General features: G+C 38.5%; 2 protein-coding genes and 2 pseudogenes across 4 annotated transcripts; 3 read left to right on the top strand and 1 right to left on the bottom strand.

Moving 5' to 3' along the window:
- The first annotated feature begins 11,300 nt into the window (after positions 1-11,300).
- On the top strand, positions 11,301-12,023 carry LOC111545102 (annotated as a pseudogene).
- Positions 12,024-18,690: 6,667 nt separating this feature from the next.
- SOSTDC1 (sclerostin domain containing 1) lies at positions 18,691-56,419 on the bottom strand. 2 transcript variants are annotated; one of them, XM_023216007.2, is made up of 4 exons: positions 56,290-56,419; positions 22,628-23,021; positions 21,466-21,537; positions 18,691-20,119 (listed from the first exon to the last, which is right to left on the bottom strand). In XM_023216007.2, exons 2-4 carry the CDS (start codon positions 22,830-22,832, stop codon positions 19,704-19,706), a joined length of 693 nt encoding a protein of 230 aa, XP_023071775.1. In that variant the 5' UTR covers positions 22,833-23,021; positions 56,290-56,419; the 3' UTR covers positions 18,691-19,703. The 2 variants fall into 2 exon arrangements, with proteins under 2 accessions (XP_023071775.1, XP_023071776.1); XM_023216008.2 differs by lacking the exons at positions 21,466-21,537; positions 56,290-56,419 and having other exon boundaries at positions 22,628-23,013.
- Positions 56,420-90,683: 34,264 nt separating this feature from the next.
- Positions 90,684-142,624, top strand: LRRC72 (leucine rich repeat containing 72). The gene is made up of 9 exons (XM_023215907.2): positions 90,684-90,902; positions 96,274-96,347; positions 101,409-101,478; positions 121,716-121,797; positions 123,235-123,345; positions 132,956-133,045; positions 134,033-134,185; positions 141,139-141,166; positions 142,383-142,624. Exons 1-9 carry the CDS (start codon positions 90,813-90,815, stop codon positions 142,546-142,548), a joined length of 864 nt encoding a protein of 287 aa, XP_023071675.1. The 5' UTR covers positions 90,684-90,812; the 3' UTR covers positions 142,549-142,624.
- LOC111545026 lies at positions 124,360-126,361 on the top strand (annotated as a pseudogene). The gene has a single exon (XR_002732319.3). The product of XR_002732319.3 is annotated as a 60 kDa heat shock protein, mitochondrial pseudogene (transcript).
- Positions 142,625-144,179: the final 1,555 nt, after the last annotated feature.

Below are 144,179 nucleotides of genomic sequence, written 5' to 3'. Positions count from 1 at the left end.
ATGCCAAATTAGCATATGAAAAAATATTTCACATCATATATCATTTGGGAACTGCAAATGAAAACACTGAGATACCACTACACATTATTAGAATGGCCAAAATCCAGAACACTGACAACACCAAATGCTGACAAGGATGTAGAACCACAGAGACTCTCATTCATTGCTGGTGGGATTGCAAAAATGGTACAACCCCTTTGGAAAATAATTTGGCAGTTTCTTACAAAAGTAAACATACTTTTACCATAAAATCCATTAATCTCACTCCTTAGTATTTACCCAAATGAACTGAAAACTTTGTTAACAGAAAGAGCTGCGCATAGATATTTATAGTAGCTTTAATCATAATTACCAAAACTTGGAAGCAACCAAGGGGTCCTCAGTAGGCAAGTGAATAAATAAGCTGGCACAATAAACGTACTTCAGTACTTAGTGCTGAAAAGAAATGAAGTACGAAGCTATGAAAATATGTACAGGAGACAAATGCATATTACTCAGTGAAAGAAGCCAATTAAACAAATGCTACATACTTTATGTTTCCAGTTATATGCTGAAAAGGCAAAAACATGAATACAGTAAAAAGATCACTAGTTGCTAGGAGTTAGGTGGGACAGAAGGCTGAATAGGCAGTGAACAGAGGATTTTTAGGCAAGTGAAACTATTCCATATGATACTAAAATTTTGGACACATGTCATTATATATTTGCTAAAAGGGATAGAATGTATAATACCAAGAGTGAACCCTAGCGTAGTGTGTCAATATAGGTTCAGTAGTTTCATTTATTGTAACAAACGTACCACTTTAGTGCAGGATGTTGATCCTGGGGGAGTTTTTTTTTGTTTTTTGGGTGTTTTGTTTTGTTTTGTTTTGTTTTGTTTTGTTTTGTATATGTGTAGGGGAAAGAGAGTATAAGGGAACTATGTGTACTTTCCCTGTGATTTTGCTGTGAATCTAAAATTTCTCTTTAAAAAAAATAAAGTTCATTAATTTTTTTTAAATGCAAACAAACAAAAAGCTAGGGCTAAGCAGGTTGTCTACATTCCTTAATGATAGAGCAATGCCATATTGGACCTCCAAATGAATGGCTTGTTTGGTGCCTGCTCGTGGTATCTAGCCAGCCTTACACTAAGCCAGTGGGCCTCACCTTGAAGTGTCATTGGAATCACTTGAAGGTGTTGTTAAAGCACATTGTTTTCAGAATTACTTTCTGATTCAGTGTGTCTGGAGAGGAACCACAGAATTTGAGTTTTAAACAAGTTCTTACTTGAGACTGAGGCTTCTGGTTTGGAAAGCACAGTTTGAGGACCACTGCCCTAAGTAATAGGGTATGCATTCTTTTCAATCCAGGTCCCTTGTCTATGGGCAATGTCCTTCCTCAGAAAAGATTTTAAGAACTCAGATTTCATATAAGCACATTGCAGGCTATCTCTATATCGTTTTCTGTGGTTTTAACCAAGTTTTTCTTCTTGCGGATTATGCCTCCCCCTTCAGTATTAGGTTTAGGATTCTTAGTCTTGATAAATAAAACCAAAGTCAAAATATAATGCAGTTGAAATAGAGTATGTTTCTCTTCCATTTCATTCTATTTCTATTTTCAATTGAAATAGAAAAATTTAGAATATATTTCTATTTCAATTGATATATTTTACATTTGGATTTATTTATTTCAGTTGATGCTACACAGAATCAATTTAACCACAGCCAATATTACAGTCCCTGTCACATAACAGCTATGTCATATCACCTATTGTAATAAATAATATGCATGATTCTTCTCCACAAATAACACAGTTTAACCAAAATGAAGAAATGGAGGTGGAACAATGACTTTTATTAAGTATTTGTGGCTCAGACATGGGGTTAGGAATAGAATTTGAGAACAGTTTCTGCTTCTCTGATCTTATTGCTCACACATTTTATGTGCCATGTTCTGTCTCTCTAGAATTAAGCTAGATTTTGTGTAAGAGTAAACTATTTACTCACCATAGGTCATTGCTAAGGGTCATTAAATCACAGGTCCCATTTGGAGTGGAAAAAGACAATTTATTCAAGAAAAAACAAATTAAATTATTATATCAAAGCTAAAGTAAAGAGCTTGTCTAAGCTCTCTCAAGGTTCATCAAGTTAAAAGAATATGTCAATATTGATGCCTTTTTTGGCTGTGGCTTGCAAAATAATTTACGAGCATTATTGAAAGAAGCTTAGGAACAAGAAAAAAGGAGTAAAACAATCGTAATATAATTGTCTGACTCAACTAGCCCTAAAACCCTATTTTGACGTATGAGAACCATATCAAAGAGAAGATGAATCAATGAGACGTTCACAAAAACCTACTTTGTTTTATCCACATTGTTGAGATTTTTCTGTTTTATTAAACAATGATTCTTTGTGTAAAGGACAGTGTGTATGCACTGTAACTAGTCGTCTGTCTGAGTTTCAAAACCCGGCCTGGGATGCTGATTTCACCTCTCTAAATGACTGAATTACAGAATCAAGAAGTACAGTAGAGGATTGGGAATGCCACACTGAGTTGAGTTAATAATCCTGAAAAAAAGTTGGGAAAGCATGTTAAGAAAATAAGGGAAAATATCATCCACATGGAAAAGACTTTTCAGATATCCCCGACACATGCTGTATTCCCTCTTCTAGCAAACCTTACCAAAACCTAACCCTTCTATTGATTAATTCACAACTGCCTATTTAGCAGTCACCTGTTACACAGGGATCCCAGCCAACCAGGAGTCGGGAGTTAACTGCGTGGCCCAGCATCAACAGGAAGGTGGAGCTGCAGCCAGGCCTCCTTGCCATGGCTTGTGGAAGATTTCCCATGGTGGGAAGAATAAGACATGACACTTCTGGTCATCTTGCTGTCTGAGGGTCTCAAAAGCAACAGCCCCAACTTCCTCACCTACTTGAGGATTCTGTGCTTTGGAAAAACAAGAATAAAATTCTTCCTTGTTAAGAGGGTATCAACCTATTATTAAGGAGCTGCAGAGATGATGCAAAACATGGTCTACCCCTCCAAGAAATTCCAATCTAATTAAAGAAAAAATTGTTGCACCTAAAGCCTAGTGCAATTAAGAGCTCAATTATGTGGCTGAGGTTATATAGGCAATAGATGATATGGGCATCCAGTAATAATAATAATATTTCCATTTCCATTCCAATAGAGTTTGATTATTATTCTAAGGTTTATACTAATCAAAGCTGGTTTAATCTTTATATAACAATGGGTTTTCCTATGGAAAACAAACACAAAACAGGAAAGAAAAATCTAGATACGATTTCAAAATTATGAATTATACTTTATTTCTCGTATAGAAAAGAAAAAAGAAACAAAGTTTTTTCATCTATAGACGCAAAGCTTCTAATGTTCCCAGTGTGCCTTCTTCCTTTTCTAATATAAAAAAGACACTAGTGAAGATTAATATTCATATTAAATGCAGCCATTAATTGAGGATATAAAGTTTCTAAAGACTATTAAGCAAATTTGCCAAGCATATAAAGAGTATACTGGTATAAAAATGGTTTATCACCTTTATACCAGGAAACTGTGCTGAAAGAATCTTTAGCAACAAAGCCTCTATTTATACTTCTTCCAAATATCCTCTTGTGACACTAAAAATAAAATATATTTCCAAATATAGCAGGAAACAGTTCCCTGGAATTTTGCCATCGCCTTTTGGAATGATATTAAATATTTTGTTTTCATTCATATTGTCTTTTGGATTTTACTCCATAAAACCATCTTGGCCTGTAGGAGAAAAAAAATATGTCAAAGAAACTAGTAAATAAGGGAAGGATTAATCAGGTTGTGATTATAGGAAACTATAATTTGTACTGTTCAAGTGCTGATGGCAGAGATCACTTAAGGGGAGTAGTAACAATGAATTGAGAAATGTGCCAGAAATGCTTAGAATTATAGTTCAGATAGACACTATAAAATCTTATGCATTTTCCAAAATTTTATGTGGTTTATTATTTTCAAATGATATAGCCAAGTTTACTTGTTCATATTCTTCTTCCTTTATATTTGCTGCTATAACAAAATGCCATAAACTGGGTGACTTATAAATGATAAACATTTATTTCTCACAGTTCTGGAGGCTGGGAAGTCTAAGATAAAATCTGCACTAGCAGATTTGATGTCTGGTGAAGGCCTGTTCCCCACGGATGAAACCTCTAGTTGTCCTCACATGACTGAAGGGAATAGCTAGCTCTCTGGAGTCTGTTTTATAAGGTCAGTAATCCCATTCATGAGGTTAGAGCCCTCCTAACCTAATCACCTCCCATAGGCCCTATTTCCTACTACTATCACATCAGGGATTCAATTTTAATGTATGAATTTTGGGGGGACACAGACATTTAGACCACATCAGTATCATTATTATTTTTTAAGCTTTAATAAATTATTGAAGTGTAGGGAGAAAATTTGTGTTCAATTTTGTCTCATTCAATATCTGTTTTTAAATGTGTATTTCATAATGTACATAAATTAATATGGTTACTTAATTATAAATAAATGAATAAAAGATACATGGGGAGAGGTGCTCAAAATTCCTTCTTTCTTGGGAAGAACTTGTTTAAAATAATTAGACACTGACCTTAGGGAGTAACAACCCATCAGTTAACATGAATAATAAAAGGAAAAAAAACAGAATAAAGCAATAATATGAACATTTAGGATTGGATTAATATATTTTGTTGGCATTATAAAAAAACAGGAATGAAGCTGCATTTGTTTCTTTTGTAGAAGAAACAGACAAGAGGGTGAGCCCTGAAGTGATACACTGGTAGAGTAAGCAAGTACAGTAAAAGAATAAATGTATAAAAATGTTTCTTATATCAATTTTTGTGCTACACAAATACATGAAATAAATGGGAAATGACAACATAGCCAAGAAAAGCAAGCTTAAGGTGATTCAAAAAAAGAATAAATAAAGGCATGGTTACAGTAAAAGAAAAACTCCCTCTTTGAAAACTAACACAAGGCCAAAGCTTTTTATCTTTATTTAAAATTAAAAAGATCAGTCCAGAATGTCCTCCAAAAGATACTTCAGGATTTCACCTCAAATCTTCCTCTCTTTTGAACTCTTCCTTCTTTCCTCTGCTTCTCACTATCCTGCTCTGAGCCTACTTTCTACAGCCAGGACTTGGAGAAGATAAACTCCCTATTCAAGTGGACATTTTCCCTCGCTCAAATAGCTAATCTCAACTTAAGACACATAATAATTATAGCAGTAAAAGCTAATGATATGGGCTCTTACAAATGTTAACTCTTCTAAGGTAGACATAATTATCCCTTTTATGGATGAGGAAATTCAGGCATATATTGCTCAAAGTAATCAACTATTAAGTGGCGAGGTCAGGTTTCAAATCCAGGTATCTGACTTCAGTACCTATACGCTTCACAACTATGCACTACTATCTAGTAATATGCCAAATAAAATACAAGTAATGTTTCCATGAATTTCTCATTTAAACTTTTTGTGTGTGTCCCCATTCCTAACATTCCAGCATTCTAGAGCCTTTATTTGGATCAAGTAATATTACCTTAAATGGATTAAGCTTAACATATGGCCTTTCAAGTTAAGGGAGTGGAATAAGAGGAAAAGGGAACTATTCCAGTTACAGAGTTGTTATTTCTATGCAATCAGATGTAGGTGAAGAAGAAATTGCAAAGTTGGCAGTGCTTTTTATCCTTTGTACATCTAAAGACTGCTCGGCAGTGTAACCACGAAGCAAAGCCTGGCACAGCTGTTCATTCTGTCTCATCATCTTTTATCTATGCAGGACTTTCCCCTTAGAGTGAGTCTTTGAAATGCTGAAAGCCGCGTGCTTCGTTTCCCATCATTCTACACCTATGCAAGTTTCGAGATTGGCTTTGATGTGTATCTAAAGTGGCTTGGCACACTGCTGTCATCATTTCCTGGATCTGTCCCACTCTGAAACTGTGATATGATCATCAGTGTCCCACAGGAGGAGACCAGCTGCATGTGGAACCCTAGTGATGTCCTTCTACAACTTTGTGTGGTACATGGGTCATGCTGATGACTGCTGGGGGCTACAAAGTGAATAGGTTACAGTTACATGTTTTGAAATCATGTAGAAGTCAAGCAGCTACCCTACCTCTAAGTCATGAACCTTCCACCCTAAAGTTTTAGTTCTGGCTTTTTACTCTCACCATGGACTACAATGGTAGCCAAACTTCAAAGCTGCAAAATTCAAATGCTTTCTTTTTCTTTTCTAAGGATGAGGAAAAAGCGTAGCATAGTATTTATTTGTGTTCTAGATAATGCCTTTTGCTGATCATTAACATCGTTGATGAGTCATTGTTCTCAGTTAATTTTTCATGGATTTATAAAGTATATTGTTTCTATTCCATTAATGTCTTGTTCCAAAGCTTAAGTGACCATTTTGAAATAAACCCTCAAATAGAAATTGTGCACTTAAGCATTCACCAATTACTGCATATTCTAATGACATGGTTGTTATTAAAAGATCTAACAACATTAATAACAAAAACAAGCAGCCACAAGGTGTGGTGGCTCATACCTGTAGTCTCAGCTACTGGAGAGGCTAAAGCAGGAAGATCACTTGAGCCTAGGAGTTTGAGACCAGCTTGGATAACATAGCAAGACACCTATCCCTAAAACAGAAATAAAAACACCCTCTCCAAACAGCCAAACCCTATCCCGACTCCAGAATGTAAACATGTGAAAAATCCTCAGAGTATATAGGGATCTATGCTTAACATTCTCCTGTTTTTCATAGGCTACCTGACGATACTATGCAAAAAAAAAAAAAAAAAAGTCCTCAGTTTTCATGTCTTTTTTGGCTTTAATGTAGGTTTATTTGTTTCTTGAAGTACATGATAACTGACCTCAGAGTAAGACATTCAAAGCTCTCAGAATTTCTCCCAAATTTCTCTCTTTCAGATCCTCATCTCAAGTATAAAGTAATGAATTGGGAAGACTGATGCTGAAAGGGTCCTTGGAGGGCATTTTAATATCTACCTTTTCAAATGAAAAACAAAATAAACCAAGAGATTCTATAATAATTCAATGCCAACTAAATGCATTACACTCTTTCTGATGTTGCAAAGAAAGGTAAGCCCAAGGCTGATCTGTAGGGGTTACATTCACCAGTTCCCAGCCAAGGGGGAGCTCTAGCAGGAGGTCAACTGGAAGAAGGAAGGAAAGTGACAAAGTTATTACTCCCCTGGCCCCCTCGCTTTGTACGTTCCTCTGACTGACTAAGACTGACCACAGCCCACTGCTTCTCTCCCTGTGTGCTCTTACCTTCCAGGTATCACCTCAACTCCTCCCTCATTTTTGTAGGGCTTGGGGTGGTGACAGCTTTGCTGTTGCTGGCCCTGGACTTCTGTGCTCTGCCCTGCGCTTTCCCCATCCAGACTTTTATGATTAGTTTCCTTGTAAATAAGCCCTCCCTAACTTATTCTGAGTGTGCCTTCTGTTTCATTTTGGAATACTAACTAAAATAGAGATGTCAACTCAGATTTCAGGAAGCTTACATTTTAGCTGAATCTTCCAAGGCCCTTCAGGAGAGCAGACTTGAGATTATCATGCTGCTCTCCTAACTTCTGAGAGATGATTTAAGTAGCCCCATGCAGCCCATAGGACAGCTTCGACTAACCCAGCAAATCAGAAGGTATGTACAGTTTGGCAGGTATAGGATATTTTTTAAATTTGCGACTAACATTTAAAAATTGGTAAAATTTATATAAAAGATTTGGATGTATGAGGGTATTTGGCTGTGTCTGGGAGTAGATTTGGAGCTGTTTATACAGCTTTTCTACAGTCTCCACCATTTTGCCTTGCCTTACTCCCAGCCTATTGGTCTGAGTAGGTACTGAGTTTGCAAACCTTGTCTTAATGTTTTTTCTCTTCTAGAGATGTTTGTATGTGAGAGGAATCAAAAATTTCAAATAATAAAAATAATATTTTAATGGTAGAAATTAGGTATCTGTAGTTATGGAAGAGCTGCAAAGGGGTGTTTTGTTTTGTTTCTTAGCCAGGAAAAGGGAGCAGCAGGTCTTTGGATAGCCTTGAAATTACAGGATTTGAAGGCTCCTAGTCTGGGCAGCAGTCCTCACGGACTGTGGCTTTTCAGCACTCATTCCAAGGCTATTCTACCGTGTTGATTGTGCATCCTTAAAAGTCTTTTTTTCCTGTTATCAGCATTTCCCAGCTCTTCACTTCAGCTTAACATACAGCTGCTTGGTATCATGGTCATCTTCCCATTGAACATGCCTGTCATTACAACTGATAATGAAAGAGAGAGTAAAACACAACAGAAAAAGTCTTAACCTGGAATGTCTGGTAACCATCTGTTTTGGTTTAATAATATTACTGAATCATAAATGTCCTAACTCTAAAAGAACACAATGATCAAAAAAGAGCCTTGTTCCAGCTCCAACATCTGCTGGGGGCATTTTCTTGGATTTTTCCCCCATTATATGGATTGAGGAATGGGGATATAATATATATTTACACAAATGCAATTCAAGTCTTTAAAAAAATTATGGCCCTCAAGCATATGTTAATAGCTGAGAACCAGCGTAACTTATAAAATAACAGCATGGCTTACATGATAGCATTGCAATCATCCAATGTAATCCATAAAATTTTCCATGTTATTGGAGATTGCTTTCCTGGTACCTTACCATATGCAGCCAGGCAGATCATTCTATCATCACAGGCCCCCTTGCAGAGCGAATTGATTACAATACCATTATTCGGAAAGTGTATAATTAATTTAAAATATCCTTTTAAATAATGGATATAAGCAATATTTAGTGGCCCAGATGGACCAGTCTTTACATATTTTGATAGTTTAATTTTTCTACAACTATTGCCTTTAAACTATGCTATCTTTAGCAATGAAATGGCTTCACCTCATACATGGAAACTAACATGAAACAGGAATTTTTATCTTTAATATGAATATTTAGAAGAAGATGGACTGCAAAAAGCAACTTATGAGTACATGAATAGTTAATAATCAAAGGGAAAGATCTCTATAAAATTTCTAACAATTTGAAACAAGAAGATAGGTCCTTTTCAAGAAGTTAGTGCAAGATTTTGTCTACTTACAAATAAAGGTGCAGCTCTATTTGACAAGCTTTACAATCGTAAAGGAAGATGTCTATCTACCAAGTACAATGTTCACTATCTGGATAACGGGTACCCTAGAAGCCCAATCCCCAGCAGTATGCAATATACACATACACATAACAAACATGTACATGTACCCCATGAGTCTAAAATTAAATTAAATTAAATTAAATTAATTTTAAAAATAAAGTTTTTTTCCACTATGCTCATTATTATTTCCTGTGGTTTATCTCAAATATTTGTGGGGATATTAGCAATACCTTCTGAAATATACTCTTCTTGTTTTAAGTCCAGATAGTACAATTTAGGTGATGGATCATAGCAATGACACATATAAATTTTGCTCAATAATGGGATTATATGTATTTGTCTTTACATTTTGCAACAGAACATTTGTTCCCTAATCGGATTGCCTTTTGTACACCAATGTGTTCTTAGAACCTAAAAGACACAGACTAGATTTTTATTTTTTTTATTTTTTTATTTTTTATTTTTTATTTATTTTTTTTTTGAGACAGAGTCTTGCTCTGTCACCCAGGCTGGAGTGCTGTGGCCGGATCTCAGCTCACTGCAAGCTCTGCCTCCCGGGTTCATGCCATTCTCCTGCCTCAGCCTCCCAGGTAGCTGGGACTACAGGCGCCGCCACCTTGCCCGGCTAGTTTTTTGTAGTTTTTAGTAGAGACGGGTTTTCACCGTGTTAGCCAGGATGGTCTCGATCTCCTGACCTCGTGATCCGCCCGTCTCGGCCTCCCAAAGTGCTGGGATTACAGGCTTGAGCCACCGCGCCCGGCCATAGATTTTTAACAATTACTAAATAAAGAAGTAGATTAATGAATGAATTTCAAATATTATAAAATATATGGACTAGAAGTATCACTATCTCACCTATAATATGTAATATAATTTTTAAAATAAAAACTTTCAACAAAATATAACATCATTATTTTAAAATAAAACCCAATTCTCATTATATGTTCCAGCCACCTTTTGTTATTTTCTGTAGAAGGGAAGAGGTAATAGAGTAGTAATAGAGTTTTTTAACAGAGAAAAATCCTAATCTGTTTTGTACAGAGTTTCCTCACCTTCTCCCAAATCCTTAACATTTTCCTGGTGTTGGATCAAGTTTGGACTAAGAGTAGGAAATGCCTGATAACAAGCTACAGTCTTAGCCCTCCTGAAGCTGAGTCTCCACTTTCATTCTATACTGCCTGTCTTATTGGCTATGATAGCCCATGTCAACTTCCATAACAAGTTTGACTAAAATGTTATTGTAAAAGTTCACATGGGGACAGAATCATAAATCACATCTGCCTTTGTGTATGGGGACAAAGGCATAAATCACATCTGCCTTTGTGTATGGGGACAAAGGCATAAATCACATCTGCCTTTGTATATGTCACTGCGACTGTAAATATGGTCATATTGTTTAAGACAACAGAATGTGAGTATTTCAGAGGGAAGATACTTTAGACATTATCTAGTTCAACTCTCTTAATTTACAAATGAAGTAAGTGAAGCTTTACGAAGCTGAATAAACAAGTGTAAATTCACCCGACAAATTAGTAGCCACAGAGTCTAATCCAGATCCCAGATCTGTTTCCAAGTTCACATGTCTTGAAAGTCTCTTGTATAAAGTTACTACATTACAAAATTGCAGATGATTCCAACTGAAAACTTTGTTTATTATTTATTAAATGTCGAACTCAGTCAAAGAATAAATGTAAACTGTTATTAGTATAAAAAGTAGACAAAGGCCAGGCTCAGTGGCTCACGCCTGTAATCCCAACACTTTGGGAGGCCTAGGAGGGCAGATCACCTGAGGTCAGGAGTTCGAGACCAGCTTGACCAACATGGAGAAACCCTGTTTCTACTAAAAATACAAAATTAGCCAGGCATGGTGGCGCATGCCTGTAATCTCAGCTACTCTGGAGGCTGAGGCAGGAGAATCACTTGAACCTGAGAGGTGGAGGTTGCGGTGAGCTAAGATTGCGCCATTGCACTCCAGCCTGGGCAACAAGAGCGAAACTCCATCTCAAAAAAAAAAAAAGTAGGCAAATTAATCAACCTTAGGAAAGATAGTGTCAATGAACAGGCAAAGTAGCAATCCTTCACTAGATTATTAAATGCATTTTGCAATTTTTTTGTCTTAGGTTTACAATAAATAAATTTGAAGCAAAAAAGTTTTATAAAGCCCTTTGAGCTTTAGAAAGTAAACCAAGAAAAGCAAAGAAATTATGTTATAACTTATAAAATGTATTTGAGAAACTAGCGAACAATACAGTCAGGATGGCTAAAGGTGACCCGAAGAAACCAAAGGGCAAGATATCTGCTTATGCCTTCTTTGTACAGACGTGCAGAGAAGAACATAAGAAGAAAAACCCAGAGGTCCCTGTCAATTTTGCAGAATTTTCCAAGAAGTGCTCTGAGAGGTGGAAGACGATGTCTGGGAAAGAGAAATCTAAATTTGGTGAAATGGCAAAGGCAGATAAAATGTGCTATGATCGGGAAATGAAGGATTATGGACCAGCTAAGGGAGGCAAGAAGAAGAAGGATCCTAATGCTCCCAAAAGGCCACCGTCTGGATTCTTCCTGTTCTGTTCAGAATTCCGTCCCAAGATCAAATCTACAAACCCCGGCATCTCTATTGGAGACGTGGCAAAAACCTGGGTGAGATGTGGAATAATTTAAATGACAGTGAAAAGCAGCCTTACATCACCAAGGCAGCAAAGCTGAAGGAGAAGTATGAGAAGGATGTTGCTGACTATAAGTCAAAAGGAAAGTTTGATGGTGCAAAGGATCCTGCTAAAGTTGCCCGGAAAAAGGTGGAAGAGAAAGATGAAGAAGAGGAGGAGGAAGAAGAGGAGGAGGAGGAGGGGGATGAATAAAGAAACTTTTTATCTGTCTCCTTGTGAATACTTAGATTAGGGGAGCGCCGTAATTGACTCATCTCTTATTTGAGAAGTGTCTGTTGCCTTCATTAGGTTTAATTACAAAATTTGATCACGATCATATTGTAGTCTCTCAAAGTGCTCTAGAAATTGTCATTGGTTTACATGAAATGGCCAAAGGTGTCTGGAGCACCCTGAAACTGTATCAAAGTTGTACATATTTCCAAACATTTTTAAAATGGAAAGGCACTCTTCGTGTTCTCCTCACTCTGTGCACTTTGCTGTTGGTGTGACAAGGCATTTAAAGATGTTTCTGGCTTTTTTTTTTTTTTTTTAATTTGTAAGGTGGTGTTAACTATGGTTATTGGCTAGAAATCCTGAGTTTTCAACTGTATATATCTATAGTTTGTAAAAAGAACAAAACAACTGAGACAAACTCTTGATGCTCCTTGCTCGGCGTTGAGGCTGTGGGGAAGATGCCTTTGGAGAGGCTGTAGCTCAGGGTGTGCACTGTGAGGCTGGACCTGTTGACTCTGCAGGGTGCATCCATTTAGCTTCAGGTTGTCTTGTTTCTGTATATAGTGACATGGCATTCTGCTGCCATCTTAGCTGTGGACAGATAGGTCAGCTGGCATGAGAATTTTTTTTTAAGTGTGGTAGTTTTTAAACTGTTTGTTTTTAAACAAACTGTAGAACTCTTCGTTGTCAGCAAAGAGCCACTGCATTAATGAAAGTTCAAGAACCTCCTGTACTTAAACATGATTTGCAACATTCTGTTATTTTTTTTTTTGTATGTTTAGAATGCTGAAATGTTTTTGAAGTTAAATAAACAGTATTACATTTTTTTTTTAAATGTATTTGAAAAGTGAGGGAGGAAGTAAAGCAAACAATTATACAGGAAGTTCAGGTCAGTAAAAGTGGTAAACTAACATAAAATATAGCGTTGATTAAAGGTTGCAAAGGATTGTTTAAAAGTGCTGGTTAGTGGATGGCTGGGTTCAGTGTTTTAGCCTGTCATTGAATGCCAAATTTGGGTTAACATCTCAATGAATAAAAGGAATTGAATGATCATTTTGTGACAAATTTGCCAATGTTGTAAGATAAAAAAAAATTTTAATTTCTATGAATTTAAAGACAAATCTTTAAAAAGAAATTTATTTCTTCTGAAAATCATGATGCCTATATTTTTATAGTAACTTATGTTTAAACCATATCAAGCTCTTTTTTTGTCCGTTTGTTTTTTGTTTTGGGGGCGGTTTTTGACATTTATTTTAGGTTTGGAAGTACATGTGAAGATTTGTTACATAGATAAACATATGTCATAGGGGTTTGTTGTACAGATTATTTCATCACCCAGGTATTAAGCGAAGTACCCAATAGTTATCTTTTCTACTCCTCTCCCTTCTCCCACCCTCCCTACTCAAGCAGACCCCAGTGTCTGTTGTTTCTTTCTTTGTGTTCATAAGTTCTTATCATTTAACTCCCACATATAGGTGAGAACATGCAGTATTTGGGTTTCTGTTTCTGCATTAGTTTGCTAATAATATCCTACAGCTCCATCCATGTTCCTGCAAAAGATATGATTTTGTTCTTTTTTATGGCTGCATAGTGTTCCATGGTATATATGTACCACATTTTCTTTATCCAGTCTGTCATTGATGGGCATTTAGATTGATTCCATGTTTTTGCTATTGTGAATAGTGCTGCAGTGAATGTTTGCATGCATGTATCTTTATGGTAGAAAGATTTATATTCCTCTGGGTATATACCCAGTAATGGCATTGCTGGGTCTAGTGGTAGTTCAGCTTTTAGCTCTATGTGGAATCATCATAGTGCTTTCCACAATGGTTGAACTAATTTACACTCCCACCAACAGTGTATGAGTGTTCCCTTTTCTCCACAACCTCAAAAATAGCAATCTGTTATTTTTTAACTTTTTAATAATAGCCATTCTGATTGGTGTGAGATGTTATCTCATTGTGGTTTTCATTTGCATTTCTCTAACGATCAGTGATATTGAGCTGTTTTTCATATGCTTGTTGGCTGCATGGATATCTTCCTATGAGAAATGTCTATTCATTTATTTCAATGGGGCTGTTTACTTTTCTTTTGTAAATTTGTTTATGTTCCTTATAGATGCTGGATATTAGACCTTTGTCAGATGAGTAGTTTGCAAATATTTTCTCCCATTCTATAGTTTGTCTGGTTACTCTGTTGAAAGTTTCTTTTGCTGTGCAGATACTTTTAAGTTTAATTAGGTCTCACTTGTCAATTTTTGCTTTTTTGTGATTGCTTTTAGTGTGTTTGTCATGAAATATTTGCCCACTGCTGTGTCCAGGATGGTATTGTCTAGGTTGTCTTCCAGGGTTTTTATGGTTTTGGGTTTTACATTTAAGGCTTTAATCCATCTTAAGTTGATTTTTGTGTATGGTACGAGGAAAGGGCCCATTCTTCATTCTTCTGCATATGGCTAAACAGTTATCCCAGCACCACTTACTGAATAGGGAGTCTTTTCCCCATTGCTTGTTTTTGTCAACTTTATCAAAGATAAGATGGTCGTGGATGTGTGACCTTATTTCTGGGCTCTCTATTCTGTTCTATTGGTCTATGTGCCTGTTTTTGTACCAGTACCACGCTGTTTTGGTTACTGTAGCCTTGCAGTATAGTTTGAAGTCAGGTAACATGCATATCAAACTCTTGATCAGTTTTAATGATGATAAACTTTGGTTTAATATGTCTGTGCCACTGATAATGCCATTCAATTTAGACATCTGTCTCAGATGTAAGTACCTAATCCCATTCCTAAAGATGAAATCAGTAACACAAAGTGAGCCTTGGTTTGCAGTTACTTAAGTTAGAGGTAAATATTTTAAGTTTCTTCACAGGAAATCTCCCAAACTGTTTTGCTAGTTAACAAAAAATAAATCCTTCAGCAAGTGACCCAAATGCAGATGATAAACTCAGTTTAGTTTGCTCTGGAAATAATTATGCATTCAGTTTGGTATTAATTCATTTTAATCAATTCTTGAAACTGGAAACCAAAACATTTTCCCTTTGAGATTTCAAAATTCCTCAGTAGTTGTTACCGTATAGCTCTTCAAGACAATTTGCGAAATATGCAGGAAAATGCACCAAATGTGAAATTAGCTATTACATTAAGAATGATGCACCAGTGGAACTGAAAATGACACTGACAAACACAGTGTCTTTTGGGATATCTATTTCAGTGAGTCTCTTTGCGGATGCAACAGAGATTTCTGGTGACCAAATGTCTACCTAGTTCACAAATCTAGACTCATTTCCATTCAACATAGAGCTATATTTTAGTAGGTTCCAATGAAACCAAGATGAGAGTCATCTCTATCTGCCTTTGAGGGAAGGAAACATTCTAACAAGAGAATGCTGCTTTCTCACACTGAGCATCCTAAGTCATCTCCCCACTGAACTACTTTTTGGTATCTTGAAGGATTCCTTCCAAACCTTGCCATGCATTTCATTTTTTGTTAGTATGATATGCTCATATAAAACATATAAATGCTGAATCTAGGGCATGGAGTGAATTTTCATTTTAAGATTAAAAAGTACTTTTCAGAGTTAAATTAAATCTAAATCATGTTTTAATTCCAAATATAATGAATTATATTTTGATATCTAAAATTTCATGGTGACTGCAAATTGAGAAATTTGCAACATACTAAATTTAAGCTTTGAAAAGTTTTAATTTTATTCAGAAATTTGGAAGTTTTCTGATTTGGCTGCTGTTAAGTATTATTCTCTCTACTCATGACTTCTTAATATAACTATTCCACTGAGCATCTATTAAAAATATCATGCTTAGTAAACAGATTATGTTACATAGTAAAAACCACATTTTAGCAATATAGTAGATATTCAATAGTGATTTATAGGATGGATGATACTGCAAGATCTCCTGGAAAAACCTTACTCATTTGATAATAGAGCAGAAATGAATTAAGGCTCAGTGTCTTTTATTTAACACACACATTCTAATTTTGGTTGCTTTTCAAAAAATATATAGTAAAATAAACATGGCCAGCAGCGTGTTGCCAGTTATTGGTTGATTTTAACTAACACAAATTAATAAATATAAATGATCTGTAGTTAAAATATTAACTTTTTTGCATATATATGTATATATTTTTTTGAGATGAGTCTCGCTCTGTTGCCCAGGCTGGAGTGCAGTGGTGATCTTGGCTCCCTGCAACTTCCACCTCCCAGGTTCAAGTGACTCTCATGCCTCAGCCTCCTGAGTAGCTGGGATTACAGGCATGTGCCACTATGCCCAACTAATTTTTGTATTTTTGTAGAGACAGGGTTTCACCATGTTGGTCTGGCTGGTCTCGAAATCCTGGCCTCAAGTGATCCACCTGCCTCAGCCTTCCAAAGTGCTGGGATTACAGGTGTGCACCACAGTGCTCAGCCTGCAAATAGATATTTTTAAAGGTTATATGTCCATGTTTGGCTTAGGTCTAGCATACTATATATTAGCCATTTGTGTATATGCTATTAATTTTTCTTTCATTCTTGTTATTGATATATATGTCAATGTACACTTATCTATAAATATAAATATATTTATATCTATTGTCTATGTGTCTGTGAAACCATTTGAAGAAGTCTTTGATGTATAGTGGCCAAAGTAAATTTAATAAATTAATACTTCATTAAATTTAATATGCTTATTAAATTTAATTAAGAACACCTCTAAATTTCTATCATTTCATGGATAGATTTTATGAATGTAAACTAGAAGTAAGAATATGCTAAAATTCTCATAATATACCATTTTGAGATGATGGTTACTAAGGTGATAGTAAAATTATGCAGTTTATCAGATTGGAACACATGAGTTAACTGAAAGTAAAACACAAAATATAATTAGCAGTTGAGACACATATGATTTTTAGTATTTTAAAATAATAACTAGAAAGTTATTCTTTCTTTTGGCTTTTAATTTTTACTTCACTGAGACACTGATTTTATTCTAGGCCTTTCTTATCGACTGCTGACCTTTTCCTGTCATTTGATGTTAAAGATGATACAATGAATGCATCATCAATGTAACATGGCCTGAAACAGATCAGTAAATTGAATGTGATCATTAGAAATAAATCCAATTTTAAACTTAGCAGAGACTACAGAAGTCTTATTTATTACATTTCTTTTTTCTTAGTATATTTATGGTCCATTTGCTAATACACTATTAGGAATCAAATCACTGAAGATTTTAGCATTTTATTATCACCAAAACCTTTGTTTTAGTAAAACACAACAACATAGTCTTCTTGATTGTGAAAAGCTGTTGTCAGATCAAGTCATTTTTATGCCTCAGATCTTAAGGCACACTAATTCTTGAGACCATCTCTAAGGTCTTCCGTAAAAGGTGCTGTCTTTTTGAGAAGGAAGAAATGGCCAAAGTGTCTGTATCTGAAGTTTTCTGTGTTCTTAAATATCCCACATTGAGGATGAACAGGTAAATTAGACATATGAAACAAGACATATTTAGTATATTCAACCTATATTTATTATGAGTTTTTCATGTAATATGATATAATATGAAATAATTTAAGATGCTTATTAAGACTGAAAGAGAAATCAGTAGTAGGCTATGATTTGTTTCTTTATTTGGTGGTATAACAGTTAGCATTATTATAAAATCTAGTGGTTTTTTTTTTAGATGCTTCTACTTCTCACAGGGAAGCAACAATATTAATGTTCTTGTTTAGCTTAGTATGCTATATGTAATTTACATGTGATTTTCAGACTTGTAGTTACAAAAAAAACAATCTACTACAAAAAAAGTGCTACGGAGGCTTTCATGCTCAGCATCCCAAAAGGCAAAACCCAGGAAATATTACCAATACATCATGAGCCTCTTTGGTTTTCTTCATTTGGAGTGATGAAGTCAATCATTTGATTGAATTGACACAACAGTCCTTCAACTGTATAATCTGCTTCAAGAAACTATGTTGCTTAATATAACAACATGCCAAAATTGAAAACACTGAGAAATTAGCTTTTGCTTCCTTTTTTTATTTCATGTTTTTGGTTTGTGGGCCATACCAAAAAGACCATCAAAGATAAGATGGTCGTGGATGTGTGACCTTATTTCTGGGCTCTCTATTCTGTTCTATTGGTCTATGTGCCTGTTTTTGTACCAGTACCACGCTGTTTTGGTTACTATTGAATACAATAGTATTCAATGTTCTCCAACATAAGATATTGATTTCTTCACAATTCCTTCCTTTCTCAAATTTAGCTGTACATTGAGATCATCTGGAAAACTTTAAAACCTACTGATATTTGAGCACTACCCCAAGAAATTCTGATGTAATGTGGATGAAAATCTGGGCACTGGGTCTCATAATATCTCCCCCAGGTGATGATAATGAGCAGCAGACTTGGCATCCACTGGTGTATGTAAATTTGATATTCTCATGACTACTCATTGCTAGATTGACACCCAACTTTTGCAACTTCCCATTTACTGAAGAGATGGACTCCATGTCTCCCTCTCTCTCGTCTCTTAGCATAGATACTTCTGTCAAAGCTTGAATGTGACTTAGAAAACAAAAAAGCAATTACCATTACACATTTATTCTACAGTTTTTGCATCCTTTATACATGTTAGAGGCAACGACAATAACTTTTAGCAGTGTTTATTTTTGTTAAAAGAAACCAATTGAATTGAAGGTCAAAACACCTTCTGATTGCACAGATTAAACAAGAAAGTATTACGTATTTCAACTTTACAAAGCATCTTATTGATTTAAAAAGATCCATACTTTTAATAAAGTTCACCATGAACATATATGTAATAAGGAGACTAAAATAATCATTTTACATATCTACAACATGTATTTTCATATTTCAAGATCAACCACAAATCATATAGGAAAATATTTAGGTCCATGAAAAAGTTCCAAAACATTAAAAAATTAACATTTTGAAAAAAATCATATGTGAAAGCTCATTAAATAATAACATTGACAAATAAATAGTTAATCAGCTTTACTTATTAGCCACTGCCATGCATTTCTGGCATTCCATTCCAAGCGAGGGTCAGCATGCAGGGTATAATTTCATACTATGCAACTGTAAAGAGCTACAGGGCTTATTTTTGTAGTGAAATGTCACAAGGTCTTTCATTCTCTTTCAAAGGAAGATCATTCATGGCTGCTAAACTGTTCCCATGAAGAGTACCAAAAAAGCACCTTTCTGAAATGTTACTGCGAAGATTCATGACAACAATTTTTTTTTAACCTTTCTGTTTTGAAGGGGTTTTGTGTAGGATATGGGATGGGCCAGTAGATGGAGGGTATCTGAGAAGCCCTTTTCTGTTTTAAAATATAATGATTCACTGATGTTTATAGTATCAACAGTCTTTTAAGAACAATGAGGAATTAAAACTACAGGATACGTGGAATTTAAATGCAAATTGCATTCATGGATATACCTATATCTTGAAAAACTTGAAAAGGAAAAACTATTCCCAAAGAAGGTCCTGATACTTAAAAGACAGCTTGCTGGGTTTGATCAAAGCAGAAAGCATATACTTTCAAGTGAGAAAATAGCAATGGCAGGCTTGAGTTTTCCAAGCAATCAAATCTGTAAAGCAGATGGTTACTAGTAAGTCTAGTTATGGGAGTCTGAGTTCTAACTCATGCTGTGCTTGCTGGATTTGCTGGCTCTTTTCCGCTCTCTGTGATGCTGGACGGGCTTGGCAGGTGACATGCTCTCAAAGTTGTGACTGGACTCGTTGTGCTGCCGGGTGTACCTCTTGCACTTGCAGGCAGTGACTACTGTGATTTTGTAGGTGCGTGTGCTGCCATCTTGGCACTGCAGCTGGATTCTCTGGGTACGGGTTTTGTCATTGACACACCGCCACTCCTGGGAGCTCCTCCTGCTCCAGTACTTTGTTCCATAGCCTCCTCCAATCCAGTTAGGGAGCACTGGCAGGGGCAAGCACTCACCAGCACACACCAGCTCCTTCAGAGGGCTGATGCTGGTGCACTGGCCATCAGAGATGTATTTGGTGGAACGCAGTTCCCGGCAACCCACTTGAACCCGAGCTGCAGGAAACAAAAAAGAATGTGCATCAGAGACAAAAATGCAAATGAAGACCTTTGAAAAAGTGATCTGCAATGACAAAAATAATAGCCAAATGAGAGAAAATTGCCAAATAGAAAGTGAGCACCTACTTTATTTTCACAATGAAAACAATCCGCCTGGATAGGATAGAGACACTTCCATGAAAATCATCAGTTTATATGGCTATAACTTTTTTGGGAAAAAAAAATGTAGGCCCGATTTTTTTATATATATAACATTAGCTGATTGCTTATTAGAGTGTTTGAAAATCCAATTTTCTTAGTCTCACTCTCCAATAAGGGGTTAGCAGCTCTTCCATTTACGTGTAAATATTCGTTATTTAATGAGTTAAAAGAGTATACTTTAATATTCTTTCTCAAGGGTCATATTGGTTAATGTTTGCAAGTGCTTTCAATTAGGCTTTTAAAAAATCTGTTGAAAAGAATGTGGTAGGGCCATTTAAATATTGTGTATAATGCATATGCTCTCAGTAATATTTTATTTCAATTTTAGACTTTCGCTGCAGAGACTCATACATGCATATGTGTATAACATCTGACATTTTGCATATCAAACTTAATAACTATGTTTTAAACATAAATTCCCAAACTATCTTTTAAAAAATACAAACAGTAAGATGTCTGAAATGCAAAATGCCACTACAACTCAAGATTCGAAGAATATAAAAGCCCCTAAATCAGGAACGTATGGTTGCCATAACAACTTGGCTACATTTCCATGAATTTTATGGCAGAAAAATGCCTAACGTGTCTGATTTACAACTGCAAAAGGAACCACGGTGTTCATTTCCTGAATATTGGTCATGGCAAACTTTTTGTTTCAGTTATTTTTGATAGGTATGTTCTCTAATTGGCTGTTTCTTGTTACATGCCTTATGAAATTAAAGCAATAATTAATCTTTAAATATTTTAAGTTTTCCTTACCCTTGCTTTGTTATCTAAACTTGAGGAGAATTGCCTATAACAAGCTTGAAAAGAAATCAAGGCTTGCCAACCAGGAAAAAAAAAATAAAGATGTTTAAAAGTACAGGCTGCTGACATTTTACAAATAGAAATGATAAGGGACACTGAAGTGGTTCTACAGAGTACTGAAAGCTAAGTCAAAGTAGAACTGAATCAGGAGTTTCACTTCATCTCTGTATCCTAGTACTTCTGAGGTAAGAGATATAGCTTAAGAGGAACGTGACATTTGTGTAAAAACTTACTTATATATACATGCATGCATAGAATTGTGGGATTAAAATGTAAAGCATAAATTGTTTGGTTGGACAGTGTGCTCAGCGTGCCTGATTCTGTCTCCAGCTCACCTTCCTGCAGCTGCCTCAGGAATGCACCTGGAAATAGCCAGAAATAATTTCGACTTGTCAAGCTTTCTGTTCCTGTGTATATACAGATTTGGCATTTTTGCAGTGACAGCTCATTGACAATGAATACCCACCACATTGCTCAGTAATCTAATAATAATCAGATATGTCCTGTGTACTTAAAAGCAACCATCTTCATGAAAGTTAAAACATCTTAGCTTTCTTAGACATTAACAGTCATATTTGCTTTGACTTTTCAAAGGTCAAAACTACTTTTCATAGTTGAATGGAGTGAAGAAGGAGAGACAAAAGATTTGTGTAAGATTTCCTGTTCACTGTTTCTCTTTCTCTCTCTCTCTCTTAAAAACCTGATTATTAGCATGTGGCCTCTTCTAAAGGAAAAGATGGAAACAAAAGTTAGGGGAAATTTGAATCCCCCTAACCAGTGGTCAATTAGTGTGTCAACTAAGCTGTTGTTGTAAATCTCTTAAGTTACAAAAATGTCCCCAGTCTGTCACAGAAATATACAATTATCTAAATTTTGAATGGGACAACAAGGAATTATTTTAGAAAAATATGATTCTCCAACATTTTTAGTTTATCCCTCTTTTATATTGAGCTTCATCAAAACTTTTGACTATCTCACTAGATATATTTTAGAAATCCAATGTAAACAAATTTTTTTTCCTGGAAGCTTCCCTTTTTCCCTTGTGATTCCCTATATGTATTTGTGGATGGTAGCTAATAATACATATTAGCTACCTTTATACACTTTACTAAAATTGCATACGCTCTGAAATAAATTGACAAAAGAACCAGAACTTGAGCTATCTAAAACAATACTTTTTAAAACTCTCATTTTGCATGATTTTAACAGAACCATAGTTTAATTCCTGAAAATGTTTTGTTTGTGGATGTTTGATAAAACTTCAGTCTGTGCTTGCATTACTAAACTACTGTTTTAGTTAGGTTAACTTTAAAATCACTACACAGGGAAGAATGCCAGCCTATGCATGTGGCAGATTACTCCCAAATTGTTTCACAAAATATATATGGTTCAGGTTAGTTACCAATAAAACAATTCTATAGCAATGTGAGCTAATGCTACCAGAAAAGAAAAAAAAAAAAAAAAAAAAAAAAACCTGTACAAGTAAAACACACTTACTGTTCCGATCCAGTCCAGTGTTACTGAAATGCCTGCCTCCATTTCTGGCTTGATTCATCGTGCTGTTGCTGCTGGGGTGTGCTGGAACAGGTTTAACCACATGTGAATAAAGGATTTCTGTGGCATCATTTTTAAAAGCCAAACAGCTTTTCATTAGGATGCATGCAAGGGGAAGGAGATAGAAATGAATGGCAGGAGGAAGCATGGTGAGTAGAGGATTTGCTTGGCTGAAGAGCTGGTTAATTCCTTTGCCTCTGCTTCTGCACTGTATCTGTGAAATTCCTCCTCAAGCTTCCCTTTATATATCCACAGAGGTTTGGCGTTCATTCAGGTGTAAAGTTGTGTAGAGCTTCAGAGTGAAAACACAGAGAAGGGGTGGGATCCCTACATGACCCTGCAAAAGAATTTTACCAATGGAAAGGAAGACTGCAGAAAAGGAGGAGCTTGGTATACAAATTGCCTGAAATTTCAGAGTTGGACTTCATCACTAGTCTGTGAGCCGACGCAGGCAGGCACATTCTATATCAACGACAGACTCTCCTCTGCCATTTCCTTTCCTGAGTCTAGTTAACATTCGGGTTTAATTTAAACGAAAATACATCGCTGTTCATTTGAAGAGACTGGCTTTCCCACAGTTGTTCTATACTTCCCTCAGATTTTAGAGTATTTGCGTCAGGAAGGGAGTTCTTCCCAGGTAACAGGAATTCATGTGAGTTTAAATATTGTAGGACTTGCATGAAGCACCTAGTTAGCGAAACATTGCTTTCTCTCAAGAAGCAAACCAATATTTTTTTTTCCTTAAAGCAAACCAATTTTTTTTTTTCCACAGAACTAAAACCTGCCCCCTGGACATGCTTAAATAATTCAGCTTTGATCTGCATGAACTACTGTGCTGCTAGGTAAATTATTGCCAGGGGTTCTGTGTGGAGAATAATGAGTGTAGTTCTGTCTACATTAAAGTAAGTAATACTCATTTAAATACTACATTAAAGTAAATACTACCTTAAAGTAAGTAATACACATCTTAAAAATATGTCACAAGCATTAATATCCATAGCGTTGTTTTACATAAAACAAAGCCATTTGTGACAGACTGTTTAGTGAATCCAAAATAATTTTTTCTAGATTTTTTCAGAACACAGATTGTACTCATATTTACTAAATATTTTGCTCATTACTTCCTTTGACTCTGCTGCCCAAGTAAGAAACCTATTTTTCTGAATTACTTTACCTGCACCCAGAACACGTGTTCCATTAATTAATTATAGGCCACTGATAATCCCTTTAAAACAGTCATAAAATTCTATTTCATGATGGGACATCTCAATTGGAATAACTATTCTGAATCACCTTTTCAATTATAAATCCATTTTTGTCCTTTGTGTGGCTATCTAAGTCACCTAATTTTGTATCTCTTTTCTGTATAAGCTTTCGTCCATTGTAACTACTATTCACTTATCTGTCTGTCTATCTATCTGTCTGCCTACCTGAATTTCTCCATAGCAGCACTACTGACATTTTGCAAGAAGCAGTTCTTTATTATTGGGGAACTGTCCTGTGTGTTTATCATCTTCCCTGGCTTTTACCAACTAGACCCCAGTAGCACCCCCTAGTTGGTAACAAAAAATCTCCAAACATTGCCAGATGACCCCTATGGGGTAAAATCACCCCCTATTTGACCACTAATTATCTATTCATCTATCTCACTACAAAAGAAAGTAAAAATAAGAATAAAGGAAAAGTATTATAATACCAATAAATTGTTGTTCTTTTTTAGGACAGAAATGGTACTGTAGTTTTGTTTTAAAACAATTACTGCTTCTCTATCAGAGGTATATACTGGAATATCCTTAGATGAAATGATTTTATATACTCTTTTACATTATATGGAATAAGCTAGAATAAGCTTCAAAAATAATATGAGGAGGTTAGAGTGTGAGTGGCAAAAGATTAATTATAAGTTGATGGTTGTTAGAGCAGGATGGTAAAGTATTATATTCTGTTTATTCTTGTGTATGTTCCAAATTGTACATAATAAAAAGTTTAAAAACCAGAGTCAGACAATCAATTTAATGGACATATACTCCCTACTAACAATATATCTCTATCCTACGATTGGATAAATAGTCATTTATTCTAACATCCTTCCTGGAAAATCATATGTCAGTTTATTTTGTGCAAATGGAGATTACAGGCATCCTTCTAAAACACTAACTATGAAGAATTTCTGTCCTACTTACCAAGGGACTTGATGTTAATTACACAAAGCATGTTAATTTTAATCATTGACCTACAGACCCAATGCCTAAAGGAAATTAAAAGGTCAAAATAATCTAATCTGTTCCTCACTGCTTTTTCTTTTTTGTGTGTCAGGAGCAGGGGATATTTTAATTGGAATTTAATTATCAGGTTGGGCTAATGAGGTTGACCAAACTCATGCACAGTTATTAAATCTGCTGCACCTAGTATTTTGTAGGCTCAACCTTAGGATATCACCTCAGGCAGAAGCAAAATTAGAAGAGAAGGCAATGTCGTTGTGCATGTGGACAGGACAAACTCAGAGTTCTTGGGCCCAATTTACCTGACAGACCTCTGGAGAACTACTTTGAGGCTGGGTGCAGTGGCTTCGGCCTGTAATTGCTCACTCTAAGAAGCCAAGACAGGAGGATCGCTTGAGCACAGGAATTCGAGACCAGCCCAGACAACATAGTAAGACCTTGTCTCTGCAAAAATATAACAAAAACTAGCTGAGCATGGTGATTCATGCCTGTAGTCCCAGCTACTCAGGAGGCTGAGGCAAGAGAACCGCTTGAGCCTGGGGTGTTGAGGCTGCAGTGAGCTGTGATAGCACTGCAACACTCTAGCCTGGGCAAGAGTGAGACCCTGTCTCAAAATAAATCAATAAATAAAAAGAAATAAAACTACTTTGCTAAAACAGAAATAATCATAAATTTAATACTTAACAGTTATTCTGATCAGTTTAAAAGAGCTCCATTAAAAATAACCACAAACTATTGCTTCTCGGCCTTTTGGCTAAGATCAAGTGAAGGATAACCACAAACTATAATAACCCGAGAAGAATGGATATAGATATTTAATATTGAAATTGATTCTTTCTCATCTTCAGGCATTAGTATGTACCTGTTATTCCCTTTGCTTATAACACTCTTCCCTCACCCTCTTCCTTGACTAATCACCTACTTTTCCTTCCAGTCTCAGTTTAGACAGCACTAGCACTGAGAAAACTCGCCTTGTCCTCTCTTCCCTCTATCTGCTCGTCTCAATCCAGCATACATGTGTCAGAGCAGCTAGTTGCCTGATGACTTGGCAAGACTTATGAAAGAAGAACCATTTCTATCTTACGGGTATTGTGGAATAAGTGGTTAAATTAACTATTTAAGAAATATAGAAAAAATATTCTTTCATTAAAAAGAGATTGGCTAATATTTGTGGTAGGCAGTCGCTAAGATGGCTCCTAATAATCCGCTTCTCATGATATTCACGTCCTTGTAGCAATCCCCTTTTCTTCAGTGTGGGAGGAACTTAGTGATTGATTAACTTCTAATTAGTATAACATACTAACATGATGACATGTGACTTCTATGATTAGGTTTTCAAAAAACTGTGACTTCTGTCTTTCTGGCTGCTCTCGCTCTCTTGCTTGCTTTGGTGGAAGCCAGCTACCATAATGGGTACTTCCCCATAGGGAGGTCCATGTAACAAGGAACTGATGCCTGTGACCAACAAGGAACTGAATGAGGCCCTCAGCCAAACGGATGAGAATTCCATCAACAATGACATGGGTGAGCTTAGAAGCAAATCCTCCCACAGGCAGATGAGGCTGCAGCCCTGGTCTACAACCTGAATGCAAACTTTAGGAGACACATCAAACCAGAGGCACCCACAAGAACTATGAGATAATAAATGTTTGTTGTTTTAACTAAGTTTTGGGATAATTTGTTACATAACAGATAATCAGTACAATGTTATCTGTAATTATGTCATTTTGTGAATAATGCTAGGGCCTTGAGAGCATCAGATGTGGAATCATTAGACATGGTGACTTTGCATCTTGCACTCTTTGGGAGAGTGTTAAGACTTATTTTGTGTTCTCAGCTGTACATCATTGCAAGAAAAATAAAATAAAAATAGGAAATTTTGTTAAAGATTTATTTTATAGTCCTCAGCTGAGCCATCACTGTGGTGGCATTATTAACAATCAAATAATGGTATTAGAATTACTACTAGCAGTTTGATTTGTAAAAGCCGGAAACTAATTTTGATTTTCTAAATAGTATCATTTATCATATGACTTGGAAATTGAATTTGAAATCTGAATTTGGATCTGAAATTGAATCTTAGTTCTACCATTTACGATATGTATGAACTTGGATATACAGTTGACCCTTGAACAACACAGGTTTGAACAGTGAGGATCCACTTATACCTGGATTTTCTTCCACCTCTGCCACCCCGAGACGGCAAGACCAACCCTTCCTCTTATTCCTCCTTCTCAGCCTACTCACTGTGAAGACAGTGGAGATGAAGACATATCTTATGATGATCCATTTCCACTTAATGAAGAATAAATGTATTTTCTCATTCTTACAATTTTCTTAATAACATTTTCTTTTCTCTAGCTTACTTTAAGACTAGAGTATATTATATATATATAACTTACAAAATATGTGTTAATCAAATGTTTATGTTATTGGTAAGGCTTCCAGTTGACAGTACGCTATTAGTAGTTAAGTTTCAGGGGAGTGAGAAGTTATATGTGAATTCTCAACTGTCCAGGGGTCAGCTCCCTAACTTCTGTGTTGTTCAAGTCAGTTATACTTTCTGAAACTCTTTTAGTCAGTTTCTTCATCTACAAAACATGACCACGCTTACCTACCTCACAGAGGAACAAAAATATATGAAAATGTCTAACACAAAAGAAGAAATGTGGAAAAAATAGCCATTTAATATGAATCTAGGAGCACAGTTTTATATTATAGCCTTCAAATTATAAACATGAGTTTGGAAAGACTAGAGAAGTCTGAACAAAAATATGATTACCCTATTTAAGGTAAAGAGCAAAAAGCTGAGAGAAGGGAGATTTGTTTACGCCAAAAGAGTAAGAGATAATAGATAAATGTCATTAGTCTTAAAAAAATTAGTCTAATCAATTGTTTCTAATTTTTAACAGGGGATACATCAGAATACAACAGCACCCTTTATCTCCAGGGCATGTGTTCCAACACCTCCAGTGAAAGCCTGAAACCAGTTCTGAGCCTGACTGGCATCATTTGGAACACATTTCTGTTCATCTCTCCTATCCAGAAATTTAATGCCTTTTCCATCTTAACTAAGCGTTTATCATGTACTGTGGCTCTCACTTGTGCGGTTTGAAGGGCCACAGCAAAACTAGCAGGAATTTTTTTTCTTCTTTCATGGATTGAAGGTTCTTTCTTACCATAGATCTTAGCAAACTCAGCATACAATTTTTTTTTTCTTTCTCTATTAAGTCAAAAACTTTCACCTTTTCATTTACAGGAAACACTTTATGACTTCTCTTTGGCAAACCCAAATTGCCAGCATCACTACTCCTGTGCTTTGGGGCCACTATGAAGTAAAATAAGAGTTCATTGAGCACACAGCACTTTGATGCACAACAGGTGATCTGATAACCTAGATGGTCACTAAGTGACTTAATAGCACTACTCAGAACAGTGTAGAATTTCAAACATATCAATTGGTTATTTCTGGAATTTTCCCTTTAGTGAAACCAAAGAAAGCAAAATCACCGATAAAGGGCATTTCCATATGGATAAACAAAAAGCATTTACTGAATACAAGAATAAACTATTACTGCTCCTCTCTGGCTTAAAACTATTCTGAGAGTTCCCCTTAAGAAGATAGCACCTGTTAAATGGAAAAGTGATTAGCTATTATAAGTTTAGAAAAAATGCAAAAACTACCATAGAATCTTTATTTATAAAAATCCTTAAAACGAGAATGGACTAATCACTTTCATTCATTTCATATTAGTGTAATTGTGCCCAGTCTTTTTAAAGATGGTGTCATCCAGGCAAAGCCGAATGAGACATGAAGCCTACCCTCTATTCCTGTTCCAGAAAGTTCCTGGTTAGAATTTTACTAAAGGCACTCCCCTTAACCTACTCTTCCTGTACAATTTTCTTTCTTTCTCCCTCATCACCTTCATTAGTTGTCTCTTTATTTGTATTTTGTTTGAATGCTTGCTGGTGTTATTTGTTGAATATAATGTTTCATTTATTATAAACCGCCTCACCATGAACAATACTACTTTAGAGAACCCAGCTTACAATGCCCTGTGTAACCTGATATAAAACCCAAGTGAAAAATCTCAAATCCAATAGATGGAGATCTAGATAGGGTTCCTCCAATCTCCACACTATTGACCTCTGGGCTGGAAAGTTCTGTTGTGGGGGATGTTTAGCAGCATCCCTGGGCTGTACTCACTAGATGCCAACAGCACCTCCCCCACCCAGAAACTGCACAAGCAAGTGCTAGGGAGTAGGTGAGGACAGGAGGGAGAGGGCTTCCATCCGATTGCACAAACTAGCGCCAGTAGGAAGTTGTCCTTTTTACTTCAATTTATTACATTACACAGTAGGAATCAATGCCCTCACTGTGTGCATTCAGTCCAACAGTCCCTGAACTAAATCTGACAAAGGCTGGCAGCATATTAAATATCCTGCCCCCAGTGGTGAATGCAGATTGGAATTAGTTTCGTTCCACCAGCCTAATAGTTGGTCTAAAACAATATTTCTCCTGAGAGCCTGTTAGATATTCTAATTCTGGGCCTGACCACAGACTTGAGTCAGAATCCCTTGGGCTGGAGCCCAGGAAACTGTATTTTAACAAGCTTTCCAAGTGGTTCTTAAGCATGCTAAAGTTTGAAGTAAACTGTTATAGGATATACACATGCCCTCATAACTGTGGCCTAGACTCATGATCTCCATGAGGATTGCCTAGTCTATTTAACTAGGCCTGTGCTCCAAATATTTCCAGTTTGCAGAATCAAATGGAAGCCCTGCCCTGAAGCTCCGCCCTCAAGGCCCAAACCCTAACTGTTTGCTTCTGCTATATTTATTTCTCCCTAGGGACTGGATACGCTCAGTGTCCCTCAGTGCTGATTAATTCTTTGTTTCACAGAAACGGACAAGAGAACCATAAAAATTACTACCTACAGTAGTACTATCACTCATTAGAAATTCTGGAAGCCACTTCTGATTTGTTCAGAGATCAGCGTTGACCCAGATTTAGGTAAAATACCTGGATCATTGTGATTTTGATTATTGTCCACCAGACTTAATGACATCCCACAGTCAGATTGGGCTCCTAGCCTTGGCCACATGCAGTGTTGCTTCACTCTTCCCTGAGGGGTCCCTTATTCAAGTACCAGCAGGCTTCATGGCAAGGCCTAAGTCAGTTATGATCTTACATCACTGGTAAGACTTGGGCTTAGAGACTTTACAGTGTGAAGTTCCCTGGTGCGTCAGGATGTTGGAGAACCCAAGAATTTAGTAGGATTTGGCCCAAAAATACCACAGTCTTTCCTAGAAAAAAAAAAGTCCTTGCAGAAATTTCCGATTTCAATTTTCATTTTTTTAAGTAAAATGATTTGCTTCCAAGTTATATACAGGTGGAATCTGAGGTGTAGGGCAGGGGTCACCAACCCTTGGGCTACAGACCAGTATTGATCCATGGCCTGTTAGGAACTGCACCGCTCAGCAGGAGGTGAGCAGCCAGGGAGTGAGCATGACCACCCGAGCACCTCCTCGTGTCACATCAGCGGCGCATTAGATTCTCATAGGAGCGCGAACCCTATATAGTGTGAACTGCATGTGCGGGGGATCTAGGTTGCATGTTCCTTATAAGACCCTAACGAATGCTTGATGATCTGAGGTAGAAGAGTTTCATCTTGAAACCATCCCCATCCCCGGCCCCATCCATGGAAAAATCATCTTCCAAAATAGGGCCATGGTGCCAAAAAGGTTGGGGACTGCTGGCGTAGGGGGTTTCACAACAACAGCATAGCTGGAGTGAAGGGGTCAGCAATGGGAAGGAAGGGAATTTGACTCCATTGATTGGCAAGTTAGGTTGGAACAGATTATTGACTACAATTTGCTTTGCATTTGAGAAGTTTGGACATTCTTTGTTAGACAATGGAGAGCTACTGAAGGATGTATATGTGTATATGTGTGTGTTTATTTTTCTTCTCCCAAAGGGAAAACAGAGTGTAGCCTCCACCCAGGTCAAGTGATAGAAAATTTCCAATATCAGCTGAGCACAGTGGCTCACACCTGTAATCCCAGCACTTTGGGAGGCTGAGGCAGGCAGATCACCTGAGGTTAGGAGTTCGAGACCACCTGAGGTTAGGAGTTCGAGACCAGCCTGGCCAAAGTGATGAAATCTTCTCTCTACTAAAATACAAAATTAGCCGGGCTTGGTGGTGCATGCCTGTAATCACAGCTACTCAAGAGGCTAAGGCAGGAGAATTGCTTGAATCCAGGAGGCGGAGGTTGCAGTTAGCCAAGATCACATCACTGCACTCCAGCCTGGGGAGAGAGAACAAGACTCCATCTCGAAAAAAAAAAAAAAGAAAAGAAAATTTCCAATATCCAGAAGTTCCTCTCCTGTCCCATTCTAGTAACTACTTCCTTTCTTCTCCCTAAAATAAACCACTCCCCTGATTTCTGACACCAGTTATTACTTTTGACTGTTTTATAAATTGATGAAAAAAGCTGACTTTTTTTCACTGTTGTGTAGTATTGCATTGCATGAACACCCCACAATTTATTCATCCAGTCTACTAGATTGGATTGATGCCAATTGAGGCTATTATGAATAATGCTCCTATAAATGTTCCTGTATCTTTATTTTATGCATATGGTCATACATTTTTGTTTGATGTATATCTAATTGTGAAATGGATGCAATATAGGGTGTGTGTGTGTTCAACTTTAGGAGATAATGCCAAAGAGTTTTCCAAAGTTATTTTAATAATTGAAATTTCCTCTAGCCTTGACAGATTTGAAACAGGGACAATATCAACACTATGTTTTGGGACACTGAATCCAGCTGCAAAGTATAAGATGGTTTAGGTGTGGTTATATTAGAACACAGGGAGGGGAAACATTATTGTGAGAGCCCAGCTGAAAAAGAATATAATCTTGAACTTGGAGAGAGGAAAGGCTAGGACAGAGATTAGAGATACTGTGGAGTTTAGGTTGGTAGGTAATTGGAGAGGGAGTCATAAGTGAAAATGATGTTTTAAACCTGAGTGAATGGGAGACTAGTGTCAGGAGAAAGGTATCTGGGACAATAATGAGTGTGGGCTGAGTTAAGATGAGGTTAGTTTGCTGATGGGAATCTAAGGGAAGGTGTCTAAGAGACAACTAGAAACTGTATTAGTCTGTTTTCATGCTGCTGATAAAGATATACCCAAGACTGGGCAATTTACAAAAGAAAGAGGTTTAATTGGATTTACATGTGGCTGGGGAAGCCTCACAATAACGGTGGAAAGCAAGGAAGAGCAAGCCACCTCTTACTTGGATGGTAGCAGGCAAAGAGAGAGAGCTTGTGCAGGGGAATTCCTCTTTTTAAAAATATCAGATCTCGTGAGACTTACTCACTATCACAAGAACAACACAGGAAAGACTTGCCCCATAATTCAATTACCTCCCACTGGGTCCCTCCTACAACATGTGGCAATTCAAGATGAGAAGTGGGTGGGGCACAGTCAAACCATATCAAAACACAGCTCAAGAATTTGTCCAGGGTGGGGAGAGCATTAGGGAAAAGACCTAACGGATGCTGGGTTTAATACATAGGTGATGGGTTGGTAGGTGCAGCAGACCATGGCACACGTTTACCTATGTAACAAACCTGCACATCTTGCACAGGTACCCCAGAACGTAAAGAAAAGAATCTGTCAAGCTACTGAAGCAATTTCATGAGGATGTTTTTCTACAACATTATTATGATAGACCTTGGTTTAGAAACCTATTATACTGGTTTAAGACTTTCCTTTATATATCTACAGTCACCTAATCATGCTCCTAGATTTTAAAATTTCACTCCCTATGTTCAGTAATTCTCAAGTAGGATGAACTATTGTGTAGATGTATTCGTACAGGCTTATAAAATGTATACCCTCTGTTTTACATGAAACCATAAATAATACACATTTCTCAGATCTCCTTTTATATTGCTCATTTACCTACTGGCTTAGTTCAAGTTTTCAACATTTGCCTGAACTGCCGTCCTAATTTCTTAGCTCATCTCTTGCTTTCCAGTCTCATCACCCTAAAATGAACTCTCTGCAATGAGATCCGGAATGATCTTTGAAAAATGCATATGTGAACATCTCATTCAAAAATTGTTTGTTGCCTTTACTTGCATAATAAACAAACACCTTCATGAGCCAGCTACTCTGATTTCTTGCCACTCCCTTATTTATATTTTGTGCTTCAGTAGTAGTTTCTCATACTCATGACTCTATTTAATGCTTTCATGCCTGTGCATATATTGTTCCTCCTGCCTAGAACACCATTCCTTCCTGTAAATGTTGTTGCCATAATTCAAAATTCTGCTCCTTGAAGTGTTTTTAAATGTATAGACTTAATTAATCAAGCAATGAGAAAGAGAGACAAGGGCAACTGGAGCAAAAGGAAGCTTTTCTGAACATGTGGAGTATGGATCTATGAGCATTAGGTACCGTAATTTAAAATAATGTGAGGACATTTCTTTTAGTCTCAATACAATTGTGTGATTCACTTTTCCAACCCTAACACATACTGCAAAATATATTTATGATTAGTAAAATAATTTAAAATATAATAAAATAAAACATTAAGATAATGGGGAAAATGCAGATTTTTAACAGAATATTTAATTTATGCGGGTTGAAAGAGAATACTGCTTTAAATTTTCAAATTTTCTGAACAAATATTCTTCTTCATGCTCCCACAGCAATAACAAGAAAATTTAAAAGATTACTTAACAATACTTAAAACTTATTTAAAAATGTATTGAACACATGCAAAAATGATTATGGTATGAAAAAGACTTGTACAGATATCTACCTTTTTTAAAACTGAGGTCATACGATTTTGGAAAATAACATGTACATGTTGTAAAAAAGGTAAAATAGTTTACTTAGTAGAAGGATAAAATCCACCTCTTCTCATCCTTCTTCCAATGCCATTCTTCAGAGATAATCACATTTAAGAGTTTCTTGTGATGTTTTCCAACATTTTCTGCATTTATAAGCAGGTTTAGGTACACATACATTTATACCTAAACATACTTATAAATGTGCACATACTTATACATGCTTATAAATGTATGCATGCTTATAAATGTACACATAAATATATATTTTACATTTTTATAGAAACTGAATCATGCTATACATATAACTTCTCAAACTACATTTTGCACTTAATAATCTATATTGGATATTTTCCCATATCAGAATATACAGATTTATCCCATTCTTCTTAACCCCTTCATTGAACGGATCGTATGGATGTACCATAGCCTACTTATCCAGTTCTCTGTTGATGAATATTTAGAGTGTTTTCAGATTTTCTTCTTTATAAATGTGGTGGGATATTTTCAAAACCTAATAGTTTTGAACTATTAGGTTTTTATCCCCCTGTTTTCTCCATTCCTTTATCCAAGTAGGTGGGGAGAGATAAAGAGCAGGAGTGGAAGAGTAGAGTGAGCATGGGCACTTCATGAAAGACCAGAAGCCAAGTCTACTTACTGGCAGTGTCCAGACAGAAGACTAGGCTTCAGAAAGGCATGGTAAGCACATTCCTTGATGACTCCAAGGACCCAGAAGGATATGTAATTCCAGAGCCTCTGGACCTGAAGGGATTGTGCAGACTGGGCATGGGCACCTTGACTGTAACTAATGGGGAACGATTGCTCATGATCACTGTCTGTAGGGACCTCCCCAGTGCCTTGGTCCTACTGAATGAAACTTTGTAAAGTTCTTGGAGAGTGACTAGGAAAGGAGAAAGGGGAAAATAAGGGTCAGGGTTCTAAATGAAATTGATTTTAAAATATAAATAATGCAATTCAAGTGTTTGGTTTTTTGTTGATTTATTTTGCACATCTAAGCTTCTTGACTGGAATTCATACCATCTTCATAAACATTTGCAATTTTCAAGGTACCAAGATATTTAATATATCTTTCTACTTAAAGTCAAACTTTAATTTTGGAGACATTTTATCCATAAGAGCCTAAATCTTTTACATTCATTAAAGAGAAAACGTGGGCCAGGTGCAGTGGCTCACATCTGTAATCCCAGCACTTTGGGAGGCCAAGGGGGGGTGGATCACTTGAGGTCAGGAGTTTGAGACTAGTCTGGCCAACATAGTGAAACCCCATCTCTACTAAAAAATACAAAAATTAGCAAGGTATGGTGGCATGTGCCTATGAACCCAGCTGCTCAGTAGGCTAAGACACAAGAATCACTTGAACCTAGGAGGCTGAGACTGCAGTGAGCCAAGATCACACCACTGCACTCCCGCCTGGGCGACAGAGTGAGACTCCATCAAAAAAAGAAAGGAAAACAGAAAGAGAGAAAGAGAAAACGCCCATTTGAAATGGTGTTCTTTTATCTTGACACAGTTACCTGTGGAATTTTTGGGTATCCATTCTTTTATTTAAAAAAGAATTTCAACAGAAATAAACCATACCTTTACTAGACGCTCAAGGTGTTAGATTTGTTTTTTGTTTTTTGTTTTTTTTTGTTTTTTTTTTTTTTTTTTTTTGAGAGAGTCTCGTTCTCTTACCCAGACTAGAGTGCAGTGGCATAGTCTTGGTTCACTGCAACCTGTGCCTCCTGGGTTCAAGCGATTCTCATGCCTCAGCCTCCTAGTAGCTGGGATTCCAGGCTTGCACTACCACACCCAGCTAATTTTTGTATTTTTAGTAGAGATGGGATTTCCCATGTTGGCCAGGCTGGTTTCGAACTCCTGATGTCAAGTGATCCTCCCACCTTGGCCTCCCAAAGTGCGGGGGAATTACAGGCGTGAGCCACCGCACCAGGCTTGTTAGATTTATTATATCACTTTGATCACTTTGTTTTCACACTGACATCAAGCAATGTCTGAAACACATATGAAGAGACAAGATTTAATAATTTATTATGAAGAGAAAAAAATGCTTTATGAAGAAGTAATGCCTCCATTAAGACTCTTACTTTTTTGTTTGTCCTTGCTTTTACTTTTAATTGATACTTTTACAATCTTTATTGAAGGATTTAACCTTGTTTAAAGTTGGCAGAAGATTAACTCAATTACAAATCTCATGGAAACAATTTAACCATTATTCTCTAATTTAGAGGCATTGATTAAAATTGTTTTCAACAAGGAAGGACAAAGAGGATCCTTAAGATGTCTTACAACTTAGAACTTTATGATGTCAACTCACACTTATATTGTCTTTCAACCTTAATTCTCCAGCATATTTATATAGCACTTGGGGGCTGTCGGTCCGCCAGTGCTGGGGAAGTCAGGCTTCTCTGACAAACAGCCAAAGAACTTGAAACAGACTGTAGAAAGTCCACTCCTGCCAGGACAATGCAAGCTGTTTAGTGACCATCTAACTATTCTGCTAGGTTTTTTTTTTTTGCCATACTTGGTAGTCCCAGTAATCTGGCTAGCTTCAGAAGTTAAGCAAAACAAAATACAACTGCGCACAGCCACACCCGAGGGTGACTCTGTCTCCAAATACTATACAAGTCCATGACTGAAGCACTTGAAAGGCTTGTATCCCTGCAGATGAAATCTTTGTAAGATTGAGTCTTTAAAGACAACCCTTAAGCACATAAATATTGTCATTTACAGCACCGTTTCAGTGCTATTTTGCCTTTCCAATTATAAAGGTGGCTAATGCACATGATAATTACAGTTCCTTAAAATTTATTCACTCTTGAGCAGATCAGCTCAGTAATGTTGGCACAGTTTCAGGGTTCCTGCTTGCCAAACACCCTTTGATCCAGTGAAATCATCGTATGATTCAAAACAAGGCCTACAGCCTTTCAAGAATTTACATCTTAAATCCTCATCTTCGTTGCTAACCCCCCCAATGTTCGATCTAAAAACAGAGTTTTCCTTATCATTGACAAAGAAATAAGGTTTTTCCCTGTGGGATTCATAATATGCTTTCTTTTTTTTTCTCTTCATTTACTCATCATTTGAACTAACTTACACTGAGTGCTTCTTATGTACTAGAGACTGTGACCTGCCCTGCAGTTATGGAACTAAACTACCTCCCCTAAACTCCATAAGGCAGAGACAGTCAGTTAAGCAGACAATTGCTTTGTAGTGCTTTAAGTAAGAGCAGGGTCAAAGGTAAACAGAGGTAGGACCCAAAGCCTTTTGGTGAGGGCCAAAAAGATTCCAAGTAGAGGTGAATTCTGAGCACAGCATTGAGGATAATAGCAGCAGGCAGATGACAAAAGCAAGTAAGTTGGGTGTTCGAGAGACAGAAGAAATAGTAGGTGCACCCAGATCTGGCAGTGAGAGAAAACGTGACCAGTTTTAGAGAAAATTAAAAATGCTTTGCTTGTCTTGAAAGACCTCCATGGAGTAGCTAGAAAAGAGGAGGGATGGATAAGCACACCAAGATTTTAAGTCACCATGTTTTGCCCTCCAAAGAAGTTTGAATTTTATTCTAAAGTCAATGTGGTCCCTTAGAAGAATTTTGAGCAAAGATGTGACTTGACCAGTTTGGGGTCTTAAATAGATAACTCTGAGGAACTGTAGAAGAAAGTTAAAGACAAAATATTTAGCATAGAATGACCACGTTTCAATTCACATTATGGAGCACTGAGAAGCTATCTGGCACTGAAAACAGTGCTGGACAAAAAGCTCAGAGGTTGTTCCATCACTTCTGTCGATCAGTACTATCATAAAGAAAGAAAAACTAAGGAGAAGGATAAAGGGAAGGAAAGAAAGAAAAATAGGGGGAATGGAGAGCCAGAGGGAGAAGAGAAAAAGGGAAAAAACTGTGGAGGTGATTAGAAGTAAAGCTTATGTACATCATAGGTCTCCAATCGGAGATGAAAGAGCGCCAGGGAGGACATAAGATATTCACACGACATTCTATTTCTCCAAAAAAGAAATAAATCATTCTTTTATTCACCTTAATATCCCAACAATGTTGCAAGTTATTCATTCTCATCTAGCCTGTTCTCAAAATAATACAATGATATTTGAGAAATTTCTTCATACCTTCCATGATTATGACTGAATACCATATCAAATTGATTTGATCAAAAACCCCCCGATGGCTCTCTTTCTGTCACACATGTCTTAAATCTACCAACAACTATTATCAGCTCTCCCCTCAAATTATATCCAGGGTCCAAACATTTCTCACCATCTTCATTACTACCTTGGTCCAAGACACCATCATCTTTTACCTGAACAATTTCAAAACTTCCTGACTCTTACCTGCTTCCACCCTGTAGACATCACTCCTTTGTTCATCATCCTCCAGTGGCTTTCCATCATCTTATCATAATCTACACACTGTGAGTGATCTTATCCCTTGCTACCTATTTGTCCCCATCTCCTCCTCCTGTCCCCTCTTCTCACTCTTATCCAGCTACGTTGGGCTTCCTTTTGTCTCAGATGTACAGTTATCCCAAGGGCTGGGCACAGTGACTCATGCCTAATTCCAGCACTTTGGGAGGCCAAGGTGGGCAGATCACTTGAAGTCAGGAGTTCGAGACCAGCCTGACCAACATGGTGAAACCCCGTCTCTACTAAAAATACAACAATTAGTCAGGTGTCATTGCAGGCACCTGTAATCCCAGCTGCTCAGGAGGCTGAGGCATGAGAATCACTTGAACCCAGGAGGCAGAGGTTGCAGTGAGCCTAGATTGCACCATTGCACTCCAGCCTGGGCAACAGAGCAAGACCATCTCAAAAAACAAACAAACAAACAAACAAAAAAATAGTTATTCCAGGGCTTCTGCGCTAGCAGCATCACTCTGCTCAAAACATCCCTCCCTTGGATAACTGTTGTCCAAATGTCACTATATCTGAATGGTTTTCATGAAGCCATCTTAAATTAAAATAGCACACCTCACCATTCACATTTTTCTTTGTTCCCTTTGTTTTTGTCTCTTCTCACCCCACACCCTCTACCAGATGTAAACTCCTGAAGGAGGGACTTTAGTTTGTTTAGTGTTGGTTCCCACATGACGAAGAATTTATCTGGGACAAAGTTGGTGCTCAATATTTTTTGACTAAATTGATAAGCAAATGGATGAATGGAATTGTCCCCTGAACAGCACTTCTTTTTTGCTTGATGTTCCTAAGTAACCATTTCCCTTCACTTTGCAAACAGAAATTCAAACATTGCCTGAATCCTAGAGGGTAAACATCTTTAGTATGGAAATGAAAACGGCAGTTATTCCACAGTGGTTTTAGGCTTAAGGTTAGTACACTGAACCAGAACTTAAAATGTTTTTAGGATTTCCAAATCATCTGGAAGGAGCCAAAGTTCTATTCCCATGAAAAATGGTAACTTTTCAAAGGAAATAACATTTTTGAGATGGGACAATTCAGAAATGCTTAAAGACAAAGTAAATTTAAAGATCATCCTTATATGCTAAGAGATAACAACTGCTATGTAGGTGCATCATTGATAATCTTGGCAATATTTACTCTTTCTATCCATTATTTTTATTCATGTATTTTTTTTATGAGACAGAGTCTTGCTCTGTTGCCCAGGTTGGAGTGCAATGGTGTGATCTCAGCTCACTGCAATCTCCACCTCCTGGGTTCAAGTGAGTCCCCTGCCTCAGCCTCCCAAATAGTTGGGATTACAGGCACCCGCCATGATGCCCAGCTAATTTTTGTGTTTTTGTAGAGACGGGGTTTCACCATGTTTGTCAGGCTGGTCTCGAACTCGTGATCTCAGGTGATCTGCCTGCCTCGACCTTCCGAAGTGCTAGGATTACAGTCGTGAGCCACCATACCTAGCCTATTCCATTTATTTTTGCCCTTGAATCAAATTTCATAGTTTTCTTTATATCTATACATCTTAAGTTTAATCATAGCTATTTTATGTTGTAGCCTGCTGCTGAAATCAGATGTTCTTACATTACATATTCCAAATGTTTTTTGAACTGCTTTTGAATTCAATAATTGATTTTGTTCTGACCACAGTAATAATACTTTTTAATACTTTTTCAGTTTTCTCAATGTTTTGTGGTAATCCCATCATGTGTCAATAATAATAACTTTGTTCCTTCCTTTTCAATATTTATATTTTTGTTTCTCTCATATATTGTTATTTATCCCTTTGGTTAAAGTTTTCCACCAATGTTATAACATAGCAGTAATGATGGGTTATCTTACATTGTTCCTGACTTAACTTGGAATGATTCTAGTATTTCATTTAAACTTTGATGTCATAGTTGTGTTTCAAATAGACACTTTTTAATTATCTCTCTTCCTTTGATAATTTAAATTACACCTAAGCAAAGATCTTTATGTATAAATATTTGTATTTCTTATTTTCTTTAAAATGGATGCAATGATGCTTGATACATGGTGCCAAACTGTTTTCAGTGCTTGCTGTACACATATACCTGCAGTGTGTAAGTCCCACTCTTATCAGCATTTAGCATTGCCAATGTGAAAACATCCCAGAATTTTAGTTGATAAAAATTTGGGGGCTTGGTGAGGTGGCTCAGGCCTGTAATCTCAGCACTTTTGGAGGATGAGGAGGGAGGATTGCTTGAGCCTAGGACTTCAAAACCAGCCTGGGCAACATAGTGACACCATATTTCTACAAAAACATACCGAAATTAGCTGGACGTAGTGGGGCATGCCTGTAGTCACAGCTAAACAGAAGGCTGACATGGGAGGATCAATCGAGCCTGGGAGGTTGAGGCTGCAGTGAGCCATGATCACTCCACTGCACTCCTGCCTGGGTAACACAGTGAGACATTGTCTCAATAAATAAATAAATAACTTTAATAGATAAGAAATGCCATATGTTTAAATTTTCATTTATTTTCTCATTATTGTATTTGGTTAGTTTTTCACTTACTGATTAGCTATTTGCATTCCCTCTGCCAATTCACTATTTTTTTAATTTCACAGTTTGATTTTTCTGTGAGTTCTAAACACTTAATAGAGAATTACTTCTTGATTATTGTATGTGCTCATTTTAGCACATTTGTGAATAATGCCAAACTGTTCTTCAGAAATATCAAAATAGACAGTCTTCAGCCACATGTGAAAGTGCTTATTTCTTTCAACCACCCCAACACTGAGAATAATATTTTTTAACTGACTTGCCAATTGAATAGGTGAAGAGTACATATGTTAAATATTTAATTTTCATCTCGGAGATTGTTAATGAATGGGATCATTTTTCATGTTTATCATGAGTTTTTTTCTTTCTTTATTTGCCTCTTCATCTTTAAATAGTATTTACTTTATTCTTTCTGTGGATGTTTAGTGTTGGTTTTATCATAAATAGAAAATAATTTTTCAGTTGGATTTGCTGCTTAATTATGCTTATAAAATTTTTTGTTGGTTTGTTATATTGAGCATGTTCGTGCCCACCCCTAATCCTCCAGTCCAGTGTCATCTCTTAGTCCAGCCACTGCTGTAATGTTCAGCTTCCTTCTGGCTTTGCCTGGTTTCAGTTGGGTGCAGTCTGAGTGCATCTGCTTAAGCCCCCTGTCCCAAGCCTCCTGCTTTCTGCTCTGGGGTTTCTCTCACCCCACAGTAGGATATCTCCCAAAACTCACTTGTACTCATTGGTGTAACCTGAAAATATGGAGGAGTCAATATCCTTTGGTCACTGCCATCATTGACTATTAAGGCCTGGGAACAATGGAGCTTCTTCTTTATCTCTTCAAGTGGACCTTCTGAGTCTTCTCAGAACATCCTTAGGGCTAGAGTAATCTGATGCACAGATGGGTGGCCAACTGAACAATGCATCCTTTTGTCAACTTTTTCTGCTAGCCTATCTCCCCCCTTCCGTGACTCATTCCTGCTGTCTGGGATCATATTTCTAAATAAACTACTCACACATAAACCTTTGTCTTAGACTTTGCTTTGAGGCTTAGTTGTGTACGCTTTTTACATATAAGGTTTGTCTATGTCTCTGTGTGGGCATGGGTATGTATGATCACATATCTAAATCATGCATTTTATGGTTTCTGACTATAGTTTCATGGGTATAAGGCTTTCTCTGTCACCAGAGTCAGATAAATATGTATGTCCATTTTAATTCTTTTGGTATAGAGTACAAGGTCATGATCTGTTTTGTTATATTTCCCAAATGATTAAGCAAACTTTAAAATAAAGCCTACTGAACATCTAGCCTTTTCTCACTGATTTTTGTCAGTTAACATTTCAGTTTCAGGAGAATTACAGATTTACAAGAGACTAATCTCCTTTTTCCTACTCTTCTTCACACGTATTATGATTATGATTTAATTAGCCAAATATATATAAATGTAAAGATCCACAGTAGAGGAGTAGATGCTTTTTCTTGGTTTACTAACTGGACTTAACAGAGACTGGTGACACTCCATATAGAGGCCTGTCACAGCAGAGTAAATAGCCAAACACTGGCATTGCCATAAATCTTAAATCGTTGGGGTTATATCCTAATTCCAGTGTAACCAGCATCAACAATGTAATTGCTTCCAATTATGGGTATTTTTAGGGGACAGAAAATGATCTAGTTTTTTTTTTTTTTAATTTAGAAAAAAATTAAGCCAACCTACTTACCAGCAAGGTGACAGCCACATGAGGATGGGGTATAGAAAACAGTACACTAGTGTGCATGGTTGGTGTCACTGCCTTAATCTTCCCAACATCTCAATAAATGAATAAATAAACCTGTTGCCCCACAATCCTGCACTAAATATTTACGTGTACAGATGGCTGTTTCCGGCCTTCACATCTGTGTCACTGAACTTTCAACCCACTCCTGTGATGGTACTACCAGAGATTACTGAGGCTTTTAAAACATGTTTTAACACTGAACAGAACACATTAGAGAAATGCGAATCAAAACCACAATGCGATGACACCTCACACCAGTTAGAATGGCGATCATTAAAAAGTCAGGAAACAAGAGATGCTGGAGAGGATGTGGAGATATAGGAACGCTTTTACATGTTGGTGAGAGTATAAATTAGTTCAATCATTTGGAAGACAGTGTGGTGATTCCTCAAAGATCTGGAACCAGAAATACCTTTTGAGCCAGCAATCCCATTACTGGGTATATACCCAAAGGATATTAAATCATTCTACATTAAAGACACATGCACATGCATGTTTATTGCTGCACGATTTACAACAGCAGAGATTTGGAACCAACCCAAATGCCCATCAATGATAGACTGGATAAAGAAAATGTGGCACATATACACCATGGAATACTAGGCAGCCATAGAAAAGAATGAGTTCATGTCCTTTGCAGGGACATGGATGAAGCTGGAAACCATCATTCTCAGCCAACTAACACAAGAACAGAAAACCAAACAGCACATTTTCTCACTTATAAGTGGGAGTTGAACAATGAGAACACATGGACACAGTGAGGGGAACATCATCCACCAGGGCCTGTCAGGCGGTGGGGGGCAAGGGGAAGGAGAGCATTAGGACAAATAACTAGTGCATGCAGGGCTTAAAAACTAGATGATGGGGCGGGGCACAGTGGCTCATGCCTGTAATCCCAGGACTTTGGGAGGCCGAGGAAGGCAGATCACCTGAGGTCAAGAGTTCGAGACCAGCCTGACCAATGTGGTGAAAACCTGTCTCTATGAAAAATACAAAATTAGCTGAGCGTGGGGGTGCATGCCTGTAATCCCAGCTACTGGGGAGGATGAGGCAGGATAATCGCTTGAATCCGGGAGGCAGAGGTTGCAGTGAGCCAAGATTGTGCCACTGCACTCCAGACTGAGAGACGGGCGAGACTCTGCCTCAAACAAAACAAAACAAAACAAAACCTAGATGACAGGTTGATGGGTGCAGCCAACCACCATGGCCCATGTATACCTATGTAACAAACCTGCATGTTCTGCACATGTACCCAAGAACTTAAAGTAAAATTAAAAAAAAAAAAAAAGGAAAAAAGAAAAACAAACAAAAAAGCACTGGACAGAACAAATCCTTTCTCAGTATTTTCCTTTTTCAAAAATGTGTTGTCTCTTTTTGTTTACTGATCATTCTTGTTGAACTTTAAAATAACATTGTCAGGTTTACCCCAAAAGGTGGTAGACAAAGAGATGCACCCCCAGATGCCACATCAAGGAAGGGTTTGTTGCCTAGCTGCTGGGAACACATGGACAACTTCCAGCTGTTGACTCCTTCAAGGTCACGCACTTCCGATGTCACTTCCCTCAGGTAACTGGGCAACGTGGTGATAAAGAGAATCAGACATTTCAGCAGACCTGGGATAACTCTGGTGGGAAACACCCGCTCGTGAGCTCCTTGCTGGTTTGGCCAAGGCTTTGTTGAGTCTGCATCTCATCTTCACTTCTCATTCCCTCAGTCCTATGACTTTCCCCTTCTTTTCTCAGATGTCAATCTCTAATCAATGTCTTATATCCTCAATTCCATCTCGACCTCTTTCTTTGAAGAATTCAAACTGTGACAAATTTAATTAAAATAGTGCCAAACCTATCTATTTAAAATTTTACTTTCTTTTAATACTTAGTTTTTCCATTTAGAAATATAGTGTCTCTACAATGTACCAGAATCTCTGAGACACATTTAAAGCAGTGTGTAGAGGGAAATTTATAGCATTAAATGCCCACAAGAGAAAGCAGGAAAGATCTAACATTGACACCCTAGCACCACAATTAAAAGACCTAGAGAAGCAAGAGCAAACACACTCAAAAGCTAGCAGAAGGCAAGAAATAACTAAGATCAGAGCAGAATTGAAGGAGATAGAGATACAAAAAACCCTTAAAAAATCAATGAATCCAGGAGTTGGTTTTTTGAAAAGATCAACAAAACTGATAGACCGCAAGAAAGACTAATAAAGAAGAAAAGAGAGAAGAATCAAATAGACACAATAAAAAATGATATAGGGGATATCAACACCAATCCTACAGAAATACAAACTATCATCAGAGAATACTATAAACACCTCTCTGCAAATAAACTAGAAAATCTAGGAGAAATGGATAAATTCCTGGACACATACACCCTCCCAAGACTAAACCAGGAAAAAGCTGAATCTCTGAATAGACCAATAACAGGCTCTGACATTGAGGCAATAATTAATAGCCTGCCAACCAAAAAGAGTCCAGACCAGACAGATTCACGCTGAATTCTACCAGAGGTACAAAGAGGAGCTGGTACCATTCCTTCTGAAACTATTCCAATCAATAGAAAAAGATGGAAACCTCCCTAACTCATTTTATGAGGCCAATATCATCCTGATACCAAAGCCTGGCAGAGACACAACAACAACAACAAAAAAAAAAAAAAAGAGAGAGAGAGAGAGAGAGAATTTTACACCAGTCTCCCTGATGAACAACAGTGCAAAAATCCTCAGTAAAATACTGGCAAACCGAATCCAGCAGCATATCAAAAAGCTTATCCGCCGTGATCAAGTTGGCTTCATCCCTGGGATGCAAGGCTGGTTCAACATACACTAATCAATAAATGTAATCCATCACATAAACAGAACCAATGACAAAAACCACATTATTATCTCAATAGATGCAGAAAAGGCTTTTGACAAAATTCAACAGCCCTTCATGCTAAAAACTCTCAATAAACTAGGTATTGATGGAATATATCTCAAAATAATAAGAGCTATTTATGACAAACCCACAGCCCATATCATACTGAATGGGCAAAAACTGTAAACACTCCCTTTGAAAACCGGCACAAGACAAGGATGCCCTCTCTCCCCACCCCTATTCAACATAGTGTTGGCAGTTCTGGCTAGCGCAATCAGGCAAGAGAAAGAAATAAAGTGTATTCAGTTAGGAAAAGAAGAAGTCAAATTGTCCCTGTTTGCAGATGACATGATTGTATATTTAGAAAACCCCATCGTCTCAGCCCAAAATCTCCTTCAGCTGATAAGCAACTTCAGCAAAGTCTCAGGATACAATATCAATGTGCAAAAATCACGAGCATTCCTATACACCATTAACTGACAGAGAGCCAAATCATGAGTGAACTTCCATTCACAATTGCTACAAAGAGAATAAAATACCTAGGAACCCAACTTGCAGGGGATGTGAAGGAACTCTTCGAGGAGAACTATACACCACTGCTCAATGAAATAAAAGAGGACACAAACAAATGGAATAATATTCCATGCTCATGGATAGGAAGAATCAATATTGTGAAAATGGCCATACTGCCCAAAGTAATTTATAGATTCAATGCCATCCCCATCAAGCTACCAATGACTTTCTTCACAGAATTGGAAAAAACTACTTTAAAGTTTATATGGAACCAAAAAAGAGCCTGCATTGCCAAGACAATCCTAAGCAAAAAGAACAAAGCTGGAGGCATCATGCTACCTGACTTCAAACTATACTACAAGGCTACAGTAATCAAAACAGCATGGTACTGGTATCAAAACAGATATTTAGACCAATGGAACAGAACAGAGGCCTCAGAAATAACACCAGACATCTACAACCATCTGATCTTTGACAAACCTGACAAAAACAAGAAATGTGGAAAGCATTTCCTATTTAACAAATGGTGCTGGGAAAACTGGCTAATCATATGTAGAAAGCTGAAACTGGATCCCTTTCTTACACCTTACACAAAAATTAATTCAAGATGGATTAAAGACTTTAATGTTAGACCTAGAACAATAAAAACCCAGAAGAAAACCTAGGCAATACCATTCAGGACATATACATGGGCAAGGACTCATGACTAAAACATCAAAAGCAATGGAAAGAAAAACCAAAATAAACAAAGGAATCTAATTCAACTAAAGAGCTTCCGCATGGCAAAAGAAACTACCATCAGAGTGAACAGGCAACCTACAGAATGGGAGAAAAGTTTTGCAATCTATCTGTCTGACAAAGGGCTAATATCCAGAACCTACAAAGAACTCAAACAAATTTACAAGATAAAAACAAACAACCCCATCAAAAAGTGGGCAAAGGATACGAACAGAGACTTCTCAAAAGAAGACATCTACGCAGCCAACAGACACATGAAAAAATGCCATCATCACTGGCCATCAGAGAAATGCAAATCAAAACCACAATGAGATACCATCTCACACCAGTTAGAATGACAGTCATTAAAAAGTCAGGAAACAACAGATGCTGGAGAGGGTGTGGAGAAATAGGAACGCTTTTACACTGTTGGTGGGAGTGTAAATTTCTTCAACCATTGTGGAAGACAGTGTGGTGATTTCTCAAGGATCTAGAACTAGAATTACCATTTGACCCAGCAATCCCATTACTGGGTATATACCCAAAGGATTATAAGTCATGCTGCTATAAAGACACATGCATGCACACATATGTTTATTGCGGCACTATTCACAATAACAAAGACTTGGAACCAACCCAAATGTCCATGAATGATAGACTGGATAAAGAAAATGTGGCACATATACACCATGGTTACTATGCAACCATAAAAAGGATGAGTTCATGTCCTTTGCGGGGACATGGATGAAGCTGGAAACCATCATTCTCAGCAAACTATCACAAGGACAGAAAATCAAACACTGCATGTTCTCATAGGTGGTAACTGAACAGTGAGATCACTTGGACACAGAGCAGGGAACATCACACACTTCTGGGCCTGTTGGGAGGTGGGGGGCTGGGTGAGGGATAGCATTAGGAGAAATATCTAATGCAAATGATGAGTTGATGGGTGCAGCAAACCAATAAGGCACATGTATACCTATGTATCAAACCTGTACATTACGCACATGTACCCTAGAACTTAAAGTATGATTAAAAAAGGAAAAAAAAATAGAAGTACAATGTCTCTAAATTTATTCATCTTCTTACACATTTCTTAGCAAACCTTGCTTTATATAAGTTTTACAGATTTGTTTGTTTATTTGTTTTTGAAACAGTCTTGCTCTGTTACCCAGGCTGTAGTGCAGTGGCATAATCTTGGCTCTCTGAATTCTCTGCCTCCCAGGTTTAAGTAATTCTGGTGCCTCAGCCCCCGGAGTAGCTGGGATTACAGGCGCCCGCCATCATGTCTGGCTAATGTTTTTTTTTTTTTTTTTTTTGGTTAGAGATGAGGTTTCACCATGTTGACCAGGCTGGTCTAGAACTCCTAGCCTCAAGTGATCCGCCCACCTCGGTCTCCCAACGTGCTGGGATTGGCCGGGCGCGGTGGCTCACACCTGTAATCCTAGCACTTTGGGAGGCCGAGGTGGGCGGATCACAAGGTCAGCAAATCGAGACCATCCTGGCTAACACAGTGAAATCCCATCTCTACTAAAACATACAAAAAAAAATTAGCCGGGCGTGCTCCAGCGTGAGCGACAGAGCAAGACTCCGTCTCAAAAAAAAAAAAAAAAAAAAAAAGTGCTGGGATTACAGACATGAACCACCATGCTTGACTGGTTTACAGATTTTTAAAAGAGTTTTCCTGGTTTTCTTATATTGGTTATTGGTTTCTCCATTATAAATAGAACTCTTTCATCATGTCATCTATGTGATCCATAATGTTATTAATAAAACATATTTTAACAGTAACTTCAGCGAATTCACTTACAAAACACACTTATTTAACATATTGTTTACTTTTTTATCAAACTTTCTTTTTCTCTATTATAATTTTTACCTGACATAATGAAATTACAAACTTCATATATCAAAGAGATTTCATTCCAGCTTCCTACATTCTGAGAGCAATTTCAGCAATAATAGCAACAATCTGTTGAGTACCTCTAATGTACTAGGCGACAGCACATAAAAGCTCTGGTGATATTATCTATAATCCTAGCAGCCATCCTGCAAGGTTGCGTTATAAACGACACTTTTCAAAGAATGTGTGCACCTTACCCATTATCAACAGCTAGCAAGTTATTGAACCAGGAGTCAAACCTAGGGGAAAAAAATCTAAAGACACTTTTCACAGGCAACATAACGAAACTGAGCTTTCCCAAGTTCTCTTTCACTTTTGTCACATATATCACACACCCACATAGACACACACACACACACACACACACACACACAGATCTCACGCGTAATTTCTGAAAAAGAAGCTTATGGACTCGAAAGTTAAATTCCACCTTCACCTTACTCCCTTCCAAATATTTTTCCTTCTCCAGGGGGCAGGAACTATGAATAATTTGTATAGAACCTTCATTCTCTTTCAGTTCTATATTGTATCTCACAATGTATCTGTGCTATCATTTATTTAATTAGTACCCTAATGGATACTTGGATTGTATGTAGTTTTTAACAATAGTGAAACTTTGTAACTTTTCTTAACTAAAAAACCTACTTTCAGTATTTTAATTATAAAAATAATATATTGCTCACTGAGTTGGCGAAAATAAATATTGAACCAAATAAAAGAGGCTGTGAGTTTGCTTTCGCCAAATTTGTTTCTATCTCTTTAAACACACTTTGTATTTAGTAGGAGATTCTCAGAGTTTCTAGGCATGAGGAATTGCAGAGCATTCCCAATTATGTATCCTATTGGCTAAATCATTAGGAATGGAGAATATAGAGGTACAATATATGTGATCACACTGACATTTTGCTTAGTAGTCTTTTTTATAGCCCAAATTATTTAAATCCCAAAACAAAATATATTTATTGTAGAAAAATAGAAAAGGCAAATAAGTAAAATATTTTAAATCACTAAATAACTAGTGTTAAAATTCTGGCTAGAGACCTTTTAAGAAATCTTATACATTATGTATAGATACACGAATCATTTACATATCCTATGTAAGATCATGTAATTTGTATTAACTATTTTTTAACTTTCTTTACTCCATATTATGTCTTGAGATCTTTGTGTAAGTCACGATTAATTTAAGTGGAAAATGAAACCTTGTGTTCTCTTTTTCAAGGAAACTGGGATGCCACTTCTATAGGTGATAAAAGTACAAGCAGAGTGGAAAGTTTAAGCTAATGGTTCTCATTCTTTTATTTTTTCCCATCTCTGTGTAAACACTTCAGCCTAGCCTTAAGCCTCCATATCCTTACTTGTATTAAAATTGGACTCTACCATAATTGTACTTCATTTTAATGGACACCCAACTTTTATTTGCCACAAACTCCATCAAATCATATTTCTTCTTATGTATGGTCTCTAGCATATATTTGCATACTCTTTAGCAATTTGTTGATTTGTCAAATATTTCAGTATCTTGCGACTGCTTTCTAAAAGCCTGTAAGGTTTCTTTAGTAGTAGTGATGACTTGAAACTTCTATGTCAGAAGTTGTTCCAAACTTAATCACTCCTCTAATTGTCTAATTTTAGTGCAAATTAAAGAGAACCATAAATCATTTTTCTCAACTCAAAATTTCCACCTGTGGTTACACACGGCTTGCCTTGTACAGTTGTGCATGCAGTACACTGAACAAGTCTAGGGGTTATCATTTATACTGCAGAGATAGATAGACAGATACATACATATATATGCATACATACATACATCTTTCCAGTAGATAGCAAAGAAATGCCTCGTTGTAATAAAAGCAGGTTCCTATGACAATTTTCAAACAGATGATAAGGGGCACATTTTTCTAATTTGTATGCTGACAGATTGAGGAGATCAGTTGTAGTGAGCAGATCTCACACTATCTGGGAAAGGATAGTTTAGCTTTATGATCAGATGTCTGAGAAAGAAGTATATTTGCTATGTATCACACTCTTTTATTTTGACTGTACTCTGCCTCATTTTGTTGCAGTTGTTTGCAGTCTCCACCACATATGGGACTGCAGCAACCTCAATGCTAAACATATAATATTCTCCTTCAGGGGGCTTGAGTGCCAGCCTGGTGGTCCTGAAGGCCAGAACTGGACTAGGGAAAGTCTTGATACCTCAGGAAATTGGGGTGCCAAAACCAAGCAAAGTTGAAGCAAATTATTTTGTAAGAAAGGTCTTTAACTATTATAACTCATACAAACACACATACAGACACACACACACACACACACACACACACACACACATGCATGTATGTGTATATATATAAACAAAATATTCTCATCTTACATGAATTTATTTCACTGCAAAATTAACTAATCTTGACCACATTTTTGTCCCTAAAGACATTCCATCTTGGGAATTTAATGGTTTAGAATGAAGATTTAGCTATATGCAATGCAAAACCAGAATCACAATGACTTGTTTAAGATTAATTTTTATTCTCCTGACTTGAATAACACAATCTGAATCGTAGACATTACTTGTGCTAACATATCGTTGGACTTAAAATTTAGTTACGTTAAAAAACAAAAAATCTAGCCCCGCAGCCACAGCTAGCTGTAAGAATGTCTGGAAAATGTAGTCTTTGATCTGGGCCACCATGAACCCAGCTGAATATTTTATTGCTAAGGACAAAGGGAAGAATGACTGAACTCTGCCCCAGGCTACGCTCAATAACCTCATGATTCAGTTCAGAAAAGAACCCTAACAACCACTTTTCTAGTGGAAGCTTCTTGTTTTTTTCCTTAAAATAGTTGATCTAATCCTTTTATAACGCTTCTTAAAATTGAATTGAAAATGCAAGTAACTCAAAATGGGAAATCAAGTTTTGTGAAGTTTCTTTTCCTTAATCTATTAGCTATCATGACTTGGGCCAACGTATTCATTAGAATGGTCTAAGAGTCATTCATTCGAACAAATATTTATTGAGCAATAAGTTGCTTACATGGATTCTGAAAAACACATCAGAAAAAAGTAACAAAGAAGACTCTCAGTATTCATTTATCTATACATAAAATTTCATCCAAAGCATCTGAATCAATAAATATTAAGGAAGAAATAGAAGCCAATTTACCAATGTTATTTCTATCATGAAAACTATTATGTATTTTTGACTTGTGTAATTTAAATTTTCTTATAAGATTCCAAATGTAAGGCCTTTACTTTTACAAACAAAAATAAAACAAAAAAGATAGATGAATATATGAACAATCTTATAGCCAAGAAATTTTTCACGTAAGGTATTTGGATAACATATCTGATAAAGTGAAACATGTTTTTCGTGAAAAATAAACCTGTCTTTAAAGATAGAGAACAACAAGAATAATACAAAGTTAAAATAGAAGAAATAAAGAGTTTGAAAATGAACTTCAGAAATTCATAACACACTGTCTATCATAGGGAGTTTATACATTCACCCCCGGTTATTTGAGGAAAGGCCTTTCTTGATATTAGTTGGACTCATCAGTGTGCATTGAAGGTGAATATTGATGACAGATCACAAGAAAGGGTTCTCGGGAACTGAGTGACAAAGTATAGCTGTCTACAAAATTCACCTTATAGGCTTAAGCTTTTGTGAATTTTGCTGATAGGCATTTTAAAATTCTGGATCATGATAATACAACATGCTGTATCAGAGGACTTTTGTCCTGAGACTCTTCATGCCTAACAGGACAACGACAAATTAATATACACTATATATTTCTTCCACTTAGTCTCATGAAGCCTGTACATATTTATTTAAGCAGAATAAATACGTGCATTTTCTGACACTAGCATTTACTTTTTGGGAAAGAAATATTCAGACAGTAAATATATGCCTTTCTTGGTTAAAAATGAAATCTTCCAAGGCATACCCCAACCAAGACTGTGCTGAATGTGATAATTTGAACACTGAGTATATCCACCCCCATTCCTTACTGCCCATTTGCATATAACATTTACTGACCCATGAGCACAGCATTCCGGTAAACCCACAATGTACGGGAGTTCAGTGAGGCTCAAAGCAAGTACAAAGTAAACGTGTAATGTCTGTTACTGAGTAAATAGGATGGCAGTGGGGGACGCTGACACTTTCCTTTTTAAACCAGAAGTTACTTCCAACAGAGAAAACAATACCATGTCTGTCTAAGAAACACAAACAAGCATTTCATATCTTTTCTTCCTGTGTTACCAACCACTTACACTGAAAATGATGACACAGAAGGAAATGGAAAGACTGGGCAAGTCTAGCTACTTTTCTTTTTAGTTCTTCCTTTCTCACCAGTATGCCAAAGGCAGAGTGTTGGCAGAATGAGCATATATCAAGATGTGAAACGAAAGCAGTTGGGTTAGTTTTGTACAGTGTTTACACTCTCTTTGTAAGAACAAAATGCATATGCACATACAAGATGTAATCTATGAATTGTGGTAATTTCTGTAATTCTGCGTGTAATTAAATGTTTTTATATTTCTATTTAAAACTTACATATCATCTGTAAAAGTGATATAAAGATAAACGATAAAATTCATACTCAAATTTTTTAATTTAAAAATTCATTAATTTTAAATTTTTCTTTACTTAGAACAACATGAAATGGCAAGAAAAAAAAACTCGTGAAAAGTTGAGAAAGGCTGCAGAAAAAAGGAAAGAGCTTTATATTTTAGTACCTTCTATGGAAGTATTTTACTTGAACAAGTGAACTGATATTTTCATTTTGCACTGGGCCCCACAGTGTATGTAGTTCTTGTGTGAGCTCCACTGTCTCTGTCACTCCGCAGCCTCTACGATATGACTTAGGCATTGTCCTTTTTATGTCATTGCTAAGTCTGACTCTCTGTCCCTCCTACCCCCAGGATTTATGAGTCACCTGGTTCCTTTGACAAATTCCTTTTCTGCTTAATCTAGCTGGGGCGGGTTCTATTTTTTGCAGTTAAGCACACTGATCAATAATAAAAATAATAACTAAAATTTATAGATTATTACTGTATGCTAGTACATATTCCCATAATGGTGAAGTATACACTATTATCTATAATTTATAGACAAGAAAACCTAGGGTTAAAATCAAATAAATTGTCTGAGTTGACTAGCTAATGCATCCAGGGCCAGGATTCAAACCCTAGAAATCTAACTCCGATTCTGTGTGGAGTCGTGTTTATGTTAATATTTGTCCTCATAAACATTGTTGATCCCTATGGCAAGAATTTTACTATGTTCTAAATAGGCACAGTGCCACCTAAACAAATAGCCATTATTACAATCCAAGACAGTAAATGTTTAAGTATTGTTGCTGAAAACATAATTCTTAGGGAAGATACAATAAACTGTCTTTTCTGAGAACCACTTTGGTGGCGACAGAGAATGTTCAATGGCTTTTACATTTTGGGGAGTTGTTTTCCCTGGGTTTCATTTCCCCGGATTGTAGCTTTCTGAATTTTACAAGATTTTGCCAGCACATGATAACGTTGATTAGAAAAGGCAGATAAAGTGAGAAAGTTAGATAGCTTGAAATAGGAATACTCACCCTTTTTTCTGTTTATCAGAGGTGCTAAAATATCTTTCCCAACAAGTCTTTTTCATGCTGCGTGTGCTATGGTTGGCCTATGGAAGTTCACACAGATATCCTGGCAGGATAAACATTTTGCAATTACAACTGATTCTTGAGAGTTCTTCACAAATAAATGAGGAACCATAAAGGTTGAGATTGATGGAATGTGGGAGCTTGAACAATACTTACCTGTACTAAGTGTATCATTTTGCCATGAGTCCCTCACTCTGTGAAAATTAAATCATTCTGACTTAGGGATGCATGTCATTTCAGTTTTAATGTTTTCAAATGTTGATGATTAAAGGTAACAGAGACATAGTACGTTGTTAAAAGCATGCAATTTACTATTTTTTTTAAATAAAACATGTTATGTGGGCTAAACTGTGCAAGTTAAAACATTACAAACCATAAAGGTGAAGATCATAGGACAAATATTTCTCTACCAGCTATGAGTAGGATGCTGCCTTTGTGATTTATTCTAAAATAACAAAACAGTCTGAAACAATGAAGTGTTTCTCTGTGCTTCATGAATATATATTAATTCAGTTCATGACAGAACAAGTCATTGGCTGCCTCTGCAAAACAGCCAAAAGGGAATGATTGATTATTTTATGCAGAACCTCACAGGGCCTAAAGGTACTTGAAATCTGTGGTTGACAAAATGCAAAATACTGCCAAAAAATGAATGCAACCCTTGAATATTATCACGATATTTATATTGATGACCAGAAGTACTTGAGAATTAATAATCACAAGCTTCCCAAATCTACTACAGATATCGATATAAAAACTATGTTTTCATTACTTCCTTAAACAAAACTATTATTGCCTTTAAAGTATATACACACTAGAAAATGGATTTGATTAGCTTCAGTTGCTCACTTCATACTTGCTAGTGGTTTACTGTTTTCATGAGAAAATGTTTTTACCATAAGTTAATATGAGCAAGTAGCTTATTTTGTTTACAGTCAAATAAGGAAAATGGCTCTTCCCAAAAAGTAAACTGACCAAAGTTTTTATTTACTTAGAATCTGAAATAATATCTTTGTGTAATTAGGTAACCATTTATTACTAAACTCATTTTTCAAATTTCCGGCAACTTAAAATTATTTTAGGGGAATGAGATTGCTGACACTTACTTCTGTCCACAAAATACATTGTCTTATTTTGGCCCCTAAACGTAGATCTCATGATATGAAATGAGATTTATTTAAAGGGCATTCACAGGAAGCAGGAATGGTGGACTGGGGAGGTTAAGAAGGCAAGAGGCCAGCACAGGCATGCACTATTGCAGTGGCTGCTGTAGGCAGCAGCAGAGAGGCTGCCAGAACCTCTGAGAAACAGCACACCCACATTCTCTACTTGAGGAACAACTACTGTCCTCCCTCAGTGCATGCAGGGTTCCCTGGGCACAATTACTCCCTCACACTGCTGGGCTGATGAGGCCCCTATGGTTTCAGAATCTGGCTAGCAATGCCAGTAAAACACTAAACCGAATTCAATCAGATTTTATTTTATTTTATTTTTATTTTTTTGGAGACAGAGTCTCACTCTGTTGCCCAGGCTGGAGTGCAGTGATGTTATCTCGGCTCACTGCAACCTCTGCCTCCAGTTTCAAGTGATTCTCCTGCCTCAGCCTCCCGAGTAGCTGAGATTACAGGCGTGCACCACCACCTGGCTAATTTTTGTATTTTTAATAGAGATGGGGTTTTGCCATATTGGCCAGGCTGGTCTAGAATTCCTGACCTCCGGTGATCCTCCCACCTCAGCCTCCCAAAGTGCTGGGATTACAGGCCTGAGCCATCGCACCCAGCCTAAATTAGGATTTTAGATAGCACTCCTGGCACCTGCTTGAGGCAGGGTGCTGTCAGCATGAGTTCGAGCTTGTCCAGACCTTGCTGCCCCTGTTGCAGCTAAAATCAGAGGTGGCCTGAAGGGAGGTGAAGCAGGGAAACAAAAGCATCTGCTGCCCGTGGGTATTTATTTTAAATAAAGAATAAATCTACCAACTTCACCAGTCACACCACCATACATATTCATCCTTATGCATCTTCATTTTTCTAGTCAATACTTCTATTGTTAGTAACAGGTCTCCATTTAACCTCCTCATAATAATCTTTTTATTTGATTCTGTGTAGTGCCAGCCTTGCTTAAGCAAGATTATATCAAAGGTTGCTTACCTTTTGAATTCTCTCAAGTCCTCGTAGGTTTGCTTGTGCTATTTTCTTGTCACACTCTGATCACAGATGCTTCATGCACTACCAGAGTATGTTAGTCCAGGCCCTCTGAGAAGCAGGTTCCAAGAGAGGACTAGCTGTGCAAGAGATTTATTAAAGCAATGTATTAGTCCATTTTCATACTGCTATGAAGAAATACCCAAGACTGCGTAATTTATAAAGTAAAAGAAGTTTAATGGACTCACAATTCCACATGGCTGGGGAAACCTCACAATCATGGCAGAAGGTGAAATAGGAGCAAAGGCACATTTTACATGGTGGCGGCAAGAAAGTATGTGCAGGGGAACTGCACTTTATAAAAACATCAGATCTCATGAGACTTACTCACTATCACAAGAACACCATGGGATAAACCCACCCCCATGATTCAATTACCTTCCACCGGGTTCTTCCCATGACATGTGGGGATCATGGAAGCTACAATTCAAGATGAGCTTCATGTGGAGACACAGCAAAACTATATCAGGCAAGATCTCCTCCTTTGAGGAGGAGTTGGGGAGTGACAGGGGAGTGGGGACTGGTCAAACCAGGATGCAGCCTGATCACAGGTAAATGAGAGAGGAAAGGAAAAGGGAGGGTAGAAGTGTCATTTTTGTTGTTGTTGTTGTTGTATTTAAAATATTTAATTGACAAATAAAAATTATATATATTCAAAGTGTGCAACATGATGATTTGATATGTGTACCTATTATATAATGATTGCTACTGTCAAATTAATTAATATTTCTATCACCACTTATAGTTACCATTTGTGTGTGTGTGTGTGTGTAGAGAACACTTAAAATCTATTCTCTTATCAAATTTCAAGTAGACAATACAGTATTATTAGATATAGTCACTGTGCTGTACACTAGATTTCCAGAACTTATTCATCTGAGAGATGAGCAGGGCCATGGGGGAATCCACCTTCACAGGAGTCCAGCAGCCTGCAGCAACTATGCTGGGTAAGTAATCCTACCACTCCATCACTGGCCAGGAACCACGCATGGGAAGGATGGCTTCCATGCAGACAGGTATGGAGTTCGTAGCAACACAGCTGGGCTTCTCGCAGTCCCAGATCTGTGAGGCTCCCTTTCATGGCTGGCCACTAGAAAAGAACTTTCACCAGGAGAGATAGAAAAACACACCCACTAAACATGTACTCATTAATGGACTGAGAACCCTATTTAGAGATAATTTTGAAAATGCTTAAGGCACATATTCATGAAATTTAAGCAACTATGATATCTGATTTGTAAAGATATTTTGGAGCAGGGAAATTTTACAACATTTTTTCAAATCACAGCTACTTAGACATCAGCTTACTTCAACAGCTCCTTAGTTTTCTTGCAGTGAACTGATGAAACATAGTAATAGTAGCTACTTCATAGTGCTACTATAAGGATCATATGAAGATAATGCAGGTAAAGCTCTTAACATAATGCTGCCAAATAGTAAAAGTTCAATTAATATTACCTATTATTGAACTACCATTAAAAACTAATATTAATATTAAGCTATTGTTGAACTACCATTAAGTTTAATCAATATTAGCTATTGGTGAACTACCATTAAAAACTGATGTTACATGTATCCACTTAAAAAGCATCTATTTTCTATATGAATCCTGGCTCCACATTCCCCAGGAAAGATATATCTCCTTTCCCATTGCTTAAAAAAAAATTAAAGGAATGGGTCACCAAGTTTGATCTTTTTACTTGAAGTGGGAGATCTCTGTAGTTATGAATGTACAACTCTCAATCTACCGATTCTGTTTTGTCATCTGCTGCTGCCAAATAATTCACCCCTAAAACTTAGTGGCTTAAAACAACAAGCACTCATTATGTCTCAAGTTTCTGCTGGTCAAGAACCCTGAAAGGGCTCTTGTGTGAAGTTCTCACTTGGAGTCACTCATGTAGTTGCAGTGAGATGTCAACTGGTCTTGCCGTCATCTGAAGGCTTGATTGCGTCAAGAAGATCCATTTCCAGGGTGGCTCACTCATTAGGCTGGCAAGTTTATTGGAGGCCTCAGATTCTCTGCACAGAGCTGTTTGAGTCTCTTTTCAGCATGACTGCCAGCTTCCTCCAGAGCAAGTGATTTAAGAGACACAGGTGAAAGTTGCAATGACTTACATGACCTAGGGTCAGAAAAAACACATCATCACTTCCACTGTATTCTGCTAGTCACACAGGGTTAGCACACAAGGCTATGAACACTGGGAGGCAAAGATCATTGGGGCCACCTTGCATTTAATGTATATATTAATATCTCCTACAGAATATATATACATATAGTATCCAGAAGAAACTACGTTATGATAATAAGAGTGCTGACTGCACTGGACAATACAGACAAGAACCATCTTTCAACAGAGCTCAACTAAGCCTTGGTTTTTCAGCCTTGTATACACAGGCAACTGCCACCTTGTGATCTGCCTTACTCTTTTAGGAAAGGTATAAAGCAAAGGCTAGAAATAGGCAGCTTTCAAGCAGAATTCAGCCCAAAGTCAGATTCAACTTGGCCTAATCAGTGCATTTAATGAGTAATGAATATGTAATCAAATACCTTTAGAATAGTATTGGGTTCTTTACTTTGTCACCAGTCTCTGCAGTCTTAAATTCTACAAGTTGTATATTATCTGCCTAAACCCTAAAGGCACTTACAATCCCTGCCTTAAAGAAACTGAGGGCCGGGCACAGTGGCTCACACCTGTAATCCCAGCACTTTGGGAGGCTGAGGTGGGTGGATCATTTGAGGTCAGGAGTTTGAGACCAGCCTGGCCAACATGGTGAAACCCCATCTCTACTAAAAACACAAAAATTAGCCAGGCATGGTGTCAGGTGCCTGAAATCCCAGCTACTCAGGAAGCTGAGGCAGGAGAATCATTTGAACCTGGTAAGCAGAGATTGCAGTGAGCCGAGATTGTGCCACTGCACTCCAGCTGGGCAATAGAGTGAGACTCAGACTCAAAAAAAAAAAAAAAAAAAAAAAAAACTGAGATAAGAAATACAGAGAAAAGAGCTTGAGGGTGGGTAGGGTTGGCAAGCTAAGAAGGACTGAGAAAGAGCTCTTGAAGCAGCTCCCTCAGCTGTCTTCCTTCCCTTTCAGAGTATTATGAGAACAAATAAAGGTCTTGGCAGTATCACTGAGGATTTAACATAGGCAATGACAGTATTCCTGAGAACGAAGTTTGTTAAATACTAAAGCAAGGCAATGGAAACTCCTTCTCAGGAGGTCTTTAGAAATAGGAAAGATTGTAATCTTTCTGGAAGAATTTAGGTGTGGCTTCTCTTGGGGGTAAATGGGTTGGTTTATATAACTTTGCAAGGTTTCCTATATTAATTTTTGACCCCCTGCTATGACTTTTTAAAAAGTTACCCCCCTTTCTTCCTTTCCCTCCACGCCCCAAAGGCCCCTTGGGTGCAGAGTACATCATGACTTTATCATGAAGCTCATTATTTCCCTCTTCTGGGAAATGGGAGACCACCCACGCTGGCAGTGATAGGCTGCCACCTAAAATCTGCATATTTGGCTTGCTGTAAATTGTCTGTCATTTCATTTTGTCGTTTGTATAATTATTTTCAAAGTCTTATCATTAGTATTATTTTTTAAAGTCTTTATTATTTTGTATCTTTTTCAAAAAAGTATTCCCCATGCAGAAGTATTCTAACTAACTTTTAGTATATCCAATAATATATGTATATTTTTAAAGCTCAGCACTTTCAGGGAAACAAAAAAAGTTGACTGCAATTCATGCTTTATCCAAGCCTCATCATTTTCAATGTGTGTGTTCTCATGTGAAGAAATCCAATGCTTCCAACATATTCTTTCAATGTTATGTTTTCTTTTCTAAACAAACAATGTGATGATCAATTTCAATCTTATGCCCAGGCTTCTATACAAGTGTGTTTTCCATTAAAGTTCATCATAACTTCTCCCAATGTGTTTCTCAAACAAATCAAAATCCTTTTATCCCCACATAGCTAAATATTCTTGATTTAATTTGAGAAAAATGTTACATATCAGAGGTCAACAGAAATTGTAGATGCCTGAGTGCCACTGTTAAAAATTTTATTACACTAATAAAAAGATACTATATATATCACTTTTTATATACAAAATCTAGAAATTCCTTAACTCCCTTTTTCCCTATGTGGTGCTATAACTTTCCGTGTATTCATACAAGGGAGTCTCACCTTTTAAAACCACATTCTCTCTTTCTTTAGTTTTTCCAATTATGTACTGTAAAATTCCAAACTTAAAGCAAAGTTGAAAGAATTTTACAATGAGAACCCCTATGTATACCGTCTTTTACTATAACCTTACCAATATCTCTTTACCACATCCAGGCCCATTTTGGTTAGTCTGAAGCCATCACCCCTTACTCCCCATAGGCTAACACACAGGTTTACCTTGACAGTCTTCGCTATGTTGCCTTATATCCCCACCAGACAAGAAAATTTAGACAGGCTCTATATGCTATGGTTTGAATTACAATGATAGCAGATTAAAAATAATAATGACTGCAATGTATTAAAACACATCAAACATGCAGGGATTTATGAATTTATAATAAAACTTTAACAAAACTTCACTGGTCGTCTTGGAGGTTGGTTAAGTCCCAATTTACCATTCTGAAAATGAATCCATAAAGGGAAAAAATAAAGCATTTGTTCTTTTTTTCCTATACAAACTGTATTTCTGCGTAGTTAAATCACAGACAAGAGAAAGTTATTCTTAGAAAATGATAGCTAATAAATGCAGGCAGAATAAAAGAAGAGTCACAATTTTACAACCCCTAATAAAATAAAGGAACTAGACAAACGTCAAAGGCTGCTAAAACCTTTAAGTGAAAGAAAGGTTAATAGGAAAAGTTATAATGAGATAATCAGGCTGAAATCTCTTGAATGCACTGATTTTTTTTTTTTTTTTTTTTTTTTTTTTTGACAGTCTTGCTCTGTCGCCCAGGCTGCAGTGCAGTGGCAAGATCTCAGCTTACTGCAATTGTCACCTCCCCAGTTCAAGAGATTCTTGTGCCTCAACCTCCCAAGTAGCTGAGCTTACAGGCATGGGCCACCACTCCCGACTAATTTTTGTTTGTATTATTAGCAGAGATGGGGTTTCACCACGTTGGGCAGGCTGGTCTCGAACTCCTTACCTCAAGTGATCCTTCTGTCTTGGTCTCCCAAAGTGCTGGGATTACAGGTGTGAGCCACCACATCCAAGCCCACAGATCAATCTTAATATTAGGGACAGGAGGCAGGGAAATTCTGGGCAGAAGAGGTCCCCCACGGAGGGCCCCACCTGCAAGCCGGAAAACCTGAAACCGTGGCCCAAAGTGAGAACTTACATTCCTGTTTTTCTGCTCGAATGTTGCCTTTTCCAAAACCACCCATGGCCCACCCCACCCCTGACCCTGTGCTTATAAAAACCCCAGAACTTCGCAGTAGAGAGAGAAGCAGCAGCTGGATGTCAGAGACTACAGCTGGACGTTGGAGAGAAGCAGCTTGACTTTAAAGGGACTGCTTGACTGCATAACCTCGGAGAAGCATCTGGCCAGAGATAGCTGGATTTCAGGGGAAGATTGCCTTCCCTCCCTGTCCCCTTTTCAGCTCCCCTTCTCGCTGAGAACCACCTCTATTGGCAATAACATCCTCCACATTTCCCATCCTTCCTGTGACCTCATTTCTCCTGGACATTGGACAAGAACTTGGAAACCACGAGTGTGGATGCAAAAGGCTGTCACACTTACCCTTTGCCCTGGCTGGTGGAAGGCAGCCACTTCATGCAAAAAGGCAGAGGGCCCACTGAGCTGTTAACACTTAAGCAGTCCATGGAAGGCTGAACTAAAAGAGCGCTGTACCACTCCCTCTGGGGCTTCAGGGGTCAGGAGCACGAGTGTGTTCTTGCCGGTGTTCAAAAGCATTCACCCCAGCTCCGGCAGCTGTTCACCTGCGTGCTCCCTCCAGCAAGGGGTGGAAAGCAGCGGGTCTGAATGAGTGGAGTTTGCCCCTGCCAGCGCCGAAGTGGCCGGCCAGTTCCAGCGCCTGTGCACTCCGGTTCCCACCTCATTTGCTCGCACGTTCCCTCCCACGAGGACTTGAGAGCTGCAGGATTAGTAAATGAGGTACCCCCTTCACTAGTCCCTTAACGAAGGGGTCAGGGAAATATCCTGCTTCAATAGCACTAAAGGAGGACAGAAGACATTGTGGGTCTTCTGAATGATGCAGTACGCAAGGCTATCTGTAAAATATTCCTCTCTAAAACAATTGCGCTAGAAACCAAATCAAGCCTCTGAATAGGTCTAACTCCCAGTATACCAAGAATACAGACAAAAGGGACATAATAAGTAGCAATGAGGAATCAAGCAACCAAATGCAGAAGATAGGACATTACATACAGGACGAATGAGCTGATTTAATTAAAAAACTAAAGGATATTAAAATGGGATAGGGTGGTAAGTGGAAGTACATTGAAAGAGACTTAAGAAACACATTAACCAAATCCTAATTATGGACCTTGTTTGCATCTTGACTGCAACAAACCAATTGTAAAAAGATATTACTGAAGCAACTGACAAAACTTGAGCATGAAACAAATATTAAATGATATGAGGTAATTAATAAAAGTATTTAGTGTTTAGTTAACTTTATCTTTTAGAGTTATAAGCAAAATGGTATGACATTTGGGATTTGTCTTAAAATACTCTAGGAAAAAATATGGAGATAACTAAAACGAGATTAGCCATATACTATTCTCTCTGCCCTTGCATATGTTAGATTTTTTGCATTAAAATAAGAAAGAATAGAAAAAATGTTATCAGGAGTGGTGATAATAAAGAAGGCATGTGAGGAGAAAGAATACAATAAGTAAAGTTTCCTTAAGCTTTAAAATATATGTTGTACTTACTTAAAAAAGTAAGTTGGGACATAGGAATATGTTGAAAAATTATGTTGGAGTCCTACTGTGTGTGTGCATGCGTGTGTGTGTGTGTGTCAAGGGGTTCCTTCAATTGCATATTAAGGATTCAGTAATTTATTTTGTAATAAATGTGAACCTAGGAAGGAATTTTTCACTGAGCAGTAGTATAGTTAGCCCTGTTTTGAGAAAAATAAGTTATCTTAAAAGTTTTGCAGTTAACCAATACTGAGTCACTGGAGCATAACTTAACAAAAAGAAAATAGAAAGATTTGCTTGTTCGTTTATTTTTATACTATATAATAATATTATAATAATGAAAAAGTTTTCAAACTATTACTCACCTCCAGAGATTCTGAGATGTTCTGTACTTTCTCCATCCCACTCGAACCCTAACATTAAGGTGAGAATTTTCATTTAAGGGGGAATAGATAAAATGGCAGACTGAAGACAGAGAAGCAAGAAGTCCCATAGCAGCAAAGGGTGAGAAGCAGAAGGAAATAAATGTAGAAGCTACCATCAACCTCCAATATGCAAAGCCTTGCCATTTTCCCCACTGACTAGATATAGAAAATGAAGCATCAAGGTAATCAGGCCCAGACAGATTCTTGACAGAGTCTGTCATCAGCTAGAGCATACAGAATAAGGAGCTGGTCTATTAGATCTAAAGCTAGAAAATCAAGGAGAAGAAATAATGAAGTTCTCCATTGGAAATTGTAGACATCAAGTTCAGATAGCATTCAGCTACTATGTCGACCTCCTTAGACAAGCAGGAGTTTTTCCCAAATATGGAGGGCTTCAGTGACTCATTTCTTGCGAATGTTAAACAAAGCTTCACTGGGTAGGTCACTGCAAGGAGTCCCAGAGAAATCTGGCCACAACTTCAAGCTTCGCAGGCAGTCTTATGGAGACAGCAGGGAAATGAGGTCACACAGTTTAGGGAAAGCCTTCTAACAGAGACAAAGATTGGAAATTGAAGAATAGATACAAGTCGCAAGAAGAGGTGGTATTGATGAAGTGGAATCAAGGAGAGGGCCTAGCGTGAGAGCTGCCAGCTCAGCTGATCTGGTGGTGGGAGAGGCCAGGGAAGGCAGGGAACCTAGGAAATGCAGAAGGCAAGGAAAAAATGAGGGGAAAAAAGAGAAGATGGGAGCAAATAAAAGGGAGGTTAGAGGGAGAAAAGCAAAGAAAGAAAGTACAAAATTGAGTGTTGAATCTGCCTATGGAGCATCTTTGTACATCTTTAATGTATAACACATATACACCTAATACCCAATGTACCTTGAGAAGAATAATATCAAGGTATAACATCAAGGTGAACTCAAGTTGCCTTCTCCCTAAGATGTGCCTTTTTAATGAGATATTAAACCGTTTGGATTTTTTTCTCAGAAGTGAACAATATTCTTTGCTAAGTATATAGTAATGTATCATTAACTATTATTCAAAAAAAGTAAATGTAGGAGCAATTTGTTAGATGTTTGTTTTTATTACTTGCTTAGGTATTGGTTTCTATATCAAAATATGTCATACGCCATTTCCCATCTCTCTGCTGCTTGGACCATCCAGCAGTGTGAAGATGGCTCTGCCCCAATAAAGGAGCTAGGTCCTTCTAGCCTATTTGCTTCATTGTGTGTGGTCCCATTTTTCCCTCTTGTCTCTGCTCTAGTTACCAACTCCAGACACTCCATTCCAGAGTCTTCACAATCTTTGTTTCTTTCTTGTTGGACTTTACAATATGAGTGCATTTACCTGGATTTGACTTTAAATATCTGCTAGCCTAGAAGTAGCTTTAATGCTGTGCCTAGCGCAGAAGAGAAAAAGAGAAGCTGACACAAATTATAGAGACCTGGTGGTCTTCAAGGGGGTCTAAGCCCAAGTATGATGCATGTCAACAATGAGATTTGTAGCAGGTTAGTCCTGGCTGGGAACACCTGGAAAATTCTGTCTCCTAGGTTTCATTCTCCTTCCTGCCTGACTGCTGCTAGTTACTTTGGTTACCTGCCTTCATCTGACCCATAACTCGCATCTAAGAGTCATTCTCAATCTCAACTGCCTCTCCTAAGAGTCAACTATGAGATTTTAACAAATACTGTTGCCAAGGTCCTGGCCTTAGCAGTATCATTGCAGCTGGCTGTGGTGATGCCTGGGCTTTGGGATATTTTGAAGCTCCTCACTAGTTTTACTGTGCAGCAGAGATTACAAAATGCTGCCGTAGAAACATCTCTCAGACCTCTGGTTGCCTAAGTTGTACTTCAATCCAACAGTCTCCACTCATGTAAATCAGGAAAAGGGAGTGGGCTATATGGTATCTAACGTGCCATTTACTAATAAAATAATAAAGCTAAAATAATAGAGCGAGTCTATTACTATGCATTGAAACAATGTAGCATTACCTTAGCCTATTCAAATAAATTAACAAGCCATCTGGACTGAATTACCTATTTTGGATGCAAGGAAAGTGTTTATGTTGCACTTGGTTTAATGTGGAAAAGGAGCATAGGAAGACCGAAATCAGAAATATGTCGTGTTCATGACAGAAAGTCAATGCCAGATCCAATTCTAGAGTATTATGGAGTACATGAAGAGAAGATGTCAAGCAATGGATGAGATGGAACAAGAACTACAGCAGTGAAATGAGGATCAATGATCAGGAATAGAAAATAGAAAAGGCAAGAAGAGACAAGTACTAGATAGCTCCAATTAATTCTAGTGCAAAGAACATTGCACAAAGCCACATCTGCCCACTTGTGCTGTGCAAGTATAATTTAGCACCTGGCTGTTCGTAAGTCCTAAAGAAAGGTAGTTTATTTTGTTTTCTTTCAAGCACATTGTATCAGTCAGCATAGGCTGACTCCAATACCCAAGTCATGCCATTTTTCCCACTAACAATAGAAAATGAAGCAGCTGGGCCTGGTGTTTCACACGTGTAATCCTAGCACTTTGAGAGGCCGAGGCGGGAGGATCACCTGGGGTCAGGAGTTCGAGACCAGCCTGACCAACATGGTGAAACCCCATCTCTACTAAAAGTACAAAAATTAGCTGGGTGTGGTGGCAGGCACTTGTAATCTCAGCTACTCAGGGGGCTGAGGCAGGAGAAGCTTGAACCCAGGAGGCGGATGTTGCAGTGAGCTGAGATCACGCCACTGCACTCCAGCCTGGGCAACAAGAGCGAGACTCCGTCTCAAAAAAAAAAAAAAGAAAGAAAATGAAGCATATTGCAGTAACAAATAATGCCTTCCCCACAAAATTTCAGAGGAGCAAAAGCACAAAATGTCATAGTCACAGACCACGCCCATTGGGAGCAGGTAAGGTGGAAGGGACCTCTTCAGTAGTCACTCAGGGGCCCAGCCTAATGAAGCAGCCACCATCTCCAATGCAGTCCAGCTTCATGATACAACAATAAAAATGACCTGGAGGGTCCTGCACTGGCATTTAAATGCTCCAGCTCAGAATTGCCCCAACTTATTTCTATTTATAAGTCACCGGTGACAACTAGTCGCCTGGTCTCACTCAACCAGAAGGAGTCAAAGAAGTGCAACTTAACTACGTGCCAGAAAGTGGCAAGGACCAGAAATATGACAAGCAGCTCAAATGGTACCATGCTTCATTGAGAAAAAGTCAGCTTTTTGTTTTTCTTGCTTTTTATAGAAACATCTATGGATAAAGATATAGCAATGTTGTATAACTTTTTTTTACCCACTAAAATGTAATCTTCATGAGGTCAATACTTTTTTAAAATTATATATGTCTATGATTTAACCTAGGAGAGTTCAAACAAATATTTTAGGGTAAATAAACTTGTGAAAAGTAAGCACAGACAAAAAGAAAAGAGCAAGGCATAATGTTATCATTTATCAGAACGATTTCTATTAATATTAATATTAAAAAGTATTAATAGACTAGTTACTATTCATGATATTAAAAATCACCATGTAACAATGGAACAGAATAGAGAGCCCAGAAACAAATCCACACACCTACAGTGAACTCATTTTCAACAAAGGTTCCAAGAACATACACTGGGAAAGAAGCAGTCTCTTTAATGAATGGTGCTTGCAAAACTTGAGATCCATATGCAGAAGAATGAAATTAGACCCCTATCTGTTCCTATATACAAAAATCAAATCAAAATGATTGAAGAATGAAATCTGAGACCTCAAACTATGAAACTACTACAGGAAAACATTGGGGAAACTCTCCAGGACACCAGCCTGCAAAGATTTCTTGAGCAATACCCCAGAAGCATAGACAACCAAACCAAAAGTAGACAAATGGGATCACATCAAGTTAAAATGCTCCTGCACAGTACATAGTACAATCACTATGGAGAACAGTTTCCAGGTTCCTCAAAAAAACAAAAGTAGAGCTACCACATGACCCAGCAATCCCACTGCTAGATATATATCCAAAAGAAAGCAAATGAATATATTGAAGAAATATATGTACTCCCATGTTTGTTGCAGCACTGTTCAAATAGTCAAGATCTGGAAGCAACATAAGTGTCCATCAACAGATGAATAGATAAAGGAAATGTGATACTTATACATAATGGAGTACTATTCAGCCATAAAAAAGAATGAGATTCAGGCATTTGCAACAAAATGGAACGGGAGGCCATTATGTTAAGTGAAAGAAGATAAACACAGAAAGACAAATATTACATTTTCTCACTTTTTTGCAGGATCTAAAAATCAAAACAATTGAACCCATGGAGACAGAGAGTAGGAAGATGGTACTAGAGGCTGGGAAGGGTAGCTGGGGAGGAGGAGGGAGGGAGGGGCAAGGTTAATGGGTACCAAAATGGGGGAAGCATTAATGGGTACCAAAAAATAGAACAAATGCATAAAACCTAGTATTTGAAAGCACAACAGGGTGACTACAGTCAATAATAATTTAATTATACATTTAAAAAGAACAAAAAGACCAGGTGCAGTGGCTCATGCCTATAATCCCAGCACTTTGGGAGGCCAAGGCAGTAGATTACCTGAGGTCAGGAGTTCAAGACCAGCCTGGCCAAAATAGTGCAACCCTGTCTCTACTGAAAATATAAAAAATTAGCTGGGTGTGGTGGCAGATGCCTGTAATCCCAGCTACTTGGGAGGCTGAGGCAGGAGAATCACTTGAACCAGGAGGCAGAGGTTGCAGTGAGCAGAAATCGCACCATTCCACTATAGCCCAGATAGAGCAAGACTCTGTCTAAAATAAATAAAATAAAAATAATAGAATAAAATAAATAAAAATAACTAAAATAGTATAATTGGATTGTTTGTAATACAAAGGATAAATGCTTGAGGGGCTAGATACCCCATCTTCCAGGATGTGATTATTACACATTGCATGCCTATACCAAAACATCTCATGTACCCTATAAATATGTACACCTATTACGTACACATAAAAAATCAGATTTAAAAAAAACGCCAAGCAAGAAATTTTTACAGCTAAATGATTTACCAACTACATGCAAATGACGCTGTCACTGCTTCCTCAAATCACTCCAGGAGTCTTATCCTAATTCAGATTAAGTACGAATTCTTTCATTTTAACCACAAGTAACCAAGTCAGCCTTGACATGTAAAAAGAAATCTGGGGGAGGTACAAAGAAGATGGACTTGCCTTATTAGATAGATTCTCAATAAATAGAGCAACGTTTTGTGCTCCTGTACCTGGATGGGAAGTCTTAATCATTTATGTCAATAGAAATTTTCCTTAAATCTACACATTGAATGCAGTCCTGGTCAAAATTCCAGTGGGACTATTTTCCTTATGAACGTTTTTTTAAATTTTAATTTCATCAAAGTCCTAACTTCCATAGGTCACCAAATGTTACCCAAAAAGTCTTTGACATTTGCTAAATAGCCAGATTCAGTTAGATAAATGCTCAAGACCACTGAAACCTGGTGGTGATTTTGTGAAGAAATAAAACCAGATGGGGATAACCACCATGCCACCACGGGAGAGGATATGAAGCCCAGTGTTCTCTCCTACCCTGTGGTCACCCTCAGAGTGTAGTGATGAGAACTCTAAGCATGAGGTCCTTCCCCCTTCATCAGGCCCCAGGACCCTCTCAACTACCTGCTGGACCTTGTGACCAATTAGAGAGATGTGCCCTTGGAGTTCAAGCTGAGTCTTCCCCCAATCTTGAGACCAGAGTCTGAGCTGCACAAGGGGAGAATCTGGCCATTGTGTGGTTTGAATCCAGCAAGGAAGCCCAACGTTACTGACAGAATGACAAGTGACATCATGTGGTGACTGGCATAAAAAAAAGAAGCAGCCATCACCACAGGAATAGTTCTAGTTTTGTAGCCTTGCCTAAGGGGCTCTGCATTCTGGATGTTGGTCATCCCTTGTGGTCATAAAGAAAACATAGCTTCTTGAATTAAGTTGCATGTACAAGACTCAAAGGCAGAAGGCTGGCAGATTAGCCCTGGCCACTCATCCCGCCAGACCAAGAACTGAGCCTCATTCCTGCTGTCTCATTTCTACACCCCAGAAACAGCCACTTTCCAAGCTCACGATGGAATTTCCTTAAACTTCTCCTGAAGGGAATTAAACAGAAACCAGGTCAGGATGTTCCAAGTAGACCATTCATGCCTGAGGGCTGGTCAATCCCCAAAAGAATCTCCAAAAGGGACCCTTGAGTCTCTTGGACCCCTTAGAGGTTTTCCTTCTAGTGAGGACCCTCGATGGACTTGAGCTCTGTCTGGGATTTACCTGGGGTGGGCAGGTAGGCACAGGGTGACTGTTAAATTCCACAGGATGAATTATTAATTTCTTTCTCGTCTATGGTTAGTTTCTCCTGGTTTTCTCCTGTTACAGATAATCCTATAACAAGGTTTTTTGTTTCTTTTATTTTACCCAGGGTCAGCACACAGTATGGAGGATAAAAGCATGGAAGCCAGGCCAAATGAGAGGGGTAAATGCCTGCCTCTCTTACTAGTTGTGTGACCCTCCACCAGTTTCTTAACTCTTTGTCCTTCAGTTTCCTCATCTGTAAAATAAGTCTAGGGTAAAAATCTTGCAGATAATACAGCGATATAGGCCGGGGCGCGGTGGCTCAAGCCTGTAATCCCAGCACTTTGGGAGGCCGAGACGGGCGGATCATGAGGTCAGGAGATCGAGACCATCCTGGCTAACCCTGTGAAACCCCGTCTCTACAAAAAAAATACAAAAAACTAGCCAGGCGAGGTGGCGGGCGCCTGTAGTCCCAGCTACTCAGGAGGCTGAGGCAGGAGAATGGCGTAAACCCAGGAGGTGGAGCTTGCAGTGAGCTGAGATCCGGCCACTGCACTCCAGCCTGGGCCACAGAGCAAGACTCTGCCTCAAAAAAAAAAAAAAAAAAAAAAAAAAAAAAAAAAAAAAAAAAAAAAAACAGCGATATAAGAGGTCTATTGCCACTCTAAATGGCCTTCTGGTGACAAGAACAATCAATGCAATTATTATAGGGACTTCTCAGAAGGATCATGACATTAAGTCTAAAAAAGGCAACTATTCTGTTTCAACTTCATCTCTGGCAGAACAGAGCCAGATTCTTATTTTTTATGTTTTCCAAATGATAACTATCACTACAGTTATAAAAGTTAAAATGACAATTGTAACTTCAGATACTTCTGATGGAAGTTGGAAAGGGGCAATAGCTACACACATTTATTTATGAAAACCACACTTATTAGCTGTCTTAGGTACCATAGCAACAGTCTGCATGCACCATCACAGCTTTCTATTCTGACAACCCCATTATATTCTCTGTGAGTGGAAAAATCTCATAGGTTTTTGTTTTTTATTTGTTTGTTTGTTTGTTTTACTTTGTACATAGCTATTTGCCATATCAACTTGCTTCTTTAAATAGGTGCCTATAAAAAACACATCTGAGCAAGGTTTTAACTCTTAATGAAACAGACTTGCTGGGTGAGTGGTCTGTCTCAGTGGCATGAAAAAGGGAACAGATGCTAGAGCCCAAGCTGAGTGAAGACAATGTCTGCGCAGTGGATCTACCCTGGGGATTCAGGGCCTTAGCACGTTGTAGGGAGCAACCCTGTGAGTGGAAGTGAGTAGGAACCCAGGCTCAGTGTCAGAGTTCAAGCCAAGTGAGAACATTCACATGGAAGCAGGGCAGCCCAGCGGGTGGTATAGGAGCTCCGGCAGGGTGAGGAGGGAGGTCCAGGTATACAAGTGTGGACTGTCAGACTCCACCTGAATGAGGGGAGCATCAGCTTGGCAGAGGAACCTGGCATGGTGTATCAGAGCCTGAGCAGGGAGAGGAAGGGTTATAGACCAAGAAGGGAGTGTCCTAGCTGTCATACGCGTCCGTGTGAAGAGACCACCAAACAGGCTTTGTGTGAGCAACATGGCTGTTTATTTCACCTGGGTGCAGGCGGACTGAGTCCTAAAAGAGAGTCAGCGAAGGGAGATGAGTGTGGGGCCATTTTATAGGATTTGGGTAGGTAAAGCAAAATTACAGTCAAAGGGGGGTTGTTCTCTGGCGGGCAGGAGTGGGAGTCACAAGGTGCTCAGTGGGGGAGCTTTTTGAGCCAGGATGAGCCAGGCACAAGATAATGTCATCGCTTAAGGCAAGGACCGGCCATTTTCACTTCTTTTGTGGTGGAATGTCATCAGTTAAGGCAGGGCAGGGCATTTGCAATTCTTTTGTGATTCTTCAGTTACTTCAGGCCATCTGGGCATATACGTGCAAGTCACAGGGGATGTGATGGCTTGGCTTGGGCTCAGAGGCCTGACACTAGCAATGCAAGTTAAGCAGGCACAGGGAGAGACGGGTGTGGGTATTCACGCAGGGGCAGAATTGTTGTAAAAAGTTTGAGCCTAAGAAAGGTAGGGAGAGTATCCATGAGAAGGGGATACCCTCAGCCCTCCAAAGAGCTGGGACCACAAGCGCGAGACACCATGCCTCAATTAATTAAAAAATAATTAAAGTATAGTGCTGTCATCTGATTTCAAACATCCCTTTAGAGTGGGGTGAACACACCTCAACGGCACTGTAATGATCACTAAGCAGGGTCTGTGCTGGGTGTGGGAAGAGAGACAGCTAACCTTTGTGGGCTCACATTACTCCACGCTCTAGGTAGTTGGGATGAGCTGGATATTTGTGTCCCCCCAAATTGCATATGTTGAAATCCTAACTCCTAACACAATGGCATTAGGAAGTGGGGTCTCTGGAAGATAATTAGGTCATGAGGGTGGAGTCTTTATGAATGGGATTAGTGCTCTTACAAGAAGTGTGAAAGGAAAATATCTTGGGCCCCCAAAATTACTAAGGAAAACTCCAGGGGGCAACTGCTTAGGGCAAACCTGCCTCCCATTCTATTCAAAGTCACTCTTCTGCTCACTGAGATAGATGCTTATCCGATTTGCTTCCTTTGGAAAGGCTCATCAGAAACTCAAAAGAATGTAGGCATTTGTGTATCACCTCTCTGTGACCTGGAAGCTCCCTCTGGGCTTCGAGACTTCCTGCCTTTGCTGCAAGTTGTCCCACCTTTCCAGACCAAACCAATGTACTTCTTACATATATCGATTGATGTCTCATGTCTCACTAAATGTATGAAACCAAGCTGTGCCCTGACTACCGTGAGCACATGCCGTCAGGACTTCCCGAGGCTGCGTCACGGGCTCATCCTCAACGTTGGCAGAATAAACTTTCTAAATTGAGACTTGTCTCAACTTTTCAGGGTTCTCAGAAGAAACATGAGAGCACTCTCTCTGTTCTCCACCATGTGAGGATCCAACAAGAAGGTGGCCATCTGCAACCCACAAGAGGACTGTCACAAGAACCCAATCACGTTGGTACCCTGATCTCGGACTTCCAGCCTCCAAAACTGTGGGAAATAAAATTTTATTGCTCATAATCCACCAGGTGTATGGTATTTGGTTTTAACAGCCCAAACTCTCCTAAGAAGAGGACCGTGGAATGTAGGCCCTCTATTTTCTCTCAAGAGTGACGTGTCAGTATGTGAATCCTGGAACTGTTATGGCTGTGTCGTGATGGGGAAAAGCAACCTGAAAAGAAAGCCAACTTAGAGGAGTGTGGGATTTAAAACTATTTTTTTTTTTTTTTTTGGAGACGGAGTCTCGCTCTGTCGCCCAGGCTGGAGTGCAGTGGCACAATCTCGGCTCACTGCAAGCTCCGCCACCTCCCGGGTTCACGCCATTCTCCTGCGTCAGCCTCCCTAGAAGCTGGGACTACAGGCGCCCGCCACCACGCCCGGCTAATTTTTTTGTATTTTTTGTAGAGACGGGGTTTCACTGTATTCGCCAGGATGGTCTTGATCTCCTGACCTCGTGATCCACCCGCCTCGGCCTCCCAAAGTGCTGGGATTACAGGCGTGAGCCACAGCGCCCGGCCAGGGATTTAAAACTATTAATAGTAGAGATTTAGAGCTCTGGCCCTGATTGTATGGAACCTAAAACTGCTCTCCCTTTAAACTTCTTGCTAATGGAGGCAAGACACTCCTTTTTTTTTTGAGATGGAGCCTCACACTGTTGCCCAGGCTGGAGTGGAGTGGTGCAACCTCGGCTCACTGCAAGTTCCGCCTCCCGGGTTCACGCCAATCTCCTGCCTCAGCCTCCCAAGTAGCTGGGACTACAGGCGCCCGCCACCACGCCTGGCTAATTTTTTGTATTTTAGTAGAGACTGGGTTTCACCTTGTTAGCCAGGATGGTCTGGACCTCCTGACCTCATGGTCTGCCCGCCTCAGCCTCCCAAAGAGCCCAGCCAATGAAGTTTCTTAAATGTCCATAATTAATACAAAGCATAAACGTATTACTACCATAGCTATATAGTTTAGGTGTGATCCATATCTAAGTAACAAAATTAAGTTAATGAAAAGAGTTTTGTTCAAATAAGAATAATATATGAAAAAATGAGGCAAGATAAAAAAAATAGCTGTAGGGTAAGAAGAATTTAAGCTGGGGAAGCTAGAATTTCTTAGCAAAGAAACTGTCAAGTTTACCAATCTAATAATGTTCTTGGTAAATTTTCTTGTCAAAGGACTTCCGACAGACAATTCTTGAACTTTTAGAGAAAACATAAAAATACCAAGAGATTATGTCAGAGAACAGCATAATTTGATAGCGGAAATAATTTTCATTGTGGACCACACCAAGACAAACAATTATGGAAATGCACATGTAATTCTTTGAGCCATTAATTTGTAAATGACAAAGATCGGAAATAAGGGATTTTCTTCCCCCAAGAGACATGCTAGTTACTAAAGCTATGATACAAATTATAACAAAAGTCAACAAAAGGAAATTGAAGAGGAATGTATGTCATTACAGCAAAGACAGGATGCATGATATTTTTCACCACCTAATATTACAATAGGTAAATGGATTAGCTAACTATACAATCTGATTTAGAAAACGCAGAAAGGATTATTTAAAATAATGCCATGTAAAGGTCTTAGTTGACTTCCTTTTGTCTAATGGTATTCACACTTTACTGACAGTATGTTAAAAGTTTATGAGTAAAAGTAGGAATGCAGTAAAATATTTTTAGACCACCTACAGCTAGCATACATTAAATTACACAACGCATTCTTTTCAATAAATGGCCTTTTTATATCATTCCAGTTACTGATAGAAACTGAAAACAGGGTTATGACATTTAATTAATTCACAAAATGCAGCTGTTCTTCAAGTTTTTGGCAGCAGTCCAACAATTTTAATGAAAATTTTTAAAAAGAGAGAACGAGGAAAAAAAATTCCACCAGAAATAACTTCCATTTTTCGATTAGACCTTAATACGACAGAAAAGGTCAAAAGATGCAAGCTCCGGGCAAGTATTACAACAAAAATTAGAATCAATATGGGCAGAATATAGACCCAAGAAATGACATGTAAATTTGAAAATTCAATCATATTGCAAGCTACTTCCACAAGATAATGCTACCAGATCACTGACTTGGTCAGACTCTTGATTTAAAGTAGAAAAATCTAATGCAAACCAGCTTAAACCCAAAGGGTAGTATATTGACCTACATAACTAAACTACAGTAAACACAGATGTGGAGCTAACTGTCTTGTTTTTCTAAGACCACCAGAGCCAGCACAAAAGAACCAGCGGGTAGGCAAGTGTAGGAGCAAAACTGCTGGTTTATTTTAGTAACCTAAGGTGTGGAGAAGAAGTCTGTCGGCCTCCGGCAAAGAAGGCCGGCAGAGTTCCCCCGTGGTGGGGCTCTCGGACAGACCTCCCACAGTCCCGACATCCCGACAGGAGTGGGGCTGCAAGAAGGCCGCTGGGGCTGTGAGAAGGCTGCGTGGCTCAATGGCGGAGAGCGGCTTTTCTAGGAGTGGGAGGGCAATAGGTGGGGCATGGGCGTGTCAGGGGCGTTCCGCAGGTGCGACCAGGTAAATCTTGGTCTCTTCAGATTGACGTCACCTGGCGCATGCCCAGTTGGTCTGCACCTTCCTGGGCACCGGCTGCCTTTTCGCGCGCGCGGGAAGAGTTGGTGGTGAAGAAGAACCCGGAAGTGCACCATCTTGCCTCGGTTCATCCAAACAGTCCAACCTTTTATTGATAATAGTGATAAAGGGGCGCCGTGGTCTGTCTGGCTACTTCCTGCTGTTAAGGGGCGTCGTTAAGGTCGGGGCCCATGGTTGGTATTTGGACGCACGGATGAAAAATAAAATAAGGCACAGTATTAGTATAGGAATGAGGAATGGAAGCATTTGTTGGAATATGGGCAAAACCCAGAAGGAAGGTCCCGGCAAGGTTGGGGAGTATGAGATAGTTAAGAAAATTTAGTAAGTTTGAGGCGAGTGGGGGAAAGCCAAACTGATTTCCACTGATTGCTTTCCGTAGGGGCCCTTTTTAGCTGGGAATGAGGAATGAGTGCGCAAAGTACTTGTTGGCCAGGCAGCAATTAAGGATTGGAGTTTTTCGTGGAGTGGATGGCTTTCCACTTACTCCTACTACAGAGCTATTGGATGGAAGGCTAGGTCCAGAGAAGGACGGCAAAACAGAATAGGTAGCCTCGCTGTTGATTAAAAAAGTAATTGTCTTACCCGCTACCAGGAGAGTTACCCGCGGCTTGGCGAGGGTGATGGGGGTCCCCGAGTCTCGGCACCTTCAGTTGTCGTCGTCGTTCAGATGTAGGAGCTGGAAGGAGCTCCCAGGATCCTGGGAAAGAGGGTCACGTGGAGGCGCGGCACCTGTTCTCAGGGTGGGGCAATCAGACTTCCAGTTTCCTCCCTGCTGGCAAGCAGGGCAGGGGGGTTGCTGGTGGACGAGGGTTAGGACATTCACTGGCCTAATGTCCCGATGCCTTGCACTTATAGCAAGGCTGTGTTGGGACTCGGGGACCTTGCGGACACCTGTTGGCATAGTGTCCTGCCTTGCCGCACTTATAGCAGGCAGGATCCTTTTGTAGCTTTGGAGTCTGTGGGGTATGTGCTCTCTGGCCTGGGGTTATGACTGGGCTGTAAACCTGAAAGCCGCTGCTAGGAGCTGTAACTCAGCCGTCTCCTCTCTGGAGCTATAGACCTTAAAGGCTAATTTAACTAGGTCTTGTATTGGTGTCTGAGGACCATCCTCTACCTTTTGAAGTTTTTTACGAATGTCAGGAGCTGATTGAGAAATGAAATAAGATGCCAAAATGGTGGCCCCTGTGGGGGAGGCCGGATCTAACCGGGTATACTGGGTTAGAACCTCAGTCAGTTTAGGGTAGAAGTTAGGATAACCTGAAGGTCATGCCAAGTTAAGTCATAGGCCTGACAAAGGTGTCTAAATTCCTTTATGTATATGGTAGGATTAGCTGATAAATCACCTAAACGCTTCTCAATTTTGGAAAGATCGGCCAATGAAAAAGGGACATGTACTCTGACTACCCCCTCCGCCCCAACCACCTCTCGCAAAGGTGCTAACACTGTAGGAGGGTGTGGGCAGAGATAGGGGACTCAAGACAGCCAGTTGGGGGCCCCGAAGGAGGCATGGGACTGAGTGGATTACTAGTAGATAAGGAGGAGGAAGGGGGAGTCTGGATGGGGGGAGGAGGAGGAGTCTGGGCAGGAAGGGAGGCGGTGGGGAGAGGAGTATAGGGACCAGAGCCCAAGGCCCAAAAGCCTTGTATGTAAATTAATTTCGGACCACTTGCCTAGCCGCTGGCAGAAATTGCTGAGGTCGATCACGCCACAGTGGAAAGGAAAATTAACCGCTTCCTCCTAAGGTCTTGTTCAAGCTGTAAGGTTTTTAAATTGGCTAGGAGGCACCCTAACGGGGTGCTCTTTGGAAATTTGGACTGGGGGTTTCCCATTTGTTTCCTCTTTACCGACACACAATGGACACAATGGAAATGGAAGTGGATCTCTGCCTGGCTTCAAAGCGTCCTTTGGAACCAGCAGAGACAGACTGGAGGCTCTTGAAGCCAAAGTGGAGGGTACCTTCAGGCGGACGTCTCCGTCCTGCAAGGCTCTCCGAAGCCACGTGGTGGCTTCCAAGCCACTTGGTGGCTCAAAATGGACCTCGGACCTGCGCAGGATTTTGGCCGAGGGTGGTAAAGAGGAGACAAATGCACTTACCCCAGAGAGGCCATGAGAGTGAGGGAAGCGGGTCTCAGGTCTTGGTCCGTCCGCAGCGTAGAATGAGGAGGAGGAGGCTCCCCGGACCCTGGGGGCCCTGAGGAGGGGTCTCCTCCCGGGTTCGGCACCATCTGTCTTGTTTTTCTAAGACCACCAGAGCCAGCACAAAAGAACCAGCGGGTAGGCAAGTGTAGGAGCAAAACTGCTGGTTTATTTTAGTAACCTAAGGTGTGGAGAAGAAGTCTGTCGGCCTCCGGCAAAGAAGGCCGGCAGAGTTCCCCCGTGGTGGGGCTCTCGGACAGACCTCCCACAGTCCCGACATCCCGACAGGAGTGGGGCTGCAAGAAGGCCCCTGGGGCTGTGAGAAGGCTGCGTGGCTCAATGGCGGAGAGCGGCTTTTCTAGGAGTGGGAGGGCAATAGGTGGGGCATGGGCGTGTCAGGGGCCTTCCGCAGGTGCGACCAGGTAAATCTTGGTCTCTTCAGATTGACGTCACCTGGCGCATGCCCAGTTGGTCTGCACCTTCCTGGGCGCCGGCTGCCTTTTCGCGCGCGCGGGAAGAGTTGGTGGTGAAGAAGAACCCGGAAGTGCACCATCTTGCCTCGGTTCCTCCAAACACTAACTAGAACGAAGGACTCAACTACTATTAGAATTGATCTTCTCTTGCTCTCTGCATTAGTTTAGTTTTCTTCTACTGTCCGTCTGCTTTCTATGTTGGAAGATGCATGACTGATGGCAGCTTCTAGGCTCATGCACTAATGAACCTGGAAGACTCATGCTTAATGATAAGACAATGGAAACATTTTAGGGAAGGATTTTAACTGGTCTAGTTTGTATGGTTGACCAAGAGTTGTGACTCAAGTTTTATGGTCCACTTCAGTCCCCACCTTTAGACCAGAAGCTGTGACTGGGAGGTGGGCCATGTCGTTCCTATTCTTATTGGCTCATTAACAAATCCTCTCATTATATGGATAAGATAGAAAAATGAATACTCAATACATACAGAAGAAATTCGAATTAGCATTAATTAGAGAAACAGTAGAAACAGTCTGTATGAAATCATCAGGTTGTAAAGCAACCCATAGATTGGAAGAAAGTATTTGCAAATCACATATCTGATAAGGGTCTACCATTGAGAATAGATAAAGCACGTTTCCAACTCAACAAGTAAAGGATAACTCAACTAAAAAATGGGTAATTGTCTTTTTTTTTTTTTTTTTTTTTTTTTTTTTTTGAGACGGAGTCTCGCTCTGTCGCCCAGGCTGGAGTGCAGTGGCGCGATCTCGGCTCACTGCAAGCTCCGCCTGCAGGGTTCACGCCATTCTCCTGCCTCAGCATCCCCAGTAGCTGGGACTACAGGTGCCCGCCACCTCGCCCGGATACTTTTTTCTTTTTGTATTTTTTAGTAGAGACGGGGTTTCACCTTGTCTGCCAGGATGGTCTCGATCTCCTGACCTCGTGATCCACCCGTCTCGGCCTCCCAAAGTGCTGGGATTACAGGCATGAGCCACCGCGCCCAGCGGGTAATTGTCTTGAATAGACATTTCTTCAAGGGAGATTTGTAAATGGCCAACAAATGAAAAGATGCTCAATGCCATCAGTCCCTAGAGAAATGCAGATTGAAACTCCCATGAGTGTTGGTGAGGAACTGAGAAGTTAGAGCCTTCATACATTGCTGACGAGATTGTAAAATGTTGCCATCACTGTAGAAAAGAGTTTGGGGACTCCTCAAAAAGCTAAACATAAAATTAGCATACAACTCAACAGTTTCTTAGATATATACCCAAAAGAATGGAAAATAGGTATTTAAATGAAGACTTGTAAACAAATGTACTTAGCAGCACTATTAATAATAGGTGAAAGGTAGAAACAACCCAAATGTTCACCAACTGATGAGCAGATCAACAAAATCTGATATACTCATACAATGGAATATTATTCAGTCATAAAAAGGAATGAAGTACCGATACGTGTGGCAATGTATGTGAACCTCAAAAATATTTTGTCAAACAAAAGGGGTATAAAAGCTCATATATTGTATAATCACACTAATATAAAATGCACAGAATAGGTAAATTCATACAGACAGAAAGCAGAACCTGCTACTCAGGGATAGGCAACAGAATAAAAGAGCAGAACAGGAAGAGGAAGTTGCAATTAGGCCATTTGAGGTCCTCGCTGTTTCACATGTCAAAGCAATACATGATATTAATTTTAGGCCTTATGCCACACAGCTTCACTGCAAATAACAAACTGCTCCTTTCTCCTTAGTTCCAATTTGAAAAACCTGGGCAGGGGGCGGCGGGGGGGGATTGTTCTGCTTAGACTGGCAAAGTTTGCATGCCTACCCTTAATGCCAGGAGTACAGCAAATTATATTTGTCAGCCTAACTGGGACACAGAATTGAGAATGAAACAGTGCCCCAAAAAACAACATTCTCTTTTCAAAAGACGAGGAGGATCAAAAGGCAGCATAATTCCTAACCACTCTTCTTTTTATTTCTCTCCTTCCTTTCCTTCGCACCTGCTTCTCTATATTACACTTCCTTTCTCTTCCCTTCCCTTCTCTTCTCACCCTTTCTCTTATCTTCTTTCATTTCTTTCCTTCACTCTGTCTCTTCTCTACAGCCCTCGTTTCTTTTCCTTTTTTCTTCTTCTCTCTTTCTCTTCCTTCTCTTCATTTTTGTTCTATTCTCTGTCTCTCACTCTCTTTCCTTATCCCTCTGCCCACTTTTAATATGCATTCCAACAAAAGCCACCCAGTCATCACCTACACAAGTTGTAGGTGATCTGGTGGCCTTCAACTTCATTTCTACTTCTTCCTGAATTATTCAGATCACTAGATAAATGGTAAATAATTGGATAGAGCCTGCATTCACTGCTAATTTATCTCGCCTATCCAAATATATGGAAAATTGCCAAGTTCTTGGCAAGTGTGAAAACAGATTTTCTTTCTTTGTTATAACTACAAATGAATTCATGACACAAAAATTATTTTCTAAAACTTTAGAAGCCTTGAACTTGCTCTGCTAAAATCTCTCAATACCTTTGCATTTTTTATGAAAAAGATTTCTTTTGAACTGCTTTCCGACATGTACTGCCTCTAATTAACATGATTATTGAACTTTACTCTGCTATTTGCTTTGTGTGCGAAGGTGGTAATGAAAACATCATTAATAAGAATGTAGCAGCAGAATAAAGGCCACAAAGAGCACTCAGTTAATGTGATAAGGAAGATAGTTTGGAATTATGTATGAAGGCAATTGAAACACTTCAGGCTCTAAGGAAGTAAGAGTAACATCTTTAATAATCCATTTGATTGCCAGTCTTATCAAACAGACTAAGTACAATTAAGGTAGGTTTAAAGCTGTGGGTAGTCAGGCTATTTGCTTCCTAATGGTCATTCCTTAGAGACTGTCTTATTCACATCCCCCAGTACCTGGCAGAGTGTGTGGTTTACGGTAGGAACTCAGTCAATTTTACTGCCTGCCTAGCTAAATCAATAATAAATGAAGGGTGCCAGATTACCTAAAATAGTTTCTTCATATAGTTAGAACACTTCAAATCACTTGATGGTCCACGTCTGGCCACACATGGTGACCCAGGCTTCCTGGAACTGGTTTGGGAGTCTCTTCCTGCCACTGTAGCTTGTAGATGAGAGCAACAAAGACTCTGCTACCAAGAATCCTGAATGCCACTGCTAACAGAGATCACCTGCAAAACGATTCCAGGACAACAAGGAAAATGACTTCCAAGGTGATTCTTCTTTCTGAAATTCACCTTAAAAGTTATGGGAGTATGGAGAAGAAAAGCCCAGTATATTCAAATGCTTAAGTTAAAAGGAATCAGAAAAACTCATATGTTAATAGATAGTGAAACCCATGTGTTTACAAATAATACCCCAGTACTTTCTTATTAGGAAAAACCATATTACCTTTACTTGGTTAAATGACAAAATAACCAAGTAAATGAGTCAAATAATTCATTTATCAGAATAATCAAAATGAGTCAAAATAACTCAGAACAAATTAATAACACTCAGACAGGAAATGATAGACTGACCCCTAAGTGAGGAAAACTTCCCTGTGGACTCAGATCAGTGATGGGGTGAACATTCATGACAAAGTTAGTAGTTCTTTCCAAGACTCTTTTTTTCTTTTTGGAATCCTCAATTCTAAACAACCCAGCCAATCCAGTCTATGTTCGAAACAGTCAGTGTCTCTCACAGAAGAGTGGGTGGGCCCACTTCAAACCTACAGGAGCACAACCCGAGTCATCCTAATGTGAAACCTGGTGCTTCTGTTTCTACCTCACTCTGAATACTGACATAAACCTTTAGCAGATGGAAATCTTTCTTTTTTCTTTTTAAGAAAATTAAACTTTAGTAGTATAATCCCAAGACGATGTTCTACGTATTTATTTGGAAAAATAGGAGCTGGGGACCACTGTTTATCCCATGCCAATCTATTCTATGAGAGCAAACAGGAAGAATCATTGTTGTGACTTTGAAAAATATAACCTTTAAAAATACTTATATTGGCCGGGCGCGGTGGCTCAAGCCTGTAATCCCAGCACTTTGGGAGGCCGAGACGGGCGGATCACAAGGTCAGGAGATCGAGACCATCCTGGCTAACACGGTGAAACCCCGTCTCTACAAAAAAATACAAAAAACTAGCCGGGCGATTTGGCGGGCGCCTGTAGTCCCAGCTACTCGGGAGGCTGAGGCAGGAGAATGGCGTAAACCTAGGAGGCGGAGCTTGCAGTGAGCTGAGATCCGGCCACTGTACTCCAGCCTAGGCGGCAGAGCGAGACTCCGTCTCAAAAAAAAAAAAAAAAAAATACTTATATTGGGAAGCTTTAAATATTATATTGGTTAGAAACATTGTTAAGGGAACTTTCTTTTTCTGCCTGTTGAGGTTCAACTTCTGGTGAGAGTATATGCTGATAGAAAAATCTAGAAGTCATGGCTTTTAGGAAATTAAAGAAAAGTAGCAAAATATGATTGATATGCAAAGATTTTGAATAAGGGACCTGGAACAGGAATAAAAGGCAATGAGCTCCAGAAAATAAGCTACCCCCAACTCAAGAGAACCTACTACTAAAAGTAGATCTACCATTCAACCCAGCAAATCCCACTACTGGGTATCTATGCAAAGAAAAAGGAGTCATATCAAAAAGACATCTGCACGTGTATGTTTATTGCAGCACAGTTCATAATTGCAAAGATATGAAACCAGCCTAAGTGCCCATTGATCAATGAGTGGATAAAGAAAATGTGGTATATATACACCATGGAATACTACTCAGCCATAAAGAAAAAAGAATGAAATAATGTATTTCACAGCAACTTGGATGAAGCTGAAGGTCATTATTCTAAGTGAACTAACTCAGGAATGGAAAACCAAATAGCATATGTTCTCATTTATAAGTGGGAGCTAAGCTATGGGTACGCAAAGGCATACGGAGTGGCATCGTGAACTTTGGAGATTCAGAAGGGAGAGGGTGGGAGGGGGGTATGGGATAAGAAAAACTACATATTGAGTGCTATGCATACTACTTGGGTGACAGATGCACTGAAATCTCAGACGTCACCGCTGTACAATTCACCCATGTAACCCAAAACCACTTACACCCCAAAAACTATCAAAATTTAAAAAAAAAAAAAAGATAATCCAGAAAGAAAGAAATAAAGTCCTGTGAAGAATCATTAAAAACGGAATATCTGGAGATAGCCTGACTAGCTGTGTGACCTCAAGAAAAATTAATGTATTTCATGTAATGATTGTGCTTTACACTGCCCCCATGTTTTTTAAGTATGTAGCACATTTGCAAAGCTTTTCATAAACAGGTAAGAAAAATATGTTATTGTTTTAACTTTTATTTTAGTGCAGGTTTGTTATATAGGTAAACCTGTGTCCTGGGGGTTTGTTGTACAGATTATTTCGTCACCCAGGTACAAAACCTAGTACCCAATAGTTATTTTTTTTTTTTGTGCTACTCTCCCTCCTCCCACTCCCCATCCTGGAGTAGGCCCCTGTGTCTGTTATTCCCTTCTTTGTGTTCATGAGTTATCATTTAGCTCCCATTTATAAGTGAGAACGTGTGGTGTTTGGTTTTCTGTTCCTGTGTTAGTTTGCTAAGAATAATGGCTTCCAGCTCTATCCATGTTCTGACAAAAGACATGATCTCTTTCTTTTTTATGGCTGCATAGTATTCCATGGTATGTATGTACCACATTTTCTTTATCCAGTCTATCACTGAATGGCATTTAGGTTGATTCCATGTCTTTGCTATTGTGAATTGTGCTGCAATGAACATTCACATGCAGGTATCTTTGTGGTAGAATGGTTTCTATTTCTCTGGTATATATCCAGTCATGGGATTGCTGGGTCAAATGGTAGTTCTGTTTTTAGCTGTTTGAGGGATTCACCACACTGTCTTCCACAATGGTTGAACTAATTTACACTCCCATCAACAATGTGTAAGTGTTCCTTTTTCTCCACAACCTTTCCAGCATCTATTATTTTGAGAAAAATATTTATTGACTTGGTAATAGTATACATTCTGGCAAATGATTTTTTAAGTTAACATTCAACTTAGATTATTTAACATTAAAAATATTTGCTAAATTATCTCGTATGGCAAAAAAAAAAAAAAAACTATTTACTTTTACGTTTGAATAGGAGGCTGCATGCAGATGACATTCCAATAGTAAATCTGTCTTTCTAGATTTAAATAGTAACCCAGGAAGTGTTGAGTAAGAAATTTTGTCAAATTTTTACTACGTAGACTGGCAAGGATAAGGATTATTTTGAGAAAAGCTGAGTTTGACCAGAGAGATGTCTTTTTTGGCTCTTACGTGTATTCGTAATTTCAATTTACATAGCATATATGTATAATAACTAATAATATACAACATAGATATCTACATAGCAAATTATCTCAAAACGTAGCTGCTGAAAACAACCAGTATTTATTATCCTCCCTTCTGAATGTCAGGAATTTGGGGGTTGCTCGGCTGGGTGCCTCCAGTCAGTCCCCCATCAGGCTGCAATCCAGGGCAATACTGTGGTTATCTCCAGGTTCCCCTTCCAAGCTGCCTCACCTGACTGTTGACAAGCCTCAAGCCTTCTTTGGCTGTTGGCCAGAGACTTCAATACCTTACCATGTGGGTCTCCCTGTAGGTCAGTTTACAACATGGCAGCTAGTTTTCCTCACAATGGACGAGAGAGCAAGAGAGAAGGTGCTCAAGATAGAAACCACAGTGGTTTTATCACCTAATCTCAGAAGTGATATCCTATCCTTTGTATTCTGTCCATTAGATGTGAACAGAATCCAGCCCACATGCAAGAAAAAGGGATCAGACAGGAATGTGAAAATCAGGAGGCAGAGACTACTGAGGGCATTGTTGAGGTTGTGTGCATGTATGTATGTATGTGTATATGATCATGTATATGCATACCACTCATACATATACTCATATTTAAATACACACAAATGCATGTGTGTGCACACACACATATATATTTATGCATGCATGTATCTATATATTTCCAGAGTATTTATGCTTCAAATGCCTGACTGTTGTATCATATGTGTGATAATATGTGGCATTCCTGCTAACATTCACAAGACTTCTCTGTCAGTTTAGGCAGAGAATAATTGTCAATTATTATCACCAAGTCTAAATTAAGCAAAGTGAGGAAAGGGTCAGTAATTTCAGTGATTTCCAACATAATGGAAGTTAACTTCTATAAGTTATCTGACTTTTGCATTCTGTTCCATCTTTAATTTCAGGCTAGAGGCTTCTGTCCTTGACTCTATGATTTAGAAGGGCTGCTCTGGCCCTCCTCACTGGAGAAGAAGGAGTGCCCACTGGAGATCTTACCCCCTCATCTTTTTCATACTCTACCCTGAAATGATGGGCATGTGCTCCCCTAGGGGCACAAGGGATAAGCAAATGGTGGCTGTTTATGAGGACAGACAGAGCTTAGACATGGGGACCCATTATTCTTGGGAGAAAATGTGAAATCACACTGAAGCTGTACTGGTTTGGAATTGAAAATTATTATTATTATTATTATTATTATCATTTTAGTTCAGCTGAAGTTGTGTCTAGAAGCATCTAGCTTTTCCAGACAGTGTAGGAATGTTTACAAATCTGACCCACTTTGTGTTCCTATACAGGTAGGTATTTGGAAGATTGTGTGCAAATTTTGAAAGAGATGAGGTGTATATGGAAGAAGTGGAAGTGGCTGCTTTCCTGAAAGAGCTTAAGAAAAACTGCACGTGAGCAGTGCTTCTTCAGAACCTTGATGGCAAAGTGTCACATGGGTTTGGAGTAAGACAGTGTTTCTCGAATCAGCTCAAAACCCACCACCACTCTAATAACTCAAAAACAACAAAGTTGATACTTAGAACATCAGGTGATAGCATCCTGGGCATGGACCCTAGAGACTAGCAAAGGAAACTTGGGCTTAGAGAAATGAAGTTTATTTCAATAGTCTGAAGGGCAGCAGAAATTAGCCAGGAAGAGGAGGGCAAGAGAAGACAACTTTGTAGGATGCTGCAAGGTGACTTGAAGCTACCCATTGATGACTTCAAGAAATAAATGGCAAACACTTTATAGATCCAGCTTACAGGGCTTTATTCATTGGCACTTGGATGTTAAAAGTTAAGCAATGAATATGAAAACACCATTCACAGAAAAAAAATACAAATGACCAATAAGCTTTTGGAAAGATCGTAAACTTCCCTAAATAAATATAAACAAAACATTGAGATTAAAAATTTCTCCAGCAAAGTTCAACAAAATTGATATCCAATAGAGAAAGATACCCTATCCAGAAAGGGGCATTATCATATATGATCCAATAGTCTCATGAGGGAATTTCAGCTACTGGAATAGTAATCCAGGTATGCAGAGACATGTGTTACAACATTGTTTGTTGGAGCAAAAACCTGGACAACATATATGTTCATCAATAGAGTAATAAGTAAATGAACTGTAAGATACGTTACAATGGAACATAATGCCACAATTCAATTTTGTAATTCTATGTACACTTACTTGAAAAGATGGAGGTTGATGAGATGATAAAGAGAAAAATGAAGGATGAAGAACAAATTACAGGGTTTAATCTCATTTAAAATCCACCTATATACACAGAAGCAAAAATTAGCCTATCACAGTTTCACAGATGCTGGCAAAAGATGATACTTCTAGCTTAGAGACAAAGGATCACTTATTACTCATGGTAACAGCATAGATAGAATATTAGTATTTCCACCAGTTCTCCTACCCACAATTTCCAGAGGGCAATGTGAAATGGGCCAGGTGATATAGGCACATAGAGTGGGTTGTGTTATAGAAGAGGAAATTTGAACTTAAGGAAGCCAGACCTTTTATACTGGGCAGTAAGTTGCCTGAGATTATCTTTATAATAAGTGAGGGAGACATTATCTTTATTACACTGCTCAGTAAAAATAAATAAACAAACAAACAAACACCTACTCTTTGCTCTGAATGTAGACACTATATCTACCAAAGCTGTAGGTAGACATTGTATCTTAAAAGGCTATTTGCTATACAAATATCCTTGAAAATGTAGTCCTTACCAAAGGCGGTTAGTGCCTTTGCTTATGTGCAGTAACAGGAGAGACTCCTGGAGAATTTTCCCCCGATATTCCATTGTTATTTGCATTTTATGTAAACAAAAAAAAAAGAATGGTAGCTATCAATTACAAGTGGATGTTATTTTACCTAAACTTATAACAATGAAAATTTTGATAATGTGGTCATTGACTATCATAAAAACATGTATTTTATAAATTTTGAATATTTATTATTATTTTTTTAGAGATGGGGTCTCACTCTGTTACCCAAGCTGGAGTAAAGTGTGTGATCGTAGCTCACCACAGCTTTGAACTCCTGGCCTCAAGTGATTCTCCTGCCTTGGCTTCCCAAAGTGCTGGGAGTATAGGCGTGAGCCACTGTGCCTGGCCAGATATATCTTTTTATACATGTGATAGAAGAATATGTATATTGATTGTGGCCAATATATTGTTTATTCTATGTTCATTTCACCCAGTAGAAAATGAGTGATAATGATCATTTTACCTAATACATACTTTTCACTCACTTAGAAAAACAATATCTAGATTGATAACTGGAATTATTCAAGACAAAATTAGAAAGAAGTTTTAAAATTATGTAGCTTTAATGATAGCCATCACATGCATATTTTTTTCTCACACATTTTTCACTGAAAACTTGTTCTTAAAAACCTATTCTATATCAATACAAGAATCTTTTACTCTGTAAACAATACATACTACCTGTATAGGAGAGTGAATTAAATAACAAATGTTTTGAACTGAACTTCCAGCTTTTACTGTTTAAGAAACTGAGGCCCAGAGACATTAAGTGATTTGAAGGTGGCCAACAAGTAGTTAATTTAGCTGAGACTAAATCCCACATGCCCTGACTTGGAGCAGAGGGTTCTTTCTTCTTATCCAAATCCATATACATGATATGATGGAGCTTTCAAACTGGGGTATGCATATCCCTGCGGGCAATGGCAGCAAGCCAGGGAGGTAAAGCCACAGGATCAACACAGGGTGTCTTGCTTCAATGTAAATATTACACAAAGATTTGAGGAGAGTTAGGGGAACTGCTTTATTTTTATATTAAAACAAGATTGATTGTAAAGAAGAATGCATATTTTACATGAATTTTAAAAATTTCAGGCTGGATTCCTCAGGCTGTAATCCCGCCCCGTGGAGGTAACAGTTCTCTCTGTTCACTCTACTGGGAATAATTCTTTTGTAAAAATTTCATGTCACCAAAGTGAGAATGTCTAGGAAGGAGCTTTTATCCAAAAAGTGCCTTCATTAACCTCCGTCCTTGACCTTCCATAATTAAATTTGCTTTATTTTAGCCTTCATGATCAGTTAATTTCTTCTTGAAGAAGGAACACATTAAGATCTTATAATAAGTGAGTCTTGAGTTCCTTTCCTAAGAATAGGGATTTTTTTTAATTACCTTTTTAATATGAGGTAAAACACTGAAAAAATAAAGAATAAAAATTTTAAATGTGATTTTAGTAGAAATTAACTGGCGACTAGTTTACATCTGCAAGATGCTCCTTAAAACTATGTTGCATATGGTTATAAAGTCACATTTGTGTAATGTAGAAAACTGAACAAGTATTGTCCATTTCCTTTTTTTCTTGCAGCACATTCATGAATAATGTCTGCAATGCTATAACACATATCAACAGCAAAAATGAGCCAATGAATTATTATATATGCCTCCTCAGTGGACCATTTCTCTCATTTGAGTTTTATTTCTAGGATAGAAACTACTTAAACAATAGTTCTTAGATGATTAATCCCTCCACAATAACTTGGAGAGCTTTTACCCCCACCTCAGCCCCAAATACATATTAGAACTACTGAAACAATGTGTACTTGATTTCCCCACTGAGACATTTTTTAATGTTTCATTTCAACACCAGCATTTTTTTTAATGCAAGTAGCTTGACCCATTTCAGAAAGCTACATTTGATTCCTAGATTTCAGGTTCAAATTGGGAGCCAAGAAACCAATTCATTTAATCCAGTCAACATTAATTAAGCGCAATATGTTAGGCTCTGGCGGAACAGAGAGATGTCTTAAACAGGATCCTGCCTCCAAAGTCACCCAAGCTAGAGGGAACAAGGCTCATATAAATAAAATCACAAGGTAATCTATGCTAGAGGTTCCAATACAGTTACAGGAGACAGCAATTTCAAAAAACAAAAACAAAAAACGAGGTTGAAAAGACTGGCCAAATAGTGGCTCAATTTATCCATTTTCTGTCAGAGAAAAGATTTCTCAGCTACTGAAACAATATGCACTTGTTCTTAGCCAATAAAGTCAGTAGAGAGTTCCTTCCATTTTTCTGTGCACCTAGATTCTTCTGGAGCCTTAATACTACCACTCCCATCTTCATCCCAGGTCTGGGTCTATGGTGAGGCAATTAAGGCAGTGGCCTTGGATCTGGATGCAAGAAGCACCAAAAAAACAAAAATTCAGCATTCAAAGTAATTTTTTTTTTTTTTTTTTTTTTTTTGAGACAGAGTGTCCCTCTGTCACCCAGGCTGGAGTGCAATGGTCGGATCTTGTCTCACTGCGACCTCTGCCTCCCAGGTTCAAACTATTCTCCTGCTTCAGCCTCCCAAGTAGCTGGGATTACAGGCGCATGCCACCATGCCCGGTTAATTTTTGTATTTTTTTAAAATAGAGACAGGGTTTCTCCATACTGGCCAGGCTGGTCTGGAACTCCTGACCTCAGGCAATCCACCTGCTTCAGCCTCCCAAAACACCGGGATTACAGGCGTGAGCCACAGTGCCCGGCCTGAAAATAAATATCTTAATGCAATACTTAAAAAAAGAAAAATCAAAATGTATGCAAATAACATGCATAATGAACAAAACGTCAAACTTTTAAATAGAGACACGATTAATAGTACTGGCTTTTTTCCTTTTGCGTCAAGATCCACAGTGACTCTGCAGGGCACTTCGTCACCCCCACCCTGTACATGAGGCCAGTGGTCCACACACACGTCTAATTTTCAGAAACCTAAATTTCCTGATATTCAAATCTCGAATCAAAGTGATGATTACTGGGTGACTGCTGATGATTACTCGAATCAAAGTGATGGTTACTGATTACTGCGCTCTGACCTCCTCCTGGTCCTGGACATAGCTGACCTCCTCTCTCCGGCATCTACCGCACGCATCACCACCAGCAGGGATAACACGCGTGTGTCCGAGGCGCAAGCGTGGGTGTTGCAGAGTCACACGCGCAAACGTCACAGAAGTCAGCGTTTGGCTTCAGATATTTCCCAGTGTGGACTGGCTTTTAGTCAACGGGAATGCGGTAACTGTTGGTAACAGAACAATGAGCTGCGCGCCGAGCCAAGTCTCTCTTCGGTGCCACCCGCGGGCGAGGCCGGATTAATCACCGCTGCTGCCAGCCGCCCATGTGTCCTGATGTCCTGGGACCCGAACCCCGTTCCCCGTGCCTTGCGATGCTGGAGCCTACGGAGGGCGTCCGAAACTGCCCTACAGAGCAGTCGCCGGGTAAGCGGTACCTGCCTTCTCAAGCCATCAGCCCCTCTGGCACCCCTGTCTGAGAACTCCAGGCAGGTACTGACTTTGGAAGGGAATTTCAGTATCCTGAAGGTGGAGATAGGTCAGATTTCAAATTAATTGGTCAACATAAAGGGAGAACAAGGAGTCCAGCACAAAATTGGGATGTGAACAGCGTTGAGAGGTGGCGAAGCCCCCTCAGCAACTCTGCCTGGGCTAGAGGTCCCTAAGCTCCTGGGTGGGATTTGAGGACTTTCCGATCCACACTGATAAACTTACACTGACCTTTTACCACTCAGCATCTGCTGCGTATATAATTATGGTGGTTTGTAGATTAAGTGAAACGGAGATTAAGTAAATTTTGCAGTCTTGATTCTCCAACAGGGGTGTGTGGGTGTGGGTGTGTATCCCTAATACATTGTTCCCAACAAGTGAAAATCGACACCTTGAAGAGGAAACGTTGTTTGATGAGCCCTACAAGCAGAGTCCAGAGCAGTTAAAATAATGATTAAAAGAATATTTGGATATTTGGGTGGGGAAAAAATATCTCAGAATTGTGCCAGGTAAGACCTAGCAAGGCTTTCTGGAGTTCTCTGACTCATCTGCAAAGACAGGAGGCTGCTGTGATTAAAGGAGGCTGAGAGTTCTGTGTTGAATTGAAAACTCTTCACGCTAAGTCCTAACTTGTGCCTGCGTGTTGCATGGAGGTACAAGAATTTATCATCAGAGAGGACATTTTCTTCTATAGGTTTTAATACTGACCTTATTCTTCTAGGATTTAATAATCCTACCATTTCAAACATTTTTTCCCTTTGATTCTAGATCTTCAGGCATTGGGCGGTGGAGGAAGCAGCTGCTGTTCTCCCCGTGCTAGAATTGTTCACATCCCAATTTTGTGATGGACTCTTTTTATTTTCCTTTTAGGCTAACCAATTAATTTGAAATCCAACTTTTCGCCCTCTTCAAGCTACTGAAATTCAGGCCTCTAAATTCAGTACCTTTTCTGAGTGACATCCTCCACCAGCCAAAACAATGCTGCAAATTGAAATTCTACCTTCTTCAAATGCCCCTCTGCCTCCCACTGTCCTTTTGTTTTTCTACCTCACTTGACAAGGATCCTCCTCTGTCTCCTTTCCAACACTCTTCCCTCTCCTTTCTTTCCATGAAAGGAAAGACACTTCATCGTGATCTTCCTTGGATCCCACTCTCCTCTGGTTAACTGACTCATCAGATCAGCACAGCTGTCCCGATGAGATCTCTGATGAGTTCCACATTTACCCTTGCAGCTTTCTGGTGGGTGCCTTGACGAGTATGTTCCACCATGGCCTCAATTTCAGCATTTCTCAGCTGCATCTGTCTTCCCTCCCAGTCACCTTTCTCATCAAGTCATCACATCATCATCATCATTACCTATGACTTCCCTCGTGCTACTTCTCTGCCTCCTTTTACTTGCCAGTTCCCATTCATTCTCCCTAAACACGCCCCATGTCATATCTGTTCACTGCCCATTCACACTTGCCCCCACCCTAGGGCAGGCTCCTTAGCTGGTGGACTTTGTTTCCCAGAGGTAGCCTTGCTTCCTGTCTGCAGTTGTCACTGTACCCCAGGCCCCCATACACATCACTGCTAGAGTCATCTTCCCGAAGCCTAGCTTTGTCACATGTTTTTTCTAGTTCAAAAATCCAGTAATATCTTCCTATTGCCCCAGAAGTGAGCACAATGCTGAATCACCCAATAGTCAGTTCTGTGCCTTCAGGGTACCAACAAAGCAAGGGCACCAACAGAGAAGGAGGAAAAGTGTTTGTGACATAATTTGATATTGGATATTGTGTAAAAGCATTGACATTGTTATCCTTAATTAGACCTTCTTACATGAATTTTACCATACGGTTACTTAGAATATATATTTCATATATATGTACATATACATGTGTTTATTATATATCACATAAAATTAAATGATGCTAAGTTAGAGTTCTCAAGGCCTGAAGAAGTTTTCTCTGGGCACTGATTAAGTACACAGTTCTGAGCCTAAATTTCAAAGTTGGCATAAATAATATGACCCCAACCCACTTTTCTTATTTCTCACAATTGCCTTCCACATGCCTTTTACTTCAGCCAAAGGCTGTACAGCCCTACATACCTTATACGTTCTTCTGCTTCTTCTATTTTGTGTGCTTACTTTCCTCTTCCACCAACATCCCGTTTCTAATTTCGCCCCACCTCTCAAGGCCCAGCCTGACTGTTAGTTGTGCCCTGAAATCTTCCAACGTGCCCGGGCTAACAGTACAGACATACTTCATTTCTACTGTGCTTCACTATATTGTGCTTTGCAGATACTGTTTTTTTTTTCTTTTAATGTTACTATCGTGTTTGCTTAAGGGACCACGAACTGTGCCCCTTGAAGATGGCAAACTTAACTGAATTCCTTTAGATGAGGGCATATGGTACTAGTGAAGCTGTGTGTTAACTGGGAACTGGAATTGTTCCACCACGGATTCACTGAAATGTGAATTGGCACATTTTCATGTTTCTTGGTACTTTGATATTAATATTTTGTACCAGATTCATGTAAAATTATTGATTGGAAAGAAACAAGCTGTGACAAAAACTTGTGTAAATAAATAACTATGATAATGATTTACATATTATGCTGATACATTCAATTTCCCTTTCACCTCATATTTTTTGAAATTTGATTTAAATTTTTAAATATTCATTCTATGGCTACAATTTTCAAAATGTGCATTATTTTCTGATTATCAAATTAATATGTGCTTATTGTAAAATACTAACACATCACTAAAAATAAATATTGCCTAGAAAGTGAAAGTCCCTCATGATCTCAAGTGATGACTTTTGCTAGTAATTTGAAGTGTGTGCATTTTGTATTCATATAAATATGACTTTTAACAAAAATATTGTTACACATATTATACTGCCAATTACTTTTTATTTATAAATACATTTTAGATATCTTTAGATGTCTAGATATCTATTTGTATCAGTTAGAGTTCTCCAGAGAAACAAAACAATAGGATATATAGAGATATATAGAAAGAGACTTATTATGAGGAATTGGCTCACTTGATTATGGAGACTGAGAAGTCCCACAATCTGCTGTCTGCAATCTGGAGCCCAGGAGAGAGCCAGTAATGTAGTTTAGTCCAAGCCCAGAGACCTGAGAACTAGGAATACTGATGTCTGAAGGCAGAAGATGGATGTCCCAAATCCAGAAGAAAGCGTGAATTCACATTCCTCTGTTTTTCTGTTCTATTGGGGCCCTCACTGGATTGGATGATATCCACCTCCATTGGCGAGGGTGATCTTCTTTACTCAGTCCACTAATAGTAATGCTAATCTCTTCCAAAAACATCCTCAGAAACACACCCATAAATAATGTTTTACCAGCTGTGTGGGCATCTTATAGTACAGTCAAATTTATATATACAATTAACCATCAGACCACCTCTCTATATTTTGAAACTACTTCATAGTATTCCATTGTGATGTCACATGTCCATTTAACCTGCATTCCAATTAATGGGGACTATTTCACAACAACAGAAAATGTATGCTGAAATAAGCAGTAATAATCACATTTGTCTGGATGTATGCACCTGTGTGTTTCTGAGTCCTGGAGGTAGAATGGCCGCATCAATTTAAAAGCACATTTATAATTTTAATAGATGGCTGCCAAGTTTTAATTCTTCTTTGACTGGACTATACCACCCCAAACACTATACAAAGATGTGACTGACGGTATGTAGTAGAGGCTGATAGTTGACATCCTTAAGTTGAAATACCCAGATGAGGGCTGGGTGTGGTGGCTCATGCCTGTAATCCGAGCACTTTGGGAGACTGGAGCAGGCAGATTGCCTGAACTCAGGAGTTGACCAACCTGGCCAACATGGTGAAACCCCATCTCTACAAAAAATTAGCCGGGCGTGGCAGCATGCACCTGTAGTCCCAACTACTTGGGAGGCTGAGGCAGGAGAACTGCTTGAATCTGGGAGGCAGAGGTTGCAGTGAACCGAAATCATGCCACTGCACTCCAGCCTAGACAACAGAGCAAGATTCTCTCAGGAAAAAAAAAAAAACAGATGAGAATGTCTAAGCCTGATCCAATGGGTTTTTCCAAGCTCCAGGCTCGGCTTGTGTAACTGGATAACAAAGCACCCTGATGGCAATGCCTAAACCTGAGCCTATGAAGGCTCCAAGTCCCTAGATTCAGCTTGCTTAACAAGGTGTCAAGGGAAGCTCGGGACTATACATTTGCAGCTGCTGTCCATCACTAGGATACCTACCTTCCTCATTCCTTTAAATACGTTCATTGCACTAAATATAACTCCTATTAAAGTCCTCTACCAAATAGCAAAACCACTGTCAAAATTTCATATATCACCCAGAAAGATTTATAAGTCAGTTATAACCTCACCATTCATAACAAATCCCAGCTAAAATTCAGTGATTGCTTTGACTCCGATAATTACAATGTTTGTCAGATTCCAGGACTGCAATGATTATACTTTTCACTTTTGTCATATCTTGTTAGCTTTACTTTTTCATGGCAAATTACAGACAGACTTTACTTTTTCCATATTATTTTAGGTCTTGTGGCCTATTAACGTTATTTTATAATTTAGCAAAGGACTTAAAAAAAAAAAGCAAAGCATTTAAACAGCTGTTGCTAACGTTTTATTTTTAAAACAGAGCTATGGGAATAAAAGTTGCTTCTCCACCGAAAATTCTCACAGTATGAGTATGTTAGCAACTCATGAAAAATGAAGTCACTGTTGCTTGCCAAGCAAGGGAAAATGTATTTATTCATTTGTTCAGAGAAAAATGACATGTATTCATTTATTTCATATTTTTTGAGAACTTACTGGGTGCCAAGCATAATGTGATAGGCACAAAAAGAATGTCCTATAATAACATACATTTTATCCTACTCTTTCCACCTCCAACCCTATACTGGGCGAATTATCTGTAGGAAACCTATCAAATACTAATTCTTCATGTTCAAAGAAACATTTAAGAATAGTTCTTTAAAGACCAAATTACCTTGCCTCATAGAGAATAAAAAACTTGCTTTTGGTGTATATGTACACATACATATTTTTTTCTCTCTGATTAAAAATTATTTAAACATCTGTGCCTAGGATTAACGATAATGAAACTCAACCACAAAAATGAGTAAATAATATATAATTGTAGTATTGGAATTTATCAGTTTAGGATGGTTATCTCCATATTTACCTTTCTTTTGATCTTCTTGTAGACATTATTGTTATTGACTGCAAATGCCTCAGCATTTTTGTTCATTGGAATGTAGTTTGACAGATTAATTATATGTTATCAGGCAGTTGAAGATCAACTAAAGATACGTGGCCACAAGAGGGATGCTGATGTCTTCGAGCTGTTCCTTTCTAAAAAGTAAGTGAACTTAACATAAAAAAATGAAAGAGTATCATGTTATCATGAGCATGTTAAAATGTTTCACAGATTCAAACGTTCTTTTCCATTTTTGCCCCTCAAGGACTGGGTAGGCAACCACACTCCAATTATTTTATCACTTCCTGGAGTCCACAGTTTTCTATTGGAGAGACAAAATACTGAAACTGATTTAAAAAAAAAAAAGATTATGGAGACAGGCTGTTTGAATCCGAGTTCTGTCTCTTCCAGCTGGGTGATCTTGGGTATGTCGTACAACCTCCCTATTAGGATTGTCAGGTTTAACAAATAAGTATATAGGACATCCAGTTGAATTTGCATTTCACAGAAACAATAAATATAATTGTAGTTAGTATAAGTATGTCCCACACAGTAGTTGGAAAATTCATTGTTTCCCCGAAATTCAAATGTAGCCCGATATCCTGTATTTTATCTGGCAACGCTATTCCCTGGGTATAATTACACTACCTCATTCTCAGGGTTGTTGTGAAGCTTAGGTGAGTTACTAAAAGTTAGTCAAAGTTACTGGGACACAGTAAGCACTCAATGAGCATTAGTATGGTTAATATTATTACTATTATTGGGAATCATTATACCACATACTATGATAATGACCCCCATTGTACTACAACCTCTACCTATCCCCATACAAATTTTACTGGTAAGTAGAAAAATCCCTCTCACGTATCAACAGCCCACTTTGATTCCACTCGGACTCCTCAAGGAGGCAGACAACAAATTGGGTTTTTCTATAGAGTAGAATGAGATAGAACACAGGTATGGGAGGAAAAGGGAGTTATAAATAAAATTAGACTCTGATACCACAGTTCTCACTGGCCAATAAGTGACACTGAAGTTTGCATTTTAAGCACAGTGACCCTATTCCTACATTGTGTCCCCCTTACTTTGTGCTTTTTAATGCCTCTGAATTCTGTGTATTATTTTTAAATAGGCTTCCAGTAAAGAAAATGCTTTAGTTTATCAACAAATTTAATCACTTTTATTTCTAGCAATTTGGGGAAATCCTTTATTATTATACATATTTTATTATAAATAAATATTTATGTTTATCAGTACAGAGAAAAGTGTTTATCTTTGTAAGGGCTCTGAATCTCTTGGTAGTAAAGGAATACATTGATGACAAGTTTGAAATATTTAAAAATATATTTAGTATGGAACACGTATGGTGGAGCATTCTGACACATTTAAGGTCATGCTTTGAGCCACTCGATATAGGTCAGTTAGTTTTAAAATAACAATAAATACTTCATGTGGTCAAAAGATTGCATCTTTCATGATTTTAACAATTGTATACTATTGATCACTATAGTAAGTAGATAGTAAGAGTAACTTTAAAATACTAGAAAATTTGAGATATTGATCACCTGACAGTAGGTAATTAATGGTCTCCTTATGGGAAAGATAACACCTTTTACATTTTGAGGATACTAAGTTACCATTTCATCCAGCTGTGGACGAAAACTATTTCCCAGTCCAGATGCCAATACACTGGTATACTGAGTTATTTATTTGCCTAAGTTTCTGTTGACTCTGGGAAATGAAAGCATCTTATTGACTTGTTCTTGAGGGATCATGGAGAACATACATTGTAACAGGATGTTGACAAGTATTGTCAGCATGAGTTATAGCCATCATTAGTAGAATTACCTCTCATTTATCCTTTGACTGGCCTCACCTTATAATGTAACAGCTTGTTATTGATTTCGGACAGGTTTATGTGCAGAATAAACCCTTCTGACCTGAAATAGTTAGAGTACCCTTAAAAAGTGAATTTATATGATATTAGATGTGGACTTATAAAATTTTTTTAATTAAATTTTTAAAAAGAAAAATGAAAAATAAATTTATTATATTACCTAATCATTGATATTACTGCTACAAAAAAATTAATGACAGTAACTTGACACAGTTAATACTTTAAAGTTTTAGTGTATTAAAACAACTTTCACACCACTGCACTCCAGCCTGGGAGACAGAGCGAGACTCAGTCTCAAAAAATAAAATAAAATGAAATAAAATAAAATAAAATAAAATAAAAACTTTTATGGGAAATCCTCTGAGTGCGGCATGAGATACTCTAATGTAGCCATGTAATGATTTCTTTATTATTTATTGTAGGAACAGATGAAGTTAACATACTCTCACTATCACCCAATGCAATAGTTACGGTGCCCCAAGGTCCAAGTACTCTTTCCCTGAAATAAGCTACATATCTACAGTGAGAGAGGAGAATGTATTATTATTTGTACAAATTTCCTACTAAAAGTTGCTTTGAGGCCAGACGCGGTGGCTTACACCTGTAATCCCAACACTTTGAGAGGCTGAGACAGGTGGATCACATGAGCCCAGGAGTTTGAGACCAGCCTGGCCAACATGTGAAATCCTGTCTCTACAAAAAATTAGCTAGGCATGGTGGTGTACACCTGTGGTCCCAGCTACTCAGGAGGCTGAGGTAGGAGGATCTTATGAACCTAGGAGGTGGAAGTTGCGGTGAGCCGAGATGGAGCCACTGTACTCCAGCCTGGGCAACAGAACCAAACCCTTTCTAAAAAAGAAAAAAAAAAAAAAAAGTTGTTTTGGAAGAGTCTGAAACATTTTGTTGTGCCAGGGAAGTGCCCAAAACCAATTGTACATATCAAAGAGACACACGATTCTGCTTGAAATGTCTTTTATAAGGGAGGATTTGATCATTGTTTTAAGTGATAAAGGATTAAGAAAAAAAACTTGAAAATTCAGGGAAGATGGGGAGGAGAATGAATGAGATAGAAGAGGAGGAAACAGATGTTCATTACATAAGAATAGCAGCTAATAATGTAAAAAGCATAAGAACATTAGGAAAATAATTTTATAATCCTAAATCTATTGGCTCAGATAAGGATCATCAATTGAAGCTAAAGCGATTGAGTAAAGAGTTGTCAGGGAGCAAGATATACACATGATCTCAGATATTCGCCTCATGTATGACTTTCCAATTATAAAATTTGTACTTTCATAGTGGCGAGAACTGGCAGATACCCTCTTAACCAAATGACTGAATTTAGCTTCATCAAGAGTGGAGCAGACTGACATCATTTGGATCCTTATGTGATTCAGTAATTACCACCCATGTAATTGAGAAGTAGACATGATCTTCCTTGCATTTGATCATTAGGAAACAATCCAAAAATCAGTAATGTAAGACATTCTACCAGACAGTTATCCTGGACTCTCCAAAAAGCTAATATTTTATGGCTTGTTTGTTTGTTTGAGATAGAGTTTTGCTCTTGTCACCCAGGCTGGAGTGCCACGGCACGATCTCGGCTCACTGCAACCTCTGTCTCCTGGGTTCAAGTGGTTCTCCTGCCTCAGTCTCCCAAGTAACTGGGATTACAAGCATGTGCTACCACACCTGGCTAATTTTTGTATTTTTAGTAGAGACGGGGTTGCACCATATTGGCCAGACTGGTCTCAAACTCCTGACCTTAGGTGATCCATCCACCTCAGCCTCCCAAAGTGCTGGGATTACAGGTATGAGCCACCATGCCCAGCCCAAAAAGCTAATGTTAAGGGAGAAAAAGGAAAGAAGATGATTACCTTTAAAAAGGCTCAAAGATTACATCACCCCAAATGTAATGCATGAATGTTAATGGGATATAGGATTTAAAAAAACCAAAAGAAACGTAGGAACAACAGGAAAACTTTGAATATGAATGGCATACTAGATTAAATTACTGAATTCCATTTCATCTTCTTAGGTGTGAGGATGGTATCTTGGTTACGCAGGACAATGCCCTGATATAGGAGATACACAAGATGAACTCCTTAAGCTGAGACACCTGCAATAAGCCTGCAACTTTATTTTCAAATGATTCACCAAGAAAATTATCAACCAATAAATAATAAATTAGATAGATAGGATAAGCATGTGACAATATGTTAAAAATTATGATGGGTATACAAGTGGTCATTGTACTATTTATTAATCTTTTCTCAGGTTTGACATTTTTCAATATAAAAAGTTAGTGAAAAAAGGTTTATTTTGTTTAGAAATGTTTGCATGCTTTCAAAAAATGTATGTTTTTATAAAAATTAGAAAAATATTATTCCTTCAGTGTCCCAAGTTTAAAAATAATTGTGATAAAATTTTACTGTAAATGAATTAATATCTGTAATAATAGTAAATATTGATATTTTTATGCTTTGAAAAGTACCTGGCACACAATACGTGATCTATAAGAATTTGATAAATAAACAGATAATGATATGTGATCTATAAGCATTTGATAAATAAACAGATATGTATATGTATACATACTTGGGTTCCACAATTTCTGCCCTGAGAAATAAGAGATCCAACTACTCCAGGCCACATCAATCAAATGACCAACTATCTCAGATGGTGCCCTCTCCTGAACCCACATCAGCCCGTTTGATAAGTGAGCTGCCTTAGGAACAAGAACCAAGACCACTTGAATAGGTGGAATCTCATACCATTCAAGAGAAATGGGCAATATTTTAATCCCATAATTAATAAATAAAGGGAGAATAAAGCACTTCACACAGTGTCTGTCTCTTGGTGTCCTGCAGTTTCCATCTGAGTCCAGTCTGGCCAAATATCTCAAGGTTATTGCCCCACAGTAATAACCCACAGACGATATTGAAACAGGACCCAGCTATGTTTCCCACATTTACTTGAAAGTCCAGTATTAGCTTCACTTTTTTCCTTTGTCCTCCCCTCAGTAAAACTTGTTTTGAATTAAGGTTCCAATAAATTCAGTCATAATGAGGTGTAAATTTTTGCTAATGTGGTAAAGTGCTCCCCTTCAAGTATTAGCTTTAACTGGCTGACAAAATCTTAATCCAAATGAATAAAGTTATAAAGATGGAATTTCTGAAATAAGCACGTGAATGCGCCAACAATTTTGAAACGACAAAGAGAGAGAGAACCTTCTAGTTACTACGAAGCCATACTAACTACATGCCCAGTATTACCTACGTGTGAACTGATTGTTGCTAATGTTCACATTTTTTTTTTCTTTCCAGGGAACTGACAGAGGTCATTGATCTTTCTAGGTTTAAAAAATTAAAATACTTATGGCTTCATCATAACAAGGTAGTGTTGTATTTTATCTTTCAATTACTAAAATTAAACTACTATCTTAATTTTATGTTCCTAATAGAGCTAATCTTTAAAAGTATTAATATTTTTTGCTTAAAATTTAAATTCAGCTAAGAAACCAATATAAAACACATATATCTGGTACATATATGTCTGATGTGTGTGTATATATATGTGTGTATATATATATATCTGGTATACATGCACATATACACACACGAGATACATTGAATAAGGACAATCTGTGAGGTGCTATCAAAGTGCAATTTTACTTTTGTCTCCCATGTCCTATCAAATCCACTTAGTGGAAGCTATTCCTACTTAGGCTCCTGAAAGAAAACCCGGGCAGCCCCATAACCTTTTTCATCTCTCTTAGGTAATACAAAATCTTACAGCCCATTGAGTCATAGTCATAGTCCCAGTTCATAAATGAGAATATAATAGCCAACTGTCAATCTTCAATCACAAATGAGATATGCGCCCATCTATATCCAGCTATGGCTGACTGCAGATGGCCACCTGCCTTCTTTATTAACTAGAAAGCCATGGTTGGCTGTTTTCCTTCCTTCTTATCTCCACTTCAGCCTTCTCCAGGTTTGGTATGGAATGGGGTGGTGTACTGGTAGGAAAAAGGCAAGGGAGAAGCAAAGTTCTCTGCTTTGTACCCTGTAGTACTAACAGATGTTCAAAGTTGATCGTTCCCTTTATGGCTTATTCAGAAGTTCCTCTGCTAGGCCTCTCCAACACTGACTCCTCTTCACTGGCCACTCCTGGCTCACCTCACCTTTATCCCAGGGCTACTTACAACTGAGGGTCTTTTGGCCTTGGCAAATCACCCTCATGTGCAGAATCCCTTATACAGTGCCCCAGGTCAGCATACCTAGTCCTCAGACTCACATATCTTTGTCCTGCAATCAGAAGCCAAGAGGGTTGGTACCTCCCAGTTGCTATCAGATGTGGTTTGGCTCTGTGTTTCCACCCAAATCTCATCTCAAATTGTAATCTCCACATGTTGAAGGAGGGATATGATTGGAGGTGATGGATCATGGGGATGGTTCCCTCCATGCTGTTCTCATGATAGTGAGTGAGTTCTCACAATATCTGATGGTTTTTAAAGTGGCACTTCCTCCATTGCTCCCTTTCTCATCTGCTACCATGTAAGATGTGCCTTGCTTCCCCTTCACTTTCTGTCATGATTGTAAGTTTCCTGAGGCCTTCCCAGCCATGTGGAATGGTGAGTCAATTAAATATGTCTTCTATATAAATTACCCAGTCTCAGGTAGTTCTTTATAGCAGTGTGAAAATGGACAAATACAGAGAATTAGCACTGGCAGAGTCGGGTACTGCTATAAAGATAACCTGAATATGTGGAAACAACTTTGGAACTAAGTAGTAGGCAGACGTTGGTGGAGCAGTTTGGAAGGGCTCAGAAGAAGACAGGAAGACATGGGAAAGTTTGGAATTTCCTAAAGACTTGTTGAATGGTTTTCACCACAATACTGATAGTGATATGGACAGTGACGTCCAGGCTGAGGTGATCTCAGATGGAGATGAGGAACTTATTGGAAACTGGAGTAAAGGTCACTCATGCTATGCTTTAGCAAAGAGACTGGTGGCATTGTGCCCCTGCCCTAGAGATCTGTGGAACTTTGAACTTGAGAGAAATGATTTAGAGTATCTGGCGGAAGACATTTCTAAGCAGCAACATGTTCAAGACTTAACCTGGCTGATTCTGAAAGCATTCAGTTATATGCATTCACAAAGAGATGATCTGAAACTGAAACTTTTATTGAAAAGGGAAGCAGAAAATAAAAGCTTAGAAAATTTGCAGCCTGACTGTTAGGTAAGAAAGAAAAACCCATTTTCTGGGGAGAAATTCAAGCCAGTCACAGAAATTTGTATAAGTAACAAGGAGTCAAACGTTAATAGCCAAGGCAATGGGGAAAATGTCTCTGGGGCATGTCAGAGATCTTCAGGGCATCACAGTCCCAGGGCCCTGCTGCTCTGTGCAGCCCCAGGACTTGATGCCCTGCTTCCCAGCCACTCCAGCTCCAGCTGCTAAAAGGTGCCAAGGTACAGATTGAGCCTTTGCTTCAGAGGTGCAAGCCCCAAGTCTTGGCAACTTCCACATGGTGTTGGGCCTGCAGGTGCACAGAAGACAAGAATTGAGCTTTGGAAACCACCTAGATTTCAGAGGATATATGGAAATGCCTGAATGTCTAGGCAGAAGTCTGCTGCAGGGGTGGAGATCTCATGGAGAACCTCCACTAGGGCAATGCAGAGGGGAAATGTGAGGTTGGAGCCCCCACACAAAGTCCCCACTGGGGCACTGCCTAGTGGAGTTGTGAGAAGAGAGCCATCTTCCTCCAGACCCCAGAATGGTAGCTTCACCAACAGCTTGCACCATGTGCCTGGAAAAGCCACAGGCACTCAATGCCAGGTCATGAAAGCATCTCTGGGATTGTACCCTGAAAGACCACAGGGGCAGAGCTGCCCAAGGCCATAGGAGCCCACCCTTTGCATCAGCATGCCCTGGGTATGAGACATGGAGTCAAAAGAGATATTGGAGTTTTAAGATTTAATGGCTGACTGCCTCACCTGGTTTCAGAATTGCATGAGGCCTGTGGCCCCTTTGTTTTCGACAAATTCTCTCATTTGGAATGAGAACATTTACCCAATGCCTGTACCTCCATTGTATCTTGGAAATAGGTAAATTGCTTTTCATTTTACAGGTTCATAGGTGGAAGGGATTAGCCTTGTCTCAGATGAGACTTTGGACTTGGACTTTTGGGTGAATGCTGGAATGAGTTAAGACTTTAGGGGACTGTTGGGAAGGCATGATTATGTTTTGAAATGTGAGAAGGACATGAGATTTGGGAGGGGACAGAGGCAAAATGATATGGTTTGGCTCTGTGTCTCCACCTGAGTCTCATCTCAAATTGTAATTACCATGTGTCAGGGGAGGGACCTGGTGGGAGGTGATTAGATCATGGGGGCAGTTTCCCTCATACTGTTCTCATGATAGTGAATGAATTCTCATGAGATCTGATGGTTTTTAAAGCGGCACTTCCCCCTTCATGCTCTTTCTCTCCTACCACCATGTAAGAGGTGCTTTGCTTCGCCTTATACCATGACTATAAGTTTCTTGAGGCCTTCCCAGCCATGTGGAACTGTGAGTCAATTAAACCTCTTTTCTTATAAATGACCCAGTCTTGGGTAGTTCTTTATAGCAGTGTGAAAATGGACTAATACACTATCCAAGCTGATTTAACTTCCTCAGGAAGTGTCAGGCACCAGGCCATGAGGGAACATGTCTCAAGATCACCAAGTGTGGCTGTTGAAGCTTCTCTTAAAGGCCAGGGTTAAGGAGGCAGTGCTCTGCCACCCCTCCCTCACAGTGAGAGCCTGAGTGCTGGACTCCAAACTTTTTCCAAGCAAAAGAGCAAGACTGAACTAAAATTCAAACCCAGACAATCATTATAGTAAGCTAGTGACTAGGTTGTTTGCAACTTTCAAAAATTCATCTTCCGACAGCTTGTATTTGTTCATTATACAGTATATTGATAACCCAATCTTAGCATTTTGAATGTAGACTTTCAAACACTAGCTGACAAAAGAAATAATTTGAGTGTTTAGTAGTTATCTGCCTGTCAAGTAGTATGTCCAGATCTCAGCACTGATATAAACAGCCATGTTTATAAAAATATTTCAATATTTTATTTCATTCTTAGTCTTTCTAAACACCAACTAAGTGGAAAATGGAAAATGAAAGTGACTTGGTATTAACTATAAGCATAAATCTCATAAGCTTGAAATAATTTCTAGGTGAACAAACACAAATATCTTCAAGACCCAGGCAGCTAACAGCTGGAAAGTGCACACACTACTTTAGGGCATAAAAATTCAAAACGTTTTTAAAAAACATACTGCTGGCCAGGCGTGGTGGCTAATGCCTGTAATCCCAGCACTTTAGGAGGATGAGGTGGGTGGATCACGAGGTCAGGAGTTCAAGACCAGCCTGGCCAACATAGTGAAACCCCGTCTCTACTAAAAATACAAAAATTAGCTGGACGTGGTGGCAGGCACCTCTAATCCCAGCTACTTGCGAGGCTGAAGAAGAAAATTGCTTGAACTCGGGAGGCAGAGGTTGCAGTGAGCCAAGATTGTGCTACTGCCTTCCAGACTGGGTGACAGAGTGAGACTCCGTCTCAAACACACACACACACACACACACAGCCAAAACTTATCCTCAGTCACAATGTGCGACTTCCGTCAGAAAAAGATGAAAATCATCAGGCATGGCAAAAGTGACTAATCTTTGTTTTTAGTGTGTGTTCCTGTGGTGTTCAATGGTGTCCAGTTTGGAGGGAAAGAACATGTACAAATGTCTAGAAGGGAGAGGTATAACTAGGGATTTTATAATTTTTTTGGAATATTTCTGGGAATGGGTATCATCTGACTTCCAACTATTCATTGAATATTCACAAAATGGACTTGCAGATGCATCTGCACTTAGAAAGGGATAGCATGCGCCATCAATTGTTTTACTTTCTTTTGTTTTTGAAGGGGTGGGGCAGGAAAGGAATACAACAAAAGGCTGAATTTTTTTTCTTGTGCTGGATTGTTTATATGCAACAAACTATATTATTTCTGTGAACCCCAAGTATCTGAGACAGGTCTCAATCAATTTAGAAAGTTTATTTTGCCAAGGTTAAGGACACGTGCCCATGACAAAGCCTCAGGTGGTCCTGACAACATGGGCCGGAGGTGGTCCAGGCACAGCTTGGTTTTATGCATTTTAGGGAGAGTAGACGTCAATCAATTTTCCACCTGTGACCTGAAGAGGGCTTCCAGGTCATGGGTAGATAAAAGACAAATGGCTGCATTCTTTTGAGTTCCTGATAAGCCTTTCCAAAGGAAGCAATCAGATATGCATCTATCTCAGTGAGCAGAGGAAGGACTTTGAGTTCTGTGTCCTTTGTCCCCAAAGAATTTCCTTGTGGACAAATTGTGAGAGAGCTGTGTAGCTGTTTTTTAAATCTTAGTAGCTATCTTTTTTAGGAATAGAACGGGAGGGAGGTTTGACCTAAGTAATTCCTAGTTCGATTTTTCCCTTTGGTTTAGTGCTATTGGGATCCTGAGATTTATTTTCCTTTCACATTTCTAAAATCACTATCACTTAATTTGTTCTTTATAAAAGAGACTTGTTTAGTCCATGTAGTACTGAAAGGATTTCATACCCCAAACAGTATTTGAGTGGTCGTGGGATAAGTAAATGAGCTAATGTGAGTTTTCTTGTTGATCAATAATTGACTGGGTGCTAAGCTACCTAAGTATTCATATCCCATCAAAAATTAAAGTCTTATTCAGATCCCAAACTCTAACAGGCATATTAACTATTATAATATTTCATCAAAGTTCATATATAAAGTTTTAATTATGAGTTTTCTTTAAAATCTAGATTATACTAGATTGACCACTAAGAGGAAACTGTGCCACTGTAGAAATGATATAGAGATTTGTGAAAAACATTAACCCTGAGATATGAATATATTTAGAGTTATAACACATTGTTAAGAATGATCTGATTTCCTGACCAGCATTATTCTTACATTAGTGAATATTTTAGCTACTCTCTATTCAGGAAAAAAATTAGGCAAAAGGAGTAAAACAAAGGGAATGCATTTTTTTGTTTATTCACTTATTCAATCCACAGTATTTATTGAAGTATATGAGGTCATTATTTGTTGTCCACTCGTGTCCATTCATTCCTTCTTCCTGTCCAACAGAATTTGGGTTTGAGTTTTGGTACATACTCCTCTTCCATTCTACTCAAGTAGGTGGCCCCACCCAGGTCCATGGGTGGATCCTGAACTAAGCCAACCAGAATAATCCCACTCTTCTGGTGAGTGACTAGTCAATGAACAGGCATCTAACTCAACTGTAATACAGACAAGGGCACATTTGCTGAGAGGTTCCTGGGAGAGGCTTTCTTATTCCTAAAAGGGAGTACTAGAAGAGTACTTTTGCTTCTGGGTTTTCTTACCTGGATATGAAGGCAGAAACTAACTAGCCTATGAACTTGATGAATCCAATGCTTTGAGAAAGGCAGAGCCCAGAGATTCATGGAGATGCCAAGACTAAGGCTATCACAACTTCTGCGCTTGGTGATATGTGAGACAATTAATGAACTTTCTTTATTTGCCAATTTGATTTGGGCTTAAAAGTACTTGGAGCCCAAAGCGTCCTACTTGGATACAGCTTATTTTGTACTTACATTAGGCTGCTACAGAATTAACAATAAATGTGATGATCCCTGCTCTAGTGATAAAATTAGGAGAGGTAAAGGGAGTGGCTCTGCTCCTAGCAAGTACACTGTATTTGCTAGCTGCCTGGAATGAGACAACACAGTTGTCTTTGAAGGCAATGAATGTAATTTGGTAAATTTGAAGCCTGTTATGCTGCAAGCGTGCGTATTTCTGCACGTCATTATCTAGTGGGTGATAAAACTTGAGCTTCTGGTCCAAACGTGAACTAGCTGATGAAAATGCACAAGTTTATTTCTAAGGACCTCCAACGTCCTAATTTTCCTAGGTTCGCTTTGGCAACTCTACTTCTTTCATTATGCTCTGAGGGCTTGTTTAGCTTCATATTGCGTAGATATTCATTAGTGCTGCATCTCCTCCTTATTGAGATCACGTTTTCCTAACACCTGCTGACATAATTAGTGGGAGGCAGCTGCTCTTAGGTCTAAAGTCTCCTTTCCTCATTTCATTCTCTAACAAGTCTGACCCAGAGAATTTCAGGTCCATGAATTCCTTCTTTCCAGTCTCTTATGAAAGGTTGAGTTTGGCTCAGATAAATGACCTAAGTGGCCTATATTTTACACAACAATTTATATGGCACATACATATAATCACCTTCTGTCTTTGCTCATTACTTCAAAAATTTTCTTTTATGGCTGTCCAATAATGACTATGCATTCATAATATTGATGCCACAATGTTAATAGCCTTCTATTTCTGGAAGTACAACAGTAGCTTGGTATATTTCATTTCGTCTTGATGAAGAACCTGTCTAATGCCTCCCCAAACAACTATTCAAAATGGAATCTGGGTTTCTGCTGTGCAGCAAAAACCAATAGTTAACAAATTTTATAAATGCGGTTTACATAAAAAGATGCTTCTGGCAAAGTCATTGTCTACAAACATCATTATATAAAGAATAATTGAAATATTTATAATAACCTCACTCACACTGACTAGAGAATGGTCAGATTAGAATAAATGCTTTAATATTAGGACAAATACCTAATGCATACAGGACTTAAAACCTAGATGACAGGTTGATCTGTGCAGCAAACCACCATGGCACATGTATACCTATGTAACAAACCTGCACGTTCTGCACATGTATCCCAGAACTTAAGGAAAAATAAAAATAAAAATAAAGAGTAAATGTTTTAAGAAATGTCTTAGGCTCAATCTTCTATGCTGTTATGATTTCCAAGCTCCTAGACATGAAGCGCATATTGAGAATTCAGCAAATAGCACAAATGTATGTATTTTAGGAAGAAATATTGGTTTATAAAATTAGCAAATCATACTTTGAAAATTGAAATAATTATTTTTAATGTGCTGTTACAAATATTTGATAAAGAATTATTTGAATGGCCATACTTTTTCAGTAGATTTACAACGTGCTTTGTATCACGGAATTTCTGTTGGCCTCTTTAATCAGATTTATTTGTTTATTAAGTTTGGGTATATGTATTTGTTTATTCATTTATACATACAATACTTTGTTCCAAAAAACTATTTAGAGCAGTACAAACTCCACTCTGGGATGTAAGAGCTATTAAAAAAAACAAAATGAATTAGCATACATTCCATATATTTTGGGCTCTTACGTGTTTCTGTTACCTTAGGGCAATATTAATTATATCCTTGGTGTCAACTTTGTTGAAAAAATTGTATTTTGCTCCATATTTAAAAACTTCTTTAAAAAGCAAATGAATATAAATAACCTAAATAACACTTCACTGCATGGTTGTGAAATTTGAAAATATGTACAATACATATCTAGTTATGGTTTTTAATGATTTAACAAAAAAAACCCTACTTTTGGAAAGAACAGGTGCAAATATTTTAGTATGTCGGAAAAGAGAGGGGAAAACATGAGAATGAAAGTCTGGATTGGTTAAAAATAGTTACTTCTGAATATTTTTAAGGTATAGACTGTGTAAGTACTGTATATATTTTAAACTAAGATAGAAATGAATGCATTGTTTTAATTTATTGGATAAGAACACCATAAAAATAAACTTAGAAATTTTAAAAGTATGTTGAAATGTTTCTTTTATTACTCCTATATAATTCAGGGTATATTATTAAAATGCTTCCCAACTAATGTTTCATGTTCTATGTAAATTTAGTGCATATTGGAATTTCAGTACTAAACATACAATAACATACTGTTTTAATTAACACGTAAGTCCAGAATTTTTCAGAATTTCATCATGTCGTTTAATCACAGGTGTATGTATGCGTCTTTGCCCCTAAGGTTTTTTCAACCTTGCTACTATTGTGATAATTCTTTTTTTTTTTTTTTTTTTTTTTTTTTGAGACGGAGTCTGGCTCAGTCGCCCAGGCTGGAGTGCAGTGGAGCTATCTCGGCTCACCGCACGCTCCGCCTCTCCGGTTGACGCCATTCTCCTGCCTCAGCCTCCTGAGTAGCTGGGACTACAGGCGCGCGCCAGTACGCCCAGCTAATATTTTTGTATTTTTAGTAGAGATGGGGTTTCACCGGGTTAGCCAGGATGGTCTCGATCCCCTGACCTCGTGATCCACCTGTCTCGGCCTCCTAAAATGCTGGGATTACAGGCGTGAGCCACCGCGCCCTGTCTGACCTGGATAATTCTTGCTGGTGGAGTATGTCCTGTGCATTTTAGGGTGCTCAGCAGCATCCCTGGCCTCCACCTATTAATGCTGGGAGATGCTCCTCAGGAGTGGCAAGCAAAAATATTTCCAGATATTGTCAAATTCTCCCTGGGGGAAAAAATTCCCCCCCACCTCCACTGAGAATCATTCAATACAGCAGCAGAGTGATCTGTGGAAACCTAAGTGAAAACCTGTTACTCCTCTGCTCAAAACCTCTGATGGTTTCCTGCTATATTCAGCCAACTTCTTACAGTAACCAACAAGGTCCTATACACATTGGGCCTCTGGTTCTCTCTCTGACCTTATTACCTGCCATCTCTCCCTGGCTCATTCTGGTTTAGCCACCCCAGGCACTACACTGTCTCAGGACCGGGCACTGGCTTGTCCCCAGTGCTGTTCCTACAGATATTCCAGTGGCCCTCTCCCTCCCTGTGATCAACAGTCTGTTCAAACATTGCCTCCTCCATAAGGCCTACTCTGTCCAATCCCACTAAAATGTAACACCACCTCACTCTACCACTTCCAATTGACGGCGGTGGCAGGCCGTTTGGAGCAGCTGCTGACGTTACACCAGCTACACCAGGGAGGTGTTGACAGTGGCAGCAGGAGCAGCTGTGGGAGCAGCAGTGGTGCCCCCCATCCAATTGTACCGCCTCCACCCTCGCACAGCCAGGCAGGACCCACTCCCAGGCCCAGAGCCTCCAGAGTGGCCTTAACCTCACTCCTTGCCATATCTTGGGAACCTGTGATTACCCAGCTGAAGACACAGCCAGGAAAACATGGAGGGGAGGTGGAAAGGTCCTGGAGCCCAACCCTGGGGGACCCCACCAGAGCCTGTCACCCTGGGAGCTGCCGCAATGGGGCCAGGACAAGTCACCCACCGGTGGAGGAGCAGTGTGGTTGGGCATGGAGTGGGGGGCAGAGAGGGGTTCCAAAGCAGAGCTGGGACTTGGGTGGTGCCATATTCCACAGAGACGGCGGGAGCTCCCCAGGCACAACTGCAGCTGCCCAAGCCATGGCTGCAACCTGGGTACCTCTGTGCTCTTGGAAGCTGGGAGTAGGCAGGAGCCCCATCCTCCCAGGCATAGCTGCAGCTGCCCAAACTGCCACTGTGGATCCAGGCATCTCCCTGCACCCAGGAAGGCCCCTCTTACACCTGCAGGCTCAGAAGTGCCTCCTCCTGCTGTCTGGTTTCTCCCTGCTGTCACCACCCACTCCGATAACAGAGCAAAGTTGAGCCCTAGCCCGGGAGCTGTCACAACCTGGCTGGGGGTACACACACTCAAGCAATGCTGGTATGCCAGCCCCCTGCCACCTCGGCCCCCTCCAGACTTTGGGCACCAAGAAGTGTGGGAGGGAGGCTAAAGAGGAGCTGAGGGCAGCTGGGCACTGACCTGCAGGTGCCCCTTGACATGAACCACCTGAGCTCCATGAACAGTGGCAGGAGGCACACAGGCTCCTGGGCAGAAGGTGGCAGGTCCCCGGTGAAGCCCTGCCTTCAAGTTAGAGAGGGCCTAAAGGCTGAGGGCTGGGCTTCCAGTCCCATGGACCAGAGTGAAAACTTGTGGTACCTTTTCCAAGCCTGCCTGTGGCTGCCCATGAACCAATCAGCAAGCACTTCCTCCCCCCTAAGGCCCATAAAAGCCCTGAACTCAGTCAGACTTGAGGAGACAACAGGATGACCAGCTGCAGAGAGGAGCTATCTTCTCTGCTGAGAGCTGGACACTTGTTAGGGCACCCTTGCTATGGACAGGAGCTGACCACTGCAGGTCTTCTCTAAGGTGTTCTATTGCTCAGTAAAGCTACCCTTTGTCTTGCACACCTTCCAGTTGTCTGTGTAACTCATTCTTCCTGGATGTAGGACAAGAAATTGAGACTCACTGAATGGTGGGGCTAAAAGAGCCATATCACAAACAGGGCTGAAAACACGCCCCTTGCCTGCCACATTGTGGGTGACAAGAAGGAGACAAGAGAGAAGGAGAGAAGAGAGAAGGAGAGAAGAGAGGAGAGAAGAGAGAAGGAGAGAAGAGTTGAGGTCTTTTGGGAAACCCAGACCTAGGAGCTCCCCAAACCAGGGCTGTGACACCCTCTTTAGGGTTCTGCAGTTCCTGGCATCTTCAAACTTCTGGATACCACGCCACATTCCCGTGTCAGTCGTGGAAGCTGCTTATGACACACCTGGTCCAACCACAGCCTCACAGGAAGCTGGCGCCCATGCCAACCCCTGGAGCCTGTCCTGCTACAGCCGACTGGACCCCACACTTGCTCACACACCTCTCAGTGCTCTGTGCCTGGCTCACCCTTGACAGGCATGGGATCCAAGCTGGAAGCAGAAGCTGAGCACAGCCTTCCAGGCTGATTGGGCAGAACCAGCCCAGCAGGCCAGAGCAAAACTCAGGCAAAGGCACCACTGGCCATAGAGGTTTCTGGCTGGTGAGGCCAGATCCCACAACACAATCTCCAAGTTTCATTTTTTTCACATAGCACTTATCAACTTAGGTCATAATATATAATTTACTCATTGTATGTATTATTTATTTAATCTTTCCCTACTACAATAAGAGCGGAGATTTTTGTCTATTTTCTTCATGGCTCTTCCCCCAGAACTTAGCACGGAGTCTGGCACATAGAGGATGCTCAACAAATGTTTGCTGAGTGGAAGAATAAGTAAATTAAAAGTCTAATATTTTCTCATAAATACAACATTTTCATTTTGTCAGTGAATCCAAATGGCATGGAATTAGTCACCACTTATAAATTTGAGGAGGGCAAGTTGATAATATTTTATTTAGTATTTTACTTTTTGTTCATTTGAAAATGTCAGTTTCTGTTTATTGGACACCATGGCTAAGAATATTTCTTTGCATGAGTATTAGTTAAGGTAACAGAAGTTCACATGACAGAAGCATGCTTTGGCCGATTTAAGCAGAAAAATAATTTATCAAAAAGATATTGGATAGCTATTATGGAGCTTGAGAATCAAGTTCAGAGAGTTCTCAAAATCAAAGGAAGCCATGGTCAAAACCATGTCACAGAACTACTTTCCACAAACATGTTTGTGGAAAAACAATTAACAATAGAAGCAGTGGCTTGTACTGTTGGTGTCACCAGCACCAGCCACTGGACACATCCACTGTCACCACTGCCACCATTTCCACTACTATGGAAAGCAATATTTTTTCTCTCCATCTCTACCACCACCAGAATTAACTTTCAACTGTCTCCGCTTCTTTGTATGACTAGTTCTTGATTAGAAGTTCAAAGTGGGTGCATCAAGGTCATGAATCCATGCCCTACCTGCCAGAAGTCTGGAAAAGCAAATATCTTGTATAATGGGGTGTAGTTTCTGATTGCCACCAAGACTTATTAGACAAGAAATCCTCGAATTGTGGAGAAGAGTTTTAGATGCTACACAGTCAAAAAGGTACAAGTGTATCCCATCTTTTATTAATGTTTAGAAAGATAAAAGTAACAGGAATAGTACTAATATCTGCACTAATGATTCCTGTTAGAGTACCAGGAAACGATAGTTATTAAATTAACAGATGTTTTCAGGTGAGGTGGCTCATGCTTGTAATCCCAGTACTTTGGGAGGCAATGATTAGAGGGCTGCTTGAGGCCAGGAGTCTAAGAACAGTCTGAGAAACATAGTCAGACCACATCTCCATGAAAATTTTTAAAATTAGCCATGCATGGTGGTGTGTGCCTGTAGTCCCAGCTACTTGGGAGGCTGAGGTGGGAGGATGCTTGAGTCCAGGAGAGTGAGGCTGCAGTGGCTGTGATCGTACCACTTCACTCCAACCTGGGCAACACAGTGAGACCCTATCTCAAAAAATAAAATAAAAAACGATGTGGACCTGAGAACTGGAGTATAGCAATGGTTCTATCACTAACCAGCTAATAATATACAGCAAATCACATAATATCTCTAAAACAACATTCTTCTTAGACAATATGGGGTATTTATTCTTTCAGACTGCTTCCGGGGTTGGCATGAAAAATAAATGAGATGACAAGTGTAAAGTACTAATCAAAGAAACTTGCACACAGTAGTCACAGAATAAACAGTAAGACCCAACCTCCTTACTCCTTTTCTTCATGTTGTTCTTAACATAGCTATATAAACATATAATATTAGTTGAAAGAATTGGCTAATTCTCTAAGTTAGCAAGGGTTGTGCACATCTGCCCTCACTTGTCATTTCCCAGTTGCCACAACTTTCAATTCTTTTAAGTGATCTTTTGTTACTTATCAGCTTTTCTCTAAGTCACTTGCTGGTATTGCTGCTACTTCTTGATTTTTCTTTTCTAGAAATAGCTATTGAATTTTCACTAAGGAAATGAGCATTTAATTCTTTCTCTTTCCTGCCCTCACTTCTACCACACACATGCATACTTTCCATTCCGCATTCTCCTGATGCGGTTGTATTGTAATTTTGGTTAAATCAATATTCACTGGTATATTGTTATGACAAAATATGCTATTCAGAGCTAAGCCATGTATTCAGCTTAATGTTTTCCTTGATTATACTTCCTTCAATTCCCTGGAGTTTATATTTGTTTGACTTTTTTGTTAGCTTTTTGTTATGAACTGAATTGTGTCTCCCTCAAATTCATATGTTCAAGCCCTAATTCCCAGTCCCTCAGAATGTGGCTGAATGTGGGAACAGGGCATTTAAAGAGGTGATTAAGCTAAAATGGGTCATTAGGGTGGGACCTAATCCAATATGACTAACATCTTTATAACAAAAGGAGACTAGGACAAAGAAAGCCAGAGACTAGACATATGCACATAGACAGAGATCACATGAAGACACCAGAACCAAATGGCCACCTACGAGCCAATAATAATACACTTTTTGAAGCCATTCTTTATATTGATGACACTATTTGGGTTTAATGGACGTCCCTGTGATGTCATGAAATATATATTTAGTCCCAGTCCTCATTTCCTGGCATACAACTCCCCAAATCCTTGGAATCTTCTAAGTGATAAGCATCTTTTCGTGTGACTGATGGTTGGCAGCTCCCAGGCAGCTTCAGGATGGGGGCTGGTCATCGAAAACACTAAGGCAAAATTAGAAGGTTGGGACTTCTGCTTCCCAGGAGCCCTACTTCCAGGAGGGGAGAGGGCCTGAAGGTTAAACTGATGACTAATGGCCAATGATTTAATCAATTATGCCTATGTAACAAAGCTTTCATACAAATCCTAAAAGACTGGGTTCAGAGAGTTTCTGGATAGCTGAACACATGGAAGTTCCTGGAGGGTAGTACCCCTGGGGAGGGCATGGAAGCTCTGCATCCCTTCCCCTCTGCATCTTCATCTGTATCCTTTGTAATATCCTTTATTAAAAAAAAAAAAAAAGGTAAATGAAAGTGTTTCACTGAGGTCTGTGTGCCACTCTAGCAAATTTGAAGTCCAGGGAGGGGGTAATGGGGACCCCAATTTACAGCCAGTTGGTCAGAAGCACAGGTAAAACAACCTGGGGCTTGCAATTGGCATCAGAAGTGGGGTGGGGGGGCAGTCTTGCAGGATTGAGCTCTGAACCTGTAAGATCTGATGCGATCTCCAGGTAGATGGTGCAGAAATTCAACTGGAGGACACACAGTTGGTGTCTGCTGCATAATTAAGTGCTTGCATGGCATGGTATGTAGGGGTAAAGCCCCACACATTTGGTCAAAAAAGTCTTCTGTGTTGTGTGTGAGAGGAGAGGAGAAAACCTGTTTTTACAACTCAGTCCCCAAAACTGATTCATAAGCTAATAATAATGAGTTGTTATGAAGCATAATTTGAGGAACATTCAAAAGTTTTCTCAGATCGCACATATGTATTCAAGGATGTTAAAGTCAACAATTAGAGCATCATTGATTATAATCTTCTAATTTAAAAGAAATACCCTGAGATGGCTAATGTATTAATCGGTGGGGAGAATATAATAGTTCACCTCTGGAACACGCAGAAATGCGACTCCAGAGCATGTGAAAAGAAAGGAAGTGTACAGAAAAAGAGAACATTGGGATGGTCAGGGTTAAGAAGATGCCAGGAGGAGAAAAAGGAATGCTGAAAAGAAGAGTGGAAGAAGCCAAGAACAAGTGCAGTTACTTATGCATGATGTTGCTTAGTGCCGGTGTTGGATCTTCTTTTTAGTTTGGATTGATTGGTGACCATATAAATCTATCTAGGTTCTGCTGAAAAGTCCTATAAAAAACGTAAGAACCCCACCTAAGAGGTAGGGAAAAGATAGGACAGTGCCTGGAACTCAAAACCAGTTAAGAGATGGCAGCCCAGTTAGAGCAACTGTTGAGAAGAACCCAGAAAACTTGAGAGGTCAAGTTAGATCAGGTGGGTAGAACAAGGCACGTCAAGGCTCAAACCAAGTCTGAGAATGAGCTGAGCTGGACAGTTCAACTTCCTGTCCTGAACATTAGTAAGGTGCAGTGGTTTCCAGCAGGGACTGTGGAGCCTGGGTCAAAGCCTACCCAGTTCCACCATGTACTAGCTGTATAATCTTGGGTAAATTACTTAACCTTTCTGGGCCTCAGTTTCTTCATCTTAAAATAAGATAATAGTATACTCCTTCCTAATGAGTTTGTAGTAAAGATTAGTAAGGCAACATTCTGTTTATTTTTACAATTTGAAAGTTTTCAGAGATTATTACATTTCTTCTTCTTTCCATTTCTGGTCAAAATTTTTGGATGCATTTTAGACACCTTTTGGGACTATTGTTGACATACTAGGAATAAATTGATGCATTGAATATTTTCCAGTGCTCAATCTAATAAACTAATACACTTCAACATATTTTCAAATTAGTAACTTCTGCATGGTTTAGAAAGAAGTCTCCCCAAATTAAAGAACTCAGTTATGATGTAATACATGCCAATGTTTGGTTTGGGAGTCAGATAGACTTGGGTTTGAATGTTCACTCTGCTACTACTTACGATCTCTGGACCTTGAGAAAGTTGTTTAACTTCTCTGAGCCTTGATTTTCTCCTAGGTAAACTGGGGATATGGGGGTCAAATAAATAACATTTGGCTTTTGTTAGGATTATATTGTATAATGTCTGTGAAAACATCTAGCTTAATGCCCAGCTCATAATAAGCACTTAATACATGGATTTTCTTTGCTTGCATCTAAATCAGCAGTTGTCAGCTGGGGGTGTTTTTGCCTCCCGGGGAACATTTCACAATGTCTAGAGACATTTCTGACTGGGATGTGTATGCTACTAGCATCTACTGAGTAAGAAGCCAGGGATGCTAATGTACAACCCCAGGGCAGCAACTTTCCCATCAACTCCAATGAAGAATTATCTGGTCCAATATATGTGATTGCTGTAGAGATTAAGAAACCCTGAATTCTTCCTTAATTTTAAATTCATGGTGGTATACATTTGTGCCTAGTAGTACCCTAGTGATTACCTGTATGTATTTTACATTAAATATAAAAGCTCCCAGTTCTATAAAATTAATACTAATGGTTAAATAATAGTCATCTATTGGGCACTTGCTATGCTCCAAGCCTAAGCTAAGACATATGATTTGTGAAATGCCACACTAAATAGAAATCCTACAGCAATCCTGAGAATCAGTAATACAGATTTCTCTAAACAGATAATAATAATAACATGTTATGGCCAGGCGCGGTGGCTCACACCTGTAATCCCAGCATTTCAGGAGACCAAAGCGGACAGATTATCTGAGGTCAGGAGTTTGAGACCAGCCTGGTCAACATGGGGAAACTCCCATCTCTACTAAAAATAAAAAAGTAGCAGGGTGTGCTGGCGCACGCCTGTAATCCCAGCTACTCGGGAGGCTGAGGCAGGAGAATCGCTTGAACCCAGGAGGTGGAGGTTGCAGTAAGTAGAGATTGCACCATTGCACTCCAGCCTGGGTGACAGAGTGAGACTCCATCTCAAAATAAATGAATAAATAAATAACATTTTATTTTAATAATAACTGAGTATCAGGACAATAGCCTGTCTTAAAATGTCCCTGACCTTAACAACTTGCTATCTTGCAATGTATATTGAATTCTACCTTGAAATACTTCCTCAATTTCCTCCACTTCTTTCTTCTCCCGCCACCATTACTCTACTTTGGGCCACTACAAATTCTTCTAAATTAGGGAAACACCCTCCTTATTCATCTTCTGCCATTGTACTTACTATCCCCTGTAAATCATTTTCTTTCTAAAATCTAATTGGGCAATGACATTCTTCTAAACAAGATCTTTTAATAGCTCCCCAAGGTCCTCATGATTTGGCTTTGACTCCACTCTATCTCCCTTCACTCCCCCTCACCTTCACAAACAACTCACTCCTATAATCCCAATAATCATGGTCCAAGGATGTTAATGCTCGTGGGAAAACTATGATTCTATAACCAAGGTCAAACTGTGGGGTTTATTAGTGTTCTTGTTTTAATGAGCAATGCAAGAGAAATTAAAGTCTCAGCTAATTAGTCATGTTCTAGTAATGTGTGGTTGGCAGGTAACTGGAGGAAGAGAGAGGAAAAAGTCATGATTTCTGCTGGCGTTCTTTTCCTACGTTGATGTCAAGTGTGGCTACTATTAAAGCAGGGAGTGGTGAGAGGAAGAACAGAAGGCAGCGAATTGCTGCCAGGAGGCCAGTGGGAAAAGTTAGAAAGTGATAAGGAGCCAACAGGGACACTCACGTTCTGGCTTTGAACAGTTTCTCCTACCCTGGGGAAACACGGCTTCTCTCATGACATAACAAAACCTTTGGTGAAATTACTAGTGGTCCTCCGGAAGGAGTGCTGGCATAATTTGGTGGAGATGAGTCTGCGAACAATCAGATGAACAGCACATGAAGTCCCTTTTATAGCTTCATAATTTGTGAATGTTGCCAATATAAAAACAAAGTAAAGAAAATTCATCAAAGAAGTTAGTTTTCAAACCTTAAATACAAATCTAAAAAGGCTTTTCTGAGATTTGAGAGGGGCATGAATAAAATGTCCAATAGGCCGGGCGCAGTGGCTCAAGCCTGTAATCCCAGCACTTTGGGAGGCCGAGAAGGGCGGATCACGAGGTCAGGAGATCGAGGACCTTTCTGGTTAACGCAGTGAAACCCCATCTCTACTAAAAAATACAAAAGAACTAGCTGGGCGAGGTGGCGGGCGTCTGTAGTCCCAGCTACTCGGGAGGCTGAGGCAGGAGAATGGCGTAAACCCGGGAGGCGGAGCTTGCAGTGAGCTGAGATCCGGGCACTGCACTGCAGCCTGGGCGACAGAGCGAGACTCCGTCTCAAAAAAAAAAAAAAAAAAAAAAGTCCAATAAATCCTCACTAAGTCAGATGGATTGGGATCCTTTTTCTGAATCTGTTCATCAATGAACAAAATATTTTTATTTAACTAATAATAATAGTTCCTGGACGGACGTGGTGGCTCATGCTTGTAATCCCAGCATTTTGGGAGGCCGAGGTGGGTGGACCAGCTGAGGTCAGGAGTTCAAGACCAGCTTGGCCAACATAGTGAAACCCCATCTCTACTAAAAATAAAAAATTAGCCAGGTGTGGCGGCATGTGCCTGTAGTCCCAGCTACTTGGGAGGCTGAGGTAGGAGAATCGCTTGAACCTAGAACCCAGGAGAAGGAGATTGCAGTGAGCTGAGATTGTGCCACTGCACTCCTGCACTCCAGCTGTGTGACAGAGTGAGACTCCGTCTCAAAAAAAAAAAAAAAAAAAAAAAAAATTAATATTTCCTATGATAAGCTTTAGAAAACACACAAGAAAATATTTACCATCAGGAACATGTATTTTTGTATACATAAAGTACTAAATACTTGATCAATAACTCTTTCATGAAAATCTTTTCCCTGCTAGATTCTGTGTTAAATAGTAAAGTTATCATTCTTCATTTAACTTACCTGCAGTTCTTAGAACATAACTGCTCCTCCTCTATGGCTCTACCATGTCTCATCTTCACAATGCAAATACACCTTTTAAATTTGATGGATGTTATGGAGTCAATATTTAAAAAAAAAAAATAGGAGTTCTCCTTATGGGGTACCAGAATGATTTCTGACGTACAGTTTAACATTGAATACCCCATATTGTGTATACAGTACCTAATGGTTCATTTGAGGAATTTTGAGAGAGTACTTTTTACTATTTCCATTCACATGAAAATTTTGATTCTAACGTTAAAAGTAAAATGTGACCTCTTCACTATATTGTTAGGAGAGTAGGGAGGTAGAAAGGATAACGTGCTGAAGAAACATGGTTCCTTTCCTTAAGGAATGCACAAAACTCTAGTGTTCAAGTGATTAACTGTACAAGTCAAAGTAAGCATTTGGGATGGTCAAGAAAATGGAGGTTTGTGAGCATAGGAGTTGTCAGGAAAGGTTTTGTGAAAAAAGATGAACTCTGAATGATGAACAGGATTATACTGTGCCTTGCCCTCTAATTGCAGATGGTGGCTGGTTGAGCTATTAGTTCTGGGCCTGATCTGGCAGAGCTGCCTCCTGCGTGTATTCAGATTGCAGAGCCCATGGCTAAACTGAGATCCGTTTACTAGAGGGGCAGAGAACCAGAGAAGAGGAGATGGTTATGGACGAGGCCATAAAGAAAGAGTTCAGGATTAGACCATCACTCAGGAAATCTGACTCGAAGTACTGAAGCAAGTAGAAGTTTAGAGAAAATAAAGTGGGTCAAAATAGGGCACAAAGACAGTAGTAAGGTACAAGGAGATCAACCCTTGGTTTCAACTGATTTCTGCAAATGAAAACTGCGGCCGTCCACTCACGCGCGGTTTAGTATGCCTTGCTGGCCTAGGGCTAATCCTTAAAAATAATTTCAAGTGTACCAAGAAGAAAAGACATACAGACAAAGGGAATCATGACTCCTACAGATGCAGAAATGGCCTCAGCATAAGGAGAGAGCCCTTGGCACATGATAATATTAGGTGGTGGATATGTGATGTCGGATCCAATAAGACTACATGGAACAGAAGTAGAAGAAATATTGTTAGCGCAAAAGAGCTAGGCCAGGTTGCAGAGGTTTTGAAAGCCAGACAAGCGAGTTTGGCTAAGATGTGGTAAGAGAGGTTTAAGTTAGCTAAAAATATTCTTTTCATCACATTCTCCTCAAAGCCAATCCAAATAATCCAAATGTAACTTACAGCCAGACCAAAAGGTCACAAATAATAATGCGAAAGTCAAACTTTTATTATCTTATTATAATTAAATATATTATTTTTGTATATCGTGTTATCTATATTTATGTTATATATGCAGTTATTATAAAAAGTATACTGTTCTCTAACTCTCATTTTTAGCTCCATGGAATAACATTTCTAACTAGAAACTATTGTCTGACAGAACTATATCTAAACAACAATGCAATATTTGAGATAGAAGGTATGTCTTAAATTTTCTGTTGATTTAATAGATTTTCAATTAAGTACTTTCAACTATGGTAATTGCTTAATGACAAGCAAAACTCTGTTTTAACATTTCTGTTGAAAATATATTAAGGAATCTATTTTTAAATGTTTTAATGTACATTTTATATTAAGAAACGTGCTGTTAGATTACTTTTCTAATTTAATATTGTCATGTGTCTTACTCAAAATTTAAAATAATTTTTAACAAGTATTTTAGACATAAACTAGACATGTGGGAGCAAATTTTAACAATAGTTGGGAGCATTGATAAATACAAATACTTAATAGTCTTAAGAAATTTTATTGGCAGTATGTTCTACCAGCCAAATTCCTGCTTTCACTCTGAGTTAATTTTATATGCAAAACACTCTCAAAACTGATCATTTCAAGCCATTCATAAAAGCACGTGGCATACCATGATCATGAAATACAGAGGTACAGTACAAAACACTTTTCTTTAATATCCTATATCATAGAATAAAAATGTCATACATTTTAAGGTCCATCATGATTTCATGCACCACTAAGAAAGAACATCTTGCCAATGAAACTATGACATGGCTATCAAAAGACACATCCCACTTTCATTTATGTTAAAAATGTAGGAAAATAAACAATTTAGAATCTATGAAAATAATATGAATATTTGGTTTCCAGTTATGTACAGAAAATACTTAGCTACGCAATTTGGAGGAGATGAGTAATTTTTCCCTTGACTAGCATTATAAATCTAAGTAACATTGACAAGCAAAAAAAAAAAAAAAATCCAAAACCAAAACCAAACAAAAAGAAGAAAGAAAATAAGCCCTCCAAAATCAATCAAACAAACAAAATCATTGCTACATTTTAGAAAGTAAGACAATCTCGGCACGGGCGCTCATGCCTGTAATCCCAGCACTCTGGGAGGCCTAGGCGGGTGGATAACCTGAGGTCAGGAGTTCGAGACCAGCCTGGCCAACATGGTGAAACCCCGTCTCTACTAAAAATACAAAAATGAGCTGGGCGTGGTGGTGGACGACTGTAATCTCAGCTACTTGGGAGGTTGAGGCAGGAGAATCCCTTGAACCCAGGAGGTGGAGGTTGCAGTAACCTGAGATTGTGCCATTGCTCTCCAGCCTGGGCAACAAGAGTGAAACTCCATCTCAAAAAAAAAAGTCAAACAATAACAGTGGAAAGAAATTTACTCTGTATTCCCACATCACAATTAATTGTATGAATTATACCTTATTGTATTCTTAATAATAATTTATAATATATTATTAATAGTTATTCCTTCTTTATCCAGCTATCATATGTTTTCCTTTTTAGTTAGCATGTTAATTAGCATTAAAAATGTTTATTTTTATTTACAATAAAAAAATTGAAAAAAATGTTTAAAATCTTGTAAAAATATTCTGGTTTTTTTTTTTAGGCCTGCATTATTTGCCTTCATTGAATATACTCCTGCTACACCACAATGAGTTAACCAACATTGATGCAACAGTGAAGGAATTACAGGGAATGCTAAATCTGAAGATCCTAAGTAACAATTTGCAATTTTATATGGCCATAAATTAAAATAGTATTAACATAAGACATTTTTCCATTTATCAAGTTTAAAATTAAAGGAGCAATGTTTATAATTAAGATATTTAGGCCAGGCATTGTGACTCACGCCTGTAATCTCAGTGCTTTGGCAGGCCGAGGAGGGCAGATCTCTTGAGCCCAGGAGTTCAACACCAGCCTGAGCAACATGGTGAAACCCTGCCTCTAACAAAAATATGAAATTAGCCAGGCATGGTGGTGCATGCCTGTAATCCCAGCTACTCAAGAGGCTGAGGCGGGAGGACAACTTGAACCTGGGAGGTAGAGGTTGCAGTGAGCCAAGATTGCGCCACTGGACTCTAGCCCGGGCAACAGAGCAAGACCCTGTCTCAAAAAAAAAAAAAAAATTAGATATTCCTGAAAATAAAACTAGGTCTTATTGTCTTTTAAGACATGCTTTTGAAAAAACAACAGATAGAAAAATTTTTGTGTGTGAAATGCTATCTATCATATGTCTAATGAAAATGACAAAAGTAGCAAGAGGATTTACATGTTTAAATTTATTTTGGGTTTTATCTCAAAAGTAAGTTTTAACACATATTATATGATTCCATTTATATAAGTGTCCAAGTAGGCACATCTATAGGACAGCATCACTGAGAGGTAACTGTTTTTAAATAGATGAGCATTGCCAATGGCCAAGAAATCGGGGGTTGTGACAGCCAGAGAGTAAAGGGTGTGGGGTTATTTTGGGGGTGATAAAACGTACTAAAATTGACTGTGGTGATAAGTTGCATAACTTTGTGAATATACCATAAACACATGAATCATATGTTTAAACTGGTGAATAGTGTGGTACATGAAGTATATTAATAAAGCTGATACCAAAAAAAAAAAAAAAAAACAGAAGACTTTTTAAGCTTTCAACTGGATGACCAGCAAACTTTATTCATATATATTGAATCACACCCAGTAAGGAACTAACCTATTGAAAAGAAGTGTGAGCCCTCACTCGCCGCCGACGCCCCGCCGCCGCCCCGCAGAAATGCTTCCCTTACCCACAGTCTTTCGCCAGATAAGACCAGTGTCCAGGGTACTGGCTCCTCATCTCACTCGGGCTTATGCCAAAGATGTAAAATTTGGTGCAGATGCCCGAGCCTTAATGCTTCAAGGTGTAGACCTTTTAGCCGATGCTGTGGCCGTTACAATGGGGCCAAAGGGAAGAACAGTGATTATTGAGCAGAGCTGGGGAAGTCCCAAAGTAACAAAAGATGGTGTGACTGTTGCAAAGTCAATTGACTTAAAGGATAAATATAAAAACAATGGGGCTAAACTTGTTCAAGATGTTGCCAGTAACACAAATGAAGAGGCTGGGGATGGCACTACCACTGCTACTGTACTGGCACGCTCTATAGCCAAGGAAGGCTTCGAGAAGATTAGCAAAGGTGCTAATCCCGTGGAAATCAGGAGAGGTGTGATGTTAGCTGTTGATGCTGTAATTGCTGAACTTAAAAAGCAGTCCAAACCTGTGACCACCCCTGAAGAAATTGCACAGGTTGCTACGATTTCTGCAAATGGAGACAAAGAAATTGGCAATATTATCTCTGATGCAATGAAAAAGGTTGGAAGAAAGGGTGTCGTCACAGTAAAGGATGGAAAAACACTGAATGATGAATTAGAAATTATCGAAGGCATGAAGTTTGATCGAGGCTATATTTCTCCATACTTTATTAATACATCAAAAGGTCAGAAATGTGAATTCCAGGATGACTATGTTCTACTGAGTGAAAAGAAAATTTCTAGTGTCCAGTCCATTGTACCTGCTCTTGAAATTGCCAATGCTCACCGTAAGCCTTTGGTCATAATCGCTGAAGACGTTGGTGGAGATGCTCTAAGTACACTCGTCTTGAATAGGCTAAAGGTTGGTCTTCAGGTTGTGGCAGTCAAGGCTCCAGGGTTTGGTGACAATAGAAAGAACCAGCTTAAAGATATGGCTATTGCTACTGGTGGTGCAGTGTTTGGAGAAGAGGGGTTGACCCTAAATGTTGAAGACGTTAAGCCTCATGACTTAGGAAAAGTTGGAGAGGTCATAGTGACCAAAGACGATGCCATGCTCTTAAAAGGAAAAGGTGACAAGGCTAAAATTGAAAAACGTATTCAAGAAATCATTGAGCAGTTAGATGTCACAACTAGTGAATATGAAAAGGAAAAACTGAATGAACGGCTGGCAAAACTTTCAGATGGAGTAGCTGTGCTGAAGTTTGGTGGGACAAGTGATGTTGAAGTGAATGAAAAGAAAGACAGAGTTACAGATGCCCTTAATGCTACAAGAGCTGCCGTTGAAGAAGGCATTGTTTTGGGAGGGGGTTGTGCCCTGCTTCGATGCATTCCAGCCTTGGACTCATTGACTCCAGCTAATGAAGATCAAAAAATTGGTATAGAAATTATTAAAAGAACACTCAAAATTCCATCAATGACCATTGCTAAGAATGCAGGTGTTGAAGGATCTTTGATAGTTGAGAAAATTATGCAAAGTTCCTCAGAAGTTGGTTATGATGCTATGGCTGGAGATTTTGTGAATATGGTGGACAAAGGAATTATTGACCCAACAAAGGTTGTGAGAACTGCTTTATTGGATGCTGCTGGTGTGGCCTCTCTGTTAACTACAGCAGAAGTTGTTGTCACAGAAATTCCTAAAGAAGAGAAGGACCCTGCAATGGGTGCAATGGGTGGAATGGGAGGTGGTATGGGAGGTGGCATGTTCTAACTCCAAGACTAGTAGTGCTTTACCTTTATTAATGAACTGTGACAGGAAGCCCAAGGCAGTGTTCCTCACCAATAACTTCAGAGAAGTCAGTTGGAGAAAATGAAGAAAAAGGCTGGCTGAAAATCACTATAACCATCAGTTACTGGTTTCAGTTGACAAAATACATAATGGTTTACTGCTGTCATTGTCCATGCCTACAGATAATTTATTTTGTATTTTTGAATAAAAAACATTTGTACATTCCTGATAATGGGTACAAGAGCCACGTACCAATGTACTGCTTTCAACTTAAATCACTGAGGCATTTTTACTACTATTCTGTTAAAATCAGGATTTTAGTGCTTGCCACTAACAGATGAGAAGTTAAGCAGCCTTTCTGTGGGGAGAGAGAATAATTGTGTACAAAGTAGAGAAATATCCAATTATGTGACAACCTTCGTGTAATAAAACTTTGTTTGAAGTTAAAAAAAAAAAAAGAAAAGAAAAGAAGTATGAGATGAGTCAAAAAAATAAATAATACACTACTCCTACTCTCAATAAGCTTATGGTCTTGAAGGGTAGATAAACATGTATACAACCACAATACAGGATAAAGGATTCTGGGTGTACTAAGGTAAAAGACCTGCAGATCAGTGAGGAGGTTTTCAGACGTTACAGTTTAGAGACCTCTTAATAATAATGTAATGCAATAGATATATTTTTAAATTCCTTTTCCATTCATTTCTCAGAATTGCCTGAGATTATTTTGAATAGTTGTAAACTAGTATTGATGGTGAAGGTTCTAATCAGATAATCAGATCAATGTAGAGAGAGTTACTAAAGTTTCTATATGTTTTCAGTGTTGTCAGTTATATGTACTATACTGAGGGAAAATGATTCATTTGTTATAGTTAGATTATTTAAACCCAAGTATTAAAATCACAAAATTACACCAAGTTCATGGCAATTTTATGCTCATTTTGGAGACATGAGAAGGCTGCCTGCTGTCAGGAGTTTTTTTTACTGCTTTTGGATCTTCTGTGAAAGAATTGGCCTGCATATTTGAGTTACCTGGCCCATATCTGCTGAAAAAATGCTGCTATAATTAAAAGACTAGTTATGCTAGACCTAGGACACTTACCTTTGTTTTTCTATAAAATGGGCTGACAGCTACCTCTCAGGGTTGCTTTAAACATTAGGATAACTCTGTAAACACTTTTTAAGAAAACATTTCTCACCATTAATGTTATTTTGAAGCAACAACAAAAATTGAAATTCTAAAATAAGAAAAAAATTGTTTTATTGTGGATTATGTAAATCAGATAATGAAATAAGTTGCATCCACTCTCAAAATTCTGCTAATAGACTCAAGAAAACAACTGCTATTTTAAATAATAATCATACAGTAACATGTTTGAATGTCTTTCTTGTTGAAAAAAATGTTTTATTATAGTCTCATTTAAATCTTTACAGCATCCTATGATGTGACTAGAATTATTCCCTTTAATCATGGAAATGCAAAGCTCACAGATTTAACCAAACTCTTAAGGAATGTTGAAACACAAATTCATGCCTTGTTTTACTTATCATTCATTTATTTATTCATTCATTCAATAAATATTTATAATTTATTCATTCATTCATTTAATAAATGTTTATCACACATTCACTACATGATACTATTCTAGATAATAGGACTCAAATTTGAACAAGAAAGACCCAGTCTATACCTATATAGGGCTTACAAATTTGTAACACTCAGCCTAACTATTTCTTAGAGTTGAAGGGGTTTGATGCAAAACGATTTGCTACTTTAAAAACTCTATAATTTGGGGAAATTTGTTATAAAACAACATGTGGAGAGTAGTAAACAAGCTTACTCCCATAGTAATAAACAGAGTTATGCCCATAGTAATAAACAAGGTTATACCCTGAACAAAGGTGCCCAGCCCAGGACTGAATAGATCCTGAAATCTAGCCCATGCCCTACTTGTCAAGGGTGTACGTGAGCACAGAATTGTGCCAGGCATGAGGGGTGGGAGTTTTCTAGTTTTTAAATACCAGTCTGGTAGTATAATGTCCATATCATTACCAGTCACAATAGTTTACGACCACTATTTAAAATCATAGCGATGCAATTCAAGTTATGTAACTGTAATTTTCCAGTTGAGAATCTTATTGTGGGATCATTTGTTTGAAATGGAGAAAATGCTATGTCCAATTACAAAAAACAAAAAGCGTTTTCTAAAAATTCACATTTTGAACTCATGTCCCATTTTGGTTAAAGATGTTGTATGGAAAATAGTTTGTATTTATTAGACAACAAATGTTATTTGTGCAGTCATGTCTTCAGATTAAGTTTCTATGAGCCTCATTTGCAATCACAGATTAGCTTTAGCTCATTAACTGAAATGAGAAATCTATGTGTTTTCAAATGTGGTCATTTTTGTCTTTTTAAGTTGTAAATCCATGTGCAATTATAAAGTGTTGTTATTATTCCACTTAAATGACAAGTTCTTCAGAGGGTGAGAAAATAGCCTGAAGGGCAAAACACTAATCCATTCTCAGCATTGCACTTTCCATTGGCATTTATGAGGAGAATTGCCAAGGATTGCCTAGGAGACGCATGGCTGAGAGCTTCAGGGAGGCCTAAACCAGCTGCAGAGTGTGAGGTCCTGGGAACTGGAATTCCTGTCTTCCGGGCAGAGTCAGGGGACTCCACCTCTTCTCTGCAGGCAGTCTACCTTTCCACACCCTCTCTTTCCAACTCAGTTTTCCGCTTCCTTTCCCTTCCCTCCTCCAAATTCTTTCTAAATCAGAATCCACATGTGTCAAAGACCCACTTTGTGGCTGATGGCTTTCATTAACTCCTGCCTCCTTTCCAGTACTAAAGGAGAAAAACCACCACCACCAAAAGCCACAGCATCAAAATGCTTAAGCCAGTCTCCTGTTCTAAACCTTCAGATTTCTCATTTCTTTCTAATTTTCTGTTTTATTAAGCTCCACTATTGGAAAGTATGCTTACGACTCCTGCATGCCATAATTGTTAAGACCTGCTTCCTACTGGAGCTTCCAGGAATCAGCATTGGGAACAGGGAGCTCCTCCTTTCGAGAGAGGGTCTCCATATTTCCACAGATATTGCTTTTAAACATTGTCTGCCTTTGTCTTTAGCAGTGGCCCCAATCCACTGCCGATGGCAAAAAGCCAGAGGTGCAGAGGGATGCTGGGAGATGGGGTGGGACTAGGATCTCTAGGGTCCCTTCCTTTGAGCCTCTTTTCCTATAATACCCTTCCAGGTGGGACCACCCCTCCCAAAAGACAAAACAATTCAGCAAAGAAAAAGAACCAACAGTGTTTTTCACTACTGTTCGTCCTGAAAAAGATAATGTTCTGATCCCTCCTCTCTCGATCCTCTGCTTTATCCTAGTTTGCCTTTTACAATCAGGGGTGATTTCCATATTCAGTAAAAAGCACATGGTGTGTGGTGGCCACCAGATTTTTAGTTAAAACAAGATGATGATTAACAACGGAGATGCTGACCTTACTAAGTAAGCTTGACCCAGAGCCTCACAATCCTGGTATCTGATTATTGACAGCTGAACTTCCTTCCACAGGCTGCTCTTTATAGGCTTTTAACTTCTCCATGTCATTTTCTTTTTCCCATATATTAAAATTGGGATGTTGGTCTCTTATTAATTACATCAACTTTCTTCGAAGGCAGCCTTAAAAACATTGAGGTTCATTTAAGTGATTTTAAATACTGCTTTAAAAGTTTACAAAAAAATAACTGGAGCCAATTATTTAGATATCTTTTTTCCCCCTTCTGTCTTGATAATAAGTGGCTTCATACACGTGACTCATGTAAGTCAAGCTTGTGTGGTAAGGTAGTAGAGACATTTTGATATATCATTGGGTAAATGTAAATTGCTTAGATTCAGAATCCCAAATTAAGATAAGCAAGACAGTGCTGGCGCCACTGAGGTGTACACTGTAAGTAGCCTAGAGGGAAGGTGGATTAAATAGTATTAACCTATTGAAAGTGAAAGTGTAGGCAATTTCTCTTCATAGTTTCTAAAAGAATGTGCCCATACATCATAGAAGGCTTTCAGAACATTCAGACACAGGAAACCAATTTCACATCTTAGACATTTAATTTATGTTGATTTTAGTAGCATCAATCCAAAACTCATAAATCCAAAATGTTAAATGTTTCATAGTATAGAAGGAAAAAAGAGAGTTAAAAATAAGATTGCTTCCTTCTAAAATTTAAGAGCTAGGAAACAGTGAATAATAATGATGAAACGCCTTTCAAGTTATTTAATTCAATTTTTTTAAGTTAATTTAAGCAGAGGCTGGGCTAACAGTTCAGATTTCTGATTTTGTGTCATTCAGTTTTGACTTTATGATGAGATGAATGGTCAACCACAAGTCCATAGAGTTTTTAGTATCAATATGTTGTTAATAAGTAATGTAACAGCAGTAAATCCAAGTTTTGTGTTTTATTTAGCTGAAGCTAGTTTTTGAATTTCCATATAGAAGTTACTTAACCAAGGATTAGCAGAAAAAGCCAAGAAATGAAATGAGATGGATAGTAATGTCCTCAGAGGGAAAAGAGAAGACGAAGGGTGCACCTAGAGAAAATGTCATTGAAAGATGTTGGTATATTTTCCATTAACGTCATATGTAAAGGCAGACTCTACTTCCAGATGCTATAATGTGTAACAGGGTTATGAGGTGTCAGATGTGATTCCCCAAGACAGTAACCACAAAGCAGACTTCTGTGCTAAAGCATCTGTGACTTTTTCTTCCTTCTGAGTTCTCATGAAAAACAATTATGCTTTGCTTTTATATCCTTGAAGAGGGTCCTTTTCTTTACTTTCTCTGGCTCGAACTACAATTCATGATCCCTATGGCTCTTTTAAAATCTGTCCTTATTAGTGGTTTGATATACATCTGTTCTATTCCCTGTCCTTCAGTTACAATTATTTACCACTTTAAAATGCTTCTCTTTTAAGAATAAAATTCAGACCATTTTCTGTCACTTAAGAAATCTTTAAAAAAAAATTGTTTTGTCTCTCATTTTCTCCATTACATACATATTTCCTTTCTTTTAAATTTCTCTGTGGCTCCTGGCTCTACATTTTCCTGTATGCCTTTCCTCATTCCTGTAACTTTTGTTTATTATGCACCAGGTGTCTTCCATTGCCTGCTTTATGTCCCTCTAAAGCTTGTGTTTTCCACAGGGAATAGCTATATATAACGCTTTCATTAGCCAGAAAAAGTTGTGTTTATACAACAAATATCATAATGTTTTATTACTACAGAGAAAACTTCCAGATGATTTACCTTTTTAAAGTTTTTATCTAGTTTGTTATCTTTTAAGCATGCACCCACCCCAATCTTCTTTATGTTACAAACTGCTCTTTATAAATATTAATCAGTTTTTTTCAGAGGTTCTAATGCTTACTATTTTCAGGCCTTTATCAAACCTCTTTGTATTTTATGAATAGTCTACAACAGTATTCTTAAATTTCACATGTACATTAAGTGAGCTTCATTTTGAGTGAGGTAGTTGTGCAGTAGCTGGAGCTCTTTCTCTTACTGCCATCTAGTGGTTCTCCTCATTAGTTGTATTTTCAGAAGTATTTCCTAGAAATTGCACGTAGGTAGGCAGAATCCGAATAACTAAAGATGCCCGGCCAGGCACGGTGGCTCATGCCTGTATTCCCAGCATTTTGGGAGGCCAAGGCAGACGGATCACGAGGTCAGGAGTTTGAGACCAGCCTTGCCAACATGGCAAAACCCCGTCTCTACTAAAAATACAAAAATTAGCTAGGTGTGGTGGCAGGCGCCTGTAATACCAGCTACTTAGGAGGCTGAGGCAGGAGAATTGCTTGAACTCGGGAGGCAGAGGGTGCAGTGAACCAAGATCATGCCATTGCACTCCAGCCTGGCAACAAGAGCAAGACTCTGTAAAAAAAAAAAAAAAAAAAAAAAATGCCCAACTGAAAATCATTAAAGTTTTATTTCACGTTGTGCTGAAAAAAATGTTTATTATCATCTAGGATGAATAGGGAAAATACCATTTTTTAAAAAATAAAGCCCTCACAACTTCTAGTTGAAGATGTTTAAAAACACCTATGTGCTGATTCCCAAGGGATATGATGTCAGAAGTGCCAGGGCTTCTTCTGCATCCACATGCCTCCTTCTTCCAACAACTGCATTAGGAAGTGCGGTTTATCGCAAATCCTAGCACCTGCACACCAGGATCTCAGAAGTGCACGTGCCTGGCCAGAGATAGACAAAATGCAAGAGCCACATCTGCTCAGCTTTGGTCCTGCTGAGATCTGAAACTACTATTGACACATTCTGAGCTATGAGCAATGGTGTGGAGAAAATAAATTCTGTTAGAGCAAGATGTTGTGTCTCTGCCTATCTTCACGCATGCACCCTTGTGAACCTGGAGACCAAAAGAAGACTACCAAGTGATATTTTAATAAAACGTAGCCTCAAAACTCCAATAGAGCTGATATCTAGTTCTTCATTTACTAATTTATTTATGACATGTTAAAAATTTCCCTCATTTGTGGCAGATTTGGGTCAATGATATGATCATAGCCCTTAGCACAGTTCCTAGTAGACAGCAAGCACTTGGTTATTACTTGTTGAATGAATGAATTTAGCAGATAGAAAAATTAACTGCTGCTCTAAGTAAAGGTTTAATGGGTCTATTGCTGGATATGAGAAGAGCTTTATAAGTTCTTATGTTTTACATGAATCTCTTAATTTTTTGTATTTTATAAGTGATATGTGAAACTGACTTTGAAATCTGACATTTTATTTTGGATTCTTCATTTGCAGGTCTATACCAAAATCCTTTGTGCCAATATAACCTGTATCGTTTATATATCATCTACCACCTTCCAGGAGTGGAGCTGCTTGACCGAAATCGTAAGGACCCTTCCTTCTTGCAAAGAAATATTTGAGAAGTAGTCTTATAGCTCAGTGGTTAGAAATGAAGACTACCTTTGAAAATATGTTTTTGTAAAAAATATACCTTTGAATAATTGTCTTTGTAAATGAAAGTTTTTCAATTATTATTTTTGAAAGATTTGCTCTCTAAAATGTGCCCTGATTTAGAAATTCATGTCTCTTTACTACTTTATTAGAAAGGCCCTCTAATTGAGCGTGAGGAAAGTGGTCCTTCTGGTCCTGGTTTTGACATTAACATGTTGGATGCCAAATCGTTTACCTCCCGGCACCTTAGTTTCTTATCTCAAAAGTGAGGGAATTGGAATAAATCTCATAAGGCCTATTTAAGTTCTAAAAGTCATGCTTTTTAAAATTCTGTAAATATGTATATATTGAAACATACAATGAATGATGACTTCTTTATGAATACACCTTGAAGACAGCATGTCAGATTTCTATATGCCACATGCACACACACACAATCAACCTCAGCATATTACACTTAACATTTTTTGAGACCTATTTTGCCCCCAAATGCTATATTATCTATATACTTACCTTTCTGTCTCTACAGGTTTGAACATTCTTAATAATTTATTACTGAGTAACCACTTTCTATAGGATACATCAGAAACTTACGGTTTTACCTCTCCTTTCTAATAGCCTTGAGGAAATGAAAGGATGTTTCATGCTAAAATTTTAATCATCCTTGGTGATGTGTTAAAGGGTGTTTGGGATGCATTAGACTGAAGGATTAAGCTCTGTCTTGTGACATATGGGGTGTATATTGAGTGCTTGTAAGATTAGGGAAATAACTGTGATAGCCCCTTTACAAATCAATTTTGATAGGATGTTCACATATAACATAGTTTAGATAAATACATTCTTGAAAGTATTCAGTTCTATTTTGAATCACTCTGCCTATTTATAACGCTATGCAATAACATTACTTTTTGCATTTATCAGAAGTTACAGAAAAAGAAAGAAGATCAATGATTACCATTTTTAACCATAAAAAGGCTCATATCGTTCAATCAATAGCATTCAGAGGAAAAGTAGATGCTTCATGGGATCCTAAATCACCATTTAAGCAAAAACCAGTCCAGAGAGTACCTTCAGGTATTTTGAAAAAAAAAAAAAAAAATTAAATGAAATTAAAACTTCTCAAACTTTTGGGTAATTTGATTGTAATAATAGCAACTACAATTTACAATAAACTCAAGTATCTAAATAATGGCATAATTTCTAATATATTTGCTAACTTTATAATGATTTTAGTCCAGTTAAAGTAGGTATGCAATTTTCATCCTCACTCATGCATGTGACAAATGGGGTGCTGTGATAATAATGAGATAATACATTGAAGCCTCTATCCCAGTATCTAACACAGTATAAAGGGCTCAATAAATAAGTTGTTGTGATTTTTATTACTACTGACATGGATGATTTTACCAATTAAGGCTATATAATTTTTGATAATATAGAAAAAATACGAAGAAGAAATAAAGATCATCTGCAATTCTGCCATCCAGAAATAAGCACTGGTAATATTTTGATTATACTCACATACAGGGTCATTATATGCAAGTATAACTTGAATATTTTCAGGATGTTTCCTTAGTAGGAATTTAATTTCATATTTGTAACAGAAATGAAAAAATAGGGGTTTAGTTTTTTCAGTCAGCAAAGAATACAAAAATAGGGTATCTAGGATTAGTGTAAAGTTCTATGATGTCATCAGTGTTTGAGGATATATCTGTCTTTTGTTCTGCTACTCTTAGTGTGCTTTATGATTACAAGGTGGTTGGTATACCACCAAGCCTTACATCTCCATTCCAGGGAGGAAGAGAGGGTGGATGAGAAAAGGTGCAAAGGTAAAATCCTTGTCTTTATGACACTTTGCCAATGAGACAACATACATTTTTTAAAAAACCAAATCAATTATTTAGAAATAAAGGAGAAATTGAATTGAAAAATAGTTTGGAAGAAATTACCCAGAATGCTACATGGAGAAAGAAAGTGATAGAAGATATGAATTAGATATTGAGAAAAGGAGAGACATTAGAAAGAGAAGGTCCAATATAAGTTTAGTAATAGTTCCTGAAAAACAAATTATAGATAGAAATTGAGCAGAAGGTAATGTTTAAAGTGATAATGGCTGGAAAATTTCCCAAACTGATAAATAAATTCTTAGACCGACCAGACAATTACCAGAATTGGCAAAGAATTCGTAGATACACCAGAAAAAATGAATCCAAACACAAAAAAGACACATAACAACAACAACAACGAAAGTCTTCACCAAAGGCAAAACCATCTTAAAGCAGTCAGAAAGAAAACCCAGATGACCTACAAAAGAATAACATAGAGATTCACCACAAACTCCCCAGCTATAATCGTGGAAGTCAGAAAACAGTGATCAGAAGTTTTTTCATCAAAACCACAATGAGATACCATCTCACACCAGCTGGAATGTAGATCATTAAAAAGTCAGGAAACAACAGATACTGGAGAGGATGTGGAGAAATAGGAACACTTTTACACTGTTGGTGGGAGTGTAAATTAGTTCAGCCATTGTGGAAGATAATGTGGCATTTCCTCAAGGATCTAGAACCAGAAATATCATTTGACCCAGCAATCCCATTACTGGGAATATACCTAAAGGATTAAAAATCATGCTACTATAAAGACACATGCACACGTATATTTATTGCAGCACTATTTACAATAGCAGAGACTTGGAACCAACCCAAAGACCCATCAATGATAGACTGGATAAAGAAAATGTGGCACATATACACCATGGAATTCTATGCAGCCATAAAAAAGGATGAGTCCATATCCTTTGCAGGGACATGGATGAAGCTGGAAACCATCATTCTGAGCAAACTAACACAAGAACAGAAAACCAAACACTGCATGTTCTCACTCATAAGTGGGAGTTGAACAATGAGAACACATGGACACAGGGAGAGGAACATCACACACTGGGGCCTGCTGGGGGCTGGGGGTCCGGGGGAGGGATAGCATTAGGAGAAATACCTAATGTAACGGACAGGTTGATGGGTGCAGCAAACCACCATGGCACATGCATACCTATGTCACAAACCTGCATGTTCTGCACATGTTTCCCAAAACTGAAAGTATACGAAAATGTGTATATATATTTACAGTTGTCTAACTCACCAGGCATGGTGGCTCACGCTCGTAATCCTAGTACTTTGGGAGGCTGAGGCAGGCGGATCATTTGAGGTCAGGAGTTTGAGACCAACCTGGCCAACATGGTTAAACCTGTCTCTACTAAAAATACAAACTTAGCCAGACATGGTAGTGGGTGCCTGTAATCCCAGCTACTTGGGAGGCTGAAGCAGGAGAATCGCTTGGACCCAGGAGTTGGAGGTTGCAGTGAGCTAAGATCGCATCACTGCACTTTAGCCTGGGTGACAGAGCAAGACTCTGCCTCAGAAAAAGAAAGAAAAGGAGGGAGGAAGGGAGAGAGGGAGAAAGGAAGGAAGGGAGGGAGAGAGGGAGGGAGGGAGGGAGGAAGGAAGGAAGGAAGGAAGGAAGGAAGGAAGGAAGGAAGGAAGGAGAAAAAGAGAAATATTTATAGTCTATTCTCTCTGAAGCCTGCTACCTGGAAGCTTCATCTGGATGATAAAGCCTTGGTCTCCACAACCCCTTTTCGTAACCCATTCATTTCTGTTGATAATAACTCTTTCAACCAGTTGCCAATCGGAAAATGTTTAACTCTACCTTCTGACCTGGAATAACAGCACTCACCCTGCTTTGAGTTGTCTTGCCCATCCAGATTGAACCAATCTAAATCTTACATGTATTTGATTGATGTCTGTTATCAGAGTAGACCATGCTGTGGAAGGAAAGGAGTCTTTAGGTAGAAAATCTCCCCTCTTAAAAACGTTAATGCACACAATAACAAACAATGCAAGGTCAGCCCCCGCAATCTATTTTTCAGTGCTATAATTATTATTGGTGTGATCGCCACTTTTAGGGCTCTACATTTCTTTTGTTTAACCAGACTGCTGAAAAAACTATAATCGTTTTTTAAATTCTCTTGGCTCCTTTTCATATTGAACCTCCAAAAACAAAATCAGGAGCAGAAAACATAGGGAGAGTATTTTATTGCATTTGAAACTTTTTCTTCTTAATTAACAGATACATTGACTAAAGCCTCTAATAATTGACAGGACAATTATTATAAATCTACTCATTTTCTGCAAAAGGTCACTATATCATAACAACTAAAAAGTATTTTTAGCCCAGAGTATGGCTTATTTTAGCATACTTTAATTAAGCAAACATTTATAATAAAACACACTATGTAAATTTTTTAAATTTATCCATATTGTTTTGTAGCTTCTATATTTGTTTTGTTATAAATCTTACCTTATTGTGACTTTCTAAAAAATCATTAGAGTAATTCTAAGAGAAATATGAATTATTTTATTGAAAAGAAATTACACTTAAAAATGTTTATGAGGCAATCATAAAGCCACATTTTGATTTTATTATCCTTAATCTAAAGTTGAGAAAGAAATCAATTATATTTCTAATATCTTAAGAAGCAAGATCAATTTTAAGTTTTCTTCAAATCCCATCTATCAGTCCTTATCAAATAAGTATGGTTAAAAGGGTTGTGCAAATTTTCATTACAATGTCTCTGGGTTTTATTGCAAGATAGCCAGTATTCTCAGAACCAAAACACTTTGGGCTTCTACCTGGCATTAAGGAAACTGATTTGCAGATTTTTCACCAATTACCTTTATCTAGATGTAGAAAGACATTAAGGGGAATTTAAAATAAAACACCAACAAGCTTTTAAAATGTCCATTAGTGGTTCAAAAGTGAAGCTGCTAGATTTCCACCATGTTTGCTCAACACAGAGCTCCAGGTGCTGAGCCCAAGCTGGGGTATAGTGTTGCAGAGCCTGGGCCTGGTAGCTGAGGCATGTACTACTCAGGAAAAGAGAAGGGTAAGGATAAAAAGGAAGACCAGGCAGACTATTTAACAAATAGCAATTCACCAAACAGTGCATCGGTACAGACAAGGCAGGACAGAATCCAGAGAAAACAGATAATTGCACATCCAGAAGAGTAAATGCCAACTCCTACCTATGCATGAAGGTTCGGGTAGGTTTTAGAGGTCAATGTGAGATCTAGAGATTGTTTGGCATAGGTCTGAGCAATTGAGGGAGCTGTGTAGATGCAGAAGAATTTGTGAAGGCAAAAATCAGCAGTCAACAGAGCTTCCATGTTGCATAACTTCAATGGACATTCTTTGCACAGAAAACATTTACTGAGGCACCCCCAGAATTGTGCCATGAAGTAGCCCTGGGCCAAAGAGATAAACTAGAGCTACTATCTAAGGGAGATACCATATACAAAAATAGATTCCAGAGAGATTGAATATCTAAATGTAAATAAAATCAAAAAGTACTGGAAGAAAATACTTTCATAATCCCAAATTGAAGGCCAATCAAAGCCTCACACAAAACCCAGAGGCCATCAAAGAGAAATGTTGACAGATTTAACTACATAAAAACGAAAAACAATTACGCATATCCCATAAATATGTACAAATAGCATGTATCCATAATAATTAAAAATAAAAAGCATCATATAGAAAGAAAATTAAAATGCAAGATTGGAGGAAGTCTTTATAACATATATAATAGGCAAGAGTTAACACCCATAATTTCTAAAGGACATCTCCAAGTCAATTTAAAAATCCCAGTAGAAAACAAAATAAATGACATGGACAAGACATATGTACAAAGAAAGAAATGTAAATAATGATCAGCTTCACTAATGATCAAATAAATGGAAATCAAAACAATGAGATACCATTTTCATCCAACAAGTAGGCAGAAGTTTTAAAGGGTTGTTAAAGATGAGGGGGAAAGAGCACAATTCATGTTATTGATGGGAATGTAAACTCGTTCAACTCTCTTGGATGACCATATGGCAGTATCCACCAACATACGAAATGTGCAAACCATTTGACACAGCAACTAAATTTGATCTCTCCCTTACAGAAGTGCTTGCACATATGGACAAAGAAAAAATATATGGGTATAAGTCTGCATGTTGCAACATTTTTTATAATAGCAAAAGTAGTAGAAACAATTTAAATGGTCATTCATAGGAGAATGTTAAATAGACTATGGCACATTTGTATAATACAAACTATTCCATTATAGAATCAATCCATAATATATTTGGGGATATTAAAAACACCTTGACAAGGCAGGCAGATCACCTGAAGTTTGAGACCAGCCTGGCCAACATGGTTGAAATTAAAAATACAAAAATTAGCTGGGCGTGGTAGTAGGAGCCTGTAATCCCAGCTACTCAGAAGGCTGAGGCAGGAGAATCACTTGAACCCAGGAGGCAGAGGTTGCAGTGAGGCAGAGGTTGCAGTGAGCCAAGATCATGCCACTGCACTCCAGCCTGGGCAACAGAGAGACTCCGTCTCAAACAAAAACAAAAAACAAAAACCACACTCATTGAAAAAGTAGTGTACTATGAGTAATAACAAAACTAGAATTTTGTCAACAAACAAATCTCTATGTAGAGGTACATGTATACATGTGAGTACATATGTGACATACAGGCTGGAAACATACAAAACTTTTAATAGTGATACTTAATAGTAGTAAGAGGAAGTGGAAAGGTTAAAGGGAAATTTCCCTTTTTGCTCACTATTTTCTTTATTGTTTATATTCATTATAAGTAAAGTACGTGCTTTTTGTAATTAAAAACATAGAAGAGAACAGGGGAATCCTGTCATTTTTTGACAATATGGATGACACTGGAGAGCATTATACTAAATGAAATAAGACAGACACAGAAGAACAAATACTGCATGATCTCACTTATATATGGAATTAAAATAGTCAAACTCATAGAAGCAGAGAGTAAAATGGTGGTTGCCAGGCGCTGTGGGAAAAGGGGAAGTGGGGAGATGTTAGTCAAAATGTACAAAGTTTAAATTATATTACACAAATGAATAAATTCTGAAGATCTTACGTAATGTGATGATAGCTAGCTGTATTGTATACTTGAAATTTACCAAGAGGGTAGATCTTAAGTATTCTCACCAATACACACAAAAAATGGCAGAGGTCTGGCTGATGAATATGTTAATTAGATTGTGGTGATTATTCACAATGAATACATATATTAAAACATCAAGTTGTACACCTTAAATATATGCAGTTTTTATTTGTCAATTATACCTCAATAAAGCTGGGAGGAAAATGTAGAAAAAGATAGCCTAGGATGATCCGAAATACATGAGAGACTTTTGTCAGCCACTTATGAAGGGAACAATGCTATGAATTCTAAGGCAGAGAGGCTGTGTTGTCGCTGCTGCTTGTGGAATGGCAAGAGCTGATACTGTGGGCTTTACTGGCACAACAGGTGCTGGTAAAATCCACCTCTGGACGGGCACTAGGCTTTCTGGAGGGAAATCAACAAAGCAGTGACCGTCTCTGGAAGACAGCGTAAGAAATCCAGGTTTTGAGGACTAGTCTTGGAGCTTCAAAGCTAGGAAGATCTAGATTCCTGTGATCTAGTATTTGTTTATTCTATTTCTTTACAGTTAATGCCAAGAATCCAAATAGTTGAAATGTTCCTAAATATTTCTCCTCATTTGGACTGTTAGTCCATTTATAGATGCATGTGCCTTTCAGAAGAAAAGGGATAGGTTTCAGTATCTTATATCAGCCTCAGTATATTAATTACAAAAATTTCCACTTGGATTCTATTGGTACATTATAAATTGACTAAGCTTTCCATTCTCAGGGTTTTGAAATTTATATTGTATTAAAAAATTTGCCTCAAAACCTAAGGCAAAACCCAGTATATCTAAGAGAAAGTTTTGCTTTGGAGTTAGATAAAAAGGGATTTTTGACAGATTGAACTATTTGTGTAAAGGATAACTTGAAAACAGAAAGCCCTGTTTTATACTTTTCCTTTATAGCATTGTTCTGTTGTTTTTAAATGCTGGATAAATATTTTAAAATACTAACTTTAAAATGTATTTTTTTTTAGATTTTGGATTTGCAAGTAATGTAGACAAGTAAGTAATTTTATCTATATATTTATTATCAGATTATTTCATAATTGTGTTGTCCCTTTAAATCATCTCCATTTCCTAAAATAGATTTTAATGAGTTAAAAAATGACTCACTCTTCAATAGATGAGAAAAATTGGTAGGTCTTTCTGTGATGAATGAGTTCAAGCTCTATATTCATATTTGACATATTTGGGCTTTTAATATTACTATCAAAATCCCAAATAAGTACAAAGATAATTTGATGCTTAGAAAAATAAACTTCAGCCGGGCGCAGTGGCTCATGCCTGTAATCCCTGCATTTTGGGAGGATGAGATGGGCAGATCACCTCAGTTCAGGAGTTTGAGACCAGCCTGGCCAACATGGTGAAAACCTGCCTCTACTAAAAATACAAAATATTGGCCGGGCGTGGTGACAAGCGCCTATAATCCCAGCTACTTGGGAGACTGAGGCAGGAGAATTGCTTGAACCCAGGAGGCAGAAGTTGCAGTGAGCCTAGATCACGCCACTGCACTCCAGCCTGGGTGACAGAGTGAGACTCTGTTTCAAAAAATAAAATAATAAAAACTAAACCTTAACTATTAGCTATTCTGAAAGTGGGGCTTTACATTCCTTGTTTAGCTATTCTCTAAATATGTTCAGTCATAGCAGTTATCATGTAGACTTACATTTTATATTCATTGGAATTTACATTTCCAAAAGCAAGTACCTCACTAAAAGTTCATAGAAGACTTTTTAAATTCATAAATACTGATGAATTTAGAGTCATCATTCATTTTTATTTTTTCACTTAAGATTTTTTTTTTTGGATACAGTATGGAATATTATCTCCACATGTATTTATAAAATATGGCATAATGTAGAAAAAACTTAGGAATATAGTGAACTTAAGATAATAATATGTATATATCTATAAATATTTTAATCATCTCATTTAACATGGTTTTAAAACATGACTGCATGAGTATGTGAGACCTTAACTGTAATAGTTGATCCCCAAATATGTTCAGATACTATAAAGTAAACAATATATACAATAAAAATAGTGTCACTTAGCCTGAAAGTCATTTGTCAGTGGAGCCTGCAAATTATTTGTTAGTGGTACTATACTACAAATAACACAGAAAAACATGGCATTAATGCATTTGAATGAAAATGTCGTTTTGATCAAATTTTCATTTTTGATTGCTTTTTTTCTGACATAATTGCTTTTTTTGCAGAACTGTGTTTGATGACCCAGAAGATGCTGTTTTTGTGAGGTCCATGAAGAGATCAGTGATGACTTTGACCTCTATGAACTGGAACACAGTTCCAACACGAGAGGAAAGATACCTTGAAGAGGAAGGCACAGAACCGGCTCAAATGCTCACAGTTACATTGAGATAAGCCCTGGTATTTCTAGAAATCATAGTGGTTTTCAGCTGTATATTAAACTTCCCCATGACTTAGCGTATTACATACTACTATGATATTATTTGAGATATTTAAATGTAAACAGAAACACCAATAATGAAAAATAATTCCTACATTTTAGGATTTTTAATGTAAAGTTGTTTAAGTATAAATGTATACAGAAATGTATAAAATTCATAAGTGTTCAACTCAATGAATTTTTAAAAATTGAACATGTTTATGTAACTGGCATGCTAGACCAAGAAATAGAACACTATCAGGACTCTGAAAGCTCGCTCCTTCCTGTACCAGTCACTACTCACCCTTCCAAAGTAATCACTGTCCTGATTTCTAGACAATAAATTAACCATGTCTGATTTCAAAAGGCATATAAATGGAATCATAGAAGATGAGTATTTTGTGTCTGGCTTTTTTCACTTGACGTTGTAAGATTCATCCATGTGTTGCTAGGAGCAATGATTCTATCATTCTTACCGCTGTATAGTATTTCATTGTAAGACTATGTAACACAATTAACTTACCTAGTGTACTATTTTTGACTCTCCTCTCTGGAGATATTTGCCAGTTCTGGCTAACGACCTGGGTTTAGTATAGCCAGAAACTTGCTCCTTAGGGGAAAAAAAATCCAAATGCTTTTAGCAGTTGCCTAGTACTGAGTGACAAAAGTGGACATTGAACATAACTCAAATTCATTACAGTTTTCCCTAAGGAGCTAGATAAAAAGCTTACAAAGGGCAGAGTGACATCTCCCTCTATCTGGTGGTGCTTGGGAAACACAGACACACTGTAGAAGTGGACTGGAATCAAAACAGGCAAGAGATGAACGCCTAGAAGGAATAATGAATTGACATTGAGAATCTACAGCCTTCTTTCACCTGTGGGCACTTATCATTCTGTGCACAGCCAGAGTCTAAAAATTCAGATATGGTCCCTGGAAGAAGGTTGCAGCTAGAATAAAGAAAACGCAAAGATTTGCCCATTTATGTAGGTGAGTGGCTGGTATCATGACAAAAGTGGTTATTTGTGGCTTCCAAGATTAGGTGATAGAAAGATTTGAAGCATTCTCTTGCTTGGGCTTGGGCCATAATCCAAAAGACAAAAGACATAGCCCTAAAAATGTAGTTCTGGAAAAAAAATTAAAAGACATTTGTTTACATTTTTAAAAACAGATTTGTTTGAGAAACATTATATCTACAGAACATTTTATAGGCTACTTAATACAATAAAATAGGCAATAATGATATATACATTTTTGCAAGTATAAGCACTCAGTTATACTAATGACAGTTGCACAGGTCTAACAGTTATGAGTAGACAAACCATATTCGTAAAGAAATAGGTCAAAAAGTAAAATGTATATCACAAATGCAGACATACAAAAAGGACATCTCTTCACTTATTGAGGAAGTTTCAATGTTTTCATGCACACACACACATTGCTTAAATACAAAACAGTGTTGCAATAACATACTTTTGTGAAGTCAGGTTTGTGAAAAATGTATAAAACAAATTATAATTCTAAGTCTTGACATAATTCCCATATTGGAAGTAGAGGTATAAATTAGCAAATTATTAAAAGTAATGCTCACAATTTAAAATCATGA

Source organism: Piliocolobus tephrosceles, chromosome 8 (genome assembly GCF_002776525.5).
Source record: "Piliocolobus tephrosceles isolate RC106 chromosome 8, ASM277652v3, whole genome shotgun sequence".
Taxonomy (NCBI): domain Eukaryota; kingdom Metazoa; phylum Chordata; class Mammalia; order Primates; family Cercopithecidae; genus Piliocolobus; species Piliocolobus tephrosceles.
The sequence above is the reverse complement of the archived record's forward strand: the minus strand, read 5'-3'. Positions and strand labels throughout refer to the sequence as shown.

Excerpts from the sequence above, each read along its gene's own strand:
- SOSTDC1 (XM_023216007.2), bottom strand. The coding sequence starts at position 22,832 with ATGCTTCCTCCTGCCATTCATTTCTATCTCCTTCCCCTTGCATGCATC. Across the intron at positions 21,538-22,627 it reads CACTGGACTGGATCGGAACA|GAACAGAAAGCTTGACAAGT; the intron begins GTAAGTGTGTTT and ends GTATATACACAG. Across the intron at positions 20,120-21,465 it reads CCTGAGGCAGCTGCAGGAAG|CTCGGGTTCAAGTGGGTTGC; the intron begins GTGAGCTGGAGA and ends TGTTTCCTGCAG.
- LRRC72 (XM_023215907.2), top strand. The coding sequence starts at position 90,813 with ATGTCCTGGGACCCGAACCCCGTTCCCCGTGCCTTGCGATGCTGGAGC. Across the intron at positions 121,798-123,234 it reads TGCAATATTTGAGATAGAAG|GCCTGCATTATTTGCCTTCA; the intron begins GTATGTCTTAAA and ends TTTTTTTTTTAG. Across the intron at positions 141,167-142,382 it reads TTTGCAAGTAATGTAGACAA|AACTGTGTTTGATGACCCAG; the intron begins GTAAGTAATTTT and ends CTTTTTTTGCAG.